This window comes from Bufo gargarizans, chromosome 4 (genome assembly GCF_014858855.1).
Source record: "Bufo gargarizans isolate SCDJY-AF-19 chromosome 4, ASM1485885v1, whole genome shotgun sequence".
Classification (NCBI taxonomy): domain Eukaryota; kingdom Metazoa; phylum Chordata; class Amphibia; order Anura; family Bufonidae; genus Bufo; species Bufo gargarizans.
Genome location: NC_058083.1, coordinates 505,092,333 through 505,214,228, shown reverse-complemented (window position 1 = coordinate 505,214,228; position 121,896 = coordinate 505,092,333). Strand labels below are relative to the sequence as shown.

The 121,896-nt window shown below is 45.0% G+C and overlaps 1 protein-coding gene and 1 long non-coding RNA gene across 2 annotated transcripts; one reads left to right on the top strand and one right to left on the bottom strand.

Annotated features, from left to right (window-relative positions):
- Window positions 1–708: 708 nt before the first annotated feature.
- On the bottom strand, window positions 709–91,022 carry VASH2 (vasohibin 2). The gene is made up of 8 exons (XM_044291487.1): window positions 90,903–91,022; window positions 71,358–71,836; window positions 58,131–58,220; window positions 53,041–53,097; window positions 50,194–50,268; window positions 20,064–20,445; window positions 7,816–7,928; window positions 709–4,397 (listed from the first exon to the last, which is right to left on the bottom strand). The coding sequence occupies exons 2-8, from the start codon at window positions 71,699–71,701 to the stop codon at window positions 4,325–4,327; spliced, it is 1,134 nt and encodes a 377-aa protein (XP_044147422.1). The 5' UTR covers window positions 71,702–71,836; window positions 90,903–91,022; the 3' UTR covers window positions 709–4,324.
- On the top strand, window positions 84,367–115,226 carry LOC122935668. The gene is made up of 3 exons (XR_006388812.1): window positions 84,367–84,424; window positions 95,476–95,875; window positions 114,995–115,226. It is a non-coding gene; the product is annotated as an uncharacterized LOC122935668 (long non-coding RNA).
- The last annotated feature ends 6,670 nt before the right edge of the window (window positions 115,227–121,896 follow it).

Sequence of the window (121,896 nt, the reverse complement as noted above, 5' to 3'; positions counted from 1 at the left end):
CCCTTGACAAGTAGTATTTGCATAGATTTTTCTGCTTTACTATCTACTATACTCTTCTGCAACCTGTTTTTACTGCTCCAGTGCAATAAAAATGAAGCAACTTTGCAAATCTCGATCAAAAATGTACTACCGTATTGTGTATACAGCTTCTGTGCAGACCTATGTGTCTCTACGGTGACAGACTACAAACAAACCCTTGTGTAGTCTGATCCTGCAGTCGTCTTAGGGTACTCTTACACTTGCATTTTTCTTTTCCGGCGCTGAGTTCCGTCACAGGGGCTCTATACCGGAAAAGAACTGATCAGGCATATCCCCATGCATTCTGAATGGAGAGTAATCCGTTCAGGATGCATCAGGATGTCTTCAGTTCAGTCGTTTTGACTGATCAGGCAAAAGAGAAAACCGCAGCATGCTACGGTTTTATCTCCGGCGAAAAAAACTGAAGACTTGCCTGAATGCCGGATCTGGCATTTTTTCCCATAGGAATGTATTAGTGCCGCATCCGGCATTCAGAATACTGGAATGCCGGATACGTCCTTCCGGTCTGCGCATGCGCAGACTGAAAAAAAAGGTGAAAAAAATAAATGCCGGATCCGTTTTGCCGGATGACACCGGAAAGACGGATCCGGCATTTCAATGCATTTTTTCGACTGATCAGGCATTTTTCAGACTGATCAGGATCCTGATCAGTCTTACTAATGCCATCAGTTTGCATACGTTTTGCCTGATCCGGCAGGCAGTTCTGGCGACGGAACTGCTTGCCGGATCCCTCTGCCGCAAGTGTGAAAGTAGCCTTACTCCACTGCCTCCTCATTTGGCTATCCCGCAGGCGACACTTGATACTGGGTTTGTTTGTCATCGGTAACCATGGAGACACATAGATCTGCACAGGAGCTGTCTATATATAAAAAAAATAAACTTACAAAGTTGGTTCATAATTTTATTTTAGATGCACTGGAGAAATAGAAAATGGTTGCAAAAGTGGACATATCCTTTCAGGATACGTGTGGGGGTGGCGGTACGGTAAAAAGCCACTCCACTACCACATCAGAAAATATGCACAAAAGCGACAGCAAAGATTGGTTCAGCTTTTTCTTAAAAAGACCGTTCTAAATATGGTACTTCGTGAACTGTTACTGGGTAAAACTGCAGTTGTGGTTTTTACACGTGATTTTTGTCCAGTGAGGTTTTAATTTATTTAAAATTTTTTTGTTCTCTTGGTATAATAATCATATTTTTAACACAAGTTTCACAGTTTAAGGGCTCATGCACGCGGCCGGCCATGGGCGTATTAAGGCCAGCAAACAGCAGGTCCACAATATGCGGGCACCACCCGTGTGCTCACCGCATCCTGTGTCTGCAATCTGGAAGGTCCGGTGCACAACGGAGGCACAGAACCCCACGGAAGCACTACGGAGTGCTTCCATGGCCCTTCTTTCCGTCCTCTGCACGCAAAAAAACAGGTTCTATTTTTTTGCGGTGCGGACGGATCTCGGACTCATTCAAGTTGAATGGGTCTGTGTCAGCCGCATGGATAATGCCCATGCATTGGGGACTGCAATGTACACGGTCGTGTGCATGAGTCTTAAATGGGTTTTTGCAGGAGTAAAAAACGGATCAATATCTGATAGGTAGGAAACCCGGCACCTCCACCATTCAGCTGTCTGAAGAGGCCGTGGCACTCTAGTGTGGCTGGTGACTTCACGTTCATCGGTCACATGGTCTATGTGCAGCTCAGTCCAATTTAAGTGAATGGACATGTACCAAGCACAGCCACTATAAAATGGACAGCAATGTGCTTGTGAGAAGGATGCAGTGCTCACCGATGCACCTCAGCCTTTTCAAGCAGCTGAATGGTGGCAGTCCTGGGTGTCTGAACCCCACCTGTCAGATACTGATGATCTATCCTAAAGAATAGGTCATCAATATTGTCCTCCTATAAAACCCCTTTAAAGAGGTTTTCTGGTACTCAGATACTGACAGCCTATCCTCAAGATAGGTCATCAGTATCAGATTGGTGGGCATCCAACACGCTGCACCTCCACCAGAGCGGGACACTATACAGTGGACGGACCCAAAAGGTGAACGTTCTGGCCACTGTTGTAGTAGCCACGCCGCGTTCTGCAGGCCAGCTCCCGTTCACGTAGACGGGAACGGAGCTGCAGTACACCAGCGCCAGAAAATACACAGTGGACTGAGCCTTCCGTTCACTGTATAGTTTCTGGCGGCTGCCCAAAACAGTTAGTCGGACATGTTGGACCCCCCACCTAGCCGATATTGATGACCTATGCTGAGGATAGCACATCCATATCTAAGTACCAGAAATCCACTTTAAATAGGATGTCCCATTACAAACAGTTATCCCCTATCCATAGGGGACTGGTGGAGGTCTGACCGTTGGGGCTCCCACCGACCAGAAGATCAGGGACCATGTTCCTCCCCTCTTTGAATGGAGCATCGTTCACGCTTGCGTGCTTCTGCTCCATTGAACTCTATGGGATTGCGGACAATAGCTGAGCGCCTGTACTCCCCTATCTCCGGCACTTTCATAGAGTTGGTAAACTGGTACAATCATTCCAAGTAAACTGAGGCCTAATGGGAAACCCCATTATGGGGAGTAACAAAAATAGGCCTCACAATGGATGGAATTTTTTTTTTCTAGCAAAACACAGCAAAATTCCATATAAAGTCCATAATTTCTGATAGTCAATCACAAAAATGCAAAAAAAATAATAATAAAAACATATAAAATGAGCCCTATAAGCTGTCGTCTGTTATGTGCTTTGGCGTGTTGGCTAGACACAACGACCACCCGAAGGACTGTTTGACTGTGAGGTGGCAGATTGCAAGTGGACGTATGAGTAAAATAGCTACCATTGCTGTGTTATAATATCATACTTGTATATAAGAACCCCTCTAATCAACTGTTCTTAAAGGCTGTGAACACCTCGAGGGCAATTTTGGTTTTATGATTGCATTTTACTAATGTTGGGCTAAAAGTCATTTTTTCAATTGGTCTCTATTTAAAATTTTAGCAGTTTTTGTCATACATGGTTAACTCTTTGCCTAGGTGTGAGCATCTTACTATATAAGTACTGTATATCCGTCATCTTTGAATATTACAAATACTTATTTAACCATATCCTTCATATCAGTAACATAAGAACTGAGCTATAATGAGTGTTTTTGGGGGTAGGAGATCAGAGATAAGGAGAACAGGAAACAGTATAAACACAGAGCCTACTGCTAGAGAATCTCAAGGCTGTACAGAGAAAGGGGCTGAACATTTAGAAAAATTAGAGTAGAATGCAATAATAAATAAAAAAAATGCCCCCAAAAGTGTCCATAGTCTTTAATAAGATCCCCTACAGACCAAATGTGTCACAAACATTACCTCAGGAGTTGTAATAATCTTGTCCCTTATGGCAACTAGAGGTCAACTTCCATTTTGTAACCTGCACTGGGAGAAATGAAACTTTGATTGGTTGCTATGGGTAACGCCCATTTTCTCCTCTGAATTCATAGCCAGACCTATGTATATTTAACAACATTCCGGTTGGTAAATTCAGGTCATGTAAGCTCCACCCCCTGGAACGCCCCCAAACTGCCCACTTGTAGGCAGGCTTCCACAACCCAAATTTGTCGGAACGGTCTCTTAAAATTAGGGACAGTCCCTGAAAATTCGGGAATGTTGGCAACTATGGCCTACATTCCTTTACAGCCCAGTTTGGTGACAGTAGTGCCATGGTAGAGTAGTTAGTTGCACCATGTGCTGCAGGTTGCTAGGAAACGGGGAAAAAAATAAAATAAAACCCACAGGCCGGATAAATGGCAGCCATTTTGTATCACACAGGAAAAGCATTGGCAGAAAATGCTCAAAATGACCTCCATGGATAGTAGAAATTGTGTCAAATATTGGTCCAAGTTATAACTTTTTTTTTTTTTTTTTTTTTTTTATATTTCACAAAGATGTTCCCCTGGCATGGTTACTGCCATGCCAACACTTTACTTGGCAGTGCCAATTCTGATGGTTAACAAAATGAAGGAAACATAGGTCCACAATGAGAGACGTTGGCTGTAAACTTGCAAATCGTGTCAGATAAAAATCGCAGATCGCCTCCGAGAAGTCCCAGTGTTGGGTCATTTTGCAAAAAGCTGGCAAACTCGATATAAAAATAAAATAAAAATAAAGTGTAAAAATGCAATATTTCTGGATTAAAAGCTTAAACCAAAAACCTGGTAATAAATAGTCACAAATCCATAGAAAAAGAAGAAGTGAAGGGGTAAAGTGCAAACGGAAGCACCAGGGAGTTGTGGGGTCTTGTTAAATCCTAATCTGGTAGCCAACATCATTGAGGGTGCTGAGGTCCGCTGGCGTCCTGTCCATTGTGGCCGGCCTAGGAAGAAGATAACAGGAAGAGGTTACCGGGTGGAGCCGACAACATGAACTGTACACAGCTCCTAGCCAAAAATACCTGGCTACTTTTGCCCACACTAAAGCCTGTATTACACCAACAGATTATCTGACCAATATCTGTCCAATCAGACCAATAGTTGGTGTGTATAACAGGTTAGAAAATCTGTCACATAATCTGTCGGTGTAATACAGGCCTTAGCCAACTAACAACTGGAAGAAAATATGATTCCAGGATCAGACTACACAGTGTTTGTTTGTGGTCTGTTACCATGGAAACACATGGGCCTGAATAAAGATTGTAGAAACAAAATCAACAGAAATTTTTTGATTAAAGACATTTTCTCATCTGAGACACTAGTGGCTTATAGCTAGGATATACCACCAATGTCAGACAGGTGATACCCACACCTGTCTCCCGAAAAGGACCCCCTTAGTGAGCGGAGAGCAGCCATGCACGTGTTGTGGTCGCCCTCCATTCATTTCTAGGAGACTGGTAGCTCAGCTATCTCCTGCAGTCCCATAGAAGTGAATGGAGCAGTGGACGCACTTGCGCAGTGCGCTCTCTAATCATTTCTATGGGACTTCCCAAAAGAGCAGAGTGCGCCCGCTTGGCCATTTTCAGAATTCCCATAGAAGTGAATAGAGAGCATGCCATGAATGCGTGGTACCGCCCTCCTTCACTCTTGGGGGCCCATTCTGGGCATAGGTGGGACCCACACCAAGAGATATGCCACCAATGTCTCAGATGAGACAACCCCTTTCACAACATTTATCAACCTATCCAAAGGATAGATGATAGAATGTATGATCGATGGAGGTCCGAACACTGGGACTCTCACCAATCGAGAGAATGCAGCAGTGGTGCACATGCGCTCTATTGCTCCCTTCACACAGAGGACTCTGTTCTCGAGATCGGTGGGGGTGCCAGGGGGTTGGTTCCCCCGCAATCCTACATTATCACCTATCCTCTTCTGTCAATGAATATATTATATTTTTATTATATATATATATAATGTCGTCAATAAATATATTTATATCTTTTTTGGAAAGCTGGGTGATATCAGCATGTCATCTGTACCTTGAAAAAGCTGGGTCACAACTGGTATCATCTATAAATCATAATGTTTTAAGAAATATAATAAAATATTTAAAACATTTTGATTTCTTAATAAAAATCATGCGAGCGATAACAATTTCTTGACTGGCGCTCAGGTTGCCTGTGATCTTTCCTTCCTGACATCATGGGAAGAATCCTGACCTTCTGGTACTGTCAGACCAATAGCAGGATGCCAGGCTCACTTCAGTTCATTCAAGGGTATTCTGTCATCCTGGAATCTGGTGACGCAGCCGGCAGCTGGCAGCAGGGCGGCATCTTCCCCTTCTGATACCAGGATGATAATGCAGTGATTCCACAAATAGACTCCTGTGTTATTACTAATCCCCACTCTCAAAATACTTCTAGGCCAGGGGTGAATGGGGGAAGACTGACGCTGTGACACAAGCGCTATAATTGTCAGGGAGGCAGCAGCGTCACACGTGCCAGGGCCATTAATTCATGGGTAAATATAGGCCTCTGTGTCAGCAGCCTTTACTGTAGGGTATGTTTGGATACATGCTGCTTATTTCTGTCTTTGGCTTTTGTGTAATCCTTGACAACACTAGTATTTACCGGGGGAAAGAATTAGGCACAGCTCAATGGAGAGGGTTGGCATGCCTTGGCGCATCACACAGAGCGGAGTACGGTGACATGAGGCAGCAGAATCCTTAATTATAAGGTTACGTTTAACTTAACACCCGCCAACGTCACTCACCAACCCGGCAGCTGGGTGTCACCGCCAGCAACACAACACGCTGCGCAGGACTATTAACTCCTTCACGGCTGAGGAAAATGATCATCGCTCCATATTCATTGCTTTGTTGCATATTTTATTTAAATTTTTTTTTTAATAAATAACACTTCATTGTGTAGGATAGTTTTTTTTTTATGTACCTATACCATATATATATAGCTAAAAAAAAACAAAAAAAAAAAACATACAAAATATCAAACAATATTATGTGGTGGTTATTATCATCATCATCAGTGGTCGATTTTATTATTACCATTATTAGTGAGTGCCATTATTATAATTAGTGATGGTTAATTTTATTATTAGTGGTGATTTTTATTATTCAATTGTATTTTATTTTTATATTATTATAAGTGGCTGATTTAATTATTCTCATCATTATTATATGTGTTTATTATCATCAATATTAGCGACTTATTATTAGTGGTGAATTTTATCATTATCACTAGTGGCTTTTATCCTATTATGATAATTATTATTAATGATGGTTATGATTATTCATGGCTATTATTGTTAGTGTTTATTTTTAATAATTAGTGATATTAGTGGTGAATATTATTATCATCATCATCCTCATTATTATTATTAGTGGTTGTGGTTAATATTGTTACTATTGTTTTTTAATTTTTTATTATTATTATTATTATAATCATTGTTATCAGAGGTTATTATCCTTATTACTAATGGTGGTTAGTATTATTATTTGTAGTAATTATAATTATTCGTAGTTATTATTAGTGATTGTTATTATTAGTGGTGAATTTTACTATTATTATTATTATTATTATTATTAGTGGTGGTGGTTGTTAAAATTTGTGGTTATTACTGGTATACTTATTTTTATTATAATTAATTAGTAGTGATTATTATTATTAGTGATTCTAATTATTTTATAAGTAATAACTAATATTTTTGTAGGTTATAATTAGTGATGTCAGTATTATTGCTGCTTTTATTGCATTTTGTACGTACATTACATAAAAAATACTACAAGATAAATATGATTAATTCTGGCTAAATTGTACATTTTGGGAGGCCATTTTATTATTTTACTACATTATTCTAAACTTAATGGGGGTAATTTATCAAAGACCAGCGTTTTACGCTTCTTTGATATCCCTGTGCCGGGGCTGAAGGCCGCGCCTCTGTCATGCCCCCACCCCGTCCTTGTCACTCCCTACAGGCTGCCATAGAAACTCTGCATGTGCCTAAATTCAGGCGCACAGGCGTTCAAAAAGTCGCAAATCACAGACATGTGACCAATTTTTGGAATAGGGGGTCATAATAAATTAGCCCTAATGTGTCTAAACAAAAGCAAGGGAAAAAAATTACTTATTTTTATAAGTACTTATTACTGTACTATTATCTACTTTATGTACTGTACATAACAAAAAAGAGGGAGGTAAAACAAAACAAAAAAATGTTAATGATGGATTCAGCAAAAAAAAAAAACTAAACCTATAGAATGAGGCCTTGTGCATACAGCTACATACATGGGGCGTGTACTGCAGCAGAAGCCAGACGGTGAATCTCATACATCATACTTACGATTTATCTCTCCGGAGCGCCCGTCTCTGGGTGCCAATATGGACTCTTTGTGGTGAAACAGATTTCCCTCTTCTTTCTTTCACAGGAGACTGAGCGCTTGAAGACTTCAGGATCTATGAGAATGAATAAAGATATTATCCCGATATAATATAATAATAATATAATATTATAGGACTGAGTCAGCTTCCCCTCATTGTGTAAGCATCCAATACTCAGGTGGTGCTGTACTCATAGATTTTATTACATTTTAAAGAGGTTGTTTGAGTATTTAAAGGGGTTTTGCCCTCGCTAGGATATGCCCCCATTGTCTGATAGATGTTTGTCCCACCTACAAGAATGGAGCGGGGAGAGCTGTGGCTGGGGGTTTCCCGGGGTCCGTCCACCACCAAGCGCCGCTCCTATACAAGGGAATGGGAGCGCACTGTGCATGCGCAGCCCCGGCTCCCATTCATTTCTATGGGGCAGAAGGAAATACCCGAGCCAGCGCTCGGCTATTTTCGGCGGCCCCATTGAAATGAATGGAGGGCGGCTGCGCATACGCAGTGTGCCCTCCATTCATTTCCCCGCTCCGTTCTATCATACAATGGGAGCATATCCTAGCAAGGGCAAAACCCTTTTAAAGAGAACCTGTCACCTAGAAAATGCATATTAAACCGCTAGCAGTACCTTATTTGCAGCCTGTAGCATAATTATAAAAGGTGTCTGTGTCTTTTCTGTACAATGCGCCAAAAATCTGAAAAAATACTTTTATTCAAGTGCCCACACTATGTAAACGATTGCGTTCCGGCCCCTTAGCGTTTGATTGATAGGAGTTCCAATTTCTTCACCACTGGACGCTCAAACGTAGTCTTGCGAGTGCGCTGTGTCCCTGCAGTGCCTGCGCACTGTTCCACTCCGCTGTGAGGTAGGCTCAATGATTAGGCACTCTGACATGAGAGCCTGCGCATGAGCAAGACCACGCTCAAGTGCCCAGCAGTGAAAGAATTGGACATCCTATCAATCAAATACTAAGGCGAGAAAGCTGCTGCCCTCTTGACTTCAAGACTATCGTTTACATAGTCTTTTTTCAGACTTCTGGCGCATTGTACAGAAAAGACAGACACCTTTTATAATCCTGCTACAGGCTGCAATAAGGTACTGCTGGCGGTTTAATATGCATTTTCTAGCTGACAGGTTCCCTTTATAATACTCAGAAAACCTCTTTAAAACGCAGTAAAAACTATTAGTACAGCACCACCTGCAGTTTGTTGTTTTCCCTATTTCTCTGTCCACCTCGCTGAGGTGGTCGCACATGCTGCTGTGACAGTTACAGGGAGAGAGCTGCAGTAGAAACTACACGCAGCCTGAGCTGTGATAGCAAGAGAGCTGCAGCAGAAAGGAGACGCCTCCTGCGCTATGATAGGAATAGTGATGCAGCAGACAGGACATGCCCCTCTGAGCTGAGAACGATGGACATGCCCTCTGAGCTGCCAGTAGATCTAGCAATTGGAGAAGTGAATGGGGGGATCTCTGGATCCACCTCTGGTTCTAGCTTTGTTGTTTGTACTATATGATGTCAAATTTTTATATTTTTGTACATCAATTATAGGACAACCCCTTTAAGTCTATTCTGTCATAATTTTAGGTAAACCTGCACACTAATAAGTGCCTCTAGTCTGTGGTTCTTCAGCTGCTGCAAAACTACAACACCCAGCATGCCCTGACAGATGCCACGCAACAGCTGGAGAGTCACACGTTGGCGATCACAACTGTAATATTTGAGGTTAGTGCCTGATATAATAATTTGGCAGATTTCCCGGCCTATGACCTCGAGAGACCTACATCTTGTGGTCTGTGGTACAATTTAGAACATATGATTCATAAATCGTTTCAGTCTGTTTAGAGGTTTACTTGAAGAAAGAAAGAAGAAATTCTGCCAAGGAAAGCTGCAGCCGTCCAGATATTATCTCTGCAGTGGCTGCTGGGAAATGTAGTATTACATGGCCGCCATTCTGATAACTGACCAACCATGAACAACCAGAGCTCCCCATTGTCAGACACCGGTTGTCTTAAAGGGAACCTGTCACCAGGATTTTGCGCATAGAGCTGAGGACATGGGCTGCTAGATCGCCGCTAGCACATCCACAATACCCAGTCCCCATAGCTCTGTGTGCTTTTATTGAGTATAAAAACTGATTTGATACATATGCAAATTAACCTGAGACGAGTCAGAGCTTGAAAATATGACTTCTCTGGTCACACAAGTAAGATATGACTCTTTTATGTTAATTCTTACTCCCATTTCAGACATTTATGGTATACCTGCCAGATATGCTACAAAATAAGGGCTCATGCAAACAGTGGGTCCGCAATATGCGGGCACTGGCCGTGTGCACCCCGCATCACGGATGCGGATCCATTCACTTGAATCCAAATTATAACAAATAAAGGCTTGAAATATCTCACTTTGCAGGTAATGAGTCTCATATGTTAGTTTCACCTTTTAAGTTGCATTACTGAAATAAATGAACTTTGCACGATATTCTAATTTTTCGAGTTTCACCTATAGTTGCCAACAGTCACAAATTCACAGGGACTGTCCCAAAAAATCTGGGCATTCCTGGGCCGAAAATGGGTGGGAGGTCCCAGAATGTAGCTTACATGCCGCAAATTTACCGGCTACAATGTTGGCAAGTATCCAAATACACTTACATGCATAAGGTTTTATACAGCAGAAGAATTATTCAGCTACTTGACACAAGAGGGCAGTATACAGAAAGCTCCCTCCGTTTTGGCGCAGCGGTGTGGAGCATGAAAGATGGACAGGAGACGTCATGGGCTATTACATCAAAATCTTGTGGTTGTTATGACTGATAATCCAGAGTTTGCAGTTCCGAGCGTGCCAGATTATTGGAATTTTACTGTAATCATTTTAATATTCTAGGCAGCTGGATTTAAAATGCAAAATAAGAATTAAAGGGGTTGTCCAGTTTCAAGGAAACCGGACAAAACAGGGGACCCGTCTGTCGTAAAGAAGACATCATAATTTACCTGGCAGATCCCGCACCGCCGCTCAAGTTCTCTGTTCCATCAGCTGCAGCGGTGATGTCAAATCAACAGCACGTGACTGCTGCAGCCAATTACTGGCTTCAGCAGTGCATCAAAGAGGCCAGCGATTGGCTGCAGTAGTCACATGTTGATGGAACGTCACTGCTGCAGCCGGGTAAATAGATCCAGGCTGGGAGAACAGAAGTGGGATCTGCCAGTTAGGTAATGGCTTCTTTATAACATGCGGGTCCCCTGGATTGTCCTAGTTCAGGAGGAGCCCCTTTAAATTCTGTAACTATGTGAATCTAGGCCATGCGCAGACCATGCAGCTGCTATGGGGCCTGCCCCGCCCCCTAAATGCTCCTGTCTATCTTTCTAAAGCTAAAGGACCTTTGATGATGTCATCACAGATCCTGTAAGGGAAATGCACAGTGTTAAGTGTAGTTCCCAGGTTAGAACAGTGCATCTGCCAGGACCTGTGATGACATCATCTTGAACATCACAGGTCCTACAGGATCTAGCAAAGGAACTGCACCAGAAATGGTGTAGTTCCTAGGTTTGAAAGGAACATCTGCCAGGACCTGTGATGACAGCAAGTATTAAAAGTTCACAATCAGCTCTGCATTGATTTAATCCATACAGACTGGAATGGATTGGTAAGAGGAGGTCCTCCACTCCTCATAATTTACTACCCCCCCCCCCCATGCCCTGTTTTCACTTATTGCTCACTCATGTATAATACTTCAGACAGTTACAGTGACCACTACCTGTACACACAGTGACCATAATGTATAACTGACCACATATTTCTGTACACACTGCATCTACAGTATTATACCTTGTATGTCTCACATCAATACACTGCTCTGTATATATATATATATATATATATATATATATATATATATATATATATATATATATATATATATATACACACACACACACATATATACACACACACACAGCATTATATATACAATATGTACAGATATAGGCCTATTGCACACGGCCGTTTTTTTTTCCCGTTTACTGGCCGTTTTTTGCGTTCCGTATACGGTCCGTATACGGAACCATTCATTTCAATGGTTCCGCAAAAAAAACGGAATGTACTCCGTATGCATTCCGTATTTCCGTTTTTCCGTTCCGTTTTAACATAGAACATGTCCTATTATTGCCCGCAAATCACAGTCCGTGGCTCCATTCAAGTCAATGGATCCGCAAAAAAAACAGAACACATACGGAAATGCATCCGTATGTCTTCCGTTTCCGTTCCGTTTTTTCCTGAACCATCTATTTAAAATGTTATGGCCAACCCAATTTTATCTATGTAATTACTGTATACTGTATATGCCATACGGAAAAACGGAACGGAAACGGAAACACAACGGAAACAAAAAACGGAACAGCGGATCCATGAAAAACGGAACGCAAAACACTGAAAAAGCCATACGGTCGTGTGCAATAGGCCATATAGTATATACACCGCAGTGTACTGATATGTGAGGTACGAGGTATAATATATGAAGTGTGTACAGATATATTATATATACAGCAGTGGACTGATATGTGAGGTACGAGCTGTAATTTATACCTTACGTCAATACACTGCTGTATTTACTATATACCTGTACACACTGCATCTATTATACCTCGTACATCACGTCAGTACACTGCTGTATATAAAATATATCTGTACACACTGCATATATTATAACCCGTACCTCACATATCAGTACACTGCTGTATATACTATATACCTGTACACACTGCATATATTATACCTTGTACCTCACATATCAGTACACTACGGTATATACTATATACCTATACACACTGCATATATTATACCTCATACCTCACATAACAGTACACTACGGTATATACTATATACCTATACACACTGCATATATTATACCTCATACCTCACATAACAGTACACTGCTGTATACACTATACATCTGTACACACTGCATCTATTATACCTCTTGTGTGCCAGGGCTGTTTTGTAATCCCAATCCGGCCCTAATGGTATAAATTATAAAATGCAGCAGTGAGCATAGTTATGGAACAAAGGGAGAGGCCTGGAATGGGTAGTGGGAGGGGCTATAAAAGGGGAATGGGGGCCCAATTTAAATTCTTGCTATGGGCCCCAGTGATTTCTATGTACGCCCCCTGGATACAAGTATTGGCAAGCTGGGGTATATTATAATTCTGTTTCCACGGCAACGGGTAAGAAGTGTTCAGATGTGAACAGAAAGTGGCTGCCCCCCACTATGCAGAACATATTCATGAAACTTAAAAATTAGGTTTGGGTACGCGCTGAAGGTGCTTTAACTCCTTAAGGACACAGCCTTATTTCACCTTAAGGACCAGGCCATTTTTTGCAAATCTGACCAGTGTCACTTTAAGGCTGGTTTCACACGGGCGTTGCGGAAAAATGTGCGGGTGCGTTGCGGAAACACCCGCGATTTTTCCGCGCGAGTGCAAAACATTGTAATGAGTTTTGCACTCGCGTGAGAAAAATCGCGCATGTTTGGTACCCAAACCCGAACTTCTTCACAGAAGTTCGGGCTTGGGATTGATGTTCTGAAGATTGTATTATTTTCCCTTATAACATGGTTATAAGGGAAAATAATAGCATTCTGAATACAGAATGCTTAGTATAATAGCGCTGGAAGGGTTAAAAAAAATAAAAAAGTTAACTCACCTTATCCCCATGATCGCCTAGTTCCCGGTCGGTCTGTTCTTTAGCTGTGGCTAAAGGACCTGTGGTGATGTCAGATCACATGCTCCATCACCATGGTGATGGAGCATGTGATCTGACATCACCAAAGGTCATTCAGCCCACAGCTAAAGAACAGACCGACCGGGAACTACGCGATCATGGGGATAAGGTGAGTTAACTTTTTTATTTTTTTTAACCCTTCCAGCGCTATTATACTAAGCATTCTGTATTCAGAATGCTATTATTTTCCCTTATAACCATGTTATAAGGGAAAATAATACAGTGAATAGACTGTCACCTAGCAACCATGCGTGGAAATCGCACCGCATCCGCACTTGCTTGCGGATGCTTGCGATTTTCACGCAACCCCATTCATTTCTATGGGGCCTGCGTTACGTGAAAAACGCTGAATATAGAACATGCTGCGATTTTCACGCAACGCATAAGTGATGCGTGAAAATCACCGCTCATGTGAACAGCCCCATAGAAATGAATGGGTCAGGATTCAGTGCGGGTGCAATGCGTTCAACTCACGCATCGCACCCGCGCGGAAATCTCGCCCGTGTGAAAGGGGCCTAAGGCCTCGTTCACACGTCAGTGTTCGGTCAGTGATTTCCATCAGTGATTTGTGAGCCAAAACCAGGTGCAGCTCTAAACACAGAACAGGAGCAGATCTTTCCCTTCTACCTCATGTCTGTGGAGGCTCCACTTCTGGTTTTGGCTCACAAATCACTGATGGAAATCACTGACCAAACACTGAAGTGTGAACGAGGCCTAAGTGGTGATAACTTTAAAACACTGACTTATCTAGGCCATTCTGAGATTGTTTTTTCGTCATATATTGTACTTCATGACACTGGTAAAATGAAGTTAAAAAAAAGCAATTTTTATTTATAAAAAAAATACCAAATTTAGCAAAAATGTTTTAAAAAAATGCAAATTTCCAAGTTTCAATTTCTCTACTTCTATTACCCTGGGTTCACACCTGAGCGTTTTACAGCGCGTTCAAACGCGCTGTAAAACGCTTAAGACATGAAAACCAATGCTTCCCTATGGGAAGGGTTCACACCTGGGCGTTTTACAGCGCGTACGAACGCGCTGTAAAACGCCCGACGCTCAAACAAGTACTTGAGCTTCTTTGGGGCGTTTTGACGCGCGTTTGTGGCCATAGGACACTGCAGTCAATGACACAAACGCGCGTCAAACGCGCGTTTACTATTACAAAAAACGCGCGTTTACTATTACAAAAAACGCGCATAAAAACGCGCGACAAAAACGCGCGTAAAACGCGCGTTTGAGGAACGCTCAGGTGTGAACCCAGGGTAATACATAGTAATACCTCTAAAAATAGCTATTACTTTACATTCCCCATATGTCTACTTCATGTTTGGATCATTTTGGGAATGATATTTTAGTTTTTGGGGATGTTATAAGGCTTAGAAGTTTAGAAGCAAATCTTGAAATTTTTCAGAAATTGTCAAAAACCCAATTTTTAGGGACCAGTTCAGGTCTGAAGTCACTTTGCGAGGCTTACATAATAGAAACCACACAAAAATGACCCCATTCTAGAAACGACACCCCTCAAGGTATTCAAAACTGATTTTACAAACTTTGTTAACCCTTTAGGTGTTCCTCAAGAATTAATGGAAAATAGAGATACAATTTCAATTTCAAAATTTCACTTTTTTGGCAGATTTTCCATTAAAAAAAAAGAATTCTGTTACAAAGCAAGGGTTAACAGCCAAAGAAAACTCAATATTTATGGCCCTGATTCTGTAGTTTACAGAAACACCCCATATGTGGTCGTAAACTCCTGTACGGGCACACGGCAGGGCTTAGAAAGAAAAGGAATGCCATACGTTTTTTGCTGGACTGTTATTTTTTTGACACCATATCCCATTTGAAGCCCCCCTGATGCAACCCTAGAGTAGAAACTCCATAAAAGTGACCCCATCTAAGAAACTACACCCCTGAAGGTATTCAAAACTGATTTTACAAACATCGTTAACCCTTTAGGTGTTCCATAAGAGTTATTGGCAAATGGAGATAAAATTTCAGAATTTAAATTTTTGGGCAAATTTTCCATTTTAATCCATTTTTTCCAGTAACAAAGCAAGGATTAACAGCCAAACAAAACTCAATATTTATGGCCCTTATTCTGTAGTTTACAGAAACACCCCATATGTGGTCGTAAACTGCGGTACGGGCACACGGCAGGGCGCAGAAGGAAAGGAATGCCATACGGTTTTTGGAAGGCACATTTTGCTGGACTGTTTTTTTTTTTACACAATGTCCCATTTGAACCCCTCCTGATGCACCCCTAGAGTAGAAACCCCCAAAAAGTGACCCCATTTTAGAAACTATGGGATAGGGTGGAAGTTTTTTTGGTACTAGTTTAGGGTACATATGATTTTTGGTTGCTCTACATTACACTTTTTGTGAGGCAAGATAACAAGAAATAGCTGTTTTGGCACCGTTTTTATTTTTTGTTATTATTCATCTGACAGGTTAGATCATGTGGTATTTTTATAGACCAGGTTGTCACGGACGCGGCGATACCCAATATGTATACTTTTTTTTTTTTATGTAAGTTTTACACAATGATTTTATTTTTGAAGCAAAAAAAAAATATCATGTTTTTGTGTTTCCATAGTCTGCGAGCCATAATTTTTTCAGTTTTTGGGCGATTACCTTGGGTAGGGTATGATTTTTGCAAGATGAGATGACGGTTTTATTGGCACTATTTTGGGGTGCGTGTGACTTTTTGATCGCTTGCTATTACACTTTTGTGATGTAAGGTGACAAAAAATTGTTTATTTAGCACAGTTTTTATTTTTTACGGTGTTCATCTGAGGGGTTAGGTCATGTGATATTTTTATAGAGCCGGTCGATACGGATGCGGTGATACCTAATATGTATACTTTTTTTTATTTATGTAAGTTTTACACAATAATATCATTTTTGAAACCAAAAAAAATCATGTTTTAGTGTCTCCATAGTCTGAGAGCCATCGTTTTTTCAGTTTTTGGGCGATTATCTTAGGTAGGGTCTCATTTTTTGCGGGATGAGATGACGGTTTGATTGGCCCTATTTTGGGGTGCATATGACCTTTTGATCGCTTGCTATTACACTTTTTGTGATGTAAGGTGACATAAAATGGTTTATTTAGCACAGTTTTTATTTTTAATTTTTTACGGTGTTCATCTGAGGGGTTAGGTCATGTGATATATTTATAGAGCCGGTCAATACGAACGCGGCCATACCTAATATGTCTACTTTCTCCCCCCCCCCCCCTATTTTTTACCAATTTTTTACCAATTTTTTCTTACCTTATTTGGGGAAAATTACGTTTTTGTTTATTTTCACTTGAAACTTTAAATTTTTTGGGGGGAAACTTTATTTTTTAAACTTTTTTTTCTTCACTTAATTTTTTGTCCCACTTTGGGACTTGAACTTTTGGGGGTCTAATCCTTTACAATGCATTCCAATACTTCTGTATTGGAATGCAAAGGCTGTATGAGTAATACTGTGTATTTCTCATACAGCTTCCGGGGCCTGTGAGATCCAGGGGGCTGGATCTCACAGGCTCTTCACCGGAAGGCAGCGCTGCCTTCCATGCCATCGGGTCCCCCCCACAGCCCCATGGGGACCCGATGGCACCGCCCGCCGCCGCAATAGATAAAAGCCGCAAACCGCAGGTCTGAATTTCACAGGACCCCCCCCCCCGGGCATTTAGCCGAGGTGCCTTCTCAATGATTTGAGCAGGCACCGAATTCCGATCACCGCCCGCTGCGCGGCGGTGATCAGAAATGCACAGGGCGTACAGCCACGCCCTGTGTCCTTAAGTACCAGGACATAAGGGCGTACCTGTACGCCCTGTGTCCTGAAGAGGTTAAGTAGAGGTCAGTTCACACACAATCCCTTTTCCAGAGGCCGTTTCCTCAGTCTCTGGCTTCAGCCCCCTCGATCTCTGAACCAACCGCCAGCAGAAAACGTTATCCCTTCAAATGGAAAAAAACATAGTGCAGACCCTCAAGTAAAAGGATTCTCTGTGTTTTATTGTACTTACAAAATCTGTTCTTTTGACAACGCACATAAAAAAGTGGTATTCCTGCCCGACCCGGGTTTCGCTATCTGCTTCGTCTGGGGCGTCACATTTTTTGCTTTCATTAGGGCGGTATTTATTACTCCTAGAATCGCGTGTTGATCACGGCACTCTATCTTATACTGACTGGTTTGGGTGCACCTCTCGGTGTGTTCCTTGCTCCACCTCTTGGAACGGGTAAGTATTCAACAATTTAGACAGCACTCCAATTTTGATTAATTGATTTTTATTAGCGGTCCTTTTTGAAACTGAAACAACGTTTCGGGCAGAAAGCATGCCCTTCATCAGGCTGGTTATGTGGCCCATAGGGGTGATTGTGTGTGAACTGACCTCTACTTAAAGCACCTTCAGCGCGGGCCCAAACTTCATTTTTATGTGCTATTATTATAGGGATAACGGACCTACTCCCTGATTCTGGGACTGCAGCTTTTGATTCATTTTAGGAACCGCACACAAAACGCTCTGTTTAGATATTCATGAAACTGCCTAATGTGCTCCCTATAAGAACTATGACTGCATTCAGTGCTATCCTCAGGATGGGGCTGGCACAATCAGCTGTTGGAAGGGGTGTCGGACCTCGGGTGAGCGCTGCAGCCCCTTCCTTGGCCTGTGACATCACATCCATCGTTCACATGGTCTTTGTGCAACTAAGTCCCATTCCGAGTCTCGTGGCTCCTTCAAACTGGTGACTGATGGAAACCCATTTAACTAGGTGTCCACTACTAATGAATAACTAGTCCTTTAAAAGGGTTTTTCCAGGAATATTATGGTGTTGAAAGGATATGCTCATGTAGTCACTTATCTCATGTACATCTTTCCCCATGCTTTTTATTTTTCAGTTTGGACTATCCTCACCCGTTTTCACCATGTAAACTAATCCCCCCGGTTTGTTTCCATCCTGTATGTAGCACTTCCTGTTCCTGTCTCCAACCAATCCCATGATGGACTTCTCCTTCCTCTGCCTCAGCTCCAGCCCCGCCCCTAACACCCAGATTGTTTATAGCTCCTCCCACCCAGCTAGTTACATACACTCCCCTATCACCACCCCTAACACCCATCTAGTTTATAGCTCCTCCCACCCTGCTAGTTACATAGACACTCCCCTATCACCACCCCAACAGCTCCCATCTAGTTTATAGCTCCTCCCACCCAGCTAGTTACATAGACACTCCCCTATCACCACCCCAACAGCTCCCATCTAGTTTATAGCTCCTCCCACACAGCTAGTTACATAGACACTCCCCTATCACCACCCCAACAGCTCCCATCTAGTTTATAGCTCCTCCCACCCAGCTAGTTACATAGACACTCCCCTATCACCACCCCAACAGCTCCCATCTAGTTTATAGCTCCTCCCACCCTGCTAGTTACACTAGTTAAAATGTTATCTAATGTCATTTATCATTATACGGTTAAGAAAGGCTGAATGAGCCGAAACGCGTCCTGTTATTGGATTTTTTTTATTATTAAAAAAAAGAATACAACGCTAATTCAAGTACGTCTGCTGGGACGCCCATGGACACGACATCACAGGAAATAAGAAAGAGCTGCATGGACACGGTCATGTGACCACAGCCCAGAATGGGAGATAGGAGCAATAAAGGGAAAAGAAATACATAACTGAATTACAACTACCTTCATAAATGATTATTTGAAAGGATGCTGATGCAATCTGGAAGACACTTATTAATGTAATTTTTATCTATTTCTTTTTAAATTTGCTTCTGTGGGCGTGTCTTCTCTGCTGCAGCTCTCTCCCCCTATTACAGCTCAGGAGGGGTGTCCTTTCTACTGCAGCTCTCCCCCTATTACAGCTCAGGAGGTGTGTCCTTTCTACGGCAGCTCTCCTCCTATTACAGCTCAGGAGGTGTGTCCTTTCTACTGCAGCTCTCCCCCTATTACAGCTCAGGAGGTGTGTCCTTTCTACTGCAGCTCTCCCCCTATTACAGCTCAGGAGGTGTGTCCTTTCTACTGCAGCTCTCCTCCTATTACAGCTCAGAAGGTGTGTCCTTTCTACTGCAGCTCTCCCCCTATTACAACTTAGGAGGTGTGTCTTTTGACTGCAGCTCTCCCCCTATTACAGCTCAGGAGGTGTGTCCTTTCTACTGCAGCTCTCCTCCTATTACAGCTCAGGGGGCGTGTCCTTTCTGCTGCAGCTCTCTCCCCAACAGATTACAGGTGATCGCTAGGAATCCCAGCAGCAGAACAGCCTGTGATTAGCTTGTCAGAAAGACTTAAGGAAGAGGACAACATGATCTCCACCCGGAGGTCTCAGGATCGGGCAGAGATCATACAGTTATTATCTATACTGTGGACATGCTGTCCATGGTATGAAAGTGTTCAGGGTGGACAGATTACCATGCACCATAGAGACACATCTTCACCTACCTTCATCCTCATGTCCCGGGCATGTTTCTCCAGTTCCTTCTTGATATCGGCTCGCACCATCTTCCCCATGTTGATGACTAGATACCTCCACTCGATTGGCTGGAACGTGTGGGGATCATGAGGGACATATAAACCGATTTTGACCTTCTTCACCGTGTGAGAATACATTTTGTACGATTCCTCAAAGTCAAAGATGAGCTCGCTCAGAGTCTTAAAGGTCATGGGTTTATCCATAAGGTCCGACCTTCTGCTCATGCCCAGTGTCCCGTAGTGTCCATTATGGTGGATCCCCAGCACTACGTGGTGGAAGTAGTTCCCTGAGAACTGGGTTTTAAAGCTGATGGGGAACCGCTCCACGCTGGTCTGACCAGTTGTGAGATATCTGGAGCACTATGTGAAGGAGGTTGAACTTCATACCATCAGGAAAAAAGGCTTTGGTATTTGGAATTACCGCACACATCTACCAATGAGTAGTACCGCCCATACTGATGTAGCAGAGATGAGATTGTCATTTGGACTGCAGGTAAACCAGGTGCCTTATTTAAACTCAAATTTAATTTCGCTACATCTGTAATAGGACTGCTGTACAGCAGGGATCAGCAACTTCCGACATGTCAGCTGTTGTGAAACTACCACTCCCAGCATGCATCCTTGCTTAGCTGTTCTTAGAACTCCCAATGAAGTGAATGGAGAAGGATGGGAGTTGTAGTTTCAACAGCTGAATTAGGCTCCATTCACACGTCCATGGTGTGTTGCGGATCCGCAACACACCCGCCCGGCACCCCTATAGAAATGCCTATTCTTGTCCGCAAGCTGCGGACAAGAATAGGACATGTTCTATCTTTTGCGGAGCTGCGGACGCGAACATCAGGGCCGCGCTCCGCAAATGCGGACAGCACACTGTGTGCTGTCCGCATCCATTCCGTTCCCATAGAAAACGAATGGGTCCGCACAGAGTTCCGCAAAATTGCGGAACGGATGCGGACCCATTTGCGGACGTGTGAATGGAGCCTTACCAGAAGTCACTGATCCATGCTGTAGAGTATATTGGCTCATTATACTGCACAGTACACTGGTATCCTGCCACAATTATTATACTGCACAGTACACTGGTATCCTGGCACACATTATACTGCACGGTACAGTGGTATCCTGCCACAATTATTATACTGCACAGTACACTGGTATCCTGCCACAATTATTATACTGCACGGTACACTGGTATCCTGGCACACATTATACTGCACGGTACAGTGGTATCCTGTCACACTCATTATACTGCACGGTACAGTGGTATCCTGTCACACTCATTATACTGCACTGTACAGTGGTATCCTGTCACACTCATTATACTGCACTGTACAGTGGTATCCTGTCACACTCATTATACTGCACTGTACAGTGGTATCCTGGCACACTCCTTATACTGCACGGTACAGTGGTATCCTGGCACACTCATTACACTGCACGGTACAGTGGTATCCTGTCACACTCCTTATACTGCACGGTACAGTGGTATCCTGTCACACTCCTTACACTGCACGGTACAGTGGTATCCTGGCACACTCATTACACTGCACGGTACAGTGGTATCCTGGCACACTCATTACACTGCACGGTACAGTGGTATCCTGGCACACTCATTACACTGCACGGTACACTGGTATCCTGTCACACTCATACTGCACAGTACAGTGGTATCCTGTCACACTCATACTGCAGAGTACAGTGGTATCCTGTCACACTCATACTGCACAGTACAGTGGTATCCTGGCACACTCATTATACTGCACAGTACACTGGTATCCTGGCACACTCATTATACTGCACAGTACACTGGTATCCTGGCACACTCATTACACTGCACAGTACACTGGTATCCTGGCACACTCCTTATACTGCACGGTACAATGGTATCCTGGCACACTCCTTATACTGCACGGTACACTGGTATCCTGGCACACTCATTATACTGCACAGTTCAGTTGTATCCTGGCACACTCATTATACTGCACAGTTCAGTGGTATCCTGGCACACATTATACTGCACAGTTCAGTGGTATCCTGGCACACTCATTATACTGCACAGTTCAGTGGTATCCTGGCACATTATACTGCACAGTTCAGTGGTATCCTGGCACATTATACTGCACAGTTCAGTGGTATCCTGGCACATTATACTGCACAGTACAATGGTATCCTGGCACACTCATTATACTGCACAGTTCAGTGGTATCCTGGCACATTATACTGCACAGTTCAGTGGTATCCTGGCACATTATACTGCACAGTTCAGTGGTATCCTGGCACATTATACTGCACAGTACAATGGTATCCTGGCACACATTATACTGCACAGTTCAGTGGTATCCTGGCACATTATACTGCACAGTACAGTGGTATCCTGTCACACTCATTGTACTGCACGGTACATTCATTATACTGCTCAGTACATTAGTATCCTGGCACACTCACTATACTACATGGTACAGAGGTATCCTGGCACATATTATACTGCACGATATTGTTGTACACGGGCAGATTCATTATACTGCATGGTACAGAGGCATCCTGCCGCACCCTTTACATTAAAAGGGTGGTCCCACGAAAAATATTCTACAGTTTTCAAAAAAGCACCTGGATCTGAAGACTTTTGTAATTGCATGTAATTAAAAATGTATCTGTATAGCGCCACCTGCTGTTTGTCTTTTTCTTATTTCTTTGTCCTGCTCACTGAGAAGGTCGAACATCATGCGGTAAGTAGAATGAATAACGATAGCGGCACTCACCCATATGTTGCAAGATGTTTCTTTATTCGTATACGTTCGGATACAAAATTCAGCGGGCTGGGGCAGACATAAGCGTGTCTATGCTGAGTGATCAGCTGGCGACAGCGGTTTCGCACACTTGTGCTTCCTCTGGCCTCTGACCTAATCACGCTACCTGTGCGCTCCTTTTTAAAGCGTCTCTGTTGCCTCGGCAACCCTCGACGCTAGTGAAAACAAGCAATCAATTGCCTCGCTTACTGAAATGTGAGTTAAGGTACCGGACTAAAAACATCCCTGACATCTACTTGATCTGCTTACATATACCAATCTAGGCACGTGTTAGTATTATCATTTATAAATATACACTTAGGTCATTACGGTCATTTAATCCCAGGGGGCCCATCGCACAGAACGCACATCGCACAGAGAAGGTCGAACATGCTCAGTTTCATCCTTCTGCCTGCTGTATAGCACAGTTGTGATAGGGAGAGCATGGACACGCCCCCTGAGCTGTAGCAGAAAGGACACTCTCCTTTAGCTGCCAGCTTGATATATATCTAGAAGAGCAATCAGTGTGGAGATCTCTGGATCCATGTGAGGTACAGGGCTGGTTCTAGCTTTGTTAGAAAGAGATTGTCATGTGCTATATGATGTCTAATTTTCATGGGAGAAGCCCTTTAAAATGATGCATTGATATTGCAGTACACTGCACAGCACAGTGATCTCCCGGCACACGCCGGGCACTGCTGCGCCCTCACACCCAGCCTCCGAATCCTTTCAGCCACAACAAAAGGAATTATCATCAATTCACCAAGCAGGAACAAAAGGATAGATCCTAAAAGTCCTGCATGTCCGCAGGCCGGATGTGACCTTTCAGCAGAGCTCAGGTGCCGCTCTTGCGTGACCTTTACCGCGTATTACCTTATCCAGTCATTACACTGCCGCACGGCAGGATGCATGTCAAGGAGAAAACTGCCACACAAAGTGCAAAACCCAAAAAATACACAAAACAAATCCAGCGGCTATCCTCATCAACTCTCCATACACCTGCAAGTTTTACTTTGGCGATCCAGCGTAGTGTATTAATACAGGGATAAGCGGTATCAAGGCACAACTGGTGACGCTTATTTCTCCGAGATATAAAGGATTATACAGCATAGAATCCAAACATATATTTCATACGCATGCCAAGCTTCCCCGGCCGGGCCTGTATCGTGGCCCGCAAACAGCAGGTCCTCAATATAGGGCCCCGGCCGTTTGTGCACTGCATCACAGATGAGGACCCATTCACTTGAATGGGTCCTCAATCCGGAAGGTGCGGTGCAGAAGGAAGGCACGGAGCCGGGTTTCACTCAGAGCCTCCGCACTGCAAAAAAATAGAACTTGTTCTATTTATTTTTTTTGAGGTGTGGACGGATCACGGACCCATTCAAGTTGAACGGGTCTTCACCCGTCTGCGGAAACCGCACGGATGTTGCCTGTGCATTGGGGACCGCAAAATGCATGGAACGGGCCTTAGAATGATTTTCTTGTGCCAAGCCGAGGTCCTGGGCAGTCAGTCATGATAAGCTATGACCCAAAGCATTTGCCTTTGTTTGGATCCTGTAAAGAATTTCGGAGACTTGGGCCAGTTCCAAGAAAACGTATACATGTTGATTACTATAAAGCTATACATCTTGGTACAGAATAGAAATACCCTACCCCATTATATAACCCAGAACCACAACCTTATGGGTTCTCTATTATGTCAGCTAAGGAATAGAAATCTGTTGTCACAAATCACAGGGGGCAGAGTCTTGTGCTATCACTTTGCATAGTTTTACAATAAGGTGTAATACTTGCTTCTGCAACTAGAGGGCAGTAAGACAAAAGAAACCAAATCAATGTATCTTAAAGGGAAAGTGTCTTTTTTGGATGGTTGACGATCGGTTTTTCAACTTTTTTTTCCCCCATCTTCTTTTGAATACTTTTCTAAAAGTTAACCCAGTCTGTGGAATTGGCATTGCTGTCCCACTTGAAGCCGACAACACGGAAGGAGAATATAATATTGTCAAATAAGAAAGTGAACGTACTACACGTCTAATTTAAACGTGTTCAGTCTCCCCCTTCCGACCTTATAGTTTAAAGGGGTCATCCAATTACAGCAATTTATCCCCTGTCCACAGGATAAGAGATAAGGGTCTGATCCTACCACTGGGGCCCCCTGCCAATCACAAGAACAGGGGCCATGTTCCCCAAGTGACACTTCCTTGCTGAAGCCAGTCATTGGCTGCAGCGGCTCGTGTGGACATGTCCTAGTAGAGAACAAGCTGAGGACTGGAAGATGGAGGAAAAGAAGCCAGTGCACAGGACTGTAGTGGTGGGGAGCAGTTAAAGGGGTTATCCAGTTTCACAAACAGCCCCCCCATGTGCCGGGCCCCTCACAGGTAATATACTTACCCCGCTCCCTGCGCCGCTCCTGGTCCCCGCACCGCCACTGCTGCTTCTCCCTGTACATGGATGAAAACATCCGGTGTCAGGGGGGAGCAGCCAATGGCAGACGGGGACGGGGGGAGCAGCCAATGGCAGACGGGGACGAGCCTCCTTAGTGCCACCCACGATGATTCTAACCATAATCAGAAAATCAGTCATTTTAAAATGACAAGATATAAATTAGGCTACATGCACACGACCGTATGTGCTTTGCCGTCCGCAAATTGCGGATCCGCAAAAAAAAAAAAACGGATGACATCCGTATGCCACCCGTTTTTTGGGTGGATCAATTGTAACAATGCCTAAAACTGACAAGAATAGGACATGTTCTATTTTTTTTTGCGGGGCTACGGAACGGACATACGGATGCGGACAGCAAAAAAAATAAAAAATTATGGAACGGACACGGAAACAAAATGTGTTGGTGTGCATGAGGCCTTATTGAAATATTTCCGCCTGAGGACAAATCTTCCTGCCTGGGTACAAAGCAGGGATACCCAACCTGCGGCCCCCCACTGTTGCAAAACTACAACTCCCAACATGCCCTGAAAGCTGTAGGCTGCCCAGGCACGGCTGGGAGGGCCGCAGGTTGGGCATCCCTGGTATAAAGGGTTCATGCACGTCAGCAACCATTTTTATTGTCCCAATGCAAAACAATGAACTAATCTGCAAAGCGTTTTGTTTAAAAGTCTCCTGCGGTTTTGTGGATACAGCAACCGTTTCCATGGATACAGACTACAAACAACCCTTTGTGTAGTCTGATCATGCTCCATTCTGTCAACTAGTAAGAAGCTAAGCTAGCAATAGTACTGAGGAAAATCCCATGACAGCAATCCCCCCACGGGGGAAAACGTAACATGATAATCGCATGACTACTGAGGCGGTCACATTTTTTGTGATTGTGGTTATACAGGCACAGCAAGTGTCCCTAGCCAAAATAGAAAACTATCTCAAAAATTATTATTATTTTTTTTAAATGTATTAACTGGGTATTTCAGCCAGTATCGTCTATCCATCCAAATCCCGGTAACATGATTGATCACTAAAAATGTAGAACCCTGTGCCTCCATATCAGGACAGGCAGCGTGGGTAGGAGGTCTATGCCACGGTGGTCAGACATATCCAATGGGTGGGCATGTATTTTTAAAGACTATTGGAGTCATTTATCAAACTGGTGTAAAGTAGAACTGGCTTAGTTGCCCGTAGCAACCAATCATATTCCTCCTTTCATTTTTGACAGATCCTTTGGTAAATGAAAGGTGGACTCTGATTGGTTAGGTCCAACTTCAGAACCAAATTTATTTTACTTTCCCAATACATCTAAAATAAAGAGTGAAGCAACTCTTATGTCTCCATGGTAACAGACGATTAAACCCTGTGCAGTCTCATCCCCCAGTCATACTCCCTTCTCTCCGTCCCCCGTCTTATTCTAACATACTTTTGATAGATTAGCAATAAGGCAGATGGATAGAGTCAGGTCTTCCGGATCAGACTACGCAGGGTTTGTTTGCAGTCTGTAGGCATCTGTGTTGGCCCCAGTTTATATGTGTCCCGCATTGCTGAGAAAAATTATGTTTTAAAATATGCAAATGAGCCTCTAGGAGCAACAGGGGCATTACCATTGCACCTAGAAGCTCTGCTCTCTCTGCAACTGCCGTGCCCTCTGCACTTTGGTTTACAGGGCCAGGCAGGTGTGATCACGTTTTCACTGCCTGGTCCTGTCAATCTAAGTGGAGAGGGTGTGGCAGTTGTAGAGAGAGCAGAGCCTTCTAGGTGTAATGGTAACGCCCCCGTTGCTCCTAAAGGCTCATTTGCATATAGTAAAACATCATTTTTCTCAACAATGCGGGCACAAATGAACATGGGACCAACACAGATGCCTTCAGCTGCCAAGTGCACATGCAACAGGTACAAATCTGCTGACAGATGCCCTGTAAAGGTTGGGGTACCCCTTCAGTTCTATAATCAGTCAGAGCCTGGAAATGACATACCTTCTCCTCTCCTGTGCAGCACACGGGGTAAAGTAGTATTTAAAAACCTATAACTTTAGTGACAATGTTTTATTAGATGAACTGAAACAGCAGCAAATATGATGCAAAAATAGCTCAAAAACCTCCAGCTGGGAAATTCTACCCTGTCTGAAACGTGTCCGGGAGGCAAAGTCCGCAGCGCAAACAGCGACACCCTCAATGTGACAGAGGCGCCCAGCCGTGGCGATGGTTACTTGTCCGCCTCCATTGTCCGGCCTCACTGACTCGTTGCAGTTTTCTGCATGACACCAGTTCAATAAGGATACGAGATCTCTACCGTGACAATGGAAACAAACACAAGAGCCGTTTACCTACGTGGACAGCAATATACAGTCGGAACCAGACGTTTACATACACTATATACTGTAGAAAGACACAAGTGCACGTTCTTCTCGATATCTGACATGAAAGCAGAATAAACTTTTCCTGTTTTTGGTCAGTTAGGATTACATAAAGTGTCACTTTAGTGTGCTGATAACTTTAAAACGCTTTGACTTATCCAGACCATTCTCAGATTGTTTTCTCCTCACATATTGTACTTCATGACCTGGTAAAATGGAGTCAAAAAATTTCATTTTTAGTTATAAAAAAATACCAAATTTCAATTTCTTTTTAAATAGATAGTAATACCTCAAAAAATAGTTACTACTTTACATTCCCCATAGGTCTACTTCATGTTTGGATAATTTTGTGAATGCCATTTAATTTTTTGGGGACGTTAGAAGGCTAAGGGTACTTTCACACTAGCGTTATTCTTTTCCAGCACGGCGTTCCGTCCAAGGGGCTCTCTACCGGAAAATAACTGATCAGTTTTACCCCCATGCATTCTGAATCGAGAGAAATCTATTCAGGATGCATCAGGATGTCTTCAGTTCAGTCACTGAACTGCGTTTTGGACGGAAGAAATACCACAGCATGCTGCGGTATTATCTCCAAACCAAAATTCCGGATCAGTTGCCGGCACTAACTTACATTGAAATGTATTAGTGCTGCATCAAAAATACATGCTCAGACCGGTATAAATGTGAAAAAAATGTATAACGGATCAGTTTCTCCGGATGACATCCGGAGAGACAGATCCGTTCTTGCAATTCATTTGTAAGACTGATCCGGATCCGTCTACAAATGCTGTCCGTTTGCATGCAGAATGCCGGATCCAGCAGGCAGTTCCGGCTACGGAACCGCTTGCCGGATCACTCTGCTGCAAGTGTGAAAGTAGCCTAAGAAGTTTAGAAGCAAAATTTCCAAAACCCACTTTTTAAGGACCAGTTCAGGTCTGAAGTCACTTTGTGAGGCTTACATAATAGAAACCACCCAAAAAATGACCCAATTTTATAAACTACACACCGCAAGGGATTTTAAAAACTTCGATAACCCTTTAGGTGTTCCACAAGAATTCATGGAGATGATACTTCTGAATTTCACTTTTTTGGCAGATTTTCCATTTTAATCAATTTTTCACCGATGCCAGAGCATACAGCAGGGGTCCGACTATCATTAACAGCCGGACCCCTGCCTTTGATCGGGCGGGCGCAGCTCCTGCACCCGCCCTGATCAGCGCGCCGTACCTGTACTGCTGCTGGGTTTTCTGTCCCACATTTCTGCGCCGTACATGTACGGCGCTGGTATCCTAAGGATTAAACAATTCTGGACTGCCCATATGATGAGGCAATGTGTTTGGAAGCTTCTGTTAGGTTTGTTGGCAACATCTGGGTTAATTAGAGACACACCTGTGGATGTATGTAATTGCACACCTGAAACACACTGCTTCTTTGTGTAGCATCATGGGAAAGTCTAAAGAAATCAGCCAAGATATCAGGAAAAGAATGGTGGACTTGCACAAGTCTGGCTCAACCTTGGGTGCAATTTCAAGAGGCTTGAAGGTGCCTCGTTCATCTGTAGAAACAATTATACGCAAGTACAAACAAAAGATGGGAATGTCCAGCCATTATACCGCTCAGGAAGGAGACGGGTTCTGTGTCCCAGAGATGAACGTGCTTTGGCCCGACATGTGCATATCAACCCAAGAACAAAAGCAAAAGACCTTGTGAAGATGATGGTGGAAGCTGGTAAGATTGTGTCACTATCCACAGTGAAACGAGTACTGCATCAGCATGGTCTGAAAAGCCGCTCTGCCAGGAAGAAGCCATTACTCCAAAAGAAATGTTTATTAATGTTTGCAAATGCAGACAGGAACAAAGACCTACATTTTTGGAAACGTCCTGTGGTCTGACGAAACTAAAATTGAACTTTCTGGCCATAATGACCATTGTTACGTTTAGAGGAAAAAGGAGAAGATTGGAAGCCTAAGAATACACAACTGTGAAACACGGGGGCGGCAGCATCATGTTGTGGGGTTGTTTTGCTGCAGGAGGGACTGGTGCATTTCACAAAATAGATGGCATCATGAGGAAAGAAGAAGATTATGTGGAAATACTGAAGCAGCATCTCAAGACATCAGCCAGGAAGTTAGATCTTGGGCGGAAATGGGTCTTCCAAATGGACCTTACTGCCAAACTGGTTACAAAGTGGCTTAAGGATAACAAAGTCAATGTTTTGGAGCGACCGTCACAAAGCCCTGATCTCAATCCTATTGAAAATGTATGGGCAAAGCTGAAAAAGGCAGGTGCGAGCAAGGCGACCAACAAACATGGCTCAGTTGCACCAGTTTTGTCAGGAGGAATGGGCCTAAATTCTGACCAACTATTGTGAGAAGCTTGTGGAAGGATATCCAAAATGTTTGACCCAAGTCATACAGTTTAAGGGCAATAGGTACCAAATATTAATGAAATGTATGTCAACATTCTCTCTCTCATTATTCTGGCATTTGGGAAATAATAATAATTATGGTAATCCTAACTGACCAAAAACAGAAAAAGGTTTATTCTGATTTCATGTCAGATATTGAGAAAAACATGCAAATGTGTCTTTTTATATAGTGTCTGTAAACGTCTGGTTCCAACTGTAGCGCCGACACCTATATCTGCAGGGGCATAAACAAGTATTTCCAGATCTGTCACCTACACATCAAAGAGCGAGCAGCTGAGGACCAAACAGCCTACAATAGGTCGACATACACCAGGTACAACTGTATATTCGCTGGGTCTGAAACACTTGTGAGATGCTGGTCTTCAAAACATACATTATGATGACTGCTATCTGGAATGAGACATATGGCTGCCCCTACTGGCAGAGCAATGCGGATTGCTCCTAGTGAACACCTAGACTACCTTGCCAAACAAACAAAAAAAAAATCACATACAAAAATAGCAAACTGCCTCGGGTAGTCTAGAAGTAGGTTAAGAAGGTCTTGTGCTTAAGAAATCTTTTAAGCAGTAAATGTAACTGCAAGCATGACTGGGAAGCACTTCATGTAAATGCTAAATTGTCTGCAGAGGAGTGAACTGGTCACTGCCCCCCCACAGCTTCAACATAATCCTCTTCTGCTGCGGTCACCATTCCAAGACCTGATTTGTTACAGAGTGTTTGGTTTCTGCCCATTTTCTGACATTTTCCAGTTTACTTGCAACATTGTCCTCATTCACCTAATCATTACACAAATCAACAAATCACTGCACCTCACAAAATCAAAAGAATCCCTCTTCTGCTGCTGTCCCAATTCCCAAGACCTGATTGGTCACATACTGTTCTATTTATGTGCACTTCATGACACTGTTCATCACACAAATGAACAGGTCACCGCCTCCCACACCATTAAAATAACCCTCTGCTGCTGTCACAATTCCCAAATCCTGATTGGTTACAGGGTGATATATTTCTGCCCATTTTCTGACACTGTCCATGTTACATGCAACCTCGTTCTCATTCACCTAATCATCACACAAGTGAACAGGTCACTGCCTCCCACAAAATCAACAAAATATCTTCTGCTGCTGCTGCTGTCACAATTCCCAAGACCTAATTAGTTACAGAGTGTTTTATTCCTGCCCATTTTCTGACACTGTCCATGTTACATGCAACCTTGTCCACATTAACCTAGTCATCACACAAATGAACAGGTCACTGACTCCCACAAAATCAACACACTCCTCTACTGAAATATGCAATGCTGCTAATGTATAGCGTTTTCCTGGCCACTACAGGAAGCGTACAGCTATAGCTTTCCTTGGTAAGAACAACTGGTGGCTTATGACAGCCATCATCTCTGACCCTCCAATACACATGCACACAGCTCAAGCATGCATGTCCCCTGAACTGGGAGAAGGGAAAAAGCATGCATCGACAAGAACTTGAACAGTTGAAATCCTATTGCACAATCTGCATCTCCCCAACATCTGCCAATTCAGCAGGTTCAACTGATATTTACCTCGTGTATATGTGCAGGTTAAACCTGGACAGATCTTGGATTGGACATGTTTAAAGGGGTTCTCCAAGAATAAAGACTTTCTGTACTGCCTCCATATATAGTGGATTAATACTTACCTGCTCCCTGCCGCTCCAATCCTCTGCGCTGGCTCCCGCATGTCCATGTTCCGGTCTCCCGACTGTGGGGCGACCAGTGGTGCATAGCTCTGCTGCAGCCAATTACCACCTTCAGCAGTGATGTGCCACTTGTAACTGCATCCCTGCTGAAGCCTGTTATCTGCTGCAGCGGAGCATGTGACGCAGACAGCGCAGAAAAAGTCTTTATTCCAAGATCCCCTTTAAAGGGGTTTTCCCACAAAAATATTCTATAGTTTTCAAACCAGCACCTGGATCTGAATCATTTTGTAATTGCAACTAATTAAAAATGTAAGTTAGTTAAATTATCGAGTTATTCAATAAAATGTATCTGTATAGCGCCACCTGCTGTTTGTTTGTTTTTCTTATTTCTTTGTCCTGCTCACTGAGAAGGCCGCACATGCTCAGTTTCATCCTTCAACTGCCTCCTGAACTGTGATAGGGAAAGCTGAGACACGCCCCCTTAGCTGCAGCAGAAAAGACACGCCCCTTGAGCTGTTGCAGAAAAGACACGCCCCCTGCGCGGCAGCAGACTGGACACGCCCCCTGAGCGGCAGCAGAATGGACACGCCCCCTGAGCGGCAGCAGAATGGACACGCCCCCTGAGCGGCAGCAGAATGGACACGCCCCCTGAGCGGCAGCAGAATGGACACGCCCCCTGAGCGGCAGCAGAATGGACACGCCCCCTTGAGCTGTCAGCTTGATATAAATCTAGCAGAGCAATGAATGGGGAAATCTCTGGATCCATGTGAGGTGCAGGGCTGGTTCTACAGATTGTCATGTACTGTATGAGGTCTGATTTGTATATTTTTACATTAATCATGGGAGAACCCCTTTAATGCAGATCATTAATGGCCTATACGAGGCCAAGAAACAGCACCAGGTCAATAGAAGGATGTGATAAGAAAGAGCTATAGCAGAACACGTATACATACATGATGACGAGCGCTGGCAGCATGTTAGGGGCTTGTGTCGGTGCTGTGCATGGTTTACATAACACGCCTGTTCTTGGCAATACCATATCATTTTCACTGGAGCCGAATCCCCATCTGTTAGTCTACACAAAGACTTCGCAGTCCCCTCCTCCCACGTCTTCACAGCCGACTCCAGCACCCGAGCCCACTTAAGGGAATAGCAAGCAGCGAGGCAGATGGTGGAAGCGACAAGTGAAACAACCCAACACGCGTAGGACGGCATATTTACTGGAAGGCCGACACCACTTCTTGTATTTCATATGTTTCATATTTGACCAAACTGCCTTAAAGGGGTCCTCTTACTTCAGCCAATGGGATCTATCCTATAGAACAGGGGTGCAACACCTGCCCCCAGAGCCATGGTTTGTGGCCCCTGTCCTGCTGGGTAGAAACACAGCGGATTGTGCGATCAGCTGCGTTTCTGCCCGGAGCACCGCACAATTGCAGGGTTACAGCTCCTGCACTGGAGCAGGAGGGGTCCCCGGCTGTCAGAGACATCACGAGACCCGAGGAGAAGGCAGAAGCAGTGTATCAGCACTTCTGCCTTCTCCTCACACAGGTGAGCAGCGCGCGGTGATCGCCGGGTGTCAGGGGCAGAGGACTGCAGAGCCTCACCAGCTCTGCCTTGTACAAAGCCTCGCCAGGAGGCTGGTTTTCCCTGTAACTGGGGCTCCTTTGGATGCTCCAGTTACAGTGGAAATACTGCAAAAAAAAGTCTATGTCCTCAAAGGTCTTTTATAGACCTTTGGGGGACTAATTAAGTGGCAAATACACTGTATATATTAAAAATAAAAATAAAAGTACAAAATAAAAAAGTCTTTTAACCCCTTAAAGACCCGTGTGACGTACATGTACTTCATGGTGATCGGGTGGGTGCAGGAGCTGCGCCGGCCCGATCAGCGGCAGGGGTCTGGCAGTCACTGATAGCAGTACCCCTGCTGGATGCGCCGGCATTGGTAAGTCACCGATGCCGGCGCATTAACCCTTGATGTGCGATGTCGGGCGGGGATTGGAGCTGCATCGGGTCTGTGTGCTGCTGTGACGGGGACCCGATAGCAGGGAAGGCAGCGCGATGCCTTCCTTAGGCATCGGGGCTGCCTTCCGGTGGAGAGCCTGTGAGATCTAGCCCCCTGGATCTCACAGGCAGGAAGCTGTATGAGTAATACACACTGTAATACACTTACAGCCAATGCATTCCAATACAGAAGTATTGGAATGCATTGTAAAAGGGGATCAGACCCCCAAAAGTTGAAGACCCAAAGTGGGACAAAAAAATTATAAAAGTTGAAAAAATAAAGTTTCCCCCCCCCCAAAAAATTAAAAGTTCCAAGTAAAAATAAAATAAAAAAAGTCGTTTTCCCCAAATAAAGTAAACATTATTATTTTTTTAAATAGGGAACAAAAGAAAAGTAGACATATTAGGTATCGCCGCATCTGTATTGACCGGCTCTATAAACATATCACATCACCTAACCCCTCAGATGAACACAGTCCAAAAAAATAAAAATAAATGTCCTAAATAAACAATTTTTTTGTCACCTTACATCACTAAAAGTGCAACACCAAGCGATCAAAAAGGCGTATGCCCCCCAAAATATTGCCAATCTAACAGTCACCTCATCCCGCAAAAAATGAGCCCCTACATAAGACAGTCACCCAAAAAATAAAAAACAAACTTTGGCTTTCAGAATATGGAGACACAAAAAAAAATTTTTTTTTCAAAAATGCTTTATTATGTAAAACTGAAACAAAAAAACAAAAGTAGTAGTCATATTTGGTATTGTCGCGTCCGTAACAACCTGCTCTATAAAAATAGGGCATAATCTAACCTGTCAGATGAATATTGTAAATAACAAAAAATAAAACCGGTGCCAAAACAGCAATTTTTTGGCAAATTTTCCATTTTATTCCATTTTTTCCGCTAACAAAGCAAGGGTTAACAGTCAAACAAAACTCAATATTTATTGCCCTGATTCTGTAGTTTACAGAAACACCCCATATGTGGTCGTAAACTGCTGTACGGGCACACGGCAGGGCGCAGAAGGAAAGGAATGCCATATGGTTTTTGGAAGGCAGATTTTGTTGGATTGTTTTTTTGACACCATGTCCCATTTGAAGCCCCCCTGATGCACTCCTAGAGTAGAAACTCCAAAAAAGTGATCCCATTTAAGAGACTACACCCCTCAAGGTATTCAAAACAGATTTTACAAACTTTGTTAACCCTTTAGGTGTTCCACAAACTAAAAAAATATATTAAAAACCCCTGTGTTATGCAATAAAAAGTTGCAAGAGTTATTTTGGTCGTCCAACAAATAAAAAAGTGTTTGAACCACATGTGCTAAATCACAAAAAAGTGACTGGTCAATAAGGCCTTTTCAGGCCTGGTCATTAAAGGGTTAACCAATAAGTGCTTTCCCGGCTAGTAAGGCCTGATACACACGACCGTACCTCTTCTTTTGGTCCGCAGGACACCAGCCATGTGTGTTCTGCATTTTGCGGAACGGAGTAACGGATGCGGTCAGCACATGTAGTGCTGTCCGCATCTTTTGCGGCCCCGTTGAAGTGAATAGGTCCACATCCAAGCCACATTAAAAAAAATGTGGTTCAGATGTGGACTAAAACAATGGCCGCCTGCGTGAGGCTTCAGGGAAAGTGCTTACTGGTTATTGCAGGGCACTTACAGTATATCTGGGGGTGCAGGAGGCGGTAGGAACCAGTGAGCGCCGTCCTCTGCAGTGAAGGAAAGCGCACATTTGTGAATAGGAGGCAGGAAGGAAATGTCGCCACTTAAAGGGGTTTCCCAGTAAAAATGATTTTTAACCAGTTCCTGCAGCATGGCCCCTGACACAGAAGATTCCTACTTTCCTGCTCCAGGCTGCTCTCGCCGTCTCCATCTTCCTGTCCCGGAAAAACCTCTCCAGCAAATGACTGACTTGTGCGGAGAAACGCTGCTTGTGGCCACATCACCACTGAGGCCAGTCATTGGCTGGAGAGGTACAAGTGACTATGCCCATAGCCAGCCGGATGTAAACAGGGCCGGTACCGGAAGATGGAGGCGGAGGCAGCGGGAGCGGCGGGGAGCAGGAAAGTGTGAATCTTCTGTGTCAGGGCCATGCTGCAGGAACGTGTTAAATTTTATTAATTTTTTACCGGGAAATTTGCAAGTTCCTAATACACTGCGCGATATTCGTTCAATTACTGGGAACAAGTGTTCATAGGAGCGCTCATTCCTGATATCTGGCGGTATAATCGTGCCACCGATCAGCTGATAAACAAGGAATCACTCGTTTGTCGGCCGATTTGCATATTTTATCAGGATGAAAGATGTACGATAATCGTCAGCACATCTCACCGTGTAATCAGGAATGTGCTGCCGATAATGGATAGAAGTGAATGAGGGAGGAATGACTGTGGTAGCGATCATTCCTCCCCAGTCACTTTGTATTAGCATGTGTAGAAGGGTGATGCAAACGAGCGCTGATTAACTTCTTTTTTTTTTTGCGGCCCCTTGAAATAGTGCGATGTGACAATGCGGCCCCCAGACCAAAAAAGGTTGTGCACCCCTGCTGTAGAGAAAGTTAATACAAGGCACTTACTAATGTATTGTGATTATCCATATTGCCTCCTTTGCTGAAAGGATTTATTTTTCCATCACATTATACACGGCTCGTATCCAGCGCAGATACGTAGTGGTCGGGACAGGAGCTGCTGCGCATGCATGCCTATGTGAGCTCCCAGAGAGGTGGGGATAACTATCAGATCGGCAGGGGTCCCAGCGGTAGGACCCCCACCCCGTAACCCCTGCAGGCCCCTTGCAGCTCCCCTAAAATGACCGTAGAAGCCGGTCGCACATGTGCGTGGCTGCTCCATTCTTTTGTATGGAAGTTCCGGAGACAGCCGAGTGGAGTGCTCAACTATCTCTGGAACCCCCTTAGAAATTAATGCAGCGGCCGTGCAAATGTGCTGCGGCCCCTGGTAATTTAAGGGGGGGCCTTCAGGGGGTGAAGGGCCCCCATTCTTGTGATTGTGGGGGTCCCAGCGGTAGGACCACCACCGATCTGATAGCTATCCCCTATCCTGTGTATAGGGGATAACTTGTACCCATCGGAATACCCCTTTACGCTGGGTTCACACCTGAGCGTTTTACAGCGCGTTCCTACGCGCTGTAAAACGCACAACAGGCAAGAACCAATGCTTCCCTATGGGAATGGTTCTCACCTGGGCGTTTTACAGCGCGTACGATCGCGCTGTAAAACGCCCGACGCTCAAACAAGTGCTTGAGCTTTTTTTTGGGCGTTTGTCGCGCGTTCCCACACATAGAAATTCGGGAACGCGCGACAATGTGTGAACGCCAGTCTCTGTATGCGCGATTGAAAAACGCCCGTACAATCGCGCATACAGAGCGCTCGTTTCCGAACGCTCAGGTCTGAACCCAGCGTTAAGTAAAAGAATATGTAAAAACTGAAGCATTTTTATAACAGAAATTAAATTACAAAAGTAACTTGTTTTTTTTATGTGGATTTACACTAAACTAACACTTAATGGTAACACAATCCCTTTAAGAGGCCAAAGACAGACATATGTTTGTATATGGCAGCATTCACAATGTATAACGTGTTATCAACCTACAGTATATTACACCTGCTTCCCGAGCAGAGAATCTTTTCACCCAAATACAGCATATGGAGGGGGGTTGTAGCTGGGAACTACCCCAAAAATTCTTGGATAGGACTCCCTAAACAATGCCAGCTACAGTGGTCCCAAAACAGCCCCTATAACCGAACCACGCCACCCAAGGTCCCTATAACAGTGCCCCCTCTTGACTGTGACGTCCCAGTGCCTCCAATAAAAGTAACAACCGACACATTAGCCCCTCAACTAAGGCAGTCATAGTACCCCCATAACAGTGTGAATCATATGGTATTAGTAACCCCATTTTTGTCTAACTCTGGAGGAAACCTCGATTTCATGATACCTCCTTGACACCAGCACCACAACACGACGGCTACACTGCAATCACCATCAGGGTTATGCCACCAAATGTAATTCACAGGTTTCTAGAGCTGGCCAGGCCCGACTGGTCAGACTTGTCCACACTTACACGTCTACTCAGATCATTCCATAATTACAGGTTACATTTATTATACTTAAAGGGAACCCCCCACCACTCCAGGCCGCTGAGTGCAAAGCCAAACTAGGGGGCAACACAACAGTGTCCATTCACTGTCACCCTTGGTGTCGATAAAGGGAGTGAAAAATACTTTGCCATATATACTCCTCTAAATGGGCACTCTTGGCTGTTAAAAAGATTACAGATAGGTCACATGACTGACAACCTCCCTGCAGTCCTGAAATTAAAAGGGTTTTCCACGATTACTATGGTGTTTAACAAATATGTTCATGTAGTTACTTACCTCATCTACATCTTCCCCATGCTTTTTTTTTTTTTCCCCAATTTCAACTCTCCTTACCCTATGTAAACCGATCCCTCTGGTTTGTTTCCATCCTGTATGTAGCACTTCCTGTTCCTGTATCCAACCAAACCCATGATGCACTTCTCCTTCCTCTGCCACACCTCCAGCCCCGCCCCTAACAACCAGCTTATAGCTCCTCCCACCCAGCTAGTTACATAGACACTTCCCTATCACTGCCTCTAACAATGCCTAGCTAGTTTATAGCTCCTCCCACCAGCTAGTTACATAGACACTCCCCTATCACTGCCTCGCCCATGGACATAACATCACAGGAAATAAGAAAGAGCTGCATGGACATGGTCATGTGACCACAGCCCAGAATGGGAGATCGCAGCAATAAAGGAAAAAGAACTACATTACAAAATTTTAATATCCTATCTTTTACAGCGTGAGAAGCCCATGGAAACACACTTAAAAGGAGTTATCCAACCCCTATAATGACCCCCCCAATACCCAGGCCCCTTGTATACAATATACTTACCTGCTTTCCGGCACCCGCGTCGCACCGGATCCCTGCATGTCCGCTGCTGCATCTGACGACGGGGGGAGCAGCCAATAGCAGGCTGAGACAGGGACAAGCCTCCCTAGCATCGCGGGTGACGCTCATCCCCGTCGCGGCCTGCTATTGCCTGTCGTCGTCCCCCCTATCGCCGAATGTTTTGATCCGAGGGACGGGGAGATGCAGCGGGGACATGTAGGGATGCGGGTGACGGGGAGCAGGTAAGTATATTGTATACGACGGTCCTGGGCATGGGGGGGGGGATCATTATAAGGGTTGGATAACCCCTTTAAGCCCTTCTGCGGGCTTTCGGATCCAGGCCTCCACGCCACAAAAGATAGGACATGTCCTATCTTTCGCCATAACATGAGGATTGCGGACTCATTGCGGTGTTCACATGGCCAGAGCCTGTGTTTTGCAGACCCGATGTACCCTTACTAGTAGAAAATGAGAAAAGTAGACACCTCCTTTAAGGGGGATCTCCAGAGATCAACTGTGATCTATGGGTGAACTTAGCAATAAGCGTGCCATTCTCCTGCAGCGCCACCACAGGGGATATGAAGTATTACACAGTGAATTCAATGGGCGGTTGGGATCGTGGACAGATATGCCGGGTCCTCCAGTGAGATGCAGGTGGTCTTTGTACCCGCTCTCTGCTCTGAGGATCCTAAACAGGGGACACCCCACCTTTAACTCCAATAGCATATTTGAAAAGGTTTTTTTTATACCACACCACCCCTTTAAGGCACATTTATTGTCTCTTCTGTATAAAATGGAGCTCAGTAAAATGTCAGCTGCACCGTCCAGTAAGCGCCCTGATTAAGATGACATTTCACTAATCTGTTCATCTCACATTTATGGTGAAGGCTCATTGTCCATCTCCTAAGCTGTGTACACATGGCTGCGCCTGACCGGATTCCAGCAGACCATGGAAAGTTCTATAGCAGCGGAGAACTGCCTTCTGTGGTCACATACCCTGTCCTGTCCATACGGAGGTCCTGGCCTGTAGAGCTTCTAATGGAGGCGAAGGTGACGTCAGGAACTGTACATCTCCATATGGCTCTGGAGGCTAAGACTTAAAGCTGATCACGGATTGATCTGCTGCCATAGATGGGTAGATTATGGTTGTAGATTCTTGTTAGCGGTCACGTCAGCCACTATACGTATATATATGATGTCACCATACTGTGGCGGTTATATAGAATGGTGGCATGTTTCACCAGATGGCATATTATTGAGGCATTATATTGTAGAATATAAAGATGCCTCATATGGCAGCACGTGCAATACAGATCCATAGGTCACTACAAGATCTGTGCACACAGCTTTGCCATGTACATGAGTCCTTAAAGGGGTTATCCAATACTATAAACTGCCCCCCATATCCCAGGCCCCTCACACTGAATATACTTACGGTACCTCGCTTGCCGCTCCCTGTGCCGCTTCTGGTCCCCGCACTGCCGCTGCTTTTGCCCGTGCGCGGATGAAAATATCCAGTGTCGGGGAGAGCAGCCAATGGCAGGCGGTGACAAGCCTTCCTGGCATCGCGGGTGACGCTAGGGAGGCTTGTCCCCGTCTGCCATTGGCTGCTCCCCCCCTGACACCGGATATTTTCATCCGCGGCTCGGGGACTAGGAGCGGCACAGGGAGCGGCAAGTGAGGTAAGTATATTCAGTGTTAGGGGCCTGGCATATGGGCGGGTGGGGCAGTTTATAGTACTGAATAACCTCTTTAAAGGGACCCTCCAAGCTCCATCTTACTAAGGTTTATTCCTCTCCAGCACTGCCCTCCTGATTTTCTTTTTCTCGCAAGTAACAGTAATCTGTACTTTATAATCATTCTGCCCTCGTAGTAATAGAAATCAGCTCTCTGCGCTGAGTTTATACATAGAAGCCAATCAGAGAAGGCAGAGCTGCAGGATGACGGTGGGAGCAGCTGCCTGAACCAATCATAAGACAGGAGGCGTGTCTCAGACTACCTCAGACTCCCTGTAGACACTGCGGCTAAGCTGTAGTCACAGATCACAGCTCTGCCCTAATGGAGCTGAACTAAAGAGCAGACAAGAAGCAAACATTTGGCTGCTGAAAACAAACAGCAGGTAAGCGTCTCTTGTAGGTACTTACTTACATATCATTTTTGAGCTTATGAGTGGACAGTCACTTTAAGCATAGTGCTTGGCTACCACATTCACAGCAAAATGCTTATATTGTGTTATGCCTTATGATGGCACAGGGCAAGACAGGCCCTGCACTAAGCATAATACAGTATATCAGTTTTACCAAGAGCATTGCTTAAAAGAGGTTGCTTTGGACCAGGCTCCCAGCACACCTGGACTGGGTTCACTGTTGCTTGCAAGGGTATAGAATTTCATGGTAGCCAATGAGATGGCTATTCACTCTGGTTTAAAGGGGTTTTCCAAGATTTTTATACTGATGACCTATCCTCTGGATAGGTCATCATAATCTGATCGGTGGGGATTCGACACACGGGGACCCCACTGATCAGACGTTTGAGAAGGCACGGGTGCTCGCAGTAGCGGCTCTCACAAAGTTGCCTAGGCCAGTGACGTCACGTTCGTCAGTCACGTGGCCTAAGTGCAGAAAAGTCCCATTCAAGTGAATGGGCCTCAACTGCAATACCAAGCACAACCACTATACAATGTACGGCGCAGTGCTTGGTGAGCTGAGAGAAGGCTGCAGTGTGATGCCTTCTCAAACAGTTGTCCGGGGCAGGGGTTGGCGGGGTTCCTGGGTGTGGGACTCCCACCGATCAGATACTTGATAGGTCACCAGTATAAAAGACCCCTTTAAGGTGGTGGATCAACATCTATGACATCCATGATGAGATTACCACTTAAAAGGGTTGTTCCATCTCTTGAACCAGCTCTGATCTCAAGAACAGGGCCTCATTGTGAAAGGACTTTTGAAAGTAGCTGTTTTCAGAAGTCCAATGTCAGTGAATGGAGAGGAGGTCACGCATGCGCAGCGTCCTGTCTGTTCACTGTAATCAGACTTTCAAAAACAGCCAAACATGCTCGCTCAGCCATTTTCAGCAGTGGCGGATTACAATAGGGACGTTCGGGTCGGCAGCCCCGGGCCCAACACCGCTGGGGGGCCCAACGCTGACCCGAACGCCCACATACTGCGGCGGGGCACGGGAGCGCATAGCTCCCTGTCCCGTCGCCGATCACCGGCATTCACCGCATAGGCTTCAGGCCTTGTAGGCCTGAGGCCTATGCGGTAGTGAAATCCCGGCGCAGGCGTGCGTGATGACGTCATCGCGCACCTGTGCCGGGACGCAGCACTGTGACGCGCCTTCCTCTGCGAGCAAGCGCCTGGCCCTGGACATAGTTGAGTATTTATCTTTTCATTTTTTGTTCATTTTTTTTTTTTTATTTCATGTGCCTACTTGGGGGGGGACACACAGGAGGACATATTAGGGAAGATAAATCGATTACATGGGGGGGGAATGTGGGGGCTGTATGGGGCCAAATTATTATGGGAGGGAATACTATGTGGGGGCAAATTACTAGATGGGGCAGTGTGGGGGCAAATTACTAGATGGGGAAGTGTGGGGGCAAATTGCTATGTGGGGGCAGTGTGGGGCAAATTATTATGAGGGAATACTATGTGGGGGCAAATTACTAGATGGGGCAGTGTGGGGGCAAATTACTATGTGGGGCAGTGTGGGGGCAAATTATTATGAGGGAATACTATGTGGGGGCAAATTACTAGATGGGGCAGTGTGGGGGCAAATTGCTATGTGGGGGCAGTGTGGGGGCAAATTATTATGAGGGAATACTATGTGGGGGCAAATTTCTATGTGGGGACAGTGTGGGGTAATTGCTATAGGAAAATTGCTATGTGGGGGCAAATTACTATGTGGGGCCAGTGTGGTGGAAATTACTATGTGGGGGCAGTGTGGTGGAAATTACTATGTGGGGGCAGTGTGGGGCAAATTACTGTGTGGGGGCAAACTACTATATGGGGGCAGTTTGGGGGAAATTACTATGGGGGGATTACTATGTGGGGGCAGTGTGGTGGAAATTACTATATGGGGATGTTGCTATTGGGGAGGCACTGTAGGGGCAATTCTATTATTTCTGGGGACACTATACAGGGATTATTGCCTGGAGCACAATAGAGGATGGTATTATTACTGGGGGCACTCTAGGGGACATTATAGCTGCTGTGGACACTATAGGAACATTTGGGGTAATTTATCAAACTGGTGTAAAGTAGAACTGGCTTAGTTGCCCACAGCAGCCAATCAGATTCCACCTTTCATATTTGACAGCTCTTTTGGAAATTTAGTTCTACTTTACACCAGTTTGATAAATTACCCCAATTATATCTATCAGGGTCACTATTTTTTCAGCAGTATAGTTCCTGGGGCATTGGGGAGCACAACGGGCACAGTATTGGGGGTGGCAGGATGACACTGTGGGGACACCAGGAGGGGGAGGTTGATGGAAAAATTGAGAAATCTAACGTGTCTGTGTTACAAACTGTAGAGACGAGATGCGGCTAAAAGAATTTGCCATGGTGGTCTGGGTCAAGAGGAAAGAGAAGATCTACATGACAGGAGATGTCACTGGATGTAAGAGGTATGTGGTGCTGTATTCTCCTCCATGTCTTTTTTATTACAATTATATGTATTTTAAATTTGACGACCAAATTCTTCAGTTTAGGACCCAATTTGGGGTATTTTTTTTTAGTCTGAAGATGTCATATGGCCTAAGAAGAGACTGTGGCGCCCATGAAGCACCGCAGCCTCTTCATACAAAAAAAAACTAAACTAAAATGGAAGGGGGGGGGGGCCCCCAAGTTGGGTAGACAGCCCCGGGCCTATCATGCACTTAATCCGCCCCTGATTTTCAGTCCCGGAACAGTGAATGGAGAAAGATGCACATGTGGGTTGTGCTATCCTTTCATGGCAGGGTGAGCCTCCCTAGCGGGTGACGTAGCAGTGCTGCAATTGTGAGCGCTGGCCACCACAATGTTGACAGAGCGGTGTAGTTGCGGAGATGAAGCTACACACAACAGCTGATCGGTGGGGGTTCCGGGTGCTGGACACCCCTCTGATCAACTCGTGATGGCCTATCCTGAGGACAGTCGTCACAAAAAAAAAAAAGGCTGGTCAATCCCTTTAAACATGCCCTAAATTTACCATAGAGCAGAAGCCGCCGTGATGATTTTGGCTCCTGTCTAAGTTCATTAGTTAATCTGTCCAGTATCTTTAGGGATGGTTAATGCTCCTCCACAGAGATCCAGATTATTTCTGCTTCCCCATTACAGAGAGCTGGGAGAGTCTTTTTCTAGAATAGTCATTCAGAGCATAAGAAAGGTCTAATTTCTTTAAACATGGCAATTAGCGGTTAATTAAACTGATACTAAAAAAAGGATTTGATGAGCTGCAGAATGGGGAGTATAAAAAGCCATCCAAGTGAAAACCTTCCGCACTGTTTTATTCTACACATTAGGACTGGATAGTTAGGCTACCCTAACCATCTGAAATCATAAAAAATGAGACATTTACTATATTCTATGTGCTAATATCAGGTCACTAGTTCCTACAAGATCAGCACACTCCTCCCCTACTGCTGTAACCATTCATATGATCTGATTGGCTAAAGGGTGTTCAAGTCCTGCCCACTTCTTGAGACTATCCATGTCACATGTAGGCCTTCCATCAGTAATCACACATGGAATGGTCACTGCCCCCACAAGATCAGCACACTCCTCTCCTGCTACTGTATACATGTAACAGCAGCTGCTGTGCGCCGCTGTTCCCCTGCTTACCGCCGCATTTACGGGCGCCGTGTTCAGCAGTGATCCGCTGCCAGTGCTTCCTATTCACCGCTGTAGTCATGGGCTCTGTCTGTGTAGGTACTGTTGTTCTGGGATCCGCTCCACAGTTTCCTCTCAGCCCTGGCCACAGCATGCTTGTTTCCTGCAGCATTTCCTTAAGGGCCAGCGCACGTCACTTCCTGTGCTTTATGAGTTAGGTCATGTGACCTCGCTGACCAATCCTAGCCCTCCTGCACATATATAAGTGGCTTACCCCCGCCCCCCCTTCCCAGATTCCTCGGTGTCAAGGTCCTTGTGTCCTGCTAAGGTTCCTTGTGTCTGCTGTAATTGTATTCCTGGATTCTGCTATCCCTGCCTCCTTGCCTTGACTCTCTTGTTGCTGACCCGGACTGCCTGGCCTGTACCTGTGCCGCCTGCCCTGAACTATTGCCTGTTTGACTTTGCCTCTGCCTCACCCTTCGGTCCTGCACTGTTGCTCCTGGTTACGACTCGTCCTGCTGACTATGTCTGTACCTCTGATACCTTGCTCAGGTACCTCCTGGTCTGCCTGGACCAGCTGCCTTGTGTGCCAATCCTCCTCAAGAGGTAACGACCTGGTGTTCCCCTCGGAAAAGTATATCCCCACCATCAGGGGTGCTGTGAAGATCAAGGGGTTCACTTAGACAACGCCCTTAGAGGGGGTAGGACACGTGGCACAGTGGGTTCACACCCGCTGGTTCGTAACAAAACATTTATATGATCTGATTGGCTTGAAGGGGTTGTGCAAGAATTGGAGGGGGAGGGGGGGGTTGGCCATGCCACGCCACGCCACGCCACGCCACGCCACTTGGCCAGACCTGTAAAGGGAAGCTTACTTACCTGCCTCCCGGTGCTGGCTCCCTGCGCTTTCTCTTCCAGGCCTGGGCTGCTCTGCTGGGCTCCCTCACTGTGAACATCCGGTTTGACAACGCCCCGGCCAATCAATGGCCGCGGCAGTGACTGGCTCCCCTTACGTCATGACAAATGGTCACATGACACAAGGTGATCTGGTCTCCACCACGGCCAGTGATGCCAGAGCCAGCACCAGGAAGCAGGCAAGTTTCCCTTTACAGGTCCGGCTAAGTGGGGGAGTTTGACTACCCCCCCATTCTTGCATAACCCCTTTATGTGTGATCAAGTCCTGCCCACTTCATGACACTATCCACGTCACTTATCACACATGAAACGGTCACTGCCCCCACAAAATCAGCACACTCCTCTCCTGCTGCTGTAAACATTCATGTGCTTTGTTACAAGATGTTTTTTGTTTTTTTTCCTGTCACTTTCTTTTTGACACAACCGTGTCACTAACTTCCATCCTATGTGGATAGGTCACTTTCCCCTGCAAGATCAGCACACTCCTCTCTTGCTGTTGTAACCATTCAAATGATTTGATTGGCTTAAGAGTGTTCAAGTCCTGCCCACTTCATGACACTATCCATATCGTGCAGGCCTTCCATCATGAATAACACATGGATTGGTCACTTCTCCTCACAAGATCAGCACACCTCTCTCCTGCTGCTGTAAACCTGCATGTAATTGGCTACAAGGTGTTTTATTTCCATCACCTTCTTCCTAACACAGTCCTGTCACTATCTTTAATCCCACATGGACAGGTCACTCCCCCCCCCCCCCCAAGATCAACACACTCGTCTTCTGTTAATACCCTCCTCTAATACAAAAGCATGCTATCTGCCCACCTTATTATACTGGCCATCTACACAAACCATCTGATCGTGTACAGATCGTCCTGTCTCCACCCACATCAAACCCAACAGAACAGGCCAGCAGATATTTCTGTGACCCTGCTCTCAGGCTGCTCGCATACAGCACGTTGCACTCCCACAATGCAAGCTATTATGTGCGGACTCAGCAGATGAGCCCCCGCCTCTGGGGTCAGCCTAGGCCACGCCATGGTCGTCCTTGTGAATAGGACACATTCTCTCGTCATCAAGTAATCATATTCTTAATACTCCGCAAGATTGTCTCAAGAATGTAACTGGAAGTGAGCAAGACCGCACACATCAACCCCAGCTGAGAATAGAAAAGGGATCGACACCCTACAAATTAGCCGTAATAGCCTGTATAAGCCATCGTCCACAAGTATATAACGACAGGATATCTCGGATTAGCAAACATCACTGACATTTCCTGCGGTGACTATGTGTGACAAGAATACCGTCATATACATTCATCCTGATCACTTGTACACATCAAAACGCTCCTAATAAATATATAACATGATGTGTGACATCTGGAGACAATCAGCAAGCAGGTTGCTAACACTTTTTCATAGTACTAGTAAAGGTGTTAAATCAAAATGACATCTTATCATACACAGAATAGGTAATACATTTCTGATCGGTGCTGGCCTGTGGGCTGGGACCCCCACCGATTATAGGAATAGGGGGTCTCAGCGGTCCTATAGAGTCCAAATACACACGCAGAGCAAATCTTCAGCTGTCACACCATTCAAAGGGGTGTTGTGATCAGTGGAGGTCCAAGCTGTCAGACCCTTATCACCATTCCTGTGGTTAGTGACAAGTGGTGGTCCTGGGACAACCCAGGAATCCATGTTCATTCTTGCTGCAGTTTCCCCCATGGACACCACGATGAGCAGTGGATCGCGGATCATTGCATGAGGCCAAGTCTGCAGGTGTCGGAGCGCTCATTAGTACAGGACAGGAGGCCCAGGGAGCGGAACGTATGGCCCTAGTAGTGCTGCATTTGCTTTACTCACCGCTCCCTGATCCTATTCACCCGGCGCTACCCCTAAGTCCTGAAAGCGTACAGCATAGGAGTACACCATGACCTGACGCTGAGAAGCACTGGCGCCAGGACACAGTGCTGCACTGACGACTGGTAGTGGTGCCCGGAAGAAGAGAAAAAGATTAGGAGAGGTGAGTATTTTTTTTTTGTCTGCTCTGAGGTCTACATTTAGAGGACAGAGGGGTTGGGTAGAGTTTTAGGGTCATCAGTGGTCTGATTTGGGGTCTGTATAAATTTAGGGGCTGATTTGGGGTGTAATCTGGGGTCTGTATGAATTTGGGGGTCCGTATTGGGTCTGGTCTGCGAGTCTGCAGCCATGTGAAATTCATTTTGGAAAACTAATTAGAATACCACAAAAAAGTAATGACACCTCTAGCTTTCCACTGTTCTCACCACTAGGGGAGCTCTTGGCGTCATTCCTGGCCATGGCCAACTGCTGTGAAGCATGGGATGGGGAGCGTGACAAAAGTATATCCCGTCTTAAATCCATGCTGGAATTTCTTTTTCTACGTGTGGCCCATATATCCACCCAAGTTTGAGACCCCTGGCTTATAGACAGGTATTCTTATCTCAACTAGTGACGAGCGAACTTGTGTTTCATGTTCGGCGTACAAGATTCGGGTTATCTAAGAATTCCGTCATGGATTCCGCTAGCACAGACCTTACATGGCTGTATTAGCAATTACTTGCATCCCCCTTGTAATAACAATTCTGTAATATCTATTCTTATAGCTCTATTTTGTGCCATCCCTCTATTATTCCTTCTAGAAATTATGAATGAATTGCTAGCAGTTTGCAATGAAGGTCCACAAGGGTGTTATCAGCTGAGGAGGTGTCCCTGCACAGTATGACACTGGCAGCACGGACTGGATAATGTGCCAGGGACACACCCCCAACTGGTAACACCCAGCTGGACCTACATTACAAACTGCCAACGATTCATTCATAATTTCTAGCAGGATTAATAAAGGAATGGCACAACACAGAGTCATAAGAATAGATGCACCGTCATTTTTATTACATGGGGGATGCAAGTATTTGCTAAAACGGGCATGTCACGAGAGGGGACGTGTCCCTTTAAGCCAGGTTCACACACTACAGTCGGGTGAGTATAAGATTTCTAAAAATCACAATGCACCAGATATTTTTCTCGTTTTTTTTTTCATGTTGGAATAAACCTTTCAGAATGTTCCTTGTGACCAAGTAAGGAATAGGAGAGATCCCTCTGCAGATCTCTGCTCCATCCCAGCCCTGGCTCCTGCTTATGTCCTTAAATGACTGTCGCAGGAGGCTGCTCCTTGTTTGATGCACCGTAGACCTGCAGCGCCGCTACCAGAGGCCTCATTACTGAGGGACATCACATCCCAATGCTGGTAAATTATACTTCAGGACAGGGCTGAGCATACAGAGCAAGTGAGCAGGAGACTGCTATACCTCACTGCAATTTCTTTAGAAAAAGTGAATTAAACTTACACGAAACTTACCCAAAAACACAATATAAGCATTCAGGATAGATTGATAGCATGCGTCATATATCTCATAGTGGGGGTCCAACCACCTGGACCCCCATAAATGTCTAGAATTAATGGACTGTGGCCCCTTCAGATGTTTCCCCAAAATGTCATTAATGACCCCTTTATTCTAGGTGGGTGTCACAGCCAGTAACCGTATTCAAAAAAGGTCTCATGCACACAAATGTATTTTCTTTCCGTGTCCTTTCCTGTTGTTTTTGCGGACCATATGCGGAACCATTCTTTTTAATGGGTCTGCAAAAAAAACGGAAGTCACTCCGCGTGCATTCCATTTCCGTATGTCCGTATTTCCATTCTGCAAAAAAATAGAACATGTCCTATTATTGTCCGCATTAAGGAAAAGGATAGGACTGTTCTATTAGGGGCCAGCTGTTCCGATCCGCAAAATATGAAATGCACACGGGCGTCATCTGTATTTTTTGAGGATCAGTGTTTTGCGGAATGCAAAATACATACGGTCGTGTTTGTACAGGAGGCCTAAAGGAGTAGTAACGTGAAGTAAGCGATGACACAAAATCCTGCAGCCAATCAGGTCATATGATGTACAGAATTTAAGACCATCATACTTTAGGAATGAAGACAGCAGCAGGAGCTGAATGTGTTTACCTTGTGGGAGGCAGTGACCTCTCTAATCACGTGGCTATGGGAGGACGGGGCTTCATGTGACCAGGGCAGTAACATTACAGACCAGGAGATAAAAGCATAGTGATATAGTTTGTAAGGCTGAAAAAAAAAAAGACATATGTCCATCTAGTTCAGGCTGTTATTCTGAAAAGCTGATCCTATAGCTAATCAGATTATAAGAATGACTACAGCAGAAGAAGATTATGATGATCTTGTAGGAGACAGTGACCTCTCCAGTCATGTGATAATGTGGGGACAGGGCTTCAGGTGACCATGGCAATATCATAAAGTGGCAGGAGATAAAAGATCCTAAATCTAATGGGATTATAAGAATAATGACAGCAGAAGAAGAGTAAGTTTATCTTGTTGGAGGTAGTGACCCCTCCAGCCATGTGATTCTGTGAGGACTGTGCTCATTGTGACAAGGGCAATGTCATGAATTAGCGGGAGAGAAAAGATTCTATGAATAATGACAGCAGACGAGGAAGAGTGTGCTGAGCTTGTGGGAGGCAGTGACCTGTCTACTTAGTACAGGGATAATGCTACAGAAGGAAGGTGCCAGAGAGCACACAGATCCTCGGAAAGGGCAGATTGGGCTGTTGCTCAGGAGACTGTAAGGCCAGACTTACCTTTTGCACTTAACTACTGCAGACTATTTCCAATCATGCCGTCAGACTCTATACTGCTATGAAAGGATACATTCCCAGGATCACAGCTTCTAGACACTTAATGGGTAAGGATTCTCTGGTCATCTCCCGGGCAGTCTCCATTAACCTAGAAGAGAGAGTCATACATATATACAATGTTCCTGGCATAGATATCTAGACAGATTGTCTCCACACATGTCAAAGGAGACAGTCCAAAAACCATCTACACTCTGGGATTCCCATTATAAACAAGCCTTTGTAAGACTGAGGAACTGGCTGCAAGCAAGTCACAAGGATCATCTGCTAATGAAAACCATCCTCATGGCCTGGGAGGAACTAATCCGTAACGAATCAAGACATTAGTCTTAGTCTTGATGAATAAAAATAACATACCAAAACGGAATTGTTGCAATGAAATGGAACTTTCTAGGTCTGAATATAATGATGAAATATGGAAGTGATTACAATACATTTGAGCTGAAGGAGAAGTTTATTGGGGAAAACTGTGCAATTAAAAGAAGGCTCTAGGAGCTTGCTGGGCCACCTCTAGCCTGGACACAAGATGAGATACGGCCCCTAGCATGGACACAAGATGAGATACGGCCCCTAGCCTGGACACAAGATGAGATACGGCCCCTAGCCTGGACACAAGATGAGATACGGCCCCTAGCCTGGACACAAGATGAGATACGGCCCCTAGCCTGGACACAAGATGAGATACGGCCCCTAGCCTGGACACAAGATGAGATACGGCCCCTAGCCTGGACACAAGATGAGATACGGCTGGTCATGGAGTCCTGAGGCACATTTGCCCACTGATATTACAGCTGGGCCTGTAGATCCTGCACACTCGTAGGTTGCCAAGCCCCAGCTGGTCCCATAAATGCTCAATTGGCAATAAATCTGGTGACCGGGCAGCAGTGTTCCCTGTAAGCTGTGCGTTCTAGAAAGGAGAGGGTTAAAACAACATACTAAGGAGGATTAATATGCTGAATAACATGGACAGATGATCTGGCAGATTATCAGGGATGAGCGTTATCGTTCCCGATAATCGGCCTGTGTGAGAGGTGCAAACAACCACCCGATGAACGAGCAAACGCTTGGAAATGGTCCGGACAGAGAGAGGGTGTGTAATGAAGGTGCCACCTCTGCCTGGATGGTGGACAACGAAAGAGTGGGAGCTGCTTGTGCTTGTTGGCGGATCAAACAATCTTCTACTGCTGGGCCGGCTGGAGCCTGTTCACCGTGTGTGCCCACATGAAACCACTGCTCCCAAAACATCCTAACTAAGCTAGGTCAAAATGGCCTAGACAGCGGGCAATTCATTGAAACAACCATCCTGCTTCTCTCAGGCCAATAATGTACCCCCTCTCAAAGTCTGCTGTAGAGCCATGTCTAGCAGTCAACAATCTCTCACCAAGAGGAGCACTAACCAAAAGTAGCCTCTGAGAGCCTTTTTATAGGGCAGCAGGCGAAGGTACTTTTACGCCCTCATGTGGCAAGACCCAGTGTCTAATCAGACCACACCCGCAATCATTTCCCTATCTACAACGGCATGCTGAGTTCTGCAACCATCTAACATTTCTATTTGGATGCATTTTTCTTTTCTTTTTTTTGGCAATGAGTGTATATACTGTATATACTTCTAAACATAAATAACTAAACAGTAAAAAAGTTGAGGAAGGGCACAATGTACTAAAAGTCCTCTGTTCCCAAGTCTGGGAATTCAAAGCCAAGCTCCCTATTTCAGTGGAACTCGGTCTCATGCTGTATACCGTACCGGCTGAGGTGTTACATGCAGTATACGGCTACATCACCGCTGCAGATGAGGACCAGAACAGCAGAGCTGGAATGGTGAGTATCAGATCTTTTATTATTTTATCATATTTAGGGGCACAAAATAAGTTAGAAAGCCCCTTTAAATGGATTGTCCAGGTTTGGACATAGCTTCGCACACCTGTCCATGTGTTGTCCCTGTGTTATGGAAGAGGATGTGGATCCACTTTGTCATTTGAACAGATTTAGCTTAGAGCTACTTCACTGGCATTATCTAAGTAGCCGCAGGTCTTCACCCTTTAACCCCTGTACAGGGATCTGGACTTCACTGCAGGGGAACTACTAGGCCACTACCTCCTGCAGTAGTCTCTGTTTAAGTGTCAAGAGAGGCCAAAGCAGAGCACTGAAGGATCAGGCAAAACCGTAGTCAGAGACAGGCCGAGGTCAGGGCAGGCAGAGTTCATTCAGTCTGATAAATAGGCCAAATGTCAGGGCGGGCAGCTCAGGTTAAACTGGGAATCAGGCCAAGGTCAGGGCAGGCAGAATTCGTTCAATTTGATAAACAGACCAAATGTCAGGGAGGGCAGCTCAAGTTCAACACTGGAGTCAGGCAGAGGGCAGGTAGCAAAGGATCAAATTCTGTAAACAAGCAAAGGTTGGGCATGAGAGATCAGAAAGCTTACAGTGAACTTGCAAGCTAGAACACACTATTGCTCAGGGCCCTTTTCACAGGGGAAGGTGCATAAAATAGACCAGGACAGATAGCCATAAGCTGGGGAGGATTCGGATGTGCACTGGTTCTTTAAGTTCCAGAGGAAGTGCACGCATGCCCTACGGACAGAGTGGGAGTTGCAGGCAGGAAGCAGGCCACTGCCTATGTGGAGTCAAAAGAGCAGCACTACTCCAGCGGTTGGACCCTCTGAGCAACCACAAACCTGGAGCAGGAGAATGGGTGAGTGTTCTGGCGGCCATGTCTGCAGGGCTGAATTGGGCTAAGCACCTTCAACAACCCAAAGACAGGTGTGTGGCGCTGTTTTTGGAAGAAGGCAGAAATGTTAAACAGCACTGGGACAGCACTGTCTACAACAAATGCAGATTATGAAAATAATAAAACATTTCATACCCACTGAGCGGACGGGTCTTTCTGATTTCAAAGAACTGTGTTCCGGTGTGGTTGTATCTAAATTTCTGGCATTAAGGAGAAATAACTAAAAATTCATGCAAAAAAAGTTAGATCCACTATAGAAAATGACATGATCAGTACAGAGGATTCACATATCAAAACTTAAAAGGGCATCTGTCAGCAGATTTGCACCTATGACGCTGGCTGACCTGTTACATGTGCACTTGGCAGCTGAAGGCCTCTGTGTTGGTCCCATGTTCATATGTGCCCGCATTGCTGAGAAAAATGATGTTTTAATAGATGCAAATAAGCCTCTAGGAGCAACGGGGGCGTTACCATTACACCTAGAGGCTCTGCTCTCTCTGCAACTGCTGCACCCTCTGTACTTTGATAGGGCCTGGCATTATGACGTATACACTGCCTGGTCCCGTCAATGAATCGGAGAGCAGAGAAAGCGGAGCCTCTAGGAGAAACGCGGGAGTTGCCGTTACACCTGCCGCTCTCTCTCCTCTTCAATTGACAGGGCCAGGTGTGATCACGTTTTCACTGTGCAGAGGGCGTGGCAAATGCAGAGAGACCTGAGTCTCTAGGTGTAATGGTAACGCCCCCGTTGCTCCTAGAGGCTCATTTGCATCTATTAAAACATCATTTTTCTCAGCAATGTGGACACATATGAACATGGGACCAACACAGATGCCTTCAGCTGCCAAGCGCACATGTAACAGGTCAGCCAGTGTCATATGTACAAATCTGCTGACAGATGGACTTTAAGGCTGGTTTCACACGGGCGGATTCAATGCATTGAACTCGTCTATGAGAGCTCCCGTACTGACCTCCCTAACACTGATAGGATCGCATAGCTTTACATTGAGTTATGATGCTATGTAACCCTTACAGTTCTGGAATGTATTGTATAACACTGACATAATACTGTCAGTGTTATTCAATACATTCCAGAACTCTAAGGCTACATGCACACGACGACTATTTAACGGCCCTTTTTTTCCACTGATGCTTTTCTTAGAAACGGACCCATGCAATTGTATGGGGGCTGTCGGTCAGTGAAAAACTGACAAGATAGAACATATTCTATTTTTTTATTTTTTTTTCAAAAAAACTGCCGTCTGAATAACCCCGTAGACTACCATTGGTCTTAAAATGTGTGATGGCCGTTAAAAAAATTTACATCACATGTCCGTTTTTCACTAGCCTAAGGCCTCGTGCACACGGCCGTTGTGCGGACGTTCCATGCATTGGGGACCACAATTTGTGGTCCCCAATGCACGGGCAACGTCTGTGCGGCGGCCGGGAGGGATTGAGACCCATTCAACTTGAATGGATCCGCGATCCGTCCGCAACATGTTCTATTTTTTTGTGGTGCTGAGGCACGGACAGAAACACCACGGAAGCACTCCGAAGTGCTTCTGTAGGGTTCCGTGCCTCCGTTCCGCAACGCAGCTCCGGATTGTGGACCCATTCAAGTGAATGGGTCCACATCCGTGATGCGGGAAGCACACGGCAGGTGCCCGCATATTGCGAACCCGCTGTTTGCGGGCTGGGCAACGGCCGTGTGCATGAGGCCTAAGGGTTACATAGCATAATAAATCAATACTATGCTATGTGATCCTATAAGTGCTAGGGAGGTCAGGGCGGGGGCTCTCACAGACACACTCAGAGTTCAACGCAATGAACTGGCTCGTGTGAAACCAGCCTAAGTCAGGGGAGACGCCACCATATGGAAAGACAGAATATGCAATCTGCTCCAGTCAAACAAACATGGAGCTCACGGGCCATCTGCCCACGGACGTGCCAACAGCTTTTCCTTAAAGCTTTTCCTGTACAACAATGACAGTGCCATAAAAAAAAGCTGTAAAAACAATAAAATGTAGCCAATATAGACGGAGGCGACATTTTACAACACTCCTGGTCTTAGTAATGAGCAGCAAGAGCATTTTCCGCTAATATAAAAATACTCTTTAGAGGAGATTTATCAAAGCTGGTGTAAAGTAGAACTGGCTTAGTTGCCTATAGCAACCAATCAGATTCCACCTTTCATTTTCCAAAGGAGCTCTGAAAAATGAAAGGTAGAATCTGATTGGTTGCTACAGGTAACTAAGCCAGTTTTCCCTCACACCAATCTTGATAAATCTCCCCGAATGTTGTGTTCTGTCTCTGACAACCAATATGGCCACCATTACACCTCTCATTGAATGATCACTCAATTACTTGAAGTCCTACTTCTGACTAGAAGATCGTGTCACGATACTTCAAGCACTCCGATATCACAGAGAAAGTAGAAAGAAGTGTCATTCAGGAGTCTGGGAAATCACACATAAACTTCAGGGTGTCACGGCGGCCATATTGGCGTAGCACACCACCAGAGATCTTGCAAGGCTAGACGTATTCCCTTTTTCCCAAGGCACTAATTTATGACACACTCCTTTATTCAGGGTGGTCCCTTCACTCTGTATTTGACTGCAGAGGATGTGTCTGATGACGGAGCCCGGACACCACACACATCTAAGGGCCAATCTCCAGGGGATGCTGAGAGGCTTCTCCAACACCTGGGAGATTTGCAAACTCTTCCAGAAGTCCAGGAAAAATATTTTTCCCCAGCAACAGCGCCCTCTAAGGTTGTGCAAGCAATCGCAGCTCCATCACATTCAAGCCACGCTGCGATACCAGACGCAGCCTATGGACAAGAGGGCGCTGTTACTGGGGGGGTTGGGGAGGAACGGACCCTTTATTCAATATGATATCATTTCCCTCTTTCTGTTTACCCCGGATACTTTTTGAATGGATTTTGTATTAAGGAAGCAGCTGGTTTCCAGCAAGAAGGAAGGAGGGGGGCGTGAAACAGCTGCAAGCTGGCATGCCCGCACTATCCGTGCCAGACCCAGTGACAGGCCAAATCATGATGGAAGGCATCCGGAGCGGCTTCTGGCTCAAGAGCAAAACTATACCAGTGACAAACCAGGTCGAGAAAGCAGTAATAAGACGAGAGAGGGACCGGTGAGGCTTCAGAAGGTTAATGGAGCCCGAAACTTAAAGAGGTGGCTTATAAAAAGGGCAGAACTATGTAAAGAGATATGGGGCAAAGGTGTACATAGCTTTTAAAACTATGACACAGACAGGGGTGCACCACCAATGAGGCCAGGTAGGGGCAAGGGGAGGGCACCGCAAGGGCCATGGGGTTAGGTTAAGAAATTGGCATTTGGGGGAGGGAGGGGGGGGGGGCGTTTCAGTATTCGCCTCAGGCAGCAGAAAGGCTCGGTGCACCCCTGGACACAGACCCTTACCCGAGCTCTAATAATACAGGTGAAACTCGAAAAATTTGAATATTGCGCAAAAGTTCATTTATTTCAATAATGCAACTTAAAAGGTGAAACTAATATATGAGATAGACTCATTACATGCAAAGCGAGATATTTCAAGCCTTTATTTGTTATAATTTGGATGATTATGGCTTACAGCTTATGAAAACCCCAAAGTCACAATCTCAGAAAATTGGAACATTGTGAAAAGGTTCAATATTCTAGGCTCAAAGTGTCACACTCTAGTCAGCTAATTAATCCATACCCCCTGAGCAAAGGGTTCCTGAGCCTTTACATTGTCTCTCAGTCGGTTCAGTAGGAATCACGATCATGCGAAAGACTGCTGACCTGACAGTTGTGCAGAAAACCATCATTGACACCGTCCATAAGGAGAAAAAGCCTCAAAAGGTAATTGCAAAAGAAGTTGGATGTTCCTAAAGTGCTGCATCAAAGCACATTAATGGAAGGGACAAGTGTGGAAGACAAAGGTGCACAAGCAGCAGGGATGACCGCGGCCTGGAGAGGATGGTCAGGAAAAGGCCATTCAAAAGTGTTGGGGACTTTCACAAGAAGTGGACTGAGGCTGGAGTTAGTGCATCAAGACCCACCACACACAGACGGATCCTGGACATGGGCTTCAAATGTCGCATTCCTCTTGTCAAGCTTCTCCTGAACAACAAACAACGTCAGAAGCGTCTTACCTGGGCTAAAGAAAAAAGAACTGGTCTCAGTGGTCCAAAGTCCTCTTTTCTGATGAGAGCAACTTTTGCATCTCAATTGGAAACCAAGGACCCAGAGTCTGGAGGAAGAATGGAGAGGCACACAATGCAAGATGCTTGAAGTCCAGTGTGAAGTTTCCACAGTCTGTGCTGATTTGGGGAGACATGTCATCTGCTGGTGTTGGTCCACTGTGCTTCATTAAGTCCAGAGTCAACACAGCCATCTACCAGGAGATTTTGGAGCACTTCATGCTTCCTTCCACAGACTAGCTTTATGGAGATGGTGACTTCATTTCCAGCAGGACTTGGCACCTGCCCACACTGCCATAAGTACCAAAACCTGGTTCAGTGACCATGGGATTACTGTGCTCGATTGGCCAGCAAACTCGCCTGACCTGAACCCCATAGAGAATCTACAGGGCATTGCCAAGAGAAAGATGAGAGACATGAGACCGAACAATGCAAAAGATCTGAAGGCCACTATTGAAGCATCCTGGTCTTCCACAAGACCTCAGCAGTGCCATAGGCTGATAGCATCCATGCCACGCCGCAATGAGGGGCCCAAACCAAGTACTGAGTACACATGCATGATTATACTTTTCAGAGGTCCTACATTTTTCTATTTAACATCCTTTTTTTATTGATTTCATGTAGTATTCAAATTCTCTGAGATTGTGACTTTGGGGTTTCATAAGCTGTAAGCCATAATCACCCGAATGATAACAAAAAAAGGCTTGAAATATCTCGCTTTGCATGTAATGAGTCTCATATGTTAGTTTCACCTTTTAAGTTGCATTACTGAAATAAATGAACTTTTGAACGATATTCAAATTTTTCGAGTTTCACCTGTACACTGAATCCTGCTTCCTCAAATTGCAGAAGCGCTTCATCATGTGACACCATGCACACTGAGAGCTAGGAAAATTTTGACTGCAGCTTTGGATGTGAATAGAGAATAAAAAAGAGAATAGGCATGCTTACTCAGCAATGTATGTAGATGTGACCTAGCCCTCGGTTCCATAGTGAGTGAATACAGACAGTCTGAGAGAAAGGATACTGCAATGTCTTCATGTATCTCTGCACGGCCTGCAGCCACTCGGGGATGGACATGGACATCTTGTAGGTCGGTACAGTCGGCACAGGAAGGCTGAAAGGAAGACAACAATGAAATAAAAAATGACTGTGAGGAACGACAGCGCGCAGCTCCAGGAATAACACATATGTGTAACGCGGCTGGCACAACGCGAACGCTTTCCATATGGAACAGAATATGTTTCTTACACGATTGTTATCCTTGTAGTTTCAGGATTTCCTTGTTGAGCGAAACAGATAATGGATAATTTCCTGAAAATTCTCAACAGCAGATGTCGGATTACAGAGACCTTATAATAAGCAACTCATTATAACAGATTTAGTGTGGATAGATGTAGTAGAGTCGAGTTTGTCACTTGGCACAACTAACGGCTATAGCATGATGTATTGTCTGTGCAGGTAGAGGTTAAAAGGGGTTATCCCATGACTAATGTAAAAAATGAAAATCAGACATCATAGTACATGACAATTTCTTTCTAATAAAGCCAGAACCAGCCCTGTACCTCACACGGATCCAGAGATCTCCCCATTCATTGCTCTGCTAGATTTATATCAGACTGGCAGTTTAGGGGGCGTGGCTTCTGTACTGCCGCCAAGGGGGCGTGTCCATGCTCTACCCATCACAAATCAGGGGGCAGCTGAAGGATGAAACTGAGCATGTGCGGCCATCTCAGTGAGCAGGTCAAAGAAATAAGAAAAAAGCAAACAGCAGATGGCGCTATACAGATACATTTTATTGAATAACTCACTGGCTGTTCTAAATTTTTAATTACATGCAATTACAAAAGTATTCAGATCCAGGTGCTGGTTTGAAAACTGTAAAAAAAAAATTCTAGTACAACTCAAAAAGCGATGGTCAATAAGCGACTGCTGAACAACCCCATTTTTGCATTATTACAATGTCTGTTTACATAGAGCCAAAATAATCATTAAGATTTTTCGGTATAGATTATATTTGTTGCCAACATGGTTGACAACCCCTATACTAAATGCGGACAGGCCGGCGATCTTAGTTTATTGCCGCAGGTCAGGCAGCTGAAACCGCCACCGATCAGATAGATGAACAGCAGCGGATTTCTCCTGCAGTGGCCACTGCTGGTGGAATGTGGTATTACATGACTTCCATGAAATATTTCCAACTAATGGTCCATGAATAATGATAATGTATGGCTCCACCAGTATGGGAGCTGCTAAATAAAGTGGATCTCCATTCTAGTTTACGGTGGAAGGTCACCAGTTGGGGACCTTCTTTCTACTTTATTGCCCATATTCCCTAGAGAGAAAATGCATAGGGTTTGTCCTATGAGAGACGACCCCTTGTAGTTTGGCAAAGGTCCATCTCCAGGTGCCATCAAACACCTGATTTTGCTGGAAAAAAGGTCTCTGCCTAGAAGTAGCATTTCCCCTGCAAAATCTGATGTTTGATGGTGCTAGGAGTGGTGGCTGCAGAGAAAAAGGTAGTATTACACAGCAGCTATTCATATGAATTGTAATACATGGCTTCCAGAAAGGGACTCGCCCTTAAAGGGAATGTGTCATCACAACACCTTTTACTTAAAAGCACATTTTTTTCTGAATTTTTGGTGATCTTAGTTTTAATTTTCCTCCTCACTATCTATATTTTATAAAGTTAGCTAAAAATCACGCAGTTTTTGTACCGGCCACTAGGTCTAGTAATGTTAAGACTTCCTGTTCAGTGCAGGATAACTTTTTAGTAGTCATCTCATTATCATCACAGGCAGAATTACAATGACAGATGATTAGGTGGCAGACTGATGCCACTAGGTTTCCGTAGCAACCATCAGATAGCATTTATCAAAACTCCAGGGTTACAATCCTCAGTTTCCTAAATATTAGGGAACGGCTTTTATAGCAATTTAACATAGTTGTAGATGATCCATTTCAGATGGGAAATATAGTTCAGTAATGACATCATCAGTGTGGTAGTGACATCATCAGTGTGGTAGTGACATCATCAGTGTGGGAGAAAGTAGATTACTTCTCTTGCTACCGGCATCCTAGGACCGAACTAAAAGGAAGTTAAAAAAATATATACTGTATAGGCATCTTATCGTGCAGCCTGAGATACAGGCCCAAAATAGATTTTGTGGTCATTTTTAAGGTTTTTATTTTGTGATTGTAAATTTTTTTAAATCCTATTTTCTGTACATCATTACGAGGGCTGCCATCTCCCTGAGATGCTGTTAAGGCATTCACAGATATACTTTACAGCAGCCACATAGATCACAGGAACCTGTAGTCCGGAGGTAACTCATTGGCCTCTACAGAACAGTGTTGTGGGCATGCTCTATGATCTCTGCAGAGGTTATTGTGCAGGGAGGGGGAGGAGGTAAGCTGTGACAGCACCTATTGTGAATAGTGGGTCCTGTTTTATCTATCGTGTGGTTCAGAGGTCAGTGTGAAAATAGCAAAACTTCAGTATTTTGTCTTAAAACAGATATAAAATAAAAAAATTTACCAAAAATACACACATTAAGGTTACATTCACACGACAGTTAATAACGTCCATCACGGATGCTTTCAGAACCACTGCCAACGGCCAATGGAACTATTCACACGGCTGTTCGGCCAATGAATAGCAGCTGTAAAAAAACAGAACGTTTTAACGGGTAGATGGACCCCATTGAAATCCACGGGACCGTCTTGATGGCCGTTAGACAGAAGTGCACCCGTCTAACGACCGTTAACAATGGGTACACTATTGCAATATGGCCTTTTAGGGGTTAAACATTTTTTTTACTCACCTCATTCATTTGCACAAGCAGAGGCATTCGTTCCTCTCTTTATTCTGAAGGACCTGCTGAAGGACCTGACTCAAGCGTGATGATGTCACCACGCAATCATGCTGGGAGTGCGTGGTGACGTCATCACGCTGGAGCACAGGTCCTTTAAAATTAAGAGCGACTGCCTCTGATCGTGTAAGTGGATGAGGTGATAGATGTGTTTTTGTTTTTTATTTCAGCTAAACAAAACCAAACATTATTATAGCTAAGGACCTCTATGGGGGAAATTATTACTGCTGGGGGCCACTATGGGGGACATTATTACTGCTGGAGGCCACTATGGAGGACATTATTACTGCTGGAGGCCACTATGGAGGACATTATTACTGCTGGAGACCACTATGGAGGAGATTATTACTGCTGGGGGCCACTATGGGGGACATTCTTACTGCTGGGGGCCACTATGGGGGACATTCTTACTGCTGGGGGCCACTATGGGGGACATTCTTACTGCTGGAGACCACTATGGAGGACATTATTACTGCTGGAGGCCACTATGGAGGACATTATTACTGCTGGAGGCCACTATGGGGGACATTATTACTGCTGGAGACCACTATGGAGGACATTATTACTGCTGGAGACCACTATGGAGGAGATTATTACTGCTGGAGGCCACTATGGAGGACATTATTACTGCTGGAGACCACTATGGAGGAGATTATTACTGCTGGAGACCACTATGGAGGAGATTATTACTGCTGGGGGCCACTATGGGGGACATTATTACTGCTGGAGGCCACTATGGAGGAGATTATTACTGCTGGGGGCCACTATGGGGGACATTATTACTGCTGGAGGCCACTATGGAGGAGATTATTACTGCTGGGGGCCACTATGGGGGACATTATTACTGCTGGAGGCCACTATGGGGGACATTATTACTGCTGGAGGCCACTATGGAGGAGATTATTACTGCTGGAGACCACTATGGAGGAGATTATTACTGCTGGGGGCCACTATGGAGGACATTATTACTGCTGGAGACCACTATGGAGGAGATTATTACTGCTGGAGACCACTATGGAGGAGATTATTACTGCTGGAGGCCACTATGGAGGAGATTATTACTGCTGGAGGCCACTATGGAGGAGATTATTACTGCTGGGGGCCACTATGGGGGACATTATTACTGCTGGAGGCCACTATGGAGGAGATTATTACTGCTGGAGACCACTATGGAGGAGATTATTACTGCTGGAGACCACTATGGAGGAGATTATTACTGCTGGAGGCCACTATGGAGGAGATTATTACTGCTGGAGACCACTATGGAGGAGATTATTACTGCTGGGGGCCACTATGGAGGACATTATTACTGCTGGAGACCACTATGGAGGAGATTATTACTGCTGGGGGCCACTATGGAGGACATTATTACTGCTGGAGACCACTATGGAGGAGATTATTACTGCTGGAGACCACTATGGAGGAGATTATTACTGCTGGAGGCCACTATGGAGGAGATTATTACTGCTGGGGGCCACTATGGGGGGGGTTATTACTGCTGGAGACCACTATGGAGGAGATTATTACTGCTGGAGACCACTATGGAGGACATTATTACTGCTGGGGGCCACTATGGAGGAGATTATTACTGCTGGAGACCACTATGGAGGAGATTATTACTGCTGGAGACCACTATGGAGGACATTATTACTGCTGGGGGCCACTATGGAGGACATTATTACTGCTGGGGGCCACTATGGAGGACATTATTACTGCTGGGGGCCACTATGGAGGACATTATTACTGCTGGAGACCACTATGGAGGAGATTATTACTGCTGGAGACCACTATGGAGGACATTATTACTGCTGGGGGCCACTATGGGGGACATTATTACTGCTGGAGGCCACTATGGAGGACATTATTACTGCTGGGGGCCACTATGGAGGAGATTATTACTGCTGGAGACCACTATGGAGGACATTATTACTGCTGGGGGCCACTATGGAGGAGATTATTACTGCTGGGGGCCACTATGGGGGACATTATTACTGCTGGAGACCACTATGGAGGAGATTATTACTGCTGGAGACCACTATGGAGGAGATTATTACTGCTGGGGGCCACTATGGGGGACATTATTACTGCTGGAGACCACTATGGAGGAGATTATTACTGCTGGAGACCACTATGGAGGAGATTATTACTGCTGGAGACCACTATGGAGGACATTATTACTGCTGGGGGCCACTATGGGGGACATTATTACTGCTGGAGACCACTATGGAGGAGATTATTACTGCTGGAGACCACTATGGAGGAGATTATTACTGCTGGAGACCACTATGGAGGACATTATTACTGCTGGGGGCCACTATGGGGGACATTATTACTGCTGGAGACCACTATGGAGGAGATTATTACTGCTGGAGACCACTATGGAGGAGATTATTACTGCTGGAGACCACTATGGAGGAGATTATTACTGATGGGGGCCATGGCGTTTTATGAAATTCTGCAATCACACCATACGGGTAGATGTATTCCGGTAGCTCGTCTGGGTACCGCCTCGGCCTCAGGAAACGGACACCTATGAGAGTAGTAGTGACGGGAGCCGCAGGCTGCTGTCACAATGAATAATTTGGGAAAAGGGATTTGCAGTCACTGATTTCTCAGGAAAAAGTGTAATAACATTTTTTTAAGTTTTTTTCCAATCCCTAACACAGAACGACGCGGCGGTGTGATCCGCACTTCACAGGGGTGGAGGAATCCATTATCACCTGAACACTGGATTCAGCTCACGTTATTCAGCGTGGTAACAACTACTCCCACACTATTCATCATCCCCCATGAATGCACCCATACACTGCCAACCAGGGCTGACTTCTACCTGTACACTAACCCCGCGTACGGCCTGGGACACACGGCGACTAAACTGGCGAGATTATGGCAGTAATGTAACAACGTCTGCACAGCAATGTGTGTGCGCAGATAGATAGAAACAGACAGCGATGGAATAGATCTATCATCTAGCTATCCTCATATCTATCCCATATCTATCTATCTATCTATCCCATATCTATCTATCTATCTATCCCATATCTATCTATCCCATATCTATCCCATATCTATCTATCTATCTATCCCATATCTATCTATCTATCTATCCCATATCTATCTATCTATCTATCCCATATCTATCTATCTATCTATCTATCCCATATCTATCTATCTATCTATCTATCCCATATCTATCTATCTATCCCATATCTATCTATCTATCCCATATCTATCTATCTATCCCATATCTATCTATCTATCTATCTATCTATCTATCCCATATCTATCTATCTATCCCATATCTATCTATCTATCCCATATCTATCTATCTATCCTCATATCTATCTATCTATCTATCCCATATCTATCTATCTATCCCATATCTATCTATCTATCCCATATCTATCTATCTATCCCATATCTATCTATCTATCTATCTATCTATCCATCTCATATCCATCTATCTATCTATCTATCCCATATCTATCTATCTATCCATCCATCTATCCATCTCATATCCATCTATCTAGAACAAGAAAATCAGCAGCACTCTCATAAAATGAAAAAATAGAAAAAATGTTTATTCACCCATGTGGACGCAACGTTTCGGCTCAAACACTAGGGTCTTTCTCAAGCTTGAGGACGGCTCTAGTGTTTGAGCCGAAACGTCGTGTTCAAATGGGTGAATAAACATTTTTTTTCAGATTTTCTTGTTCTATATATTTTGGACCATAGTCCGGGTCCATTAGGCTTGTACCTCTATTATTTGTATCCATTTTTATTCAGTGCTGTCATTTTTCTACTATATCTATCTATTACAGATAGATAGATAGATAGATATTACATAGAGATAGATATTACATAGAGATAGATAGATAGATAGATAGATATATGAGATAGATGCTGGTCTCCTGGCCCCCGTACATCAGGCAGTCAGCAGTATCCCGCACATGGAGACCCTCCGGATACATGACGTGTTACTCTGTGGTCAGGATATGAAGTCACCCCCTTCCCCCCCCCCCATACCCGGACAATGCTCTGCCTCCCTCTCCTCTTCCTGCGCTCATGGAGGTCGCTGCTCCCCTCCCCCGACATGTGTCTACGTGTCAATCGAAAAAAAAAAGTAGTTTCATCGTTGTCATCCAACTTTTCCAAAACCAGATAAAATGAACAAACAGCAGATTTCTTATGTGGAGGGTAAATCCTCTGCACTCTACAAGCCCTGGCGAGGACGGCTCCGCACCGCACAATATTCTCGCCGCGTCCTCGCTCCCGTGTGTAATGTCATTTTCTGCTCCTTCTGGAATTCAGCTGATCCCACAATCCTGCTGTAACCGCCAACACCACGGCCTGGTTACTAAATGCAGCTCAGAGATGAATGATGTATTCTGTATATATAGTGAGGATTCGGACGTTAAAATTCGCGCCCGTCCCCCTCCTTATACAGACGCTTAATAATGGAGTCTCTCACAACACATACTAATCAGACTATGTATGGACATGCCCTATTGACAAGGGGTTAATTTATTCCCATATTTCCAGGAGGAATAAACAGAGTAACGGCAGAATGCAGAGTTCTAAGCATAGATGATACTCTGCAATGTTATAGGAAATGCAAGTACTGTATCCGCTACCTATAATGCCCCCCTGTAGAAATTTAGCATTTAAAGGGGTATTACGGTTTCAGGAAATAAAGAATTTTCTATCGTACAATGGAAAGGTATACAATTTTCCATTATGCTTTTTGTGTTACAAGATCTCTGCTTGCTGTCATTCAATACAAACCTTCATTGTTTACTTCCAGAAAGTAAAACTCCGTCCTGGTCACGTGATGGGCGCACGGCGACGATTACGGTACTGTAATGAGGAGTGCAGCTTTTCAGCCATCACATGACCAGGGCAGTTTTTATTCCACTGGCAGTAGACAATGAAGGCTCCTATTGTATGACAGCAAGCAGAGATCTTGACCTTAGATGGACTGATAAAGAAAGTATATTGGAAAACCGTATAAATTTCAGTAACATTACAGGGGAAGTCCAAAATTCGAAGAATATGGCAGCTTTCTTCCAAAACCAGCGCCACTCCTGTCCTCAGGTTGTGTACGGTATTGCAGCTGAACCCCATTCACTTCGGTAAAGCTGAGCGACAATACCAGATATAAGCTGCGGACAGGTGTGATGCGGTTTTTGGCACAAATCAGCCATGTTTTTCCAATCCTGGACAACCCCTTTAAAGGGTTTGTCCACTTTCTGCTTACCTTTCTGAAATGCCATATACTGACATGTAATGGCCTATGAAATGCTTGAATGGCCATTGGCACCCTATGGGTGCCATATGTAAAAGGACCGCCACATCCACTGTGGCCCAAGATAGCCATGGTCATGACATTTACCAATGTGATTGCCTCCTTGGCGGCATCCTCTAGTGCGCAGGCGCTGAAAGTCTCCAGCGCTGGTGCAGATCGAGGCAGCAGAGTCTCCTGTACCTGCGCATGCGCTGGACACTTTTAGCATCTGACCAGACATCCTGGACACTGGGCACCTGGGTCATCGGGGGGGGGGAGGAGTGTCTATGGACGTGCTGCCGTTTTAGCATTCACACATGCAAGTATCAGATATTTCACCAGAAGGTGAACTACCCCTTTAATGTGTGGAACCCATAATACCCCTTTAATGGTTTTCCAGCATGTACATATTGATGACCTATATCAATATTGGTGGGGTTCCGACATCGAGCACCCGCACCGTTCAGCAGTTTTTGGCAGCCGCCAGTTCTGGAAGCTGACAGTGTACAGAGCCGGAAGCAGAGGGTGGAAATCTCCTTTAAATTTGTGAAACCTTGAACATCCCTTTAATGTTTTCCAAAATAAAGGGGTTTTCCAGCATGTACATATTGATGACCCATATCAATATCAGATCGGTGGGGTTCTGACACCGCGCACCCGCACCGTTCAGCTGTTTTTGGAAGCCGCCAGTTCTGGAAGCTGACAGTGTACAGAGCTGGAAGCAGAAGGTGGAAAACGCCTTTAGGGCTCATGCACACGACCATATGTATTTTGCGGTCCGCAAAAAACGGATCCGAAAATGTACCAGACCAGAACAGTAAAACCACTGAGCGTGTGCATACTTCTGCTTATTGTGGGAGGCTCAGTCTTGCCTATCTAGTCTCCAGCAGCACCCTGTCATCTGGGAGACATATTTATAAGTGATGAGTGATCGCGTCCGAAATGACCCATATGACGACGTGATTACTCCTTTTGGCGTTATGCACAATCAAGTCTAATCTTCAGTGAGCAGACGACGCTCTGCTGCTGGAATACACCCAGCATCTCTCAGCAGACAGGAAGACACGGCGGTATTACTCACTGCTTTCACAGGCGACACACTCCAGCATGAAAACAATCTGTGCAGCGCCTATTGTCAGTGATTTCACAGACGTGCGGTGTCAATACCAGGTATGCTCTCACTGTGCCCTGCTGTGTCATATTTTGGCTAGGAGAGGCTCAGGAACCCAAACAGGAGGGGCCGAACAGAAGAAAGAGTCAATCAAAGAGAGCAGACAGATAGATGGCGGCATATATATATATATATAGCCACAGAAGACTGTGTGTGTTCAGTTATAATGTGTCAGCAAAACTGGACGTAATACTGGAAAATGGTGTCCCGGTTTTCACTGTTTAGTTCAATAAAGGTCGCGTTTTGAAGGTCTTATAAAACCAAAAACTGACCCCCCCTTCCATAAAATTAAGACACTTCTTTGTACCTTGTATAAGAACTACTCTTCGTTGTAGTCAAGTTTTCCTTTTTACTTTATATTTTGTGGTTTCTGCAATGATCAAGCATTGACAGGAGCTGCTCTCCTCCCTCTCCCTTAGCAGGAAGTGCCAGCAAAAGGTCAATCAGTTCCATGTAACCAAACCCCTCCTCTTCTCAGTGCTAGTTATTAGCTCCCTCCGGTTTAGCAGTATGGCAGACACCTCTACAACTAAAAGGGACGTGGAATTTTAGTTTCATATTTATGTCTATTGTGTTTTACTAACCTGACCGAATTATTCTTACCCAACACCATAGCAGAAACGACCAATCACATTCCTCCGCCCTGGTGTCTACCGTTCTCCTGAATGTTGCTCTCTTCATGCTTCACAGCCCAGAAGACAAATTTAGCTGGTCGGTAAAAGTGGCGCAACCTCGCATTTATGAAACCCGCATTTTTAACCCTTTCTTGGAATTCTGTAGATTCTTGTCATGCACATCCAAATTGAACATCTAGTCTACCATCTTTATATTATATGTTTATTATCAGTTTTCACTGTCCAATGTAGAAGATATAATATACTGCCTGGAGACCATCAACAAGCTGCTGTTGATGGATCTCTTATCCTAATACTAATGGTTTCCCACCTTGAAAACGATGAGGGCAACTGATCAGTAACACACTTTAATAAACTATTTTTGGATGTTTACATATTAATGAGCATGAGGCATTCAGGTCATCAGCAGCTAACCTGCTTCCTGACAGTTTCCAGCTAGAAACAGACTTTTTTTTAATGAGTAGAGTTTACATTTGCTAACTATATAGTCAAGATGTTAGTCAGAGACTTTAACAAGGCAATGCAAATGGAATTCCGAGTTTTCTCACATTTGTATTGTTGATTTTACAGCAATGCTCCGAATTTTACACCCGGAAAGTAACATTTAAAGTGCTGCAGCTCTGCTACCAAGATCCCAGCAACCAGAAATTATACTACAAGGATAGAACAAGTCTTGGTGCTTATTTAGTTACCTCCGGGGTATCCCTTTAAGCAAACGTCTTAGAACTTGTACATTCTTATATTCATGAATTGAAGTTACCGCAGCTCTACGGCTCAGGGGGACTGTCAAGCACTGCCCCACACGGTCCATATTGTCTATAAGGCCTCGTCCACATTTCTGTGTCAGTGTATCATCCGTGAAGGACCCATGATGGGTCCGTGTGTCCGTTTTTACCCTCTGTGTGGCATCCGTAATCCAAGGACGTTACTCAGCTGAAAATTAATTTCAAGAGCATTTCCTATCTGTCTTCTGTGAAAAAACGGACGCACCACGGATGCCATTCATATTGTGTCCGTGATGTTCACGGACCCATAGACTTCAATGGGTGTGTTTGGTCCGCATCACGGATCAAAGTAGTGCACGTCTGTGATATTTTTTTTTTACTGACCCACGGTCAGTAAAAAAAATACTGATGTGTGAACAGACACATTTAAAGCATTGGGTACGTGTGCTGTCCGTGGAAAATGCAGACAGCACACGTCAGTGAAAAACGGAAGAGGTAACTGACCCCGGGTTCCACATGCAGATTACCGCTAATTGCCAGGCTGCACCTGAAACTATAGCAAGTACAAGTACTGTTTGGCAATTAGCGCTAATCCGCCACTGGATCCTGCAGTCAGGCAGCACCGCGGAGGGCGAAAGAGAATGGTAAACTCCTATCAGGTGCAGGAGAAAAGTCGCCCAAATAAAACTCAGGTTATATGGTTTGCCTGGGTATTCCCATCTAAGGGCTCATGCACACAAATGTATTTTCTCTGTGTCAGTTCCATTTTTTTTGCGGACCGTATGCGGAACCATTCACTTTAATAGATCTGCAAAAAAAATACGGAAGTTACCCCATGTGCATTCCGTTCCGCAAAAAAAATAGAACATGTCCTATTATCATCCGCATTACGGACAAGGATAGGACTGTTCTATTAGGGAGCAGATGTTCTGTTCCGCAAAATATGGAATGCACAAGGACATCATCCGTACTGTTTTCGGATTCGTGTTTTGCGGACCGCAAAATACATACAGTAGTGTGCATGAGCCCTAAGAACGTTATGGAATGTTGCTAGGAAATTTATGACGGGAAAATTATGGTGGGTGTCTACACTCTATCCCATAAATCTCTGCACAGCGAGTGATCCATCACATCACAGTGCTGGGGAGATCAGTGACGGAGCTACAGGATATAAAAAGCGTTGCAACCCCTTTATTCTGAGGATAGGGTGGGGGATCCAGCAGTCAGACCTCACCGATGAGGAAATTATGGCAAATCGGAGCTACAAGCCATGACAAGAGAAAAAAAAAATAAACTTTAAATAGTTGCCAACTGTCCCAAGTTCACCAGGACTGATTTTCAGAGACAGTTACGGGCAAATTCAGGCTGTATTGGGCTGGAAATAGAAGTGGTTGACATAAACCCCACCCATAAGTGGGCATTCCCAGGTGGGGTCACGGCATTCCTGGGGGTGGGGCTTAGATGCCCTAATTTTACCAATTAAAAATTGGTTAGTATGTCTTTAATAAATCATAATAAAGTGACATTCAGTAAATCTATGTGAAGTGTGCACGTCGCTATGTTGATGGGTTCAATGGAGCTGTAAAAAGCTAAGTCAGGGCCCCTTCAGAGACTGCTGAGGTCATGATTAGATCTCTAAGAAAAAGTTTACTGTCCTGTCATAAAACAACCAGATGTACGCTTTTTCTCCCTTTTTTTGATCATGGCTGTCATCTGAACTTGGCCTAATAAACATCAATAGGCCAATTTACTAAAGTAGTCGTGCCTAGATCCTGTCGTAAAACATGCTAAAAGTCGTCGCATTTCTGGTGCATAACGAGACATCAAGCTTTAGACCTATTTATGAAGCCAACGTGGGATTTATGAAACTGCCTGAAAGAAACACTGGCTTACTTACCCATAGCGACCAATCACAGCGCAACTTAGAACTCATATTATGTTCCTGGAAAGTGATGGTTGGAATGCTGCGCTGTGATTGGTCGCTATGGGTAATAAAGCCAGTTTATCCTTAAAGGGGTTGTGTCACTTCAGCAAATGGCATTTATCATGTAGAGAAAGTTAATACAAGGCACTTACTAATGTATTGTGATTACCCATATTGCTGGCTGGATTTATTTTTCCATCATATTATACACTGCTCGTTTCTATGGTTACGACCACCCTGCAATCCAGCAGCGGTGGTCAAGCTTGCACACTACAGGAAAAAGTGTTGGCCTCTCTGGTGGCTGAGACTGCGGAGCACAAATAGGATGGTGCTTTTTTTCTATAGTGTTCAAGCACGACCACTGCTGCTGGATTGCTGGGTGGTCGTAACCATGGTAACGAGCAGTGTATAATGTCATGGGAGGCAATATGGAAAATCACAATACATTAGTAAGTGGTGTGTTATTAACTTAAATGTCTCATACATGCTGGTTCTTAGCTCCGGGACCCCGCTCCTACCTCAGGAATCGGGCCCCTGCAGATATATAGGCAGATTTGGGATAAGTGTGTTTCTTGCAGAAAGAAACGTCGGCCATATTAGCGCATCTGACACATCTACTCATGACAGTCACACATCGCGCCTCACCTTGGGAAGCAGAGTTGCGTTTCGTATTCTGTCCACCATATCCTTCCCCTCCGGATGGACTTTGGCTACGTGCGCCCACATTCTTTCCCAGGTCTGACTGTCAATGGGGAATCCGCTCTTATTGACGTAGAAGAGCGCCCCCACCTCTTTGTCCTCTTCTTCCGAGTAGCCACCCGAGCTATTCCCGGAGGCGCTGGCCGGAGCTGGCGTAAGAGACGAAGCCAAGGGGCGGTCGTGCAGGCTTCGAGAACGGGAGGGCTTGCTAGTCTTTGTCCCAACGTTCTGGCGGTGGCAATGCTTACTGTGAGCGCGGTGGAAGGTGGAACTAGAGCCCGTCATGGTGAGAGAAAGTCACAGACACCTAGGGTCGGAAGGATTAAAATGTCCCGGGGGCGCAATGTTCATTTCTAAGTTCTGTAATTCATCCACAACACATGAAGAAGGCACGAAAGACAACGGGCACATTCAGGAGGCCTACAAGACAGCAAAAACACAATGAAAAGCTAAACCAAAAATGGTACATGGTAACAGTGCAGATTAAATTATATAAATATATATAAAAATTTATATAAAATATATCAAATATATAATATAAATGAAAAAAAAATTGTAAAAAAAAAAAAATTAATCCCCCACTGTCTGATTAAAAGCTTGCAAACATAATTTTCTGGTTATCATTGTATTTTCTTCTTTTTTTTTTTCTCGCTTTATTGAACAATGGAATTAAAACAAGTTAGGGTACTTTCACACTAGTGTTATCCTTTTCCGGCGCAGAGTTCGGTCCTAGGGGCTCAAATCCGGAAAAGAACTGATCAGTTTTATCCTAATGTATTCTGAATGGAGAGTCCGTACCTCAGGATGCATCAGGATGTCTTCAGTTCAGTCTTTTTGACTGATCAGGACGGAGATAATACCGCAGCATGCTACGGTTTTATCTCCGGCCCAAAAAACTGAAGACTTGCCTGAATGCCGGATCTGGCATTTTTTCCATAGGAATGTATTAGTGCCGGATCCGACATTCAAAATATGCAGACCGGAAAGACGGATCCGGCATTTCAATGCATTTTTAAGACTGATCAGGATCCTGATCAGTTTTCGGCTACTTTCACACTTGCGGCAGAAGGATCCAGCAAGCAGTTCTGTCGCCGGAACTGCCTGCCGGATCCGGCAAAATGTATGCAAACTGATGGCATTTGTAAGACTGATCAGGATCCTGATCAGTCTTAAAAATGCCTGATCAGTCAGAAAAATGCATTGAAATGCCGGATCCGTCTTTCCAGATGAACGGATCCGGCATTTCAAGCACTAATACAATCCTATAGTAAAAAAAATACATTCAGGCAAGTCTGGCCGGAGATAAAACCGTAGCGTGCTGCAGTTTTATCTTTTGCCTGATCAGTCAAAATGACTGAACTGAAGACATCCTGATGCATCCTTAACGGATTACTCTCCATTCAGAATGCATGGGGATATGCCTGATCAGTTATTTTCCGGCATTAAGGGCTCTTTCACACCTGCGTTCTTTTCTTCCGGCATAGAGTTCCGTCGTCGGGGCTCTATGCCGGAAGAATCCTGATCAGTTTTATCCTAATGCATTCTGAATAGAGTGAAATCCGTTCAGGATGCATCAGGATGTCTTCTGTTCCGGAACGGAACGTTTTTTGGCCGGAGAAAATACCGCAGCATGCTGCGCTTTTTGCTCCGGCCAAAAATCCTGAAGACTTGCCGCAAGGCCGGATCCGGAATGAATGCCCATTGAAAGGCATTGATCCGGATCCGGCCTTAAGCTAAACGTCGTTTCGGCGCATTGCCGGATCCGACGTTTAGCTTTTTCTCAATGGTTACCATGGCTGCCGGGACACTAAAGTCCTGGCAGCCATGGTAAAGTGTAGCGGGAGAGCAGCATACTTACCGTCCGTGCGGCTCCCGTGGCGCTCCAGAGTGACGTCAGGGCGCCCCAAGCGCATGGATCACGTGATCGCTCCTACTATGGCAACCAGGACTTTAATAGCGTCCTGGCTGCCATAGTAACACTGAAAGCATTTTGAAGACTGATCCGTCTTCAAATGCTTTCAGTACACTTGCGTTTTTCCGGATCCGGCGTGCAATTCCGGCAAGTGGAGTACACGCCGGATCCGGACAACGCAAGTGTGAAAGAGGCCTAAGCCCTTTTGACGGAACTCAGTGCCGGAAAAGAAAAACGCTAGTGTTAAAGTACCCTTACAAATGCCATCAGTTGGCATACGTTTTGCCGGCAGGCAGTTCCGGCGACGGAACTGCTTGCCGGATGACTCTGCCGCAAGTGTGAAAGTAGCCTTACAAAATGGTGTAAATTGGTGTACATGGATTACTTTACTTGAAGTGTTTATGCTGTATTCGTACATTCCTTGACATAGTATTTATTGTACATGATCACATTTTACAGAACTATAGACACATAAGACATGGATGGAAGGGCACATACACAAGGGAGGTAATGACGAAGTTACAGAGGTGGTTTTTATTGATACGTCTTATTTAAGCTGAAGATAATGCATTATTCATGTATCGTGCGGAATATTGTGTAAGCGGAGATGAACACCACCGTCCCCATACCTTGCCGAACTTAGACTCACATCGCCTATGCTTGTATACGATGTATTCATATGAAATTATGACATTTACCAAGGTTTTCCACTGGTTAAGTGACGGACTTCTCTCTCCAATCCATCTCAAGGCAATGGCTTTCCTTGCCAAGAATAGGGATTCGCTGAGTAATATTCTGATCTGATGGGAGTATACTGTATCATTGTCTTTTTAACGTCCGATTGCAGAAAATAAAGCAAACCACGAAGAAAAGAATTTCAAGGCAATGACTGTAACCAAACCAGACAGAAGACTACAGATTTCCAAAAATAAGACCATTGTTACTGAACTAGAAAGACTGCTATAATTTTTGAGTTCTAACGTACCATCAATTACTTGCTGCAGAGAAGTGAATTCCAAAACTAATACCGCCATCTATACTGTGCACAAATAAAACCACTATATACAGTGTCCACAAATAATACCACCATATACCGTGCGCACAAATAATATCTATCTATACTGTGCATAAATAATACCACCATTTATACTGTGCACAAATACCACCAACATCTACAGTTAGGTCCATATATATTTGGAAACTGACACAAATTTTGTTTTTATTACCTGTTTACTAAAACATAATCAGGTTATAGTTATATAATGGACATAAAGTCCAGACTTTTAGCTTTCCTTTGCGGGTATCCACATTAAAACTGGATGAAGGGTTTAGGAATTTCGGCTCCTTTACATCCTTTACTGTTTTTAAAGGGGCCAAAAGTAATTGGCTGTTTCATGGGCAGGTGTGGGCAATTCCTTCATTATTTCATTCTCAATTAAGCACATAAAAGGCCTGGAGTTGATTTGAGGTGTGGTGCTTGCATTGTGAAGATTTTGCTGAGAAGTAAACATGCGGTCAATGAGCTCTCCATGCAGGTGAAACAAGCCATCCTTCATCTGCGAAAACAGAAAAAACCCATCCGAGAAATTGCTACACTATTAGGAGTGGTACATCCTGAGAAAGAAAGCACTGGTGACCTCAACAATGCAAAAAGACCTGGACGCCCACGGAAGACAACAGTGGTGGATGATCGCAGAATAATTACCATGGTGAAGAGAAACCCCTTTACAACAGCCAACTAAGTGACCAACGCTCTCCAGGATATAGGCGTATCAATATCCAAATCTACCATAAAGAGAAGACTACATGAAAGTAAATACAGAGGGTTCACTGCACGGTGCAAGACACTCATCAGCCTCAAGAATAAGAAGGCTAGATTGGACTTTGCTAAAAAACAGCACACTTCTGGAAGAACATTCTTTGGACAGATGAAACCAAGATCAACCTCTACCAGAATGATGGAAAGAAAAAAGTATGGCGAAGGCCTGGTACAGCTCATGATCAGAAGCATAGCACCAACTGTAAAACACGGCGGAGGCAGTGTGATGGTTCGGGCATGCATGGCTGCCAGTGGCCCCGGGGCCCTAGTGTTTACTGATGATGTGACACCGGACAGAAGCAGACAGATGAATTCTGGGGTTTTCAGAGACATACTGTGTGCTCAAATCCAGCCAAACTGATTGGTTGGAGTTTCATAATACAGATGGACAATGACCCAAAACAAAGACAAAGCGACCCAGGAGTTTATTAAAGCAAAGAAGTGGAATATTCTTGAATGGCCGAGTCAGTCGCCGGGTCTGAACCCAATAGAGCGTTTCACTTGTTAAAGACTAAACTTCAGACAGAAAGGCCACAAACAGCAACTGAAAACTGCGGCAGTAAATGCCTGGCAGAGCATTAACCCCTTAGTGACCAGCCTGTTTTGGGCCTTACTGACCAAGCGTTTTTCTTCCTTTTTTCAACGTCGTGTTCTAAGGGCTATAACTTTTTTATTTTTCCGTCTATGTAGCTTTATGAGGGCTTGTTTTTTTGCGGGACAAGTTGTAGTTTTTAATGGCGCCATTTTGGGGTACACATAACTTTCCATTTTTTCGATGGCAACTAAGAATAAATTAGCAATTCTGTCCTTTTTCTTTTTTTCTTACGGTGTTAACCGTAGGGGATAATTTGTGTGACATTTATGTAGTCCGGGTCGTTACAGACGCGGCAACACCAAACATGTGGGGTTTTTTTTGCAATTTTTTTCATTAAAAGAATATTTTCAATGGAAAAAAATGCGTACTTTTTTAATGGAATTTTTTTATTTAATAAATGTTTTTTTTTTCTTTTTTACCACTTAATAGTCCCACAAGGGGACTATAACAGACAGTATTTTGATTGCTTTTAAAATGCAATGCACTATCCCTATAATGCATTGCATTTTAAGAGCAATGCTATTCTAACATTGACCAGCAGGCTGGAAATTACTAAAGGCTGGTCTGGGGCCTTCATCAGACCCATGCCAGCCTTCACACACATCGGCACCCCCGCGATCGCATTTGCGGGGTGCCGATGGAAGACAGAGGGAGTCCGCCGCTCTCTCTGTCAGCACTTTACATGCGACGGGCACCATTGCCCTCAGCATGTAAAGTGTTAAACAGCCCGGATCGGCACTCCTGCCGGTCCGGGCTGTTAGAGCAGGGCCACGGCTCTCATGTGAGAGCCGGGTCCCCACTCCCCGCTGCACTGGGGACCCGTGCATCGCTTAGATTGGGCCGCCGTGAAAAAGCGGCGGCCCAGCCTAAGGCCCCTTAGTGACCGCTGTAAAAAGGCGTATGGGTGGTCACTAAGGGGTTAAAAAAGGGGAAACACAACGTCTGGTGATGTCCATGAGTTTAAGACTTCAGGCAGTCATTGGCAACAAAGGGGTTTCAACCAAGTATTAGAAATTAACATTTTATTTACAATTATTTAATTTGTCCAATTACTTTTGAGCCCCTGAAATGAAGGAATTAAGTAAAAAAAAAATGCTTTAGTTCCTGACATTTTTATGCAATAATTTTGTTCAACCCACTGAATTAAAGCTAAAAGTCTGAACTTCAACTGCATCTGAACTGTTGTGTTCAAAATCCATTGTGGTAATGTACAGAACCAAAAGAAAAATGTTGTCTCTGTCCAAATATATATATATATACCCCACCGTCTACAGTGTGCACAAATACCCCCCCCCCCACCGTCTACAGTGTGCACAAATACCCCCACCGTCTACAGTGTGCACAAATACCCCCCCCACCGTCTGCACTGTGCACAAATACCCCCCCCCCACCGTCTGCACTGTGCACAAATACCCCCCCACCGTCTGCACTGTGCACAAATACCCCCCCCCCCACCGTCTGCACTGTGCACAAATACCCCCCCCCCCCCACCGTCTCAACTGTGCACAAATACCCCCCCCACCGTCTGCACTGTGCACAAATACCCCCCCACCGTCTGCACTGTGCACAAATACCCCCCCACCGTCTGCACTGTGCACAAATACCCCCCCCCACCGTCTGCACTGTGCACAAATACCCCCACCGTCTGCACTGTGCACAAATACCCCCACCGTCTGCACTGTGCACAAATACCCCCCCCCACCCCCACCGTCTGCACTGTGCACAAATACCCCCCCCCCACCGTCTGCACTGTGCACAAATACCCCCCCCCCACCGTCTGCACTGTGCACAAATACCCCCCCCCACCCCCACCGTCTGCACTGTGCACAAATACCCCCCCCCCACCGTCTGCACTGTGCACAAATACCCCCCCCCCACCGTCTGCACTGTGCACAAATACCCCCCCCCCACCGTCTGCACTGTGCACAAATACCCCCACCGTCTGCACTGTGCACAAATACCCCCACCGTCTGCACTGTGCACAAATACCCCCACCGTCTGCACTGTGCACAAATACCCCCACCGTCTGCACTGTGCACAAATACCCCCACCGTCTGCACTGTGCACAAATACCCCCACCGTCTGCACTGTGCACAAATACCCCCACCGTCTGCACTGTGCACAAATACCCCCACCGTCTGCACTGTGCACAAATACCCCCACCGTCTTCACTGTGCACAAATACCCCCACCGTCTGCACTGTGCACAAATACCCCCACCGTCTGCACTGTGCACAAATACCCCCACCGTCTATTCTGCGCGCAGACGACATCTACCATAGGAAATCACATAGAATAATAGCCTTATAATTAGACCAAATGGCCGCTGACATTTTCCATCTTCAGTCCAGGATTTCCAGCAGGAGGCCTTATCATTTCCACGCTCTTGTCACGCCCCATTTCTGTTTTAACCTTAGAAGATGGCTGCTGAACACTGTATCCCACAGCAGCAACGCGTTTCAGGCTTCTTGCCCTCGTGAAAGTCGGTCTTAATTTGCTTCAATAAATCTGCTCCAGCCTTGGTGCACAGACTGTGGTGACTGCCACTCTGAACGAGACACACGGCTGACGGAAGACCACCGCCGTCGTATATCACTCGTGTCCTCGTGGTTGTAGATATAGGAGGCTCTGTTCACATCATGCTGGGGAAGTCATCATTGGGAAGCTGCAAGAACCGGTCACTCGGCCAGCAGTATCAGAGCCAAAGGGCAGCTATTTGAGGACAAGTCAGGAGAATGGAGGTCCCCTTTAAACAGCATTTCCCTAATGTAACATTGTTATTGGAATGGCTTTTTATTGCTATGGCGGTGACGCTATCATACCATTCCCCAAGGCTCACCCCTAAAGATGCAGACTACACCATGTTATGGAGGGAAGCCGCAGGGAATCTGAATTCCTCACGCAGCGGCGTCTATAATTATAGGAAGCTCCCGCAGCGAAAGCAAACAATTCCCATAATGACAAGACATTAGGCAATTCATTAAGTTACCACGTGTGCCTTCCAGTTCAGAGGACAACCACGGGAGGTATATGGCAGTATACAGAATATGCAGATAGTTAGGGACCCCCTGTGAAGCGGACACCAGCGACTTCACAATAACTGCATCAAAGAAGAAGAGGACCACTTTAAAGGGGCTGTCGGATTTACACAAGCCTAATGCATATCTTAGGGCACAGGAATGTAATATAAGGGGAGTCGTCCGCTTAGGTGCCCCCTATTCAATTTATCGGAGGGAGTCGAACATACTCCTCCTCAAGACTACCGTGTGTTCCAGGGGGTGGAGATATGGCCACTGGGGAGGGATCCCAGTGGTCGGACTCCCACCATTATACTCTTACTGGAATACTCCAGGGACTGGGAATAGAGATATTTTCATGCTATAAGCTCAATTAGACAGGTCCCAAAAGAGTCAATAGTGGGAAATACCCCAGGACACCCACCCAAACAAAGAATAGGTCATCTAGCTGAATAGTGAGCACAGCTCTGGAGTATAATACAGGATGTTACTCAGGATCAGTAATGTATGCACACAGTGACTCTTCCAGCAGAATAGCGAGTGCAGCTCTGGAGTAGAATACATGATGTAACTCAGGATCAGTACAGGATAAGTAATGTAATGTATGTACACAGTGACTCCAGCAGAATAGTGAGTGCAGCTCTGGAGTATAATACAGGATAAGTAATGTATGTACACAATGACTGCACCAGCAGAATAGTGAGTACAGCTCTGGAGTATAATACAGGATGTAGCTCAGGAGCAGTACAGGATAAGTAAAGTAATGTATGTACACAGTGATTCCACCAGCAGAATAGTGAGTGCAGCTCTGGGGTATAATACAGGATGTAACTCAGGATCAGTAAAGGATAAGTAATGTATGTACACAGTGAGTGCAGCTCTGGAGTATAATACAGGATGTAGCTCAGGAGCAGTACAGGATAAGGCCTCTTTCACACTTGCGTTGTCCGGATCCGGCGTGTACTCCACTTGCCGGAATTACACGCTGGATCCAGAAAAACGCAAGTGAACTGAAAGCATTTGAAGACGGATCAGTCTTCAAAATGCTTTCAGTGTTACTATGGCACCCAGGACGCTATTAAAGTCCTGGTTGCCATAGTAGGAGCAGGGAGCCGGGGAGCAGTATACTTACAGTCCGTGCGGCTCCCGGGGCGCTCCAGAGTGACGTCAGAGCGCCCCATGCGATCACGTGATCCATGCGCCTGGGGCGCCCTGACGTCACTCTGGAGCGCCCCGGGAGCCGCACAGACGGTAAGTATGCTGCTCCCCCGCTCCCCACTACACTTTACCATGGCTGCCAGGACTTTAGCGTCCCGGCAGCCATGGTAACCATTCAGAAAAAGCTAAACGTCGGATCCGGCAATGCGCCGAAACGACGTTTAGCTTAAGGCCGGATCCGGATCAATGCCTTACAATGGGCATTAATTCCGGATCCGGCCTTGCGGCAAGTCTTCAGGATTTTTGGCCGGAGCAAAAAGCACAGCATGCTGCGGTATTTTCTCCGGCCAAAAAACGTTCCGGTCCTGAACTGAAGACATCCTGATGCATCCTGAACGGATTTCACTCCTTTCAGAATGCACTAGGATAAAACTGATCAGGATTCTTCCGGCATAGAGCCCCGACAACGGAACTCTATGCCGGAAGAAAAGAACGCAGGTGTGAAAGAGCCCTTACGCTGGGTTCACACCTGAGCGTTTTACAGCGCGTTCCTACGCGCTGTAAAACGCACAACAGGCAAGAACCAATGATTCCCTATGGGAAGGGTTCACACCTGGGCGTTTTACAGCGCGTATGATCGCGCTGTAAAACGCCCGACGCTCAAACAAGTACAGGAGCTTTTTTTGGCGCGTTTGACGCGCGTTTGGGCCATAGACTCTTTGGACAACACTGCTGTCAATCACCCAAACGCGCGTCAAACGCGCGTTCACTATAAAAAAAAACGCGCATAAAACGCGCGACAAAAACGCGCATAGAAACGCGCATTTGAGAAACGCCTAGGTGTGAACCCAGCGTAAGTAAAGTAATGTATGTACACAGGGACTCCACCAGCAGAATAGTGAGTGCAGCTCTGGAGTATAATACAGGATGTAGCTCAGGAGCAGTACAGGATAAGTAATGTATGTACACAGGGACTCCACCAGCAGAATAGTGAGTGCAGCTCTGGAGTATAATACAGGATGTAGCTCAGGAGCAGTACAGGATAAGTAATGTATGTACACAGTGACTACACCAGCAGAATAGTGAGTGCAGCTCTGGAGTATAATGCAGGATGTAACTCAGGATCAGTACAGGATAAGTAATGTATGTACACAGTGACTGCACCAGCAGAATAACAGGTAAGTAAAAGGCGACAGCAGCATCTCCGGTATCTTCTTTATTGATGGTACTTCAGTGATTGTGTACAAACAACCTAATGCAACGTTTCGGCTACACTGTAGCCTTTATGAAGCATAATAACAAATGCATGTACCCAACCTCATATAGTGCAAATATTCCACGGATTCAGTGGCGTAACTACCGGGGAAGCAGCTGCTTCGGGGCCCGGGCTGCCAAGGGGGCCCGGCGCCCCAGCAGCGTGTGTGACAGTTTATTTTCAAGTTAGTTAAATATCGTGTTCAGGGCCCCTTCACAGCAGCCGCTAGTGTGATCTAATTTTACTGTCTGCTAAAGTCTCCTGGTCTGGGATTCGAACCCACAACCTCCAATCTATCAGTGAATCAGTGGCAAAGCATTTACCCTCACAGCCATAAAGGCTGCATTACAACTGACTGTAAAAAAAAAAAATACATCTATACACATGACAGCTGCCCAAACACACCTAGCACTGCTATATCTGAATATGACAGCTGTCCCTGCACACTCAGCTCTGCTATATCTCTATATATGACAGCTGCCCCAGCAAACCCAGTTCTACTACATCTATACACATGACAGCTGCCGAAACACAGCCAGCTCTGCTACATCATTACACATGACAGCTGCCCCAACACACCAGCACTGCTATATATCTATATGACAGCTGTCCCAGCACACTCAGCTCTGCTATATCTCTATATATGACAGCTGCCCCAGCAAACCCAGCTCTACTACATCTATACACATGACAGATGCCTAAACACACCCAGCTCTGCTACATCTATACACATGACAGCTGCACCAGCACACTCAGCTCTGCTATATCTCTATATATGACAGCTGCCCCAGCAAACCCAGCTCTACTACATCTATACATGACAGATGCCCAAACACACCCAGCTCTGCTACATCTATACACATGACAGCTGCACCAGCACACTCAGCTCTACTATATCTCTATATATGACAACTGCCCCAGCAAACCCAGCTCTACTACATCTATACACATGACAGCTGCCGAAACACAGCCAGCTCTGCTACATCTATACACATGACAGCTGCCCCAGCACACTCAGCTCTGCTATATCTCTATATATCTATCTACTGTATAGCAATACTTAGAGATATATAGATGTAGCAGGGCTGGTTGTGCTGGAGCAGCTATCATATATAGAGATATAGCAGGGCTGAGTGTGCTGGGGCAGCTGTCATATAGAGATATAGCAGTGCTGGGTGTGTTTGGGCAGCTGTCATGTGTATAGATGTAGCAGAGCTGGGTTTGCTGGGGCAGCTGTCATATATAGAGATATAGCAGGGCTGAGTGTGCTGGGACAGCTGTCATATAGAGATATAGCAGTGCTGGGTGTGTTTGGGCAGCTGTCATATGCATAGATGTAGCAGAGCTGGGTTTGCTGGGGCAGCTATCATATATAGAGATATAGCAGAGCTGAGTGTGCTGGAACAGATGTCATATAGAGATATATCTGAGATACTGCTATATCTGTATATGACAGCTGTCTCAGCACATTCAGCTCTGCTACATCTCTATATATGAGCAGCTGCCATGTGTATAGATGTACACTTAGCCAGCTAAAACAGTAGAAGTCTCATATTTTTTCAGTCAGCTTCAAGGCAGCTCATATGGTCTAGTGGATAGCTGCTCTGCCTCTGAAGCAGAAGGTCGTGGGTTCGAATCCCAGCAGATGCTTTTTCTGAAATACAAGCACTGACTCCATATAAGGACATACAGGGCGGGACAGAATACAAGGCGGGACACAGGAAGAGGCTGCATCGCATCGCATCGCTGACATGGAGGTAAGTAGAAGTTTTTATTATTTTTTCTTTAATACCCGACTGTTACTGCCAAGGGGGAGCGGAAGGCACCTGATACTGGCACATGGGGGGAGGGGGGTTGGCACCTGATACTGGCACCTGGGGGGGGGGAGTGGGGTTGGCACCTGATACTGGCATGGGGGGGAGGGAGAGAGGCACCTGATACTGGCATGGGGGGGGGGGGAGGGAGAGAGGCACCTGATACTGGCATGGGGGGGGGGAGAGAGGCACCTGATACTGGCATGGGGGGGGGGGGGGGAGAGGCACCTGATACTGGCACCTGGGGGGGGGGGGGAGTGGGGTTGGCACCTGATACTGGCATGGGGGGGGGGAGGGAGAGAGGCACCTGATACTGGATTTGGGGGGGGGGGGGGGGAGAGAGGCACCTGATACTGGCATTGGGGGGGGGGGAGGGGGGAGGGAGAGAGGCACTTGATACTGGCACTTTTTTTGTGGTGGTGGTGGGGAAGATGGCACTATGATACTGGGACATAGGGGGGGGGGGGGAGGCACCTGATACTGGCACCTGGAGGGGAGAGGGGGGGTTGGCACTTGATACTGGCACATGGGGGGGGAGGCACCTGATACTGGCACATGGGGAGGGGGGAGGGAGAGAGGCACTTGATATTGGCACTTTTTAGTGGGGGGGGGGAGATGGCACTATGATACTGGGACATGGGGGGGGGGGAGAGGCACTTGATACTGGCATGTGGGGGGGGGGGGTTGGCACTATGATACTGGCACATGGGGGGGAGAGGCACTTAATACTGGCACTTTTTTGCGGGGGAGATGGCACTATGATACTGGCACATGGGGGGGAAGAGAGAGGCACTTGATACTGGCACATGGGGGGTGGGAAGGAGAGAGGCACTTGATACTGGCACATGGGGGGAGATGGCACTATGATACTGGGAAGTGTGGGGGGGGAGGCACTTGATACTGGCACATGATGGGGGGCACTTACTGGCACATTATTGGGGGGCATTATGGGGGACACTAGGCCGGCAGCCTATCAGAGGCCGGACACTGAGGGGCATCTACTGGGGCACTATATATGGGGCATTTTATACTGGTACATTTTGGGGGGCACTAGCAGGAAGGGGGAGAGGAGCACTATGGGGGAATTTACTGGGGGCACTATATAGGGGTATTTTATACTGGCACATTATGGGGGCACTATGGGGACATTAGCTCAACTGGGGGCATTACAAGGGGGTATTTTTTGCACTGTCACATTATAAGGAGAATTATTACTACTGGGGGGGGGGGGCATTATGGTGGGTTTTATTACTGCCCCATGGTATGACCCCCTAGTAGCAGCACCAGCCTCTCCCTGCTCTGCTATCCCTCTGCCCCTTCTCCAAATCCTTATTATGAAATCTTTCTCATTAGGATAAAACACAACATCAGCTCCGCCGAGCCCCCGGCCAAAGTGTGGAAGTGGCGTCCGAGACCCCCAAGGGCCAAGCCAAGTAACTGTAAGTGTTCATGTGGAGTATGTTTATGTTATGCTGCTACACTGTGCCCCACAATATACAGTATACCTCTACACTGTGCCCCACAATATACAGTATACCTCTACACTGTGCCACACAATATACAGTATACCTCTACACTGTGCCCCACAATATACAGTATACCTCTACACTGTGCCCCACAATATACAGTATACCTCTATACTGTGCCCCACAATGTACAGTATACCTCTATACTGTGCCCCACAATGTACAGTATACCTCTATACTGTGCCCCACAATGTACAGTATACCTCTATACTGTGCCCCACAATGTACAGTATACCTCTATACTGTGCCCCACAATATACATTATACCTCTACACTGTGCCTCACAATATACAGTATACTGCTACACTGTGCCCCACAATATACAGTATACTTCTACACTGTGCCTCACAATATACAGTATACCTCTACACTGTGCCACACAATATACAGTATACCTCTACACTGTGCCACACAATATACAGTATACCTCTACACTGTGCCCCACGATATACAGTATACCGCTACACTGTGCCTCACAATATACAGTATACCTCTACACTGTGCCCCACAATATACAGTATACCTCTACACTGTGCCCCACAATATACAGTATACCGCTACACTGTGCCACACAATATACAGTATACCTCTACACTGTGCCTCACAATATACCGCTACACTGTGCCACACAATATACAGTATACTGCTACACTGTGCCTCACAATATACCTCAACACTGTGCCACACAATATACAGTATACCGCTACACTGTGCCTCACAATATACAGTATACCTCTACACTGTGCCCCACAATATACAGTATACCGCTACACTGTGCCACACAATATACAGTATACCTCTATACTGTGCCACACAATATACAGTATACCTCTACACTGTGCCCCACAATATACAGTATACCGCTACACTGTGCCCCACAATATACAGTATACCTCTATACTGTGCCACACAATATACAGTATACCTCTACACTGTGCCCCACAATATACAGTATACCGCTACACTGTGCCACACAATATACAGTATACCGCTACACTGTGCCAAAGGAGTGGGGTTTACACAGGAGGAGGGAGGTGCGAAGCGCGCTGAGGGGGGGCCCTTACAAATATTTGCTGTGGGGCCCAGTCACTTCTAGTTACGCCCCTGCACGGATTTATATCAAAAACCGACGGATAAGAATAATGTACTGAGGTATGACAGTAACCACCCTCGATGTATGTTGGACTCGCTGCCATGGAGCCGACTGCTGCCAGCGAGGAGAATAGGATCAGATGATGAAAACCTTCATGACCGAGTGGAGGAGATGGGTAATACATTTTCCGAGAGGTGATACTCATGTAAATTGTTACAAAAGACGAGTAATAGGATCTTGGTGGCTGCACAGTTCTCCAGTTAACGGGGGGCACAGAGAATCCCTTTTGTGTCCACGTTTGGCAGTCACGGTGGTGACATTGCCAACATCCTAAGGGTTGAATGGCACGTTTTACACAGGGGTCTTCCTAATATAAGGGAGTTTAATAATCCTCCACTGATGGCATATAAGAAAAATACCAATCTACGTGATAGACTGGTCAAAACGGACATAGGGAGCACACGGGGCGACAGACTTATCTGGCACCGAGAAAGATGGGCAATTTTCCCAGTTTGAGATGTTGCAATTGTGGTAACCTAATAAAAGGAGATACTTTTGTCCATCCACATAGTGGCAAAATATATAATATCATATTTTGTGGAGTGTGGCCATTGTGTCATCCAGCTGAGATCCAGTGATGGATTCGGTGGGTGAATTGAGAAGATAAAGACCAAATCCTTAGGAAGAAGGAACCTAAATGGATTTATCCTTGAAGTCACTGCAACCACATGGACTCAATACCGAGTTCAATATAAGTGCCATCCGGCAAGCAGTTCTGTCGCCGGAACCGCCTGCCGGTTCCTGCCAAACGTATGCCAACTGATGGCATTTGTAAGGGCTTGTTCACGCGACCGTATGGTTTTGCGGTCCGTTTTTCACGTATCCGTTGTTCTGTTTTTTGGATCCATTGAGTTTCCGTTCTTTCACAAAAACAGGAACTTGTAATCATTGCAAACGTGCAAAATGGGCTGGGCATAGCATTTCTACAGCGTGGATCCACAAAAAACGGATGACATACAGACATGTGTTCCGTATGCATTCCGTTTTTTTTTTATACGGACCCATTGACTTGAATAGAGCCACTGAATGTGATTTGCGGACAATAATAGGACCCGACTCAAAATGTTGCGGAACGGAAATACGGAAACGGAATGCATGCGGAGTACATTCCGGTTTATTTTGCGAACCTATTGAAATTAATGGTTCCGTATACGAAAAAACGTTAATTTGCAAGAGGCCGAAAACTGATCAGGATCCTGATCAGTTAGAAAAATGCATTGAAATGCTGGATCCGTCTTTCCGGTGTCATCCGGAAAAACGGATCTCGCGTTTATTTTTTACCTTTTTTTTTTCGCAGACCGGAAAGACGGATCCGAAATTCCTGTGGAAAAAAATGCCGGATCCGGCATTCCGGCAAGTCTTCTGTTTTTTGGGCTGGATGCCTCTGTTTGCACTGAGTAATTCCCAGCACGCTGTATAGGATTTGGGGGAAATCCATATCTAATTCATGATATGGAGATTTTTCTCCTGTGAAAGCGTTGGTATCTATGGCAACAGGATGTTTTCCTGTTGCATAGGTCAGCTTGACAAGGCGGAGTTGAATTATCATGTGACCTCGGATGTTTCGCGTCATCCGTACTTTAACCAATCATTGAGAACATGGGCCTGCGCAGTGAATGTCGGGGGACGCGATTATGGAGTCCAGGTTGTCGATGTGTCATCGCATCCCATCGCAATTATTACCCCTCTCTTCACGACAACACGGGTATTTTCAATGATATATAATAGGATGTACATTGTATATTGGTTCGTTTAAACCAGTGCGTGTTGTGTAATGGGTTGGTAACCTCATAAGTGAGAGGGGGAATATTTGCACTATATGAGGTCGGGTACATGCATTTGTTATTCTGCTTGATAAAGACTACAACGTACCCGAAACGTTTGTACACAATCGCTGAAGTACCTTAAATAAAGAAGATACCGGAGATGCTGCCGTCGCCTTTTACTTACCCGTTCATCTGTTGACTGCGGAGGATCTGCGGTTGTGGCGTGGCAGCATTCTGGTGTGGTCGCTGAGACCTCTGTGTGCTGCTCCTACACTCTTTTTTTTACGTCCACTAGCAGAATAGTGAGTGCAGCTCTGGAGTAGGGTTGTTGTGGGTATTGAAATTTCGATACGCAATCTATACTTTTGTCCCGGTATCGATACGATACCGGAATTTTCATTTTTTCGATACTGGGCTGTGCTGCTGCGCAGTGTAGAATCACAGAACATGAGTGCGCTGCTGTCGGCGCGCTCATGTTCTCTCAGCAGCACAGGGGAGAAGGAAGCTGTCCTCCCTCCCCCCTGTGCCGCGCTGCCAATAAAGAGAGGGGCGGGAGCACTGCGCCACCAATGACAGGAGGACCTTTCACGGGTCCAGACTTTGTGAAGTAGCAGGCTACATAGAACGGCGCCCAGGGATCTCCCTGCACTTACTATTATATCTAGGCACCACTCCGTTCGCCCACTGTGCCCCCATTACCGTCTCCTGCTCCGTATGCTAATTACTATCGGAGCAATGGGCAGGAGACATCAGCTTTATGTAGCCTGCTAACTTAACAAAGTCTGGACCCATGAAAGGTCCTCTAACCTTTAATACAGGAGGCAGGTGCCGGCAGCAGAATCGCATAGCCGACACCCTGCCTCTGACAGGGAGCTGAGATCAGCGGCAGTTAACCCCTCAGGTGCGGCACCTGAGGGGTTAACTGCCGCTGATCTGCTGCAGACACCCGCCTCCTGTATTAAAGGTTAATTATCATTGGTGGCGCAGTGTGCCCGTCCCCCTCAGTATTAAAATCATTGGTGGCATTGGCCACAGGGTCCCCTTCTCATTGGAGGTGCAGTGGCAGCTTCTGATCGGAGACCCAGCAGTGTAATCACGGGGCTCCGATCGGTTACCATGGCAGCCAGGACACTACTGAAGCCCTCCATAGTAAGCTCCCTGCTGCTGTGTGTACTATGCACAGGGCAGCAGGTAGAGAGTGAGGTCCTATTCACCCTAATTAATAGATCTATCAGGGTGAATAGGACAAGGGGTGAAAATCGTTATTAAATAAAAAGTTTAAAAGAACCCCCCACCAAAATATTAAGTATAAGTCATCCCCTTTCCAAATTTTACATATAAAATATATAAACAATAAATAAATAAATAAATAAACATATCACATGTCGCCACGCCCGAAAAGTCCAAACTATTAAAATATTTTAAAAAATCTATGGTGTGAACGCCGGAACAGGAAAAAAATTATTTGCGCGATTCGCCATTTTAAAAAATGCAGAATGCACATAGCGTTTTTGTGGCGTTTTATTATTTTAACGTAGTATCGAGTATCACAATACTTTTTTATGGTATCAAAATCGAATAAACATTTAGGTATCGCAACAACCCTAACTCTGGAGTATAATACAGGATGTAACTCAGGATCAGTACAGGATAATTAATGTGATGTATGTACACAGTGACTCCAGAGCTGCACTCACTATTCTGCTGGTGGAGTATAATACAGGATGTAACTGAGGATCAGTACAGGATAAGTAATGTAATGTACACAGTGACTGCACCAGCAGAATAGGGAGTGCAGCTCTGGAGTGTAATACAGGCTGTAACTCAGGATCAGTACAGGATAAGTAATGTAATGTATGTACACAGTGACTGCACCAGCAGAATAGTGAGTACAGCTCTGGAGTATAATACAGGATGTAACTCAGGATCAGTACAGGATAAGTAATGTAATGTATGTACACAGTGACTCCACCAGCAGAATAGTGAGTGCAGCTCTGGAGTATAATACAGGATGTAACTCGGAACCCCTAATTGTTATATCCATTAACAGCAAACGTAAAACATTTCAGGAAGAAAAATAGGTTTATTACGTCAGTCTGGACTAACAGCTCGGTGACCTCCGGCTGCGTACATGATCTTCTCCTGAAGCTGCTCCTAATGGCTTTAGTCTATAGATCTATAGGCACAGCCATATACATTACTATCAGCATGGGGTCTATGTGTAGTGGTGGTCACTGGCTGATGGGCTCCACATGTCACAGCCATACAACGCGTTTCAGCCTGAGAAACCTGACCCCCTTACCCGCTGTAACCCAACTCTGCTACTATTCAGGGATTTCATTATGGCCGGATACAGCATCACAGCTGCAATGGATTAACCCTCGCTGCCAGCTGAAAATACCGCTATACTGCAATCCTTCATGGCTGAACACACAGGGCGGCATCTAATAACGGAGATACACGCCGACTGCTCCATATACATGGATACTGTCATATTAAAGGGGGCCCAGAATCGTCAATTATCCCACTATAAAGAAAATATAACAAGATATATACAAAGGTGTGAGTCAAAAGTCAGAAACCAGCCAAATCTCTGAAAGGCTGCCCACCCACTGGCGGGAACCACTACCACTACCATCATCTTCTTGGCAATACCATAGTCTCACATAATCATGCCAGGGGGCGTCCAAAGCAAGACGATCACTGCGCCCACGTACAAGTGAAGGGACCACATAGCAAAGACTAAACCGGGGTGCACCTTTAAGCACTGGTTAATACCGCCATACCCCCCACCCAACTGAAACAGGTACCTTTGGTGCCCCCTCTATTTTGCAGGATACTTGGGTCCATTCCGTTATATTGTAGGACTGGAAGCCGCGAACCTGGGTCCCCTTTCTCCGGGGGGCCCCATAGCAATTCGCAACGTTCTGCCCATCATTCACAGTACAAAGATGCCCAGCACGGTAGTACCAGTATGGTACAGCGGGCATACCGGCCTCATACTAGACAGCAGCTACGGTCAGCGACTTGTAGTGTATGCTGCAAACCGGTGAAGGCGCGCGAAGCCCCCAGGAGACATGTCGGATGCTACACCCACCTAGCAGGCTGCCAAGCCCCAGCACATGGCACCGAGACCTGTCAGAAAATAACACTGGCACTGACAGTCCGTTGCTTGGTAATGCACTGGGCAATACCTTTGGCACTGCCCGGAGATTTCTATAACTTGCAGCATTGATTTTGGTCTCTGTGCCGCCCTATTGTGCATGCAGCACACAGAGCCACCGACATGAATGGGGATTAGGCAGCAGGGATGGGCTGCATTCAAGCTATGGAAATATGGAAAATTCCTTTAAGGGCCATCTCCATGGTACAGCAGCAGGGCAGGAGAACGGGACTGCGGCATCCCTGGCTCCAATCCGCGTCCTCTCAGTGTATCCCCCCAGGGAGTGCGGTTCTGCTGCGGTTTGCTTACCTGTAGTCAATGCCTGTGGCTCCGGTCCCCCGGGGAGCAGCGGCCGCCGAGCCCCATCCTCCTGCAGCCTCCACTACAGCTCGTTACATTGTATCACTGTCACCCAGCAGCGGAGACCTGCTACTGCTCAGCCATTGGTCAGTGCAACAAAGAGGGGCGGGGCCAGAACAGACATGATGAGCAGAGTGTAGACTGAGGCGGGGCGGGGCTCTGTGGACGTGTCACGTGATTACGGGGATCTCCTACTTTAGAGAAGTATAGCAGATCCGCAGGAGATCCCCAATCAAGCAATCGGCCACTTAAAGGACATCTGTCAGCAGTTTTGTACCTATGACACTGGCTGACCTGTTACACGTGCGCTTGGCAGCCGAAGCATCTGTGTTGGTCCCATCTTCATATGTGCCCGCATTGCTGAGAAACTAGGAGCAACGGGGGCGTTACCATTACACTTAGAGGCTCTGCTCTCTTTGCAACTGTCACGCCCTCTTTGCTTTGATAGACAGGGCTAGGCTGGATCAAGCCTGGCCCTGTCAATCAAAGTAGAGAGGGCCCGACAGTTGCAGAGAGAGCAGAGCCTCTAGGTGTAATGGTAACGCCCCCGTTGCTCCTAGAAGCTAATTTGCATCTATTAAAACATAATTTTTCTCAGCAATGCGGGCACATATGAACATGGGACCAACACAGATGCCTTCAGCTGCCAAGCGCACGTGTAACAGGTCAGCTGGTGTCATAGGTACATGGGGATTTAGGGTGTGATGTCGTGCCCCAGTATCGCAGTGTAGCCGGGCTGCCGTAGGAATAATTGCAGTTTCGCTGCAACAGAAAACGTACGAGTTGCTCCGCAACCCCATTCATTCCTATTGCAGCCCTGCTACACTGCGATACTTGTTTGCGTGACACATGTCATGCCCCAAATCGCTGTGTAGTGATAATATTTAAAGGGGTTTTCCACGTATTGTCATATGACAGAGCCAAGTGACCGCATCCTCACACATAGCTCCATCCGCCGGTACATCCGCGGGACTGGTTACATGTAGCTATAGGTTCAGAGCGGAGGACAGTGACTGTCAGGACGCCCCCCAAACCCTCTGAATGAAGGGGCTGCTGCCGCGCCAGAGACATTTATAAGATGGGAATATCGCTTTACATTAAAAAGTACATTTATAAATGACCGGAAATTAGTAACATTCACCGAAAATATTACAGTACAGCATGACTGCCCCCTGTAGGTAGAAAGCAGCCAATACAAGCATCAATACTGCAGAAAAAACAGGGCTTCTCAAGACGCCGATGGAGAGTCTATTAATTGTAAAAAAAGATGGGGCACAGAGCCGCCCCTGAAGAGTGCGATACTTCTTCACTAATTTCTTATAGTAGGAATGTGGGTCCTCTGATGTTACTACTGGAAATGGGGCAGAGTCTCATAGGATTACTGGTCTTTACCTTCCGCCCATGCACAATACTGAGACTCTCCGATCCGTCACACAGCTCCTTGAAGGGAATATCCATTTTCAAACACCCTATAATAGAAGGAAGGAGGGGGAGGGGTATTATCAGGGCAAGGGCCCCAGATGCCGACACCACTAGGATATAGCATCAGCAGTACTCCAACCTCTGGATCTCCTGATGACTGGGACAATAAAGGGACCTCCTGCACAATGGTCCCAGCCGCAGGATACACAGGGACCTGCAGCCCAGAGGAGTCCTAGCAATCATGGCGGTCCTGGCAGCTGGCCCCCACTAAATTCTCATGCACACGACCGTATGTATTTTGTGGTCTGCAAATTGCAGATCCGCAAAATATGTATAACGTCCCTGTTGCATCTGCATTTTTTGCAGACCCATTGACTTCAATGGGTCCTTGGTCCACATTTTGTGGACAAGTATTTTTTGGTGGAACGGACGTTCGGATGCGGATAGCGCTCGGCTCCTCCGTGTGATTTCTGTATCTGTATGTCCATTCTGCAAAAAAGATCGACTATGTCCACAAAATGCGGACCATGGACCCACTGAAGTGACTGGGTCTGCAAAAAAAATTAGGAAGGGAAATGGACCGCATCCGTATTTTGCTGATTCACGGTTTGCAGTCCAAAAAAATGGACACGGTCGTGTGCATGAGGCCTTACTAGAATAGGAAAAGCCTGTTATCCAGACCACAGAAAAGCTACAAACAGCAGGACGTCCATTCCTTCCTCATTCGGCCCACTGACTATAATGAGGACTTTGTAATACTTCGTTTCACCTATGGTGGCGCTGCACAGGAAATAAAGGGGTTTTCCAGGAGGATCATATTGATGACCTGTCCTCAGGATAGGTGATTAATATCTGATTGGTGGGGTCCGACTCCTGCCACCCCCACGGTCAGCTGTTTGAAGAGGCCACTGTGCTCTGCTGAGCGCCATAACCTCTTCCTAGGCCAGTGACGTCATGTTCCTATGACACATGACTTAGGCCTCTTGCACGCAAACGTATTGGTTCCGTTCCGTGCAATGCACAGGCAATGTCCGCACGGCGGCCGGGACGGATCCTGACCCATTCAACTTTAATGGGTCCGTGATCCGTCTGTTCTGCAAAAAGATAGAACAAGTTCTATTTTTTTGCGTAACGGAAGCACGGATCAAAACCCCATGACAGCACTCCGTGGGGTTCTGTGCCGTGCTTCCAATCCGGACCGGAACGCATCTCAAGTGAATGGGTCCGCATCCGTGATGCAGAAGAATGCACACGGCCGGTGCCCCGTGTTTTGTAGAACCGCCGTATGCGGCCACGGGAGCACTACGGCCGTGTGCAAGAGGCCTTAGGAGCAGCTCAGTCTCATCCCAGTGAATGGTCCTGGGCTGCAATACCAAGCACAGCCACTAAACAATAGGCGGCAGTATGCAAGAAGAATTTCCACCTACAAAGTCATAAGGACGGACACAATAGGGATCGCTCTGCATCTGTTTTACTGACAGTTTCCTTCGTTTTCCCTCCTGTTTACTGTTTTAATCTTTTTTATGCAATCTTGTTACATTGGAAGGAAGGAGATCAGACCTGATCTGTGTGTGACTGGGCCACTGATCAATATGCAGTCTCTATACAGAGGAGTGCAGCGAATACGCTCACTGTGCCCCCAGCTTCTCCGGACCGCCCTGACACAACAATATAGTGACATTACCATAGCAACCGCTCAAATGGGGAAGCAGCCACTTCCACATCTGGGAACACTGAACTAATCACACCGTCGAGTCCCATTATTCTGACCAGCAGCTAATATCCAGAGTGACCGCCGTGTGCAGCACGGACAGCAGCAAGACGGGCTGGGGGTGACTCTGTAAGGTCCTGGTTGTCACAGATATGTGGAGCCATGCTGACTGCAGCCCACAGCTACTGGAGGGGGCGCGGGGGGGATCCATAGAGAGAACACAACCATCGAGGTGGTCCCACAAATCCACAGTTGGGTTCAAGTCTGGGGAATGTGAAAATCGAAGCCTTTTCTGCCAATGCAAAACACGGATGCCGCCCACGTTGCTTCCGCAATTTGCGGAACGGAAAAGACGGCCCATTATAGAAATGCCCACAAAATGGACAAAAATAGAACATGATTTAAAATTTTAGCGGCGCCACGGAACGGAGCAACGGATGCGGACAGTGCTGTCCGCATCTTTTGCACCCCATTGAAGTGAATGGGTCCACACCTAAGCCGCAAAAAATGCGGCTCGGATGTGGAACCAAACCACGATCGTGTGAATGAGCCCTTATACACACGTCTGGTGCCTCCTGGTTTGTTCTGGCGGTGAGCTGCTCCACTGCACCGCGTCGGTCCGCCCTTGTGCACCTTTGTAGCCGATGTTCACCTCTCACATCAGTGGCACGTGGTGTCCGCTGTTTCCACGTGTCTTATTCACAATACAGCCGTTTGTCCACTCACCATACACTTTCACCACAGCAGCAGAGAACAGTTCACAAACTGCGCAGTTTCAGAGATACCGCCACCTGGGGCCCGAAAACCAATAATCATCCTTTTTACCCAGGACAGCAACGAGGGATATGTGTGCAGAGCCTATCACACACTTTATATACCCACCGAGCCAGCTCACCACCCGGGACCTCCTTCATGAGCTGCTGACATTGCAAGTAGGGAGAGGTCAGAAAAATGTGACTTGACTGTGTATAATAGTGTTACTGAGACCCTCCACGAGGCCGGTAAGAGGACTGAAACATCGCTATATGGGTGAATAAAGGACCACACATTTTTTCACCACCTGGATATGCTTCCTTTTCAATATATATATAAATATACTGCTCAACATTGAAGTTGCAGCACCAAGGATAAACTGTAAGGTTATGCAAATTTAGAAAGTAGCAGGTATCTCTAAAATCTCCAGATGATCAAATTTTCAAGCACCTAGCTCCAATCTGTGGCAGGTGGGAGGGGCATAAAAGCCAGACTGAAGTTTTTTTGCCACATGAAACCTCAAAAATTGTAAAATCATATGGCATGCCTCCGGTTCGCCAACGTGCCAGTTATCACCACTTGCCTCAAACTGAGTACAAAATCCTTAAACAGAGAGTCCTTGGTTTATCACTCCAGCAGATCATTATTACGCTTCTAAGCCAAGATGTCAGCACTGTTCAGCGTTGTGTGCCCCGGTGGTTGGGAGAACGATGACGAACTGGAAGGACAACAAAAGCTGCAGAGAGGAGAACTTCTGTACGACGGATCGTCTGACTAGAAGTATGGTGCGTAGTGATCCATTCCGTACTGCAAGTGAAACTGAACGTCACATCCCAAGCCTAGGGCGGCAAACTAAGTCTACACAAACCATCAGAAGGCGTCTACATAAAATTGGGCTACAAGCCAGACTGTCCAGGTACAACTGATATATTGACCTCACTCCACCGCTCTCAAACACTATCGTGGTGCACAGCAAGACGGCCCTCTTTCTGCTGGTATATGAGATGTGAATACATCATGCAAAGGAATTAACAAGGTAAAATAAGATAATAATTTAGGAGGTTATATTTTAAAAAGGTTGCCTCATGAATATATGGGATATATGGACATCATGGGGGGGGGGGGGGTCCCCCACTCTGAACCCCCTTCTGTGCCACAGTGGACCATTGCTCTCTACAGTGGTTCCTATTCCTGAGCACCAGAGCTTCTCATGGTAATGCTGCCCCTGGGGGCAGATTTGGCATTTCTGGGGCCCCTCGTTGCACTGCCAAGCCTCCCTCTTAGTTTAGCAGGGCAGCTTGGGCACTTCAGCAACTGCTCTACATTTGGGAAGGGCCCCTGTGCCGCTGAACCCGCAGTATGTTAACCCTGTTAGTTTTTTTTTTTTTTAAACCTACTACTTGTGGCCAGGAGAGGGCCCCTCTGATCTATGGGGCCCCATGCATTTGTTTGGATTGTGTGGTGGTAAAGTTCACCACTGGCTGCCCCAACACTGGACCTTAAAGGGACTCTGTCACCACTTTCTAACCCCCCCTTTTAAAACTATTGTTCTCTCCATGGCACCCTTGTGATCTTTGAAAAGGAGGAGGGGGCACTGAGCGAGAGCCGGAGGCGGATTTCTTTACATTCAGGCGGCGCTGAAAGGATCAGGGGAGGAGCTGGGCACCAACGGCGGCGGCGGAGAGCGGCAGATTCAGACCTTCAGAAACGCCCTGGGCACCTTATCCACAAGATTGACAGGTTAGATAAAAGGTATTTTTATCAAAACGAGACGGCGAATTTATGTTATAACAACACCTTTGTAATCACAAGGGCGCCATGGAGAGAACAATAGTTTTAAAAGGGGGGGTTAGAAAGTGGTGACAGAGTCCCTTTAAAGCCCTTCAAACCAGTTCTGATTTTCTATCTGTAATTACACACATTGTGCACTAGGGGGCACAAGATCCTCACTTTTCTTTAGAACAGGATTTACAGGATATTTGGTATAAAAGATTAAAATATGGGGATTATTTCAGTATTTACATAAAGTGAACGAGTTACTTGGTTACTATCTATATTTCAGATTGGTGGTATTGTAAAAGCTTTTTAAGGAGTTCCGTCCTAGGGGCTCAATACCAGAAAAGAACTGATCAGTTTTATCCCCAGGCATTCTGAATGGAGAGTAATCCATTCAGGATGCATCAGGATGTCTTCAGTTCAGTCACTGTGCGGTTTTTGGACGGAGAAAATACCACAGCATGCTGCGGTATTTTCTCTGTCCGAAATTCCGGAACACTTGCCGGAATGCTGGATTCGGCATTATTTTACATTGCATCCGCCATGCAGGTACCTTCCACCCTCTTGTTTGCAATACATTTAATTTGCACAATGGGCAGGACCACCACCGGGGCAGTACAGATGGTAACGTGGTCAGGGACCTATGCTGGTGCGTCCAAAAAAATGGACCCTCATTTGATTGGTTAAGGTTCCTGCAGGGAAAATGATATTTAGGCCTAGATGGCGCATCCTGGACGTCTGCTGTAATCAACAGCACCAATTATTACATTTCATATATAAAACCGGTCAACAGATGGCGCTGTAGGTTAAGACTAGATGACCACAGTGGGGGAAGATTTATCAAACTGGTGTAAAGTAGAACTGGCTTATAGCAGCCAATCAGATTCCACGTTTAATTTTTCACTGCTCTTTTGGAAAATGAAAGGTGGAATCTAATTGGTTGCTCCGCGCAACTAAGCAGTTCTACTTTACACCAGTTTGATAAATCTCCCCCAATAATTCCATTTCTTAAAGTTCAAGACCACATACTGTGACTGAATTCACTATCATCTACCCATAGGAATCATGGGAATCATAGGAATCTACCCAAAGTCATGTTCTTCTATTCCCAGATTCCACCTTTTTGATATTCTCGCCCGTTTATCTTATATTATTACTGTAACTACAATTTTTGTCCCCAAAAGTGATTTATTAGGCTTTTCTACATTTTACTGAAATAGAAACAATGAAAAATGACAAATAAACAATAAGACTAAAGAAATGTGGATCAGAGCATTAAAGGTGCGGTCCATAGGTCACCAAGTCCCACCTCATTCACCCATCTTGACATTATCCCTTTAACTGTGCTACATCACATGTTTTACACGGGAAGGATTGGGGGTCAGTGACTGTATTCCTGGTAATATCTCCAGTAGCCTCTGCCTATACAGTGAGCTCCCCCTAGTGGCAGCTACAGTCTGAAGGAATTTTATCATTTAAAGGGGTTTTCTGGGTTCAAAGTGTTGATGGCTATCCCTATGAAAGGTCATAAATGTCACGACCATGGTAATGGTCGTGACTCCTTGAGCCGCATGCAGTTGCCCGCGGTCTGGTCTGTTTGTCAATCACAGGTGAGGGCTGAAGTATGTTGCCTCACGTGTGGTTGCCGCTGGCAACATGATATGTATTGGCAGTATAGCAGTCTGAGCTGTTGCTAGGCAGCTTGCTCTCAGGCGCATGCGGTTGCACCTGGCAACCTGTCTTTGTAGGTGTGCTGTTTATCTGTTTGGTGTGCACGGGGTTTATTTATGTGTACACTTCCCCTTTAAGTGGCTTCACTACCCTGTCTGGTGTTGGAAGGGTTAATTCCCTTTCCAGTGTGTGTCTGTGGGGGTGTGGCTACTTGGGCTATTTAGCCTCTGCTGAGACCTGAGGCTGAGGGGTACTCCAGCCTTGTTGTAAGCTGGAGTCATCCTCCTGGTCTCTTATACCATCTGCCAGTGAGGGCCACCCTTGTGGTCATAAGAAGAAAAGTTATGCGTGATGTTTATTTTATGTTCTTGTGATGTCTTATATTACAGCAGCTATGGATCTGGGTTCCTGTGTGTTATGTGTGTGTGCTGTGTCCTTTTATGTTTGGTGTGGACATCAGCATGTGAGCACGGGATCCAGTCAGTGTGTCTGTGGCAGGTAGGTGTGGAAGTCGTTTCACTCACCTGCCATATCCATAGGCTGTTTATGTTTCCCCTTCCTTGCAGCTTTGCCAGTTTAGACTCCTGTTCCTCCGTGACTAGGAGGAACAGGTTGTCTTACCCAGCTCCTAGCTCAGGGATTGGTTTAGGGCTAGTAGGGACTCGAGGTTCCTGAGTATGAGCCCTCCAACCATCTGGCTTGGCTCATACAGCTAGGAGTCAGGGTCAGAATTAGGGACGCTGTAGGAGGTTACCTACTCCCTAATTCTGTTGTCCTGGCCAAGCAGCTTCCACATACGTGTAACATCGCACGGCTGAGGGTTTCCCCTATCCTCAGTTGTGACAGTATGACCACAATGGCTCCTTACGTGGATCACCTTCGAAAGAGGGTGCAGCATGTACCGCCATCTGCTGATGGGGTGCATGCGCGTTCTCCGGAGGGAGAGCGTTATGGGGGTGTCACCGTTTACGGCGCGGTGAGTGGCTTTTCCCCGCCATTCAGTTTTCACCGTTGTCCGTATTGGTGCTGTCACCACCAGACATCTGAGAAGCTCTGACAGACGTCCTTCAGAACCTCCTCCTTGAGGTTACTTTTGTTTTGCTTTCAGTTTCTCATCTAGTTAGCCTCTCTCAGCTGTCATGTAGTTGCACTGATTGCATCCCTTTAAATCCCTCCCCATACTGCATCACTTTGCGGTTTATATTACTTCCTGGAGTGTGTGCATGCTGATCCTACTACTGAGTCTTCTACAGATAAGTTTTGTTCGTTCATTTGTGTTTTCCTGTTTGCTGGATCCCAGGTGACCCTGACTCCCTCCGTATCAAGTGTAGGGAGCCGGTGGTCGTGTCCCCTCACTATTATAGGGTGTTCAGGTGTTATACAGTCGAGGTACGAGGATATGCGATCATCTACCATTGGGATTTTCGCATAGGCTCAGCAGTTAGGGAGAGAGCCAGGTCTGATGCAGGGCTCTCCCTTTTGTTCCTTAGTTTTGGATCCAGTCAGTCGGATCTTCATTTTGTGTCTTCTAGTTTTCTGTACACCTTCCGTGACAGGTGCCTCCTTATTTGTCATTCCCCCTCCCCCCTCCCATTGTTTTTTGTGCCCCACCAACTTTCCTCTTTAGTTGCTGGGGGGATTTGAGGGGTGGGAGTGTCCAGCCTTCGGAAGGAGGTGACCTGCTGTAGGAGGGGACCTGCTCCCTAATTCTGTTGTCCTGGCCAAGCAGCTTCCACATACGTGTAACATCGCACGGCGAGTTTCCCCCATCCTCAGTTGTGACAATAAATATCAAATCATTAAATTAAAGGGGTCCCCTGTCGACACACAGATAACCTATTTGAAGCACTGTGGCCTCTTCATTGTTTATATAGGGCCATCTACCTACACGAGATCTGCTTAGTGGTGACGCAGAAAATTCAGCTTCATCCCATTTAAGTGGAGAGAATGAAGCTGCAATCCCCATATTTATGCCCCATAATCTTCCAGTTTCCATATGATCAAAATGGAGGACGATGACATCTAAGATCACATTGAGTGATTCCGGTTTTATATCCTGCAGAGACCCTCCATACATCTTAACTTCTGTCTCCCTGACCTTTCACATGTTATGTCTGACACTGGAGGGTCAGGAACAATGATATATTCTCCCTGCGGGTGTCTTCTAGATCAATACTCCTATATTCATATAATAAATATACAAGTGTGTTTATTATCCCTGTACTGTGACATCACTGTGTTTATTATCTCTGTACTGTGACATCACTGTGTTTATTATCCCTGTATTGTGACATCACTGTGTTTATTATCCCCGTACTGTGACATCACTGTGTTTATTATCTCTGTACTGTGACATCACTGTGTGTATTATCCCTGTACTGTGACATCACTGTGTGTATTATCCCCGTACTATGACATCACTGTGTTTATTATCCCTGTACTGTGACATCACTGTGTGTATTATCCCTGTACTGTGACATCACTGTGTGTATTATCCCCGTACTATGACATCACTGTGTTTATTATCCCTGTATTGTGGCATCACTGTGTTTATTATTCCCGTACTATGACATCACTGTGTTTATTATGCCCGTACTGTGACATCAGTGTTTATTATCCCCGTACTATGACATCACCGTGTTTATTATCCCTATACTGTGACATCACTGTGTTTATTATCCCTGTACTGTGACATCACTGTGTTTATTATCCCTGTACTGTGACATCACTGTGTTTATTATCTCTGTACTGTGACATCACTGTGCTTATTATCCCTGTACTATGACATCACTGTGTTTATTATCCCTGTACTGTGACATCACTATGTTTATTATCCCTGTACTGTGACATCACTGTTTATTATCTCTGTACTGTGACATCACTGTGTTTATTACCCCTGTACTGTGACATCACTGTGGTTATTATCCCTGTACTGTGACATCACTGTGCTTATTATCCTCGTACTGTGACATCACTGTGTTTATTATCTCTGTACTGTGACATCACTGTGTTTATTATCTCTGTACTGTGACATCACTGTGTTTATTATCCCTGTATTGTGACATCACTGTTTTTTATCCGTACTGTGACATCACTGTGTTATTATCTCCGTACTGTGACATCACTGGTGTTTAGTATCCTCTGTACTGTGACATCACTGTGTGTATTATCCCTGTACTGTGACATCACTGTGTTATTATCCCGTACTGTGACATCACTGTGTTTATTATCCCTGTACTGTGACATCACTGTGTGTATTATCCCTGTACTGTGACATCACTGTGTTTATTATCCCTGTACTGTGACATCACTGTGTTTATTATCCCTGTACTGTGACATCACTGTGTTTATTATCCCTGTACTGTGACATCACTGTGTTATTATCCCTGTACTGTGACATCACTGTGTTTATTATCCCTGTACTGTGACATCACTGTGTTTATTATCCCTGTACTGTGACATCACTGTGTTTATTATCCCTGTACTGTGACATCACTGTGTTTATTATCCCTGTACTGTGACATCACTATGTTTATTATCCCTGTACTGTGACATCACTGTGTTTATTATCTCTGTACTGTGACATCACTGTGTTTATTATCCCTGTACTGTGACATCACTGTGTTATTATCTCTGTACTGTGACATCACTGTGTTATTATCCCTGTACTGTGACATCACTGTGTTTATTATCCTGTACTGTGACATCACTGTGTTTATTATCCCTGTACTGTGACATCACTGTGTTATTATCCCTGTACTGTGACATCACTGTGTTTATTATCTCTGTACTGTGACATCACTGTGTTTATTATCCTGTACTGTGACATCACTGTGTTTATTATCCCTGTACTGTGACATCACTGTGTTTATTATCCCTGTACTGTGACATCACTGTGTTTATTATCTCTGTACTGTGACATCACTGTGTTTATTATCCCTGTACTGTGACATCACTGTGTTTATTATCCCTGTACTGTGACATCATAGTGTTTATTATCTCTGTACTGTGACATCACTGTGTTTATTATCTCTGTACTGTGACATCACTGTGTTTATTATCCCTGTACTGTGACATCACTGTGTTTATTATCTCTGTACTGTGACATCACTGTGTTTATTATCCCTGTACTGTGACATCACTGTGTTTATTATCCCTGTACTGTGACATCACTGTGTTTATTATCCCTGTACTGTGACATCACTGTGTTTATTATCCCTGTACTGTGACATCACTGTGTTTATTATCTCTGTACTGTGACATCACTGTGTTTATTATCCTGTACTGTGACATCACTGTGTTTATTATCTCTGTACTGTGACATCACTGTGTTTATTATCCCTGTACTGTGACATCACTGTGTACATTATCCCTGTACTGTGACATCACTGTGTTTATTATCTCTGTACTGTGACATCACTGTTTATTATCTCTGTACTGTGACATCACTGTGTTTATTATCTCTGTACTGTGACATCACTGTGTTTATTATCCTGTACTGTGACATCACTGTGTTTATTATCCTGTACTGTGACATCACTGTGTTTATTATCCCTGTACTGTGACATCACTGTGTTTATTATCCCTGTACTGTGACATCACTGTGTTTATTATCCCTGTACTGTGACATCACTGTGTTTATTATCCCTGTACTGTGACATCACTGTGTTTATTACCCTGTACTGTGACATCACTGTGTTTATTATCCCTGTACTGTGACATCACTGTGTTTATTATCCCTGTACTGTGACATCACTGTGTTTATTATCCCTGTACTGTGACATCACTGTGTTTATTATCCCTGCACTGTGACATCACTGGGGTTATTATCCTGTACTGTGACATCACTGTGTTTATTATCCTGTACTGTGACATCACTGTGTTTATTATCTCTGTACTGTGACATCACTGTGTTTATTATCCTGTACTGTGACATCACTGTGTTTATTATCCCTGTACTGTGACATCACTGTGTTTATTATCCCTGTACTGTGACATCACTGTGTTTATTATCCCTGTACTGTGACATCACTGTGTTTATTATCTCTGTACTGTGACATCACTGTGTTTATTATCCCTGTACTGTGACATCACTGTGTTTATTATCCCTGTACTGTGACATCACTGTGTATATTATCCCTGTACTGTGACATCACTGTGTTATTATCTCTGTACTGTGACATCACTGTGTTATTATCCCTGTACTGTGACATCACTGTGTTTATTATCCCTGTACTGTGACATCACTGTGTTTATTATCCCTGTACTGTGACATCACTGTGTTTATTATCTCTGTACTGTGACATCACTGTGTTTATTATCTCCTGTACTGTGACATCACTGTGTTTATTATCCCTGTACTGTGACATCACTGTGTTTATTATCCTGTACTGTGACATCACTGTGTTTATTATCTCTGTACTGTGACATCACTGTGTTTATTATCCCCTGTACTGTGACATCACTGTGTTTATTATCCCTGTACTGTGACATCACTGTGTTTATTATCCTGTACTGTGACATCACTGTGTTTATTATCCTGTACTGTGACATCACTGTGTTTATTATCTCTGTACTGTGACATCACTGTGTTTATTATCTCTGTACTGTGACATCACTGTGTTTATTATCCTGTACTGTGACATCACTGTGTTTATTATCCCTGTACTGTGACATCACTGTGTTTATTATCTCTGTACTGTGACATCACTGTGTTTATTATCCCTGTACTGTGACATCACTGTTTATTATCCTGTACTGTGACATCACTGTGTTTATTATCCTGTACTGTGACATCACTGTGTTTATTATCCCTGTACTGTGACATCACTGTGTTTATTATCCCTGTACGTGACATCACTGTGTTTATTATCCCTGTACTGTGACATCACTGTGTTTATTATCTCTGTACTGTGACATCACTGTGGTTATTATCCCTGTACTGTGACATCACTGTGTTTATTATCCCTGTACTGTGACATCACTGTGTTTATTATCCCTGTACTGTGACATCACTGTGTTTATTATCCCTGTACTGTGACATCACTGTGTTTTATTATCCCTGTACTGTGACATCACTGTGTTTATTATCTCTGTACTGTGACATCACTGTGTTATATCCCTGTACTGTGACATCACTGTTTATTATCCCTGTACTGTGACATCACTGTGTTTATTATCCCTGTACGTGACATCACTGTGTTTATTATCCCCTGTACTGTGACATCACTGTGTTTATTATCTCTGTACTGTGACATCACTGTGTTTATTACTCCCTGTACTGTGACATCACTGTGTTTATTATCCCTGTACTGTGACATCACTGTGTTTATTATCCCTGTACTGTGACATCACTGTGTTTATTATCTCCTGTACTGTGACATCACTGTGTTTATTATCTCTGTACTGTGACATCACTGTGTTTATTATCCTGTACTGTGACATCACTGTGTTATTATCCCTGTACTGTGACATCACTGTGTTTATTATCCCTGTACTGTGACATCACTGTGTTTATTATCCCTGTACTGTGACATCACTGTGTTTATTATCTCCTGTACTGTGACATCACTGTGTTTATTATCTCCTGTACTGTGACATCACTGTGTTTATACTATCCCTGTACGTGACATCACTGTGTTTATTATCCCTGTACTGTGACATCACTGTGTTTATTATCCCTGTACTGTGACATCACTGTGTTTATTATCCCTGTACTGTGACATCACTGTGTTTATTATCCTGTACTGTGACATCACTGTGTTTATTATCCCTGTACTGTGACATCACTGTGTTTATTATCCCTGTACTGTGACATCACTGTGTTTATTATCCCTGTACTGTGACATCACTGTGTTTATTATCCCTGTACTGTGACATCACTGTGTTTATTATCCCTGTACTGTGACATCACTGTGTTTATTATCCCTGTACTGTGACATCACTGTGTTTATTATCCCTGTACTGTGACATCACTGTGTTTATTATCCCTGTACTGTGACATCACTGTGTTTATTATCCCTGTACTGTGACATCACTGTGTTTATTATCCCTGTACTGTGACATCACTGTGTTTATTATCCCTGTACTGTGACATCACTGTGTTTATTATCCTGTACTGTGACATCACTGTGTTATTATCCCTGTACTGTGACATCACTGTGTTTATTATCCCTGTACTGTGACATCACTGTGTTTATTATCCCTGTACTGTGACATCACTGTGTTTATTATCTCTGTACTGTGACATCACTGTGTTTATTATCCCTGTACTGTGACATCACTGTGTTTATTATCCCTGTACTGTGACATCACTGTGTTATTATCCCTGTACTGTGACATCACTGTGTTTATTATCCCTGTACTGTGACATCACTGTGTTTATTATCTCTGTACTGTGACATCACTGTGTTATTATCCTCTGTACTGTGACATCGCTGTGTTTATTGTCTCTGTACTGTGACATCACTGTGTTTTATTATTCTCTGTACTGTGACATCACTGTGTTTATTATCCCTGTACTGTGACATCAGCTGTGTTTATTAGTCTCTGTACTGTGACATCACTGTGTTTATCTTCTCTGTACTGTGACATCACTGTGTTTATTATTCCTGTACCTGTGACATCACTGTGTTTATTATCCCTGTACTGTGACATCACTGTGTTTATTACTCCTGTACTGTGACATCACTGTGTTTATTATCCCTGTACTGTGACATCACTGTGGTTTATTATCCCTGTACTGTGACATCACTGTGTTTATTATCCCTGTACTGTGACATCACTGTGTTTATTATCCCTGTACTGTGACATCACTGTGTTTATTATCCCTGTACTGTGACATCACTGTGTTTATTAACCCTGTACTGTGACATCACTGTGTTTATTATCTCTGTACTGTGGCATCACTGTGTTTATTATCTCTGTACTGTGACATCGCTGTGTTTATTGAACACACGATTTATGTACTGTATATGCTTATTTAAGGATTTATATTTTGATATATAAAATAAAAGGACCTGTCTCCGCTCCTGACATGTCTGGCGATAGCAGACTGTGCAGGGACACACTCCAGACTGGTAACGCTTAGTTGTACCTTTATTGCAGACTGTTGACAATTCATTCATAAATGTCTAGCAGGAATAATAGAGTAATGGTGAAACTGTTATAAAAGCAAAATTTCTATTTGATGGGAAATGAAAGTAGCTAATAAAACAGACATGTACTGGGGAAGTAACGTGTCTTCTTTAATACCCGTTACAGGCCAAAAACCTAAGGGTTCATGCACATGGCCGTAGTTGGCTGGTGCCTGCATTGTGGCCCGCAAAGTGGTCTGCAATATACGGGCACCGGCCATTTCTGCACCGCATCGCGGATGCGGACCCATTTACTGGAACTGTGGCATGGAACCCCACGGAAGCACTACGGAATGGTTCTCTCTCCTTTCCTCCGCATGGCAATAAAATAGAACAAGTTAAATGGGTCTGCATCCGTCTGTGCCAGTCACATGGCTGGTGCCCCTGCATTAGGGCAGCAATTTGCGGTCCCCAATGCACGGAATGAGCAGCCCACGTTCGTGTTCATGAGCCCTTATGCTGCACTATTGAGAGGTTCTGGTGAAATTTCCTCTTGTGATTTGTCATGTGCGGTGCTGTCTTAGGCTACTTTCACACCAGCGTTAAACTTTTCCGGCATTGAGTTCCGTCCTAGGGGCTCAATCCCAGAAAGTGTTATCCTAAGGCATTCTGAATGGAGAGCAGTCCGTCCAGGATGCATCAGGATGTCTTCAGTTCAGTCACTGAACGGTTTTTGGACTGAACAGCATATCATGTTGGAAATAATGGACCTAGACCCATGGTTATAACGTGGACACAACGTGTCACCTCCAGATAGAAAAGGCAAGTCTAGTTGTAGGACTATAGGACCTTGTTCACATCTGGTTTCTTGCTTCCTATGAAGGTTTACATACAGTAGGTATTTACCTGCGTACATAGGACTGTATAGGCACAGTCAGCCATTGCCATGCTATACTGTATTATTTACTGTAACCACCTGTGTAGGAAAATGTAGCAGATCACAATTTCCTATACTGGAACACAAAAGGTAGGCCGACGCATACCAAAAGGATGCCGTTTTTGTATGGTCTGGGTTTACGGGGACCTATGGATGCCACGTATTTACATTGTGTTATGTGACTTTTGTTTGGTGCATGTGCCAAAAATAATGTATGAACCGTGCCTAAATGAGCCTGGACCTTAGTACATTGAGCGATCCTGCATCATCAATGTTGGCATATACAGTATGTTGTTACCCATCATTGTAATCCTGTCTGTGATGATATGGAGATGACTGCGATCTCTACAGAACAGTGTCAGCATGTTATGAGGCTCAGAGGCACAAATTACATGATTTCATTTTTTTTTTTAAGAGCATCTGTCAGCAGGGCGAATCCTATTAAACCGAGCAAACTGACTGGTAGGGTTGACCCTGCTGGTTCAAACAATACCTTATTTCTTCTTCTACGCTGTGCTGTTCAGGAGTCTTCTTTTTCTTCGGTTTCTTATAATATGCCAAGTAGGCTCTTGGAGCACTGAGGGGTTGGATCAAGCCCTCAGAGCACCAGTTCATCAACACTCCATTGCTGAAGACACCCCTCCCTTCCCTTTGATTGACAGGGCCAGACCTCTCCTGCGCCGCTGATCCATGTATTGGTATTTGGAGTATATACTTTGGGGTTTTCTGGGATTTTCATATCGATGGCCTATCCTCGGGATCGGTCACCAATATGAGATTGGTGGAGTCCTCACAGCTTCCTAAAGACAGCGTCATCCATCGTATAGTGGCTGCGCTTGCACTTGAATGAGACTGAGCTGTACTAGTGCATGTGACGAGGCCTAAGCGCTCACGTAGCTGATCGGCGGGGGTGCCAGGAGTCGGAGTCGCTATATTGAACGGATACATAGTGCTGCATACTGTGATATTTTTTCCCCCTCAAACTGCCAGAACCTATTATACGCCTATGGGGTCCATCAGCGCCCATTGCGAGGTGCAGAAGAGAACAGGGTCATACATAACAGTACAGAAAAGCGTTACATAATTTGGCGAATATTCATCCACCCCCGTACGCAGATATGGCAGCAAACAGAAGTTCTCGCATTCCAGAGCCGCGCAGAGAGCTTGTTTGCACAGGAAGGAATGCTCGGACATAATCCAACAAGAAGAAAACAATAATCAGCAAATCCCAGACCGGAGCATCTCAATCGGGATAAAAACATTCAGGTCTCATCAATGTAAGCCCATGGATCGGCAGACCAGGCATTCGCGGGAGCAGCTTCCCACGGGGCGGTGTGCGGCGGCGGCGATACCCGGAGATCAGGGGGAGAATAAACTGCAGTAATCCACTGTCAGAAGAGATTAAACCTTAAAGAGCCTGCCCAGTGATCTCTCGTGTCAACAAGTCCCCTGGCTCCACCGCGTCCTTTTCCGACAAATAGTCTTCTGTCATTAACCCTCTGAGGACAGGGCAATTTTCTGTTTTCGTTCTTTACTCCCTGCCTTCCTCTGGAGCCATCTTTTCTCTTTTTTTTTTTTTTTTTGTTCGCCTAGCCATATGAGGGCTTGTGTTTTTGTGGGACAAGTTGTACTTTCTAATGTCACCATTTAATATTGCATATGATGTAGTGGAAAGCTGGAAAATTTTTTTTCGAATGCGGTGGAATTGACCTGTGGTCAGCTTTATGCTGCCCGTACTAACAGCAGAATAAAGTAGAGACAGGCGAGTCGATTTCATCGGTCTGTCGTTTTGAAAGTTAAAAGTAAGTGGTTGCCGAGAACCAACATCACAATCTTTGCAGACTGGGCCTGGAAAAGAGTCACGACCAAGTGTTGATCACGAATATTCGAATTGCAAATTTTTATCGCGAATATCGGCACTTTGAGAATTCACGAATGTTCAGAATATAGTGTTATATATTCATAATTTCGATTATTCGAGATTTTTTTTTTATCAGTACACATGATCCCTCCCTGCTTCTAGCTTTTGGGCCAATGAGAAGGCTGCAATATCTTTGACTTTAGGAGTAGTGTTGATTGCGAATTTTCATAATGCAAATTTTTCAATTGCCGATTTCCGCAGATAACGAATTCTCGAATATATGGCGAATATTTACGAAATATCACAAATTCAAATATTACCCCTGCCGCTCATCAATCACGGCCACCTGAGAAGAGTCCTGGTTATTCATGGATTCCTGCTCTCCCTGCTGATGACTGACAGTTTAATACCGAGTTTTCTCCCTTTCTCTCTAGGAGAGAACTGCCAACCATCAGCAGATGGGAGCGCAGGAGATTATGAATAACACGACGAGGAGTCGAGGGGCTGGGTTGAAAGCAAGAATGAGTGAATAAATAGTGAGCAGAGGTGTCTGGATTTGTCTTTTTTTAAGGTTAGGCTTAGTAAATGAATGTAAATATAAATGTGAATGAATATGACTGTAAATATGAATGGCTTGGTGGATGAATTAGTGATAACTGGAGATGATGGATGATGGTGCACTATGGTATGTGGATGTGAGATGGATAGTGGATAAATAAATAAAATTGAAAAAATATATAAAGAATATATATAAGAAAAAAAAACATGGATGAAATTGGATGGACGGGATGCAAAAAAATATATTATGCAGGGATAAGTGTGTGGATTGAGTGGACGTATGAAGTGACGCAGGGGATAAAATTGTTTGTCTGAGGATGAAATGAAGAACGTTTGGGAAAGGGGGGGGGGGGGGGGGAAGTGGACCGTCACATCAGTGTTGCCGGGATGGGTGATAGGTTAATTTCAAATGCCTCATTGAGGCCGTTGTCACGGATGGTGTTACAGAAAACTAGAAGACACCAATGAAGATCTGACTGACTTGATCCAAAACTAAGGAACAATAGGGTAAGCCCTGTAAGAGCCCTGGCACTCTCCCTTACTGCTCAGCCTATGCAAAAATCTCAGTGGTAGAAAATTGCATACCCTCGTTCCTCGACTGTATGACACCTGAACACCCTATAATAGTGAGGGGACACGACCACCGGCTCCCTACACTTAATACGGAGGGAGTCAGGGTCACCTAGGATCAAGCCCACAGGCAAACAGAAATAAAGAAAACAGACTTATCTTGTGGATGCGGTAGTAACAGCTTCTAGCATCAGCATACTCCAGGAAGTTGTATAAACCGCAAAGTTATGCAGTATGGGAGGGGATTTATAGGGATGCAATCAGTGTAACTAGATGACAGCTGAGAGAGGCTAACGAGATGATAAAACAAAAGCAAAACAAAAGAACCTCAGGCAGGAGGTTCTGAAGAACGTCTGTCAGAGCTTCTCAGATGTCTGGCGGTGACAGCCGTGCGGGTTTAGACAGTTCAGTTTATAAATCCAAAACATTTCCCGTCTTCTTAAAGACTGGATGATATTGTAACCGTCGGTTTTGACTTGCCCAATTGGGGTTATAGAGAATCCGAAAAAAAGAGCCTTGATGGTGGGTTGTGGCAAGTCTGGATATACTATGTTGTAGGAACTTCTTTTTGACATTGGATCTATGTTTATTTAGTCTATTTTGGAGGGTTTGGCTGGTACGTTCTATATACTTTAGACCGCAGGGGCGGGTAATCAGATAGATGACGTTTGTTGAACCGCAGTCCAGATGGTCCTTAATCAGGAACAACTCACCATTATGGCCCTGGAAAGAGGTAGTGGTGCTGATGGACCTGCAGCAGAGGCATTATATTTGATTGCATTTATAACTGCCTGGTGCCCTTGTCTTAACCAGTGCTTTGCCCTGTTCCAAGCATCTCTTGAATTTGCTGGGTGTAAGTAGGTTTGTGAGGGTTTGGGCCCTTCTGAATGTGAGTGGAGTGGTGGTGCCTTCGGTAAATCTTTGCGCAAAAATGAATCACTTTTCAGTATGTGCCAGTGTTTGGATAAGATATTTCTGATATCATTGTGGTTACTGTTATAGGTGGTTATAAAATTTGTATTTAATTGTTTTGTGGGGTCGTCTGCTTGTGCGAGGGCTCGAGCTCTGCTCTGGGCTGCATTGATAATCCTTGGGGGGAGGGTAGCCTTTTTGCAGGAACCTTGTTCATATAGTTTCGCTTTGTAGGGTGCAGTCATCATCACTCGAACAGTAGCGTCTGATTCGCTTGAATATTGTTCTTCCACTTTCTGTGATGTTCACTGGGAAAACCAAATAGCTGTTGCAGTCAACTTTCTTGAAATAGGTTCTGGTGGTGATGCTACCACTGTCAGCCATTGGCTCCAGATCCAGATATTCTCCTGTGGACTTGTTTGGTGTGCCAGAGAAGTAGATCCCCCAGTCGTTAGAGTTCAGGTGTTCAATGAACTTGTTAATTGATGTTAAATCTCTATCCCATATGAAAATCAGGTCGTCGATGTAGCGACGGTAGAATATGATGTTGTTTGTCCAGTAGCTGGACTTGTAGATGAAAGTGTTGTCAAAACCCCCCATAAAAAGGTTTGCGAAGCTGGGCGCGAAACGCGTACCCATAGCGGTACCCTTGGTCTGTAGATACATGGTATCCTGAAATGTAAAAAACGTTATGAATGAGGATAAAATGGATGCTTTTCAAAATAAAAGTTTTTTGATCCTGTGGCATCTGGTCGTCTTTCTCTAGAAACAGCTCTGTACATTTGATGCCCAGGTCATGTCAAATATTTGAATATAAAGACGTCACATCCAGGGTCAACCAGTAGTCCTTGCAATTGGCATTTTGTAATAATTGTATCAGGGTTGTGTAATCTTTGAGATATGATGGCAGCTGGACAACATATTTCTGCAAAACAATTTCAACATAGTGGGACAGATTGCACGTAAGTGAGGAAATGCCTGAAATGATCGGCCGACCTGGAGGATTAGTGGCGTTTTTGTGAATCTTCGGTAAATGATAAAATGTCGCAATAACTGGATTCGTGATTAGTGTTGAGCAAACTTGTGTTTTAAGTTCGGCGTCTAAAGTTCGGGTTCGAGTTATCGAAGAATCGCGTTATGGATTCCACTACCACGGACCATAACGGAATTTAGAATCCATAATAGGATACTTCGATAACCCGAACTTTAGACGCCGAACTTAAAAAACAAGTTCGCTCAACACTAATTCTTGATGTTAATATATTAAGATTCCTTTTCGCTAAGGATATGAGATGCAGAGTCAATAAGGGTTTTAAATGCTTGTTGGTGGTCTATAAGAGGGTTTTCTTCCAGCGGTTAATAGTAATCGGAATCTGATAGTATGTGTTGAGGAAGGGTGGCACATGTTGTATATGTGTATGTATTGGCGGTGCATCCCCTCAGAGGGCGATGTGCGCAGATGTGCCCAGCACCTGCGCCCATCCGCCTCTGATATTCCCCAGGGGCTCATCCATGCCCCTGTGGGAATTCATATAGTGTGGTCCGCGAATGCATATATATATATATATATATGTGCCCCTTTAATATATATATATATATATATATATATATATATATGTGCCCCTTTAATATATATATGTGCCCCTTTAATATATATATATATATATATGTGTATCTATATATGTGCCCCTTCAAGATATATATGCCCCCTGAATTAATGTGCCCCCTGAATATGTCACACACAGCCCCATATCATATTAACCCCCCCTACATGGACCCAGATGCATCAATGTGAATGTGGCCCAAGCATTCACATTGATGTATTCTGAGTAAAGGCGCCAGGATGACCGGATAAGGTCCGGTCATTCTGGTGACCTCAAAAGGATTCAAATTCTAATGAATTTGAATCCTTTTGTTCTAATTATCTGCAGCTCGGCTGGAGATAATTAAGCATAATAGAGAAAGAGGAGACACCTCCGCTCCCTCTATTATGCGCATTCCGGCATCGCAATTACCATTGCGATGTCCAGAATGCCGAGAGCTGCAGACGGGAGATCAAAGGATCTCCCGCCTGTCAGCAAGTACACGCGGCCCTGCGTCGCGCGTGCAGGGATGCGCGGTGACGTCATCTCACCGCGCCGGCCCGCGTGTCCCTCACAGTGGGGCGCGCTCGCGCGCCGCTGTGTGGGCGGCACGGAGTGCGGGCGGCTGGACATATAAGTGCCGGCCCTCCATGCATCCATGCACGCAACTAGCCTGATGAAGGGCATGTGTTTTTGCCCGAAACGTTGCCTCAGTTCCTAAAAAAGAACCCTTATGTCCGGCAAATAAAAAGCATTAATCGCATACTGGAGTGCTGTCTAAATTATTTGAAATGGACATATAAGTCCGGCGGGCCCGACACTAGAACAGAAGAGAGCCGGCCGCCCACCCTCCCTGAAGGATCATCCCCTGGACTGACGAGCCCCCCTGGACAACGAGCAGGATATTAAGTATCATTCTATTAACCCCCCCACTATCCCACCAACGAAACCCCATTAACCCCCCACTATCCCACCAACGAAACCCTATTCTATTAACCCCCCCACTATCCCACCAACGATCTGGTTCCCCTGATTCTGTGCCCCTGATTAACCCCTGCCATACCCCCATTCCCCTGGTTATTAACCCCCCACTATCTGGTTCCCCTGATTCTGTGCCCCTGATTAACCCCTGCCATACCCCCATTCCCCTGGTTCATTTAACCCCTGCACACCCCCCCCCCCCCCTCACTGTACACTTGCAGGATACTTCACCCCTGCATTGCTGTACAGCTCCCCACTGTTAACCCTTTGTGTTTGTGGTCTGCTTAACCCCAGCACGACCACCGTAGATCCTCGTCGTATACCTTAGGGATAGAAGTAGTCAGGTGGGGTGGGTTGTTATACCTGTATGTGTGTATTGTATAGTTAGTTTGTGGGTGGAATTTGGGAACGTGTAGTGTAGTTGAGTACTGTATATTTAGTGCTGTATTGTTAGTGTATTGCGTGCTTAGTGTGTTAAATAAATACCGTTATATTTGTACCCTTTGTGTAGCGTGTACTTGTTAGCGGTAGCGAGTTAGTAAGGTGCATGCAGCTAGCATTAGTGATTAGTGTAAGCATAGCGAAAGTATTGTGTTATTATTATATAAAGGCATAAATAGGCGGAGTCATCACTAGACGGCTCCTCCTTATTTATGAATATTAATTATCGATATTCGCATAATATTGGTGATTAATATTCCCCCCTTTACAGTATGCATAGTGCTTCTTGAATGTAATAATTTCTATCCTGAAGTACAATACCGCCTTGTAGGTGTTTTATGGCCATTTTTTCTTTAGCATTCAGATTATGGTTACTTAAAGGTTTTGGTGGATGATCCTAAAGTTTTCCATTACGAGATCATAGAAGGTTTCAATAAAGTGCCCCTTATGGTGTAGGGGGTAGAAGCTTGAACATGGTTTAAGTTCAGTATTGATATATTGTACTTCACGGGGGGGATACGGTGTCCTTGGAGGGTGTCTCTATTTCTTTCTTATTAACTGCTATTAAGTTGAAGTGTCTTGTAAGAGTCAGCATCCTGATGAAATGATGTAGGTCTAGGAAAAGATCGAACGCTTTGACCTTAGATGTAGGGCAAAAGGAGAGGCCCTTTGATAGTACGGAAGTTTCCTACTGGCTTAGTTGATGTTTGGAAAGATTGAAGATTTTTATTTCTTTTGCTTGCATGTTGTGTGGCCTTAAGTCTTTCTTTTTGGTTTGGTCCCCCTACAGTGATCGAGAGTCTACAAAAAGGAGGCTCACCTTGTGTGGTTGTGCTATGTGTAGGCACAACTCTAGTGTGAGCTCATCTGGGGTTGTTAAGATCCCCTCTAAAACGGATGGTGTGCAGCCAGGGATACAGGTGCTTCTGGTCAGGGATGTCTGGAGTCCCTCAGAAGATGCGTGGATCAGCAAGGAAGATGTCCCACGGCGCAAGAGACCTTGCTTTCAGCCCAGCCCCTCAACGTGTTTTTTTTTTTTTTGCTTCATTTTATTCATGTTTTTGGGGCTCATTTTATTTAATTATGTGTTTGTTTGTTTTTGGTCATTTTATTATTTAATAATGTATTTTTCTGCTTCATTTTATTAATTTATCTATGTACTTATTTGCTCACACAATTTTCCCCATGTCGCTAAATATTTTTAAATAGCTCTTTGCATTCTTGTTTTAACTTGTATGTGCCCCCTGCAAGTGCCCCCCATCAGATCCCCCGGCCAGCTTAACACTTACAGGGATCCGCTCAGCCTCTAGTGCTTCTCCTCCCACCAGCACCTGCTATCTAACGTAGATGGGGCGGCCTGTTGCCGGGAAACTGCAGTCCCATGCCCGCTCCTGCGATCTCTTTGACCGCTGACCCGGGTTACGTGAGCGCTCCTACACCGTGATTGCCTCGGCAAACACCGGGCATCGCTGAAGAGGATCCCCCTTACTTAATAAAGATACTCTATAAGCACACCACTCACCCCACCATCATTTTTTTAACCCTATCTATGTGCCCCTATCATTATTTTATTAAAAATCAATATTAATAAAACCTTAGTCCATTCAATCTGTCCTATGTCACCACCCAACCCCACCCCTTAAGCCCCAATTCAATGTGTTTTTGGTGCTTTTTAGGGTATTTATATGTGTGTAACACTCATGATAACGTATGCAAGCATTTTGTACCTGACGAAGGGGAACACGGGCCCTGAAACGCGTTGTACTACTTGCTAAATAAAAAAAACTCTGAACATGATTCAAACGTTTGGATGGTTTCTTGCACCGCGGGACATCTTCCTTGCTGTTCTAAGGCCTCTTTCACACGGGCGAGATCTCCCACACGGGTGCAATGCGTGAGGTGAACGCATTGAATCCGGACCCATTCATTTCTATGGGGGGTGTGTACATGAGTGGTCATTTTCCCACATCACTTGTGCGTTGCTTGAAAGTCGCAGCATGCTCTTTTTTGTGCGTTTTTCACGCAATGCAGGCCCTATAGAAGTGAATGGGGCTGCGTGAAAATCGCAAGCAAGTGCGATTTTTACGCATGGTTGCTAGGAGATGATCGGGATGGGGAACGAATTATTATTATTTTCACTTATAACATATTTATAAGGGAAAATAATAGCATTCTTAATACAGAATGCATAGTACAATAGTGATGGAGGGGTTTAAAAATAATAATAGTAATAATAATTTAACTCACCTCATCCACTTGTTCGCGCAGCCCGACTTCTCCTCTGTCTTCTTCTTTGAGGCGAGTTAAATTATTATTATTTTTAACCCCTCCATCGCTATTTTAGTAAGCATTCTATATTAAGAATGCTATTTTCCTTTATAACCATGTTATAAGTGAAAATAATAAAATCTACAGAACACCGATCCCAAGCCCGAACTTCTGTGAAGAAGTCCGGGTTCGGGTACCAAACATGCCCCTGAAAGAACAGTACTATTCTTGCCCGTTATGCGGACAATAATAGGACATGTCCTATCTTTGAACGGAAATACGGAAAAAGGAAGGCATACAGAATACCTTCCGTTTTTTTTGCGGATCCATTGAAATAAATGGTTCCGTATACGGACCGCAAAAAAACGCAACGTGAATGGATAAAGAGGATCCGCCATACACACGGCCGGCACCCCCATAGAAATGCCTATTCTTGTCCGCATTTCTTACGGAGCTGCAGAACGGAAGATCAGGGCCGCACTCCAGAAATGCGGATAGCACATGGTGTGCTCTCCGCATCTCTTCCGGGCCCATAGAGAATGAATGGGTCCGCACCCGTTCTGGATAATTGCGGAAAGGATGCGGACCCATTCTACGGACGTCTGAATGGAGCCTCAATCAGTTTTGTCTGCGATTGCGTTAATTTTTTTTTCCATTCTGATTGCATGCGTTTTTTTTTTTTTTTACAGGTGTGAAGAAAAACTGAACAACACTACACATCTCCTAGGAACTATCAGTCAAAAACGCATTGCATCTGGACGTCTTACGTTTTTCACGGAGGCCCCTTTCACTTCTACAGAGCCAGAGCTGCAAGAAAAATGTATAATATAGAACAGTCTGCGCTATCTCCTGAACGCAGAGATGATGCGTGAAAAACGTGTGCACAGACCCATTGAGATGAATGGATTAGGATTCAGTTCGGATGCCATGCGTTTGCTACACGCATCACACGTGGATGGAAAACTCGCTTGTGTGAAAAAGGTCTGCGGGTTTGAAAACAGATTAGGCTGCTTTCATACGTTTTCAATTCCGCTATTGTGATCCGTCCTAGGATCTCAATAGCGGAAGAAAACGCTTACATTTTGTCCCCATTCATTGTCAATGGGTACAAAACTGAACTGAACTGAACGAAACGGAGTGCTCCAAAATGCATTCAGTTCCATTTGGTTGCGTCCCCATCTGTCAGCAAAGTGGTGCGGAGCATGACGGATCCGTCCTGACATACAATGCAAGTCAATGGGGAAGGATCCGTTTTCTCTGATACAATAGAAAACGGATCCGTCCCCCCATTAACTTTCAATAGAGTTCCTGACGGATCCGTCGTGGCTATAGAAGACATAATACAACCGGAACCATTCATGGAGGATGCGTGTGGTTGTATTATTGTAACGGAAGCGGGTTTTTTTGCAGATCCATGACGGATCCGCAAAAAACTCTTGTGTGAAAGTAGCCTAAAGGGTCCATTCACACGTCCTCAATTTTGGTCCGCATTTTGCAGACCCATTCATTTCTATGGGGCAGCACGATGTGCTGTACTACCCTGCGTCTTTTCTGCACCAGAATCTGCGCTGAAAGACCTCTGCAACGTGTGCAGGAACGCGCAGGGCACTAGAGAGGATCTGTGTAGCCTCTTTCTTCCTGAGCAGATGAGCGTCTGGACTGTGCAGAGCCAAGGCGAGTGCCATAGGACAGCAAATAAATGCAATCAGACTGGATTCTTATAAAAGAAAATTATTATTTTTTTATTTAAAAGCAGAAATGTGCAGAACCATATGAAAAAAAAAATAAAAAAAAAAGACAAAGCATTACAAAGGGCCACGCCCGTTTTACCTTCTTAGGCCTGATGCACACAAACGTATTTTCTTTTTTGTCTGTTCCATTTGCGGACCATATGCAAAACCATTCATTTCAATGGGTCCGCAAAAAAACCCCCCCAAAAAACAGAAGGTACTCTGTGTGCATTCCATTTCCGTATTTCCGTTCCGCCCAAAAAAAATAAAAAATATGTCCTACGATTGTCCACATTATGGACAAGGATAGGAGTGTTCTTTTATGGGACAGCTGTTCCTTTCCGCAAAATATGGAATGCACACGAACGTAATCTGTATTTTTTGCGGATCCGTTTTTTGCGGACCGCAAAATGCATACGGTAATGCGCATGAGGCCTTAAGATAATTTCAAGCAGGAGTAAAACACATTCATCTACTGATCAAATAAGACACACTTAAGTATTCCAACACACAAAAATATCCACAAAACAAAAAAAAAAAAAAAATGGTCACATGTAAAGAAGTGAATAGAAAATGCACAGTAAACCACTGGCCTAAAAGTGAGAAATACATTCAGATGAACATATAGGGTTCTCGCCTCTGGACACCTTAAATGTCCGATCGGTGAAGATCCCACCTTTTTATTTCACGAACGAGGTCCAAATATGAAGAGAGAAAAAGAGGCAAAAGTGTAGTTTTCAAAATTCACTGCTCTACGCTATTTTCACAAGTCCCATGGCAGTAAATGGAGAGGGCGCCGTGCGTGTACAGCCTGCTCTTCATTCACCTTGGGGGAAATCGCACAAGAAGAGGGACCTGTGCAACATTTATGGCATAAGATGGGCAAGCCCTTTAAGGAATAAATAATAATAATAAAGAAAATTCCATAAATACATCTTAAAGGGGCTGTGCCAAGATTTAAACTTATCTGCTGTCCTGTGAATAGGTGGACATTGGGAAAGGAGGGCCTGAGCCGCCCCCCATATGAATGGAGTGGCAGTCGAGCTTGTGCCCTGACTCTCCATTCACCCCTATGGGGCTGCCAAGGAGAAGCCGAGTGCACTAAACTTCAGCAGGCCCATATAGAATGGAGTATATTTATGGAAAGTGCTTTTGTCTTAAAGGGGTTGTCCTGTCTGACCATGTATGCCTTAGGCGCCTCTTCTGCCAAGCTTCTCATTGGAAACGGTCACTAAAATGTCATGCCACGCTGCATAATATGTGCAGCCATGAAACAAGAGGCCTCAGCGAGGATCCTGGCATATAGCAATGACACAGACTGCCAGGCTCGATGGTAAATCACAGATCTCCACCCAGCTCGCGGGCAGCAAATTCATTATACATGTAGATATAGTACATACCATGCAGAATTCTGCTCCTGGTGTATACTGCAGGATGTTGTCATTCAGGTTTGCCGGTTGCCTAGCGACCGCTTCCTGTTTGTCATGGGTGGCCACTATTAGAGTGCTTGTAGCTATGTGTACAGAAGCAGTCAACTTTTTTTATTTTAGTGTTTTCCACTGTATACTAGACTGCCCGTACACGCTACATAAACTTGTCCTAGGACCCTCTCAGAGCAGGAGGCAATGGGATCCGCACAAAAAACTGATACACGATGGAGGAACTGCAGAAAGATTTTATATTATGTGCTTTAGATATTATTATATAACCCTTTTGCAGCACAGTTATCACATGTATTACACATACATATATAAATGGTGACAGTGTCAAATACATCAGTCTTAGGCTACGTGCACACGACCGTATGCGTTTTGTGGTCCGCAAATAAGAAAAAAACAAAACGGATGACATCCTTTTCTTTTTTTTGCGGATCCATTGTATTAATCCCTAAAACGGGCAAGAATAGGACATGTTCTATTTTTTTGGGCGGTGTGCTGTCTGCATTTTTTTGCTAACCCATTGAAATGAACGGGTCCGCACCCTATCCGCAAAAAAAACCCGGAACGGACACAGAAACAAACAAACGTTTGTGTGCATGTAGCCTTATTTGGTTCCCTTAAAATAGCATCTGAAAAGAAATGTAAAGACAAGACAACGGTCCGGACAGGATTGCCATCGGACTTGACTGGCCAGGCGTTTAAAGAGTTAACAGCTTTGGACAATCCCTACTTATTAGAAAGGTCTCATGACCATAAGCAGATCATAAAGTGTCCCTCGGTGATCAGCGATCATCAGTGAGGAAACCTGGCTGTAAGTGTTCGATTTCCCTGCAGCGCCACCACAGGAGAAAATCAATCATTACACATTGTCCATTCACATCCATGGGTTGTCTGTGTCATACAGGACGGGTCCTCTCCGCTCTGACCAAGAGATAAGCATCCTGAGGACACCCCAACTTTATTAACTCTGACTTATCTAAAGGGGTTGTGTCATCTCAGACAATGGGGGCATGTCACCATTGTCTTATAGGTGCAGGAACGGAGCCCTGCAAGGTGGTGGCTGGAGGACTCCGGTCCGGCCACCACCAAGCGCATAGAAGTGAATGGGAGCGCACCATGTAGGACCGCCCCCCCCGCTCCCATTCACCTAGACAGCCTCATAGAAAGCGAATAGAGGGCGGCTGTGCAGTGCGCTCTCCGGCACTTTCGGTGTTCCGTTCTCACTGGGATCCGCACCTATCAGACAATGGGGGCATATCCTAGCGATATGTGATAAGTCAACCCCTTTAACAGATGTATAATATGGAAATAGGTTTTCTACACTGGGGAACCCTTATAAAAAGAGCATGTACACATATAAATAGAGCTTATATGGGGATCCTACCTAGGTAAGAACGGGGCTGGTCATGCTTTCTGGATGCCCATTGCAAGGTTTTCAGAAAGCACCAAGGCCTCCATCAAGGAAAAGTGCAGTTTCGTTCACCTCATCTATATCCGTAAGTATCTCCAGGTCATGTATTCATGGCATAAACCAGGTGTCAGCAACCACAGGTTCTAAAACTACAACTCCTAGCAGGCACACTTAACTGACGAGTTGTAATTTCCCAACAGCTGGAGGTTGCTGAACCCCGACATAGATCAATAAAGCTCCTGTTGACTTTTGATCTTTTAAGCCAAACATTACCTTACAATACCTCGTGGTATGAGTTTATCAGCAATACATATACATTGTCCATAGTATTACACAAGGTTAATGAACCCAGACGCTTGTGGTAGATGATATACAAGTGCACAAAAAAAAACACCATAAAAAACAGCACGTACAACAGCTACCATACTGTATCTACACCTGGGGACACTTCTGGGATCTGTTCAGCTCATGAGCTTTAGAATTAGTAGGCCTCATAGTGATTTCTACAATATTTACTAATATTTAAGTCCTTCAATTGTCAAAAAAAATAATAATCCCAAAACAATAAAATATAAAGACTAAAAAGCTGCCATTAAAAGGGTCCTTTGGGAAGCCCCTTGGCAAATGTTCTCTAGACCCCGTGCCGTACTAATAAGTCACTAGGCTATGTTAAAACAAGATTACAACGATATCCCCTTTAAAGAGGTTGTGCCACCATTAAAAGTTATTTTCACATAATTCAGCCTGAAAAAGCTTGTTACTTTTGTAGTTTACTTTGTTACAAAAGCTGTAAGATGTTGCAAAACTACAACTCCCAGCATGCCCAAACAGCCTACAGCTATCA

What these genes read in the sequence shown, in the direction of transcription:
- VASH2 (XM_044291487.1), bottom strand. Translation starts at nt 71,701, where the DNA reads ATGACGGGCTCTAGTTCCACCTTCCACCGCGCTCACAGTAAGCATTGC. An exon ending in AGATACATGAAGACATTGCA is followed by an intron (nt 53,098 to 58,130) that starts GTATCCTTTCTC and finishes CCAGAAATTTAG; the next exon opens with ATACAACCACACCGGAACAC. An exon ending in GCGCTCCGGAGAGATAAATC is followed by an intron (nt 4,398 to 7,815) that starts GTAAGTATGATG and finishes TCTTCTTCCTAG; the next exon opens with GCCGGCCACAATGGACAGGA.